The sequence below is a fragment of the Zootoca vivipara genome, chromosome 5 (genome assembly GCF_965207765.1).
Source record: "Zootoca vivipara chromosome 5, rZooViv2.hap1.1, whole genome shotgun sequence".
Lineage (NCBI taxonomy): Eukaryota > Metazoa > Chordata > Lepidosauria > Squamata > Lacertidae > Zootoca > Zootoca vivipara.
Window position 1 is genome coordinate 23,718,528 of NC_142588.1, and position 144,179 is coordinate 23,862,706.

At 42.9% G+C, this 144,179-nt stretch overlaps 1 protein-coding gene across 3 annotated transcripts; it reads right to left on the reverse strand.

Annotated features, from left to right (window-relative positions):
• Nucleotides 1-262: 262 nt before the first annotated feature.
• Nucleotides 263-59,099, reverse strand: RHOBTB1 (Rho related BTB domain containing 1). 3 transcript variants are annotated; one of them, XM_035138075.3, is made up of 11 exons: nt 58,975-59,099; nt 50,783-50,878; nt 33,821-34,022; nt 32,768-32,871; nt 19,779-19,964; nt 17,972-18,948; nt 16,067-16,185; nt 6,492-6,642; nt 5,726-5,814; nt 4,579-4,684; nt 263-2,400 (listed from the first exon to the last, which is right to left on the reverse strand). In XM_035138075.3, the coding sequence occupies exons 3-11, from the start codon at nt 34,010-34,012 to the stop codon at nt 2,231-2,233; spliced, it is 2,094 nt and encodes a 697-aa protein (XP_034993966.1). In that variant the 5' UTR covers nt 34,013-34,022; nt 50,783-50,878; nt 58,975-59,099; the 3' UTR covers nt 263-2,230. The 3 variants fall into 3 exon arrangements, with proteins under 3 accessions (XP_034993966.1, XP_034993963.1, XP_034993967.1); XM_035138072.3 differs by lacking the exons at nt 50,783-50,878; nt 58,975-59,099 and adding an exon at nt 45,173-45,382; XM_035138076.3 differs by lacking the exons at nt 50,783-50,878; nt 58,975-59,099 and adding an exon at nt 45,042-45,356.
• Between the last annotated feature and the right edge of the window lie 85,080 nt (nt 59,100-144,179).

Sequence of the window (144,179 nt, forward strand, 5' to 3'; positions counted from 1 at the left end):
GAGAAAGAGAGGGGGGCCCCCCTGCAAGGTCATGGAAGTAAGCTTCACAGCTGAACAGGGATTTGACCTCAAGCCTCCTAAGTCCAGCACATCACCCATTATACCACACTGGTTCTTTTAGCCAGGAATTATCTAGTTTACTGCTAAAATATTAAGACTTGATGCAGAAAAAGCTCAAAGCATTGTAAGTTTGGTGTGGGGCTGTGCATGCATTATTAAAACAAAAAAAAAACTTTTCTCTTTTCTCTCTCTTTTTCATTAGTTCTAGATATAATTTTATTGTATTGTGAAAACTTTTAATAAAAATTTCTGGGGGGAAGGGAGCTTTTCCTGGGATATCTTTTGCAGCATATTTAAAAAGGCAACACATACTTGTACACCTTACTGAGATGACAGCAGCTATAAGCCCGACTGGTGGTGCCTGCAAAAACCCTTATTTTGTTACAGGTGGCACAATCTTGGTGTATCCACCACAGACCTCTGGGGTGCTAACTCTACACCTGGATGGACCAGCTCAAGGCGCATTGATGCCTGATGATGTACATGGAACATCTTACAGAGGCAAGCAGTTTGCCCACACTGCCATCATGTCTGTTTCAGTGCTCAAGAGATTATTTGGGTCAGAATACCATTGATAGTGAATAGGTGGGTGAGTCGCTCCTATATGAATATACAGTGGAACCTCGGTTTATGAACACCTCGGTTTATGAATTTTCGGTTTATGAACGCCGCGGACCCATCTGGAACGGATTAATTCACTTTCCATTACTTTTAATGGGAAAGTTTGCTTCAGTTTATGAACGCTTCAGTTTATGAACAGAATTCCGGAACCAATTACACCCATGTTTCAGTTTATGAACGCTTCAGTTTAAGTACTTCGCGGACGCGTCTGGAATGGATTAATCCACTTTCCATTACTTTCAATGGAAAAGTTCGCTTCAGTTTATGAACGGTTACTCCGTGGACCGTCTGGAATGGATTAATCCACTTTCCATTACTTTCAATGGGAAAGTTCGCTTCAGTTTATGAACGCTTCAGTTTATGAACAGACTTCCGGAACCAATTGTGTTCATAAACCGAGGTACCACTGTAATAGAAGGGATTAGCTTATCTCCACAGCCCTTACTTAACATGTGGATGTTCAACAAGCAAACAAACAGTTTTAAATATACAGATATTTCTTTAAAAGGCGTAGACAACTATAAAGAAACAAACCAAGTAATTAACTAAAAGTCTTACTGCCTTTAGGTTTAGGTCCCTAGGAAATCTGCAGTGGATAAAGACATAAGCATAATGAGGTCTTCTAATTATTTCTAAATGGTCCTTTTGAAAATGAAGGCATTGAAAGCCATGGAACACATAAAAGAGAAAGTATTAAATTTCACACGGCTGTTGCATTCTGCCCTTACATGGCAAATACTGGAAATACATTGGGTGCAGCTGAAAAGGGAAATTACGCTTCATATTCTTCAGCTGAAAGAAAGAAGATATAAATTCTGTATAACTTTGTTGTCACTGGATCGTGTTACATCCCATTACTTCAGAAAGAATAAGGATCTAATTGTTGTGAATACATAGTGTTTGGGAAGGGGTGGGGGGTGGGAAGCCAGTTGCCTAGCAAGAGTCGGTTTGTTGCTAGGATGGCAATTTAAGTCAGGGACGTTTGTCAGAGACGTTCGTCATATTTCATTGTACTTGCAAGAGGAAAAACAAAAGAAACAGTCTAAATCAAAGAGTTCCACAATAACTGTGGTCTGTGAAAGAACAATGCTGAAATAAAGACCTTCACATACATACACAACTGTATAAAAATACTGTCCACTTTGGAGCTTGAAATATTAATTGCTGGGATTTGTCATCGGTTTGTATAAAAAAGAAAAAGAAAATACTGATTTTATACAGTATTTTAGCTTATAAACAAACAAACAAAAATACAAACGTTTGACATTTTAAGGAGCAGTTTCACACCCACTTCAGGTGAGCTTGTGCTTGTTGACCTTAGAGATGATAAATGCACACAGGTGGAATAAAAACAAGTGCCCCAAACATCTTCTGCACAATCCACCAGAAACTTCTGTAGAAGCACCATTGAAATGAACTCCCATTTACTTCCATGGCATCTGGTACAACAATGGTTCTCGGTGGACTGAGGTGCTCTCCTTCATGATAAGACTTCCTCTAAAGAAATGTTTTCCAAGCCACTCCATTGATAGGTTTGCCTCTCCTTTTCTCAGACAACTACTGTGGACGAATTCCAGAAGCACCACTTTCGTTTTGAATGATGTTTATTCAGTGCAATGTCTTCCTTTTCTCTTTCCTTTTTAACACGCTGGAAATGATCTTCTTCCTTAAGGTACCACACAGGAGGCCAGCGGTGCCTCTCGAAATATTCCTGATTATCTGTATTAAAAAAATCCAAAGAGGTCCCCAAATAACTAATGAATTCTGTAACTAGGACATCATTTTAATTCTGCAAAGTTAGAAATTAGCTTTTATGGCAAGACAGTTATGAAAAGCAATTACTTAGAGCTATGTTGGATACAACCCAGTATATCCAGGACTGTTACTTCTACATACCAGAATCTGAAATCTTGTGCAAAAATCCCAGAAAATCTCAGCCTTCATTTTTCAAATAAATATGTCATGTTTCTAGTTCTCATGGTACATGACTGGTAATATGTGTAATTCCAAATCTGTGGTGGAGAACTAAGCTCTCCTCTCTCTAGTTTTTCATTTTCAGATAATAGGGCAACTAAAAAAATAGGTATTTGCAAACTGTATTTACGAAACAACATAAAATGCTAGAATACAATAGCTTAAAAATAGAAATTGGAACTCTGCAACGATAAGAGATGCTGCAGAAATAAAAGAAGTACACATACATAATAGCTCTGTTCTGATGTCAGACAAATTGAGACAAGTCTGATTAAAAAAATAATAATGGTGAATTTTAGTGGTGTAGCAAAAAATAAAAATCCTCTTAGGAGGTGATACATGGGCTAAGCAACCCATGATACAAGTGACATGTGTGAAGAATCTAATGTCAACCTGTGATCCATAACCCCAGATTATTGAGCCTATGCATGCATATACTGCTTAGATGTTATATCCAGTAAGTGGAAGTGAGATGGTTCCAGAGGCAGCCACCCCCCAGGGAATGATGGACAGGTATAATTCTGCTGCCACACTGAATAAGCTTCTAGGCAGGTTGCCTGATGTTTAAACAGTACTATCAATATTTATAATGCAAAGTATTAATGATCAAATAAAAAAGAGGAAGTTCAAAACAAATGCAATGCATATCAATATATTTCCTCCCTAGCTAATGGAACAAAACCAACTCCTTTCAAATCCATAGGCTAGGTTAAGGAGAAAGCAATATTATTCTCATGTAACTACTACTACATGGGGAGGAGAGCAATGCTATCAATGAAATTAACATGCATCTCAATCTCTAGTACATGGGTAGGCAAACTAAGGCCTGGGGGCCGGATCCAGCCCAATCTCCTTCTAAATCCGGCCCACGGACGGTCTGGGAATCAGTGTGTTTTTACATGAGAAGAATGTGTCCTTTTATTTAAAATGTATCTCTGGTTTATTTGTAGGGCCTGCCTGGTGTTTTTACGTGAGTAGAATGTGTGCTTTTTTTAAAAAAAAATGCATCTCTGGGTTATTTGTGGGGCATAGGAATTCATTCATTCATTCATTCTTCCCAAAATATAGTCCGGCCCCTCACAAGGTCTGAGGGACAGTGGACCAGCCCCCTGCTGAAAAAGTTTGCTGACCTCTGTACAAGAAGGGTTGTCTTTTGAAGCCAAATCAATAATGTCTTTTGTGAAAGCCACAAAGACCATCAAGTAACAAAAGTTTGGGATTTCAGCCCACAGTTCAACTAATTGTAAACACACACACCCCAAATTAATATGTGCTTGTCTGCCCTTTCTTAACCTCTGTTCCATCTCTGACAAACTTCACCTTCGATTCACTTCCTGCCGTCATTCACTTTTTGCAACCTTGAATTCAAACTTTGGTCAATTCAGCCAGGCCTAGATTATATTAAAACCAAAGGATCACACGAGGCCGCAGCATGCCTAATACAGGTAAACAGAACTCTGGGCACGGCTCCTGATGCCAGGAGAGATATGGTAGATGCAGCTCTTCCTACCTGTTGCCTCCTGGCCTTTATGCTTGGTCCCTATCTCACCTAATGTGATGAGAAGGATTTCATGTTAAAGGTGTGGGGGGAGAGGATGGAAATGAATGGGCATGAGATGCGGAGGTTGATCCTGCTGCTTCCCACGGCACTGGAAGATTTCAAGGTGTCCTATGTCTGGATAGTTAGATGGCAACACCATGGAGACTCCCTTCCCTTCCCATTGTTCTCTGCCAACCCAAACCTTGCCAAAAGCTCAGTGAAAACCTGGGTCTTGGGAGCCAAATGAAATAATGCAAAAATGCATGTATGAGCATGTAACTTTACTTGATTTGTAGCCCCCCCCTCCCAGCTTTAGAATAAAGAGAGGGCAGATGTAAAAAGGTTGGAAGAAAAGGCGGAGAAAGCTTGCTAAACGGCCTTACCAGGAGATTTAGTTTTGATTTCCTTTCGAAATTTGGAACAAACACTGTTGTAGTTGGTGCAGATATAGTGCAAGCACCAAGCTGCCAGCTGGTTAGCGTTATGGAACTGGAAAAGAAGAGAACCGAAATTATATTCTGTAGAGTTAACAGTCAGTATGTGGGGCAATGCTGAAGTTAAAGGCAAGGGAGAACTACTCAAGGATTGAGACATCACAGTGGCACGTGACAAAGCCACAGATACAGTACTGGGATCCAGAGCAGAGCTAACTACTTTGAGTCAGGGTTGCAGATGGATCCACAATCAAAAATTAATTGAAAAAGATGCTGGGGAAGGGCTGAAGCAGAGTGACAGAACATCTGCTTTGCATGCAGAATGCCTCAGGCATCTTCAGGTAAGAGTGGAAGAGACCCTGGTCTGAAATCCTGGTCACTGCCAGTCAGAGTAGGCCTTACTGAGCTAGATGTACCAATGACCCGACTGTAGAATGTAAGGTTCTACACTTAGGTAGGAACAATCAGATGCACAAATATAGAATGTGGGTTGACAGCAGCACCTGTGAAAAGGATTCCTGGGGTCTTAGTTAGACCAAAATCTTAACATGAATAAACAGTGTGATGCAGCACCTTCCAACTCCAAAATTCTATGATTCTATGACTCAGTGTCAGGGCAGATTCTTATGATTCCAGCTTGTCAATGAAAATAAAGTACCGAGACAGCAGACCGCCTGGAACCCCATGTTATTTATTCAGTGTTTGCTGGTCTCCCAAGACCAGAATTAAGACCGACTTTTGGGAGAGGGGGAAATGCATGAGTGTGCATTTGTAGGGGTGAATCAGTGGGCAGGGAAAGAGTTAAGCACCAGTTAAGCAACACTCTCATTCTCTCCTATGGATGCCCCACCCCTGCATTATCTCAGCAAACACAGGTCTGGGAACATGTGTCTGCTAAGATGATGTGCAGTTCTCCACTGAATTTTCTAAAGAAATAGCAGGTTGGTGGAAAGGTATCAATTCTCAGTAACCATGGTTATCATCGCAGAGGCTTTCTAAAAATTGAAACAGCAACCTTCCAAGCATTATACATTCACCATCAGGAAGTCTCTCCACCCCCACCCCCCCGTAACCACAGATAATATATTATACTAACCTGGGCTATTTCCAAATCATACAGCACATCTCCATCTATGCTAACACCACTCACTGATGTTTTGGTAAGCTCCTGCACAGCGTGCTGCTCTGTTGGGGTTGAAGAGAAACACAAACCAGTTTACTGTGCAGAATAAATCTAGCTCCCTCCAGCCCGTTTCAACTGTCTTTCATCCATTGCAAGACTGCCCAAGGAAAAACAACACTACTATTTGGGCTGACATAGATTTCTTTTCTTTTTTTAAGTCATGGAATAATCTTGCTTCCAGCCACATCTCTTTGAAACAATTTGAGGGCAGGGGGGAGAAAATAAGCAGTTATTGGAATTAACTATCATCATATTACTAACAAAATAATTAACCATCAGATTAGAGCAGTAAAAGTAACTTGGACTGCTCTTTTATGCAATACATGCTTGAACTGGATTAATTTAAAATTGCCCAAGCTCCATTATTAGACCCTTAAAACAGGAATTTGCAATGGAAACTTTAGTGTTCATGCTCTTTCAATTAAGAGTAATCAAGTTGCCTAATGGGCATTATGAATTGCAGACACTTATTTGTGTTTTGTCGCTTAAGCATACACAAGAATGCGGGCTAAATTAACTCAGCACAGAAAAAGAGTGTTTTTCTATGCGGTTTGATTTTAGGAAAAAACACTGCATGTCTGTTTTTGCCCAAAGATTGTGGGGGGGGGGAACAGCTGACAATTTCAACATCATTGGCAGGAAGCTGAAGGCGACACCTGTAAAGAGAGAGAAACCTTACCTGCAAGTGCAACCAAGTGTGGGAGGCAAAATCTGTTTGCCAGTGCAATTAATTCAAGCGTATCCAATTCTTGACTGGATGAAAGCTGCTTGGTGTACAGATAATCCAGAACTGCTTGCATGGAAGTCTTGTTTATATTGGGAAGAACAACCTGAGGGAGGAAGGGGGAAGGTATTTTTAAAACGCTCAGAGCTGGGAGATGATCTACTCAAGGATAAAACACTTGGGCCATTTAGCTGTTGCTATTTCCCCCCAAATGCAACTCTGCAATGCTTTTATAAAACCAGAGAAAGGGGTTGAAAATAAGAACGTCTTGTTGCAGAATAATAATTTTATTATTTATACCCCACTCATCTGACTGGGCTGCCCCAGCCACTCAGGGCAGAGTCCAACATATATAAAAAGATAAAAAACATTAAACATAACAAAATACCTATGCAAGGCTGCCTTCAGATGTCTTCTAGAGGTTGTATAGTTACTTATCTCCTGGGCTCAAGGGGTCACATAACTCCAAACCCTCCAACATTTCTCCAATGAGAATAGGGATGCCCTAAGGAAAAATGTGACTTCCCAGCGTCAAATCAGAAACCAGGATGGCTTCTATATCTGGGACTGACCCTGGAAAATAGGGACACTTGGAGGATCTGTAAGAGGCCCTCATAGTAAAACAAATGAACCCCTTCATAGTAACCAAACTTCCTTCATAATAAGAGCACTGCTCAGCTTCTGTGTTGTTAAACTAAAAAAGAACAGCAGGCATTTTATTTTCAGCAGGTCATCACCATCTGTTTTGCACAGCAATGTATCAAGTGGGAATGTCCTTGCAGATGGGGTAGTTCAAATTAGATACTGAACTATTTGTGCACCACAGATGCACCGGTTTCCATTCCGGAAGGCTGTTTTGTAAAGGACCAAGTTGGCATAGACTGACCCCTTAGGACAGGCATAGGCAACCTTGGCTCTCCAGATGTTTTCAAACTACAACTCCCATGATTCCTGACCACTGGCCCTGTTAGCTAGGGATCATGGGAGTTGTAGTTCCAAAACATCTGGAGAGCCCAGGTTGCCTTATGCCTGCCTTAGGATGAAGGCTCTCCACAGAGAGCTGCAGGTTAAACCATGGACAACAAAATCTTCCCCAATAAAATCAAAGAACATAAAAGTGCTTAACTTCAGCTTGATCATGCACATGTGCTTGCGCATGCACACATGCATGCACAAGCAAGCATGAATGTACATCCATCATAAGCCAAATGTTTGAAGGGGGGGGAACCTACATATATCAGGTGAAGAAAAATAATAGGCACAATATATACAATGTCAAGGGCACGTCACATTGTCATTTTTGGACTTTGCCTCTGCATTAGCTCATTCTTGTTCTTAATATAAACACCGAGCAGCTAAAAATAATTCAGAGACGCTCTTGGGCTGCTGATTAGTTTTCAGCACCTAGCAGTATTACCTTTCCTAGGACAATTGCTTTCAGTAACTCCGTGTTTGCTGCTACAAACACTCCCTTAGCGCTTCCAACAACTTTCTTTCCCAAATAAAAAGTGATTATGGCTATGGGATGAGAGCCCTTTGGCAGTAACGCAGAAAGAGGCCAACCTACTCCCCCAATGGTATAAATATAGCAGTGTTTTCCAAACTTCCGATACTTGAAACACATCAATTTTTCTGAATTAAACTTGGAGACACACTTCGCTCCAGGTCTGGAAGAAAGAATGCCCAGAACACCAGCTGTGCATAAATGCATCTGGAGATCTCTTTTAAAAAGCAGACTGTTCTAATGCCCCTCTGCACCAGGACAAACTGAGTCACCCTACTTTGGCACAACATTGAAGCACACTGGAATTACCTGCCCCTACAGAAAGAAAGGAGGCCTCATAGCACTCTCTAATTCATTCATTAAATTCCTCACAGAACTCCAACAGGTCTCATTAAATTACCAAAAGGTGGTGCAACATATGCTCTGAAATATATGTTTGGGGCTTTAAAAGGGTGTTTTGTTGTTGTTGTTTAAAGATATGTGGGTCTGTCCCAACTGATCGCGCCTACCCGGCTGCTCCTCGTGGCTGAATTTGACAAATAGGCAACATGGTACCCCTGATTATCTGTCATCCTCCTTGACCACCCAAAGGCTCCTTTCACAAGATACCTGGGTATCCCTTACACCTCACAGGGACCTCCTACTCACTAATGATAAGTGCTTGCATTGGTTAATCAGCATTGTTGTTGTTTTATTTGACATACCTTCCCATTCTTCCTTTCTCCCTTATATCCTGCCATTATTGATTTTTTGAAAATGTTTGTTCTATTTGGAATTGTACTTTGGAATGACTTAGTGGCATTCTTAAGGGACTGTTGCCCCATCTCCTACCCCTTCCTGCCAACTAAGCCACTTGCCCTTGCCCACGGTGATGGGAAAGCTTTCCCAGCTGGATAATTGGCTTGGCACTCTCTAGCCAGAATTAAAAGGAGACGTGGTGGCACAAATATACCAGAAAGATGGACTCCTGTACAACTGGCTTATCTCATAAGGCAGGTGCAAGCATAGCTTCTCTACAATTATTATTTTTTAAATGTGGCCCATCAGGGAAGATGTAGGTAGGGGTTTAAAAACATCAGAGAGAGGTCAGGCCTACATGTGAGTGTCTGCTACAAACTTTGGATGGAAGCTCTAAGTCTACACCTTCATTTGAAGGGGGTTCACATTGTTGACTGGTGAGGGGAAGTCATAGAATCATAGAACTGTAGAGCTGGAAGGGACCTTGGGGGTCATCTAATCCAACCCCCTGCAATGCAGGAATCTCAACTAGATAATGCATGACAGATGGCCATCCAACCTCTGCTTATAAAAACATCCAAGGAAGAAGAGTCCATCACCTTATGAGGGACTGCGTTCCACTGTTGAACAGCTCTGACCATTAGGAAGTTCTTCCTGATGTCAAAATCTCCTTCCTTGTAACCTGAACCCTTTGGTTTAGATAAGGCATCCCCAAACTTCGGCCCTCCAGATGTTTTGGCCTACAACTCCCATCTTCCCTAGGACCAGTGGTCCGGGAAGATGGGAATTGTAGTCCAAAATATCTGGAGGGCCAAAGTTTGGGGATACCTATCTAGATATTTGAAGGTGGCTATACTATCTCCTCTCAGTCTCTTCTTTACCAGCTAAACCTACCCCATTCCCTCAACCATTTCTCATAGTGGACAGAAGTACTTTCTTTATTACCATTTTCCTCAAAGAAAGGGCATGATCAAATGTGTGAGACAGTGGTCTTACTGATGTGTGGTTAAAGGACTTTGCTACATAGACTAGTCCAAGACCAACAGCTTCCTTAAAAATATTTTGCACTGCTGAGGGACATTTACTTTGTACTTTCTGCCAGGAAAATAAGCTTTAAACATCATCATCAAGGCGTGGTTAATCCCGGCCTCCACCTTTTCTATAACATGTTAAATGGCCCGGAAAGTCAAGGAGCACAATTTTCTGAAGAATCAGAATAAACCCTATGTTCGTCACAGGGTTAATTTCAAATTGTATCCTCAGGAAGTAGATAAAATTTTCATTGCAACCCAAAAGGCCTAGCAAAACCTGATTAACTCCGGTTATTTTGTCTTACCTTCACAGCTAAATGTAATTAAAAATGTAATTCCTAAGGCCATATTTTTTAAAAAATCTTCAAATACTTTCCCTGTACTTCAGCCTTTTTTTGTCCATGCAAATAGTTTTCAGGGAAGAGTCATCCCGTCTCTTCCCCACCCTCCTGCAAACTCTGTGAGACTCAGAAAGAAACAGTGAGGAATAGGAAGCAACCTTGTTCAAATTTCAGTGTGAAAGTTGTGTCTACTACTTCTCATTAGCGCCCTCCCATTTCATCAGTATGTATTGCTGCTCTCTATTCCAGTCTTGTAGAAGAAGAGGGGCATCTCCAGAATTACATAGCCAAAACAAATACAGTTATACCTTGGTTTAAGTACGCTTCGGTTTGAGTACTTTCAGTTTAAGTACTCCGTGGACCCGTCTGGAACGGATTAATCTACTTTCCATTACTTTCAATGGGAAAGTTTACTTCAGGTTAACTACGGACTTCCAGAACCAATTACAGTCATACCTCGGGTTAAGTATGCTTCAGATTGAGTATGTCGCGGACCCGTCTGGAACGGATTAATCCACTTCCATTACTTTCAATGGGAAAGTTCGCTTCAGGTTAAGTACGCTTCAGGTTAAGTACAGACTTCCGGAACCAATTGTGTACTTAAACCGAGGTACCACTGTACTGCCAAAGAAGGAAGTCTTGACTTGCAAGTAGGGAATTTGTAAGTTTCTGTTTCTTTCAGTTTCCAAACTTAAGTTCAGTTCTTCACATCAAATTGCATTTAAAAAAAAAAACCAACAACTCCGCCCGATAATTCTTCAGCATTTTAGTGCAAATCTCTCCTGAATTTTTTATATCTAATTTTGTACAATGTATTGGAAGGCAATACTGCTTAATATAATGCATTTTTGTATGTTATTTTTTCATAAATGTATGCATTTTTACGCACACTTTACCCCAGTAAGTGCATTTTTTGTAAACATTAGTTGGCTGCACAACTGCGCTGTAACATTCAGAGAAGTGCAAATTTCAAAAGATAGCTGTTTCCTGGTTTGTGTATTGTTTCCAAAAGTGTGAATTTGGTATATTTGCCTTTAAAAGCGGTGGCATCAAGATGGCGACGTGAACGGTAGCCTTGTTTTATGCTCGGTAAAGCTTTTGTTTTTATTTTCTGTTTTGAAGGGTTTTAAGGGCTCTAAGATGCCTTAGGGCGTTTATTTTAGAAGTTTTATGGTTTTATGGTTCAGATTATTTCTACTTCTCCCATAAATCTGCAAGATAACGCTGTAGATAAAGACTGTTAAAGGGAGCGGGGCTCATTAACAGCACAACCTGCCCTGACCCTGCAGTTTCGAGAAATTTTCTCCTTATCTTCTTGCCGGTATGAGAGGGAAGAAAGAAGAAACGTTGCAGGCAGCATTCCAATGAAGCAACGAGCACTGCCAAAAAACAGACAAATATCAGGGATTTCCTGCCTGACAATGACCTAAATGAGATCTGTAGAAACTTCCCTACCGCAAACAGTTACGAGGTCCTTGCTCCCAGTACAGCTCATGAGGAGCCTACCGGCATTGTGGATGGTCCACAACTAGCCTCGAGCCTGTGTAGGAAGGAACAGAAGGAACAGACTCTCGAGTCCCTGCCTTTAAATGTGAACTTGGTTCAATATCTTCCACATCTATACTTGCAAGCTTTGACTGGTTTTTTTTTTCAACTGAAAAGAAAAGGGAGGAGTTGAGTACATGCATGCACACAGCTTCCTTTATAGGTGAGTGGCTATAAAGAAGCAACAGCCCTCCCAAGAAATAATATAATACAGCTCCACTGTCAAATAAACAAGGTATAAGCTACAGAGTCTTTAGCATTATTCTGATTGCAAGGGGGTGGGTTGCCATTTTGCCTCACGTCCTTGACAGGCACATGCAGATCTAGTGTTAGCAAGCAGCAACCTTGGGTTCCTGTCATGGCACCAACAGGGTACACCTCACGGAAACTTGACTCTTCAAAGCTATCACCCTGGAAGATTTCGCTTTAGTGGCCACCATTGTGTTTTCCACACAGTGCACTGACACTGCATCAAAGTGGGGGTTGCGGGGGTGAGGGGATGATGGGTGACCGGGGGGGGGGGACATGGCTCTCGGAAGCTTTGCCATCTCCTACAACGAAAAACGAAACAAAAATCAGGGCAAGAAAAGCCCACAACTGTGCCACAGTATGAAATAAGTTCTCCATGAATCTCAAACGGGCCAATCCACATGGATGGAAGGAGGTCCAAATAAGGTACTTTGCCAAGAGCACCCTCAAACCTGGGTAAAATCTACACACATAGAAAAACCGTCCAGAAAATTCCTTTTTAAAGTTTTTTTTTAAAAAAAGGCATTGAATTTTCCATAAGGCTCACCATCGCCATCTAGTGTCACATTGTATATTGCACTTAAACACAGTTAAACGTTTTATTTGACGCTGTATAACCGAGTCCCCAGAGCCAGCTCTAGGAACATTAAAAGTTAGGGTGGAGCTCACCTTCCCGCTTTGGACACCCTCAGTTAAGTGCAACTATATTCAGTGCGCCTCAGGGAAACTCACCTTAAAGTAAACGCTGGAGGCATTGCTGCCAAATGGAAGCCCATGGATTTCTTGACAGGGAGTGGAGCTAACAGGTAGGCACTGAACAGGAGGCAAACTAATACTAGCAAATCTCGAAAGTCACACAAAATACCTATGAAAGCAACCCACAGGTGTTCCAGAGGCATTTTGAGCAGGAGCTGTTCTTGGGGGTTGGCTAGCGAAAACAACTGTTGCAAAAAGTGCAACAACCATCACCTTGTTTTCCTCCAGGGAAATTTAGCTAATATGATGTTAAATAAATGCAGAATCCATTCAAGCTCAGTTGCAAAAAAATAATAATGTTTGGAATCCACTGTTCTAAAAAGACAAGCGTAGTTTCTAGCTGCCACTAGGGGAGGGCAAAGACCCACCATCTCTCACAGTAGCTTAGATTTAGGTGGATTAAATTTGAAAACTGGAGATATTTTCGTCGGTGTCTGTTGCAAGGACTAAGTGTGAATGCATGAGTTATTGCTGCAAATAACCTGTTCTCCCTGCAGAATTTCAAAACAATAAATAAATTAGAAGTAGCTCATTATATTTATGTCAAATTGCCTCAGTATCTACGTGCAATACACATCTTGGAACCAACTACTTCCCCGTACATTTCCATGGCTGCGTTTGTACTTTTGAACTTAAAGATCTCAGTTGCGGTGCTTTATGTGCTTCAGAAATCCAAGTCTTTGCAATTAATATTTTAAGGTTACCAAGAAGAACACGAGCTATTAGGGTTTATAATTAGGAAGCAGATTGTAGAAAATGAATATATGTTCTTGTTGCAGGAGAGCTGCTTACTAAAAAATCAAGGTATGTATTTTTAATGAGCCACCTGCTGAGAGTGCCTCTGGGGAGGGAATTATGCTTACTGCTGTTTTAAGAGTAATGAGAAAAAATTTAAAGTAGAACACAGACTTCCAGAATATTAAATACAAAAAAGAAAAAAGAAGAGAAAGAGAAATAAAGCTAAGCCACAGCAATGCTAAGGGATATTATTTTCCCTTGATGTGGATGCCTCCCTCAATATTCAAGCAGAAAGCAAAGCTGGTATAGTTAAAATGTGGTAAATAATTAGGAAGCTGTCCCAAGCATGAGACAAAAACTAATCAGACTGGGATGAGCTGAGCTGCCCTTCTTATTTAAAAGCATAAATATGACACAAAACCGATAGTCTCTTTCCATATTGCCACTAGCACTTTAGCATTTCAGCTGATACTTCATAGCAATGTAGATAATGAGTATTCTTCGCTTTAAGAATGGAGGTGTCTCGAGCATCTTCTTAAAAAAAAAAAATCATTTAAGACTGTGTTAGGTTTTTATTTAGAATTCTGGTTAAGGTCTGGCCAGCGCCATACCGAAGGCAATTTTAACATAAAATTGCTTTGCGGCATTTGCTCTGTAGCACAGAATCATAGAATCTGTAGAGCTGGAAGGGACCACAAGAGTCATCTAGTCCAACCAACTGCAATGAAGGATTTTATTTTTTTGCCAAGGGTGGGTCTTGAACCTATGACCCTGAGAATTAAGAGTCTGTTGCTCTACTGATCGAGTTATCCCAGCTTGCAGTTGCAGTGGCCGTTTATGCCCAAGCTATGGAGCAGGCACCCCCAAACTGAGGACATCCAGATGTTTTGGCCTACAACTCCCATGATCCCTAGCTAACAGGACCAGTGGTCAGGGAAGATGGGAATTGTAGTCCAAAACATCTGGAGGGCCGAAGTTTGGGGATGCCTGCTATAGAGGGAAGCAAGGGGCAGATGGGGCTTGCCACTCTGGGAAGGCAGCCCATCTAGGAGAAGGAAAACTGACCCTAAACCTCTGCTGCCTTGTGGGATATCTTTGGGAGAAGAAAGGGTATCATGTGGGCAGCCCAGAACCTGCCCTTGAGGAGGTCACTTCAATGCTGCTAAAGCAGTTGTTTGACTTCACCTCCGGAGGCGCACTCCATTGTCTCTTGAGACAGACATATGCCAACAACACTGGTTATCAGTGCTCCTTTGAGCACAGTTTCAAGTTTTGTTTCAAGCCCTAAATAGCTTGCAGCTAGGTTATTTGAAGGACCATCTGCACTCATCTGAGCCAGCCTGATTCTTAAGATAGGCCTGCTTGCCAGCCTGCCAGCAAGGTCCGCTAGGTTGCTGGATGTAAGGCTTCTCAGTGGTGGCCCCATCATTACGGAGCTTCCTCTCACAGGAAGTAAACTTGGCTCTTTCATTGATTGTTTTTTTTAATGGCCTCTGGGCATCTGGTTGTTTACATCTACTTTTAAGTACCGTATTTTTCCATGTATAACACACACACCCGTGTATAAGACACCCCCTATTTTGGGAACTCAAAATTAAGAAAATGGGGGGATATTGCCCCCTTTTTAACATTATTTTTTAGTAAAAAAAAACAAAACCCTAGTCTTATACACGGAAAAGTAAATTAATTTGAGACTGCGCTGGGCTTTATAGTATAATTCTATTACTGCTTTTTTTAAAAAAAAATCACTGCTGGTTTTTTGACAATTGTTACTTACCTACACTGTTGAATTTATATATTATTATTTTAATTTGTTTTATGATGCGAACGACATTGAAAGGTGATATACAAATACCTAAATAACCCAGAAGGGATGGGATTAACATATGGATGGAAAGAGACCCTCCTCTCAAATGAAGCAGTTTGCTTGATATTTAATTATGTTTCCAATAAGATCAGGCCCTCGCGGGTGTGTACTTGGCAGAGAAAAAGCTGTCATTTAGGTGTGATTTTCATGAATGATACAACGTGCATTTATTTTGTAGCCTAGATTTAGAACCCGTCCAAGATGTCACAATGATTCCATTTGAAGATATAATGCACTGCCTAGCAATTGAGACTTTCAGAATGTCTGCTTTGATAACAGAGTCAGGGAAGGAGAGGCAAGACTCCTATTCTCCAGAGAAGGCCTGCTGGAAAATCCTATTGCCACAAAAGGGTTAAAAATCAGGAAGCTCAGGAGGCCAAATTTCATCCAGGGCACTTCTACCTGCGACCCCCAGAAAAGTGGCTTGAAGAGTTTCCCTGTTCTTCTGGTTCTTGTGGCCGAAGTTCATCTAAAGTGATCCTCTTATACACAACAACAGTACAGGGACACCAACATTTAATTTACTTTAAAATTCAAATTTAGGAAACGAGAGAGAGAGAAATTTCTGTAACAACTGATTCAGGTGAAATTGCTTGAGAAAGGAGTCACTTAGAACCTAAAACATTTTGAAAATGCTCCCTGGGCTAGTGATGACAAACGCCAGCAAAATGTCCCCTTAGTTTAAACCACCACAATTTATCAACCCAAAGGGTAAAGCTTATGGCACATTATTGAGGTTACACACCAAAGAGAACAAGTACCTCAGTGTTCGAGCTTTCAATGAACGATCCTCCAAACATTGCAGACATCCATTCACAGCTACAGATCAGAAGTGGCTTGTGAGCATTAATGTTTCCATCTTCCAGCTTAAATGTCACATCTGCCAATGGGATCAGAGAAACAGAACCATAACCTATGGTGGGAAGTGCTTGGAGCCAAATACAACAACTGGAGGAGGGCGTTACAGAAACTGGAGGAGGGTGTTACACAGCTCACGGATATTACTGCAAATGCATCCAAAAGGGCACACTTATTTCTAAGTGAGACACAGATGACCATTACAACCTGGGCCTGCAGGGGAGGAACAGCTTTGCACCCTTCACTTTTTGGAAGTCTGGCCACTGAAGGCTTCATATACACAAATGGAAGCCGTTTAAACTCGTCCACTCGGACACAATTCGTTTGCTTGTGTGAATACAGGCAGCACTCAGCACCTGACAATTCTCCATTGTACACTTCATGCAATTCACCCAAGAGGATGCATGTCTCAGAATTAAGGAGCATAGCTCAGTGGTTGGTGGCACACATTCTTTCCAAGATCCCGAACATTCCCACTTAGGGCTGACCAAAGATCCCTCTCTGAAACACTGGAGAGCTCCTGCCAGTCAGTGCACACAGTTTCTGATATAAATAGAGTAATGCTTTGACTCAGTGTAAGGCGGCTTCTTAGGTTCTTGATTACTGGTTATGTTAGTTCTTAGGAATCGGCTATAGAGAAAAATATTAATAAATCAGTCTGCCTGCATAAGGATGAAACAGGATGTACATATGCAACTTTAATTCCTAGACACAGGTTCATATTGATTTGAACTAGCCAGCCAAATCTTTGCTGTGGACCTCTAATTATTTATAATTTTTCTTGTGCAGACTAATGGTTTTGTCTACATTAAATTAAACTGGTTTAAGAACCACACCTTGAGATTGGGAGGGGGGAGCCCTGTTGCACTAGTGGCAGGCATAGACAAACTCAGCCCTCCAGATGTTTGGGTCTACAACTCCCATCATCCCTGACCACTGGTCCTGTTAGCTAGGGATGGTGGGAGTTGTAGTCCCAAAACATCTGGAGGGCAGAGTTTGCCTATGCCTGCACTAGTGGGAGTCCTTGCACTGCCTTCTTTTAGTGGAATGGGCTAGCTGAATCTGGCGCCTACAACCGTTATTTCACTCCATCTCAGGGGTCATTAATATTATCATTTAACAGGCACAGAACTGCAGCTGACAGACACTTGCACAAGGCCATCTATCATGTGTATGGACTTCCAAGATTCACTTCTAATTACTTCCTGTTGTACCACAATGGCCTCTGGTTCAGACACTCTGTAATCCTCCACATAGCATGGACCTGTAGCCCCAACCACATGGAGGAAGTTAACATATCAGCCAGTATACTTCCTGGCAATGATTTACATCAATGCAGTGGAAGCATTTTTTTTAAGCTGACATGCTCACACAAATACCTACCAGGAAACAGCTCATATGTTGCATGCTACATGGGCCTGTACCACAGAGCTAGGGGTGAAAATTCACCAGCATTTTACCACAAATCCCACAAATAACATAATTCTATATGCAGTTATGACCAATGTGCATTTTTTTTGCATGCAATTATCCCCAATATAATGCATTTTTGCACCTTAGTTTCACTAATATCTGGAGAAGTTTGAATTTTGAAGGACAGCTTTGTTTTAGTTTGCATATTGTTTCAGAAAGTGCAGATTTGATAGATTTGGCTTTAACTGCTGTCCCTGGTAGGCTTTATGATGTTGGAACTGGACCAATGACTCCCACTTGAGTGTTATATATTGCTTTATATATGGAACTATTGATTGAATGACTTTTGTGGATTAATTCAAAGGGATAATGAGGATGTATTCATGTATTCTCACCAGAAAATGTTTCTTTAGAGAGGCATTCTTTTATCCTGTTAGCTTTTCTGACATGGAAAGCCTTTGTAATTTCCTGGTTCATGAAGGCTTCCTTATTCGTAATGTTTTCCACCATCATCCGCAGGTCAAACACTTCCAATATCTCAGCAATCTGAGCTACCCTGGTGAGATCCTTCTCGTTTTCATCCAGCTGCCCTGTGTACAAAAACTGCAGAACAGTTTTAAAAGGCCCAGGCTGAATCGAAGCATCTATCTTGACCACTGTTACAGCACAAGTCCTCTTTGAAACAGGGTTGACTTGCATTTCTCTATGCATGCTAGCGAAGCCTTTGCCCAAAAATGTTGGTGCTTGCTTCAGGCAACTGGCTTCCCCTGCTTCAAGCTCTAACCTTGTTAAAGGGTTACTACCATCTGCTAATGACGTGAGTTTGGCATTGGAAGATTTTAAGGTTGCCATCTCACTACTATCATCTGTTTCAAAGCTGCATTTTCTGGCCATAAAGCTTCTACTGGCCCTTTCTTTATTGCAAGGAGTTTCAGGTAAGTCTGGGGTTTCTTCACATTCCATTAAAAAAAGGTCATAAAACTTTGAAGAGGAGGTAGCTAGGTAGATCTTGTGAGCAAAAATGTGAGTATCTTCCTGGAGGATAAACATGACATCTGCACACAATGGATTGTCCAATAAGTTTCCGGCTTCATTGATACTGGTAATGGGACACTCTGGGATTTTGATAACCGGAGGAGGTGCCTTTGGAGGTAGAAATGGAGCTTGAAGCAAAGGCTTCTGAACTTTCTTCAAATGCGATTTCCAGAACTGTAGATGTCTCCTGGAGATCAGGGCAGCTCTAATGGCATTATCAAACACATCCTTGATGCCAAACTGGTCAAATACACTGGTTTCATAATATGGTATCCCAAGCTCCTTGGCAACCTCTCTGCCTCTTTCTGGTGGCAAGATGTCTCCCCTTTTGATAGGCCTGTGAAGTAAACAAACAAACAAACAAACAAAAAGTAGCACATGAGAGCTGGATATGACTTCCATATCTCGTTGAAATATACCTAGGCATGGGTAGTAGTAGCACAACAACATATATCACTTAATTCCCTGATAGTTTTAAAGCACTTTATGAAACATAAAAACCAATTGCACAACACTGCTAAAAGTACATAATTAAAAATAATAATAAAACAATCCCATAGCAAATAAAAGAGGAGACTTTGGTCAATGGAATAGTTGGTGGAATTCCAGTACAGATTTCTATTTCAGCAGGAAGTGCATTCCACAACACTGCTCCTACAAGTGGAAAAGACTATCTTCATGTCACCATAAGCCAGTGATGGCCAAACCTGGCCCTCCAGCTGTTTTTGGACTACAACACCCATCATCCCTAGCAAACAGGACCAGTGGTCAGGGATGACGGAATTGTAGTCCCAAAACAGCTGGAGGGCCAAGTTTGGCCATCACTGCCATAAGCTGATAATCACCAGGCTGTGTGGTAAAGACTATCCACTTGGTGATATTAATGCCCTTACTGGGCAATGAAGGGGAATTCGGCCTTTCAGGTGATCTGGTCCAGAGTTATGCAATCCTGCAAGCACTGCCCCCTTTTGATGATGGCTCCACCCACCACTTACTCTGGTTCTTGACTGGCTCTAGCCATTAGCCAATGGGCCTTTATAATAAAAAGGTGAGCCACTCCTGATTTGGGATGTAGAAGACTACATACTCCCCAGAAGCTGAGATGCATACAAATATTGTCAATTGGGAACATGGATTTCTCCTACTGAATATTGAAGCCAACTTTACCTTGCTAATGGCCTTCTGGCTCGGTTTACAGCTTCCAGATCAGCATATCGAAGATCCAGTTGGCAACCAACCAGAATAACAGGTGTGCGAGGACAGAAATGCTTGATTTCTTGATACCACATGGTTTTCACATGATTCAGGGAGTTAGGGTTAGCAATGGAAAAACACAGGACAACAACATCCGACCTGGAATAAACATTCATTGTCTTAAATGAAAATTAAATCTCATCCTCTGTGTATAAAAAGTAAAAGTAAAACAAAAAACCACCCCATATTCAATGCACAGCATTTCCTTTACAGTAGGTGTCTCAAAACCAGTTTCCTAGTACACTCCATACTCATGCAAATTATTTGTTAAAATCCTACTTTCTTCCACAACCCCCAAGACACCAGAGAACCCTCCTTAATCCCTGACAGGTGTCATCTTCAGTGAATAAGAGAGCCATAGCAAAATTCTACAACAGCAACTACAGATGGAAATGGGCTGCCATTTTGCTTCCATCACAACATGACAAACTCTAATTTGTAGAGAAAAGTTAGGTGGCTGTCTAGCCATCTCTCAATAGGAACATGTAAGGTAACATGACACAGAGATTAGTCAAGAGTGCCTCTCAGATTGGACCATTTTACACAGAATATAGTAAAAATACCAAGTTTGCCACCAAGTGTAAATGCAACAGGGAAGTATCTGGCTCTCTATTGAGGATACCTGTATGATGCCTGCATTTCCAACATTTTTTGTCTCATTCATACATATTTAGGTTTGCACTTTAAAAACAACAACACTTGCATATGTGCATATTTACAAGATGTGCCCTTAGCTTCCTCAAGCTGGGAAAAAAAATGAAGTTTCTTTAAGCTGGCAACAGTCAGCCCCAGTGCACTGAATGCCAGGCACCCCCAAACTCGGCCCTCCAGATGTTTTGGGACTACAACTCCCATCATCCCTAGCTAACAGGACCAGTGGTCAGGGATGATGGGAATTGTAGTTCCAAAACATCTGGAGGGCCGAGTTTGGGGGTGCCTGTTATAGACTATGATTTTATTTTATTTTTGAGATTTATTGATTTTTAATTTTGTTTTTACCCAGTGCTAAGTTCACCAAGGCCAATCACTTCTTCAATGTGTAGAAATAAACACTGACAAAAAGGTGGAATTATGCAGATGCGCTGTTAACATTTTTGCACACTGAAGCTTTTAAATAAAAATAGCTATTGCAAAAAAGAACTGTGCTACATAAGACAGAGAAGGATGAGATCTTTAGAGGCAAGTGATATGGTAATTATAGTGTGTGTGTGTGTAGGTATGTAATAATTAGGGTTGTGTTCCAGGCAATATAAGCATGCACACACACACACACACACACACCAACCACAAAACATAAGATTGAACACTTTTTCTGAAACAGGGACCAAAATAATTAAGGAAATTAAGGGATCAGTTCATAATTCTCAGTCATGGATAGAAAGTGCAAAAACTTAATAGGTAAAGCATCAAGTACAACAGTGCTAGAAAGGGGAAATGCTCTTACAAGATTCCTGCAAACGCAAGTAACAGCAACAATGGTGAGCCAATAAAAAACTAAAAAATGCAAACCATTCAATTCCAATTAATTTCTATTAAACTTTAATTTAGCACCAATTTGTTGTGCCTCCACATTTGGGCAATTAACAGAGTGAGACCTGTATGAATATCAACATTTGCCTTCTAAATCATTAATGATCTACCTGTTTCATACTGCTGCTCTCCTCATTTCACAGAGGACTCAGCAGCTCTATCTATTCTAGCACTTCTTAGCAATACCTAAAAATAATCTGCATTAGAATGCAATGCAGATAGTGCTGTACATCTATGTTTAATAGTAGACAGGTGCATGTGTGTGTTATATAAAGGACTGCAAACCCATAGAGCAGAGGGCTTTAATGTAAGAGTTTGTTGCAAACACATTCATTTCCCTTATGCTTTTGGGAGGCTACTTCAGAGTCAGATCTTCTCTGGGCACCTCACTAAAACTATCCCAAAGTTTGTAGAAACACAGTTGGAAGCAGGTGCGTAGCAAGGGCGGGGCGGGTCGGGGCGGGGGGGGGGCGGGTCGCCCCTGGCTCCAGTCTGGTGGGGGCAGTGCGTGGGGCAGCACCGCCTGCCCCTCACCTCCTCCAGCCGCCACCACGGACGGACTGCACATGTGTGGACATGCACAGTCTGTTCTGGCGTGTGCATCATGACATCACGAGACATGCGTCAGGCCGTGACGTCACGACGCACGCACCAGGGCGGACTGTGTATGTACCGCCCTGGGCAGCCAAGCAGCACCGTTCGCCACTGGTTGGAAGAAACTGCAACACTTACTTGGAGCTTAACCTATGCTAACATTTGCCATCAGTTGCTTGCATTTCAAGCATTTTATATTTGCCATGAGTATATGACAGCTTAATTCATATGAGTGTAACTCAAACCTTTTAAGTTTCAAGTTCTCACCTGCTTGGTGTCTCCTCCCCACGCCTGACCATTAGGTCCAGTCGTGGATGACTCTGGGGTTGCGGTGCTCATCTCGCTTTATTGGCCGAGGGAGCCGGCATACAGCTTCCGGGTCATGTGGCCAGCATGACTAAGCCACTTCTGGCGAACCAGAGCAGCGCATGGAAACGCTGTTTACCTTCCCGCCAGAGCACTTTGACATGCTTTCGAACTGCTAGGGACTGAGCAACGGGAGTTCACCCCGTCGCGGGGATTCGAACCGCCGACCTTCTGATCAGCAAGCCCTAGGCTCTGTGTTTTAACCCACAGCGCCACCCACGTGAAATTCACCAGACATTTGTAATGTGCTGCCTACTTAGGCCTGAAATCTTAAAATAAAAAAATTCCTTCAGTAGCACCTTAAAGACCAACTAAGTTTTTATTTTGGTATGAGCTTTCGTGTGCATGCACACTTCTTCAGACTGTATCTGAAGAAGTGTGCATGCACACGAAAGCTCATACCAAAATAAAAACTTAGTTGGTCTTTAAGGTGCTACTGAAGGAACTTTTTTATTTTACTTCGACCCAGACCAACACGGCTACCTACCTGTAACCTGAAATCTTAAGTTATCCCTGCAGTACAGAGATGTTTCCATCCTCATAATTATAAATAAATTCGTGCTGCTGTAGAAGGGTCAAGGAGACACAAGTCACATCCACAAATTATATTTAAAACACATTGTTAAGGGTGCTGGGAATTGTAGTTCTTTGAGTGGTCAACTACAGTCCCCATAATTATAATTCTTTGAGGGAAGCTATATGACTGTTAAAGTGGTATAAATGTCATTTAAATGGTGTTGGTATCAGCTAACTTCTCATTCCCCCCACCCCACATGAACCACTCTCCTCAAGGGGCCAAGCATTTCAGTTGAGGAAATCTGGACTATAAATTTATCAGGTCAAAACAGCACAAGACTGAAATATCGGAAGTTGTTTTGTGCTGTCAATGGTACTAAAGCCCCAGTCCTTTTGCACATTCACTTGAAGTCTCATAGAACTCAATGGCATTTTCAGTAAACACACATAGAATCAGGCTGCACAATAGTTTGACACAGAAAACTATTCCATACATAACCTTAAGATTGCAGGGACACTTGACTCAGCTGACTCCAGCACTCTAATGTTATTTTATGCTGTGTACAGTATCACCTGACCTTCAGTATTTGTATTTCTAGTAAGGCAAGGTACACTGCGCTTTCAGTACTGATGGAGATTAATTATTGCCAACCCCAACGGATTTCAAATCCAAATTTTGCAACAAGGACAACCAAATCCGTAACCAGAAGCCTCAATGATGCAACCAGGTTGTACTGTGCAATGGTGCATCAGACTGCTTGCTTTTAAACAACTTGTCTTGTTACATCATGGAATGCAATTCTTCCTTTGGTAGGAATGAGAGTTCTATAGAAAGAAAGGGAGGGGTCATGGGGGCTGTATCGCCTACTCTGGAACCAGCCCTATTACCTATTCTGGAGCAAACACCCTCTTCACTGTTAATATTTATCTCATTGTGCAACTGCTAAAGAGAAAGGCTTAGTGCAACTCTGCACATTTCCTCCTTTTTCCACGTATGGCCTATTATTATGGCCAAATACTTGGGGTGAGGAGGTGGAAATCCCACCTGCAGCTTCTCTGACTCAGAGGCACAAAGAACAACACAGGGGGTGCAGCAGCTTCTGGTTGGTGTTTGCTGCAGTAAAACATGCAACCCCTAAAAACTTGCAATCAGATTAGCTGCAGTCCCCTACATTTCTGGACATGCACATCTCCTCCTCACAGTTTGGCTGCCTGCTGCAGTAAACATGTAAATTTCTCAGTGGCCCAGGGATAAAATTAACGTTGGTCAGTCATGTCCCAGTGCTGCCTGCTCTACCTTACAAAAGTAAGGATTTGTCCCAGGGAACATCCATAGGTCAGTAGCAGAGCACATGCTTCATATTCAAAAGGTCCCCGGATAATCCCTGGTGTCACCAGGTAGGGCTGGAAAAGACTCCTACCTGAAACTCTGGTAAGCTGCAAACAGCCAGTGATGATAGCACAGAGCTACATCAACAAATGACCTGGCCTGGTATGTGGCAGCTTCCTATGTTTCTATATTCATAAAAGTATTTATATACTGCAATATGTTGGGGTGGTAGACAGCAATGTATGTATACAGAATAAAGCATATAACACCGTTGCCTGGGTTCCCTTTAGTGGGAATGCCAGGGCTTGACTTTCGACATGCAAATGATGTTTTACACCACTGATCTATGGCCGCTCTCCTACATAATTTAGCCTAAGCCAAAACCACCATTACAATATCTATCCCCTATTATTTAACAGTTGTTCCCTCTTACCAGGGAAATATAGTTCTTTGGGGCAAGGAAATGACTAAGGATCTCCAGCAGAGAATTCTTAGCACCCTTGCCAAGATACCGTTCCCAGCATGCTTTGGGGGGAGCTGTAGGGTGGATATGCCTAATGAAGCTTAAGTATTTGATCAGCATAGCTCTGAAAAAAAAGCCAGACCAACTATCTGTCAACTCCATTATATTGTTTATGATGGAGAAAATCTGCTTTTACAAATGAGTTAACTGAGGCACAGCTTTCCCCATTAATAAATGCAAACAGCATTCATGCACACATTTCAGTGCTGGGAAAGACAGAACCAAAAAGGCTTGCACAGATAGCTTATAAGCAAGGCAGTGTCTTCACAATATTAAAAGTTTCAGTAAAATGTAGCAGCAGCCACCATATAAAGATGAAGTTCATAAGTGACTGGGATGCATAACCAAATGATCTGAAAATGAATTACTATGGCTGCGTTCAGACATCACAATAAACCATTGTTTATTGTGACAGGAATGAGCCACAGCTAGCCTTGGGGTTACGTGATCCCTGTCACTCTCTGGTGTGTTCATAAGGAGTAGCTTGGAAGCTGTCGTTTTCATTTTTTAAAAATTAACCATAGCTTGTTATCTCATCAGAATCTGACAAACTGTGATTAATCGTAACTATGGTTTCTGTGAAAGAAGTAAATGTCAAATAATGGGTTATGAAGCTTGTTTCAAACCACAGTTAAGGCTAACCGCAGTTTGGGGGGTAAATGTAATCCTAAACTGTGGTTAATCAAAAACAGAAGTGAAAGCTTCCAAATTCCTCCTCGTGGCTGCACTCCAAGGTGGAGTGGGAAAGGAGAAGCCTTTGACCCCAAGGTTTGCTGCAGGTTTTCCCCCATCATGATAAACAATGGTTTATCATGGTGCCCACAGTTACAGCCTATGAGTGCACTCTCACAACAAATGGGACTGCAATGCAAGGATTAGACTACAATATGAAGGGCCAAAAAGACATCCAACAAAGGCAGGGCAAGGCCATGCACCAGCCTGGATGGGAGCAGGAAAGAAAAATCAATTCTATACTTTACCGAGAGCAGTGAGGCTTCTTAAGTAGAGGTGTTATGTGAAAAACTGTCAAAACACCCTGAAATATATATTCAGATTTCGATAGTGAGGAGCATGCTGACGTGTTTTTCCCCCAAAAGCACTTGCGTAACATGAGATTTCAGTTAAAGTCATTACGATATATAACATATAATTAATATAATATATTATATTATTATATGTTATGAATATATAAACATGTACACATCTAAATAAACAAGCAAATATTAAAACAATACCAAACACAGAGACTATTCTGTGGCACCTGCCAATAAAATCTTACTAGTCTAATTATTTTTGACAATTTGATGTAATTCTTTATTGTTGTGAGCCAAAAGCCTTAAAGAAATGAAAAGGGGGAGGGGGAGGTCAAAGCCTTATGCTCAGCTTGTTCACACAAATAAAGCATGTTATTTAGAAGTGAAGTTATACGCAAAACATGTCCCCCAAACCTTACAGGTTAAAATAAAAGAATATCCCTCTACTTTCACACTCAGGTGACAGCCTGCACTTTTCCTTCCCCTCCCCATACTATTAAGTATTATGATGATATATAATATGCACTGAAATTCACTAATTTATTCCTCTCTATTTTGTTGTGATGAATCAACGCACATAATATACCATGTTTTACCGGCATGCCTCTGCTAATTGTCATGTGGTATCGGACTTAGTAGCTGCAGTAGCAGATTAGCATCTTTTATTTTTATTTTTAATTAATTAAATTTGTACACTGCCCTTCATCTGTAGATCTCAGGTGGTTCATTACACAAAAATGTAAGATAAAAAACACATATTACTTAATAACTGCCCCCTCCTTATCTCACAATGCATTTAAAGGCGTATTGAAGAAGAAGAAGAAGAGTTTGATATCTTGCTTTATCACTACCCGAAGGAGTCTCAAAGCGGCTAACAATCTCCTTTCCCCTCCTCTCCCAGAACAAACACTCTGTGAGGTGAGTGGGGCTGAGAGACTTCAGAGAAGTGTGACCTAGCCCAAGGTCACCCAGCAGCTGCATGTGGAGGAGCGGAGACGCGAACCCGGTTCCCCAGATTACGAGTCTACCGCACTTAACCACTACACCACACTGGCTCTCACTGGTATTGGATATTTATTAGCCAAAGGCCTGGTTGGAGAGGAATGTCTTTGCCTGGCACCTAAAGGTGTAGATAGAATGAAGGGTGCCACTGTAGAAAAGGCCCGTTCTCATGTTGCCACCCTCCTGACCTCTCATGGAGGAGGCAAAAGAATGACTCGGAGTATGATCTCAGGGTCCGGGTAGGTGCTTATGGAGAGAGGCGGTCCTAAAAAGATGAGCGTGACTTATTCCATTTGTGTTATGATCTATCGTTTGCACAATTTTCATAACCTTCTTATATTATTTCTGACAATTAGTGAGGCCAGGAACCTTTGCCATACCTCATGCATGTCTACTGTAACAAAGCCCCAGTCAAGCAGAACGGAAATAAATCAAAAGTGAATTCATGATGATGAATGAACATGCTAAGACATGGTTTGATCAGAAATCGATGGGAACATATAACTCTCAAATAGCACCAAGAAACCAGATCAGTTCTGCATGGCACAAAATTAAAACAGAAGAGGAGAAAACACAAAGTAATAGGTTGCGGGGAGAGAAGAGTATGTACGGTATGTATGTGTGTATACGTGTATCAGAGAAAGGTGTGTGTTTTGCATGAATGGAAGAGGGGGTACCACAAGCTCAAAAACTTGTCCTCCATGCTATTTAACTCAGCAGCCAGTGGGGGGGTGGGGAGAGTCAACATTACAAACTCATAACCACAGACGCAGACCAAAAAACCCATTTCACCCATAAACACCATTATAAAGTGTGGGAAAATCCACCATTTTGCTATTTCTCTGGTAGTTTAACAACATTGTTAGGGAGTACTTTGAACTAGCCATTCCACATTAAGTGATCTCAAGGGTGAAAGCATACATTATGTGCTGTTATGCAATTCTTTTTCCAGACCCTTTCCCCTCCTACATACACTGAGGCTCCATGATGAAGCAGAAGACCAGCAAAACAAGAAAAGGGGGGGAGGGGAGAGGGAGCTTCTTAACCCTTTACCCTTGTGCTGTTTTATTGCTGAAAATCTCTACCCAGCTACTTTTATCCCCACTGGAAAAAAGATGCAGACATGTTTGATTTTGAATGTCACAGCTTAGCAGCAATGAAAAACCCTTGATTAAGATTAAGAAAAGTTCATTATTGCTTTTCAACATTGAGATAAGTTGATTTTACCAACATTTTCCGTAAGAAAATAACTTTTTCAGCACAATTCTAAGCCTCAGTCAGTGCTGCTGGGGATGGTGGCAGGAAGATTAGGTGGGCGTTTCTGCACCCAAATCATGGGCAGTGGAGAAGTACAGCTGTGAGCGGCCACAGACATTGCACCCCCAAAATAGTTGGGAGGTGGGTAGCAGAGTCAGCCATGAATCTTAACAGATCCAAAACTGTTCTAACCCTCTGCTGTGGCAGCCAGGAGCTGGTACAGAAAAAAACAAACAAAAACTCCCTGCTCACCCACCTTCTGGCCGGGCCAGCAGATTTTTGGATTTAGCAGTGTTTAGGATGCAGCTGTCACGGGTTAGCCAGCAGTAAATCACACTCTGCAAGCTGGAGTTAAAGTAAAGGTAAAAGGACCCCTGACCATTAGGTCCAGTCGTGGACGACTCTGGGGTTGCGGTGCTCATCTCACTTTATTGGCCGAGGGAGCCGGCATACAGCTTCCGGGTCATGTGGCCAGCATGACTAAGCCGCTTCTGGCGAACCAGAGCAGCAAAAACATGATCAACACAGGAGTGTCAGGCCTAATGAGCACAGCAACTCATCTCCGGTAGGTCTTGCCCTCGTGAAGCAGGTGCAGAGACTGAAGGTCCCCATCTCCCCACAGCTGGCTAAGTCGCATCCTCTCCAGGGTTTTCTCCCTGTAGATTGCACTTCTGTATCACTGATCTCTGCTCCACTCCTTTCAAGCCTTTTCTGGTTCTGGGAGACAAGAGGGGAGCAGAGCTTGTTCACAGCAGGAACCAGAAACACCTGTCACACTTCACCAACCTGAATCATCTCTGCCTCTTGGCCTCTCTCACCATAGCTGTCAACCCTCCCATTTTTCGCAGGAAACCCTCTTATTTCAATCCGTTTCCCGCCGCTATCCCGGATTGTAGATATCCCGTAAATTTTCTGGGTTTCAAAGCAGCTCCTCTCCCTCCCTGCTGGCCAGGGAGATTCCACTTGCCCCCTCCCCCAGCGAGCGAGCGAGCAGCCAGCCGCCGCCTGGTAAAACACCTCGCTTGGCGGCTGGCTGCTCGCTCACTCACTTGCCGATTGCTATCAGAAATCGTCTCTGCGCATGCCCGGGCATGCTCAGAACCGATTTCTGGTGCCGCTCTGCCCATGTCTGGGCACCGGAAATCACTTCTGCGCATGTCCAGACATGTGCAGAAGTAATTTCCGGTGCCCGGACATGCGGACACGGGCAGCCCAGCACTGGAAGTCACTTCTGCGCATGTCTGGACATGCGCAGAAACAATTTCCTGTGCTGCGCCGCTGGGTGAGGCTGCTGATCCCTTATTTTCCAATCCGTAAGTTAAAAGCTATGTCTCTCACCCCACTCTTCTGCTTTAGCTCCTGAATCTGATCCTGGCCTTGTCTCTGCCACAGACTCTCTCAGCTCACTAAACCCTGTTAAATCTTCAGCTTCCAACACCTTCTCCTCCCAGTCTTCTTCCTCTCTGTTGTCCCACCACCAGTTCCTGGTCTCTGAGCCTTGTTCCCTTTTGGGTTCCCCAGCCAGTTCCAGTCCATGGGATTAAATCCCCAGCCCCTTGTTTGGATTTCTCTGACCCTCACATAAGTATTCCTGAATAAAATATGCATAACCTTTATAGGAGTGGGCATGAAATATGTCATCCTACACCTTCTCTCTCCAAAAACTGGAACATGCCTGATTTTGTCCTCTTAATCTATACTAATCTGCTCAGTAACAGAGTGTATGTTGACATAAGGAAACAGCAAGCAGGGAGACGGACAGTAAACACAGGAACAATTTAATTTTAAACTTGCTAGCACCTAAGTAAATTAGTATTTTGTGACTTTGAAAAATGCATTATATATTTTGCAATCTTTGAACAGTGCATTCAAGTGCAATACTTAAATATAGGTAAAGGTAAAGGTAAAGGGACCCCTGACCATTAGGTCCAGTCGTGTCCGACTCTGGGGTTGCGCGCTCATCTCGCATTATTGGCCGAGGGAGCCAGCGTACAGCTTCCAGGTCATGTGGCCAGCATGACTAAGCTGCTTCTGGTGAACCAGAGCAGCACACGGAAATGCTGTTTACCTTCCCGCCGGAGTGGTACCTATTTATCTACTTGCACTTTGACGTGCTTTCGAACTGCTAGGTTGGCAGGAGCTAGGACCAAGCAACGGGAGCTCACCCCATCACAGGGGTGAGTATTTAAATTGTATGCTTTAATTAGGGCTTTGATTGCCTTTCAAAAACGAGCAGTTAAGGCACTAGTCACCTCTCATAAAGCTCTCTGCATCAGGACAGTGAATTCAAAGAAGAATGATATAAAGCAGCAAGGATGGCCAAAGCATCCAAATCAAGGAATGGCACAGCAAACCTCTTCTATGTTTGCATAAGCCTCCCTCCCAGCCTGATGCAACACATCTCCTTATCCCTTCCATTGCTTTTGCTACCTCCTCCTGTTGCTTTTCATTGTCCGACAGCCCTTCTTTCTGTGATAACTTCTGAGGGGCTCTAATGTTTGTGAAGCTACCAACATGAGTTTCACCAAACTGCGGGAGGCAGTCAAAGACAGAAGTGCCTGGTGTGCTCTGGTCCATGGGGTCACGAAGAATCGGACACGACTAAACAACAACAATGTTTGTGAACTTTTGATCACATGCTTCAGCCTGATGGTGTGATAGGTTTTGATACCAGCTTCTATCAGAAACATGCAGTTTTGTGCATGGGGATTCCCCATACAACCAGAGATGTGCACACGGTTAAGAGGCTTGCAAATATTATGACTGTCTCATAAAAGCCATTTCTGCAGCTTCCACATGGGAGAGCCATAATATACGAGGCTGCCTTCATTGCTGGTTCTTTCTCTCTCCTACCCCGTATACAATGGCTGGGCGAGAGACACTGTAGGCATTACATTTTAAGTGTGATGGAAGCAGTCTGAAATAACTGCCCATGCCTTGAAAATGTGTGTGCATTTTTGTGACAGGGTTTATTCTTAGTTCTGTAAGCCTGCTGAGAGAAAGCCAGATGTCTATTGGCTAATGCTTATGGTGTTACCAACATATCTTCCCTTCTCTCAATCCTTCGCAGTGTTTATAAACTGCTGACAGAGTAGGCAAATTGAAGGATGAACATATATTAGTATAAATGCATGAAATGTCCTATATATTTCATATTTAAGGGGAATACCTTGCCTTAGGGATAAGGGAAATGGCAAGCCTAAAAACCTGTATGAAGGAAACTGTGAAATCAGATTCCTACTGTGGATGAAAAACTGTTAAAAATGTTACATCTGTTTCCTCCCATATGACTGGACTAACAGAGTAAAATACTACCACCACCACAGACTGTGTTGAACTACAGTGGTGCCTCGATTTACGAATTTAATCCGTTCCGAAGGCACCTTCGTAAGTCGAAAAATACGTAAGTCGAAAAACGCCATTGGAAACGTGATTTCCCATAGGAATGCATTGAAAACGGAAAAAATTCTAAAAATTCGTAAGTCAAAAAATCCCTATCTAAAACCGACACTGTTTTTTTCTGGATGTCGAGACATTCGTAAGCGCGCAGCCATTACCCCCATTTGTAAGTCGAAAAATTCAGTTGTTGAGTCGTTCTTAAGTCGAGGTACCACTGTACTAAATTACTGCTCATGCAGACATCATCCAAGTTGCAATGTACTAAGCCACCAGTGCTAAACAAGAAAGGCAATGCAAACCTATTATCAGCAACTGCAAAGTGAGCTTAGATGCAAATGCCAGAATTGCAAGAACCATACAACTGATTCTGCATAGCCAATGGGGTTTGGGCTTGTAGCTCTCCATCAGCAGGCACGCACGCACACATGCACGCACACACACACACACACATGCACGCACACACACACACACACACACACACACACACACACACACACCGTGCTACAGGCAGGCATACAGAACTACTTCTGATACCCAAAGCTTTAGGGTCATGCTTAAAAGTAGCTCTCTGGATCCCAGCCAATGGTCTATAATGCTGATGAAAGGATATTTGATATTCAGGTAACACAACCTGTTCCCTCTAGTTACATTTAAATCAACAAAATAGGAAGTAAGTCTTTAATGGACTTCAATCAGGTTACAATTCTACATGCATTTAAAGCAATTATTACTCTAACCCTGGTCAAACTGTGCTTAGGCCAATAAATTTAGGACTCGAGGGCAAAAAGCATTTCCTTCATCCACACCAACATGCCTATCAGAACTGGACACCCATGAATAGCCTGGAGAAAACAGAGTCACACTACACTCAAATATGAAGCAGAATCAGGGTTAGTCAGATTTCACATCATATGCTTGTATGCCAGAAGTAGTTGTGAAAGATTTCTCCCTGTGCAGAATCACAAGCATTTGTATTGTATACTTTAACACACCTGGAAGCTATTTTAGCAATAAGTGAATTGATTACCTTTCATCATGGCATTCAAGCAATTGACAACACTTCAGGGTGTTTTTTTTAACATTTTTGCAAATGGTCTTTGAAATGCAAAATGTTTCAAGACTTTTGCTCAAAACCTTTATGGCACTGATAAACTACATAGATAAGCTATGTTCTCTTCAAAGATGTATATATATTCATAACCCTTGTGATAGATGCTGTTCTTCGAAAGAAAGGAATGTGAACACTCTCAATATATTTAATACCTCACATTTCAAACTTCAAAGCTGCAGTTCTTTTCCCACTAGGCTTTACTTGACTTGCAAATTAAAAGTTGGGCTAACTCCCACTTACCTTCCATAAGCAAAGCGCCTATCTTTGTGATGATCGCCAAATGTGTCCCAGAGCCTGAGAGAAACACTCACTTCATCAACAACATCCCGGGAACGTTCAAGAACCTGAAATATGTACATTTCTATCAGTTAAAAGCTTGCTGCAGATACAATTCCCTGGAGAAAGTCCTAATATATAAGTATGCTCTAGGACATGGTCAAAGGCTTACTTGAGAAATTGCGCCAAACCATGGTTACAGAGGCTTGATTATGTTCTGGGCATGATTTCTGATTTCTGAACCAGAACCAGAAGTTAAATTTTGAAGGCCCGGAGTGAATCTATGAAGGTGGGTACTGGATGGAAAGACAGACAGTGCTAAACCACAGTGTTGCACATTCATAAAATTCAAAACATGGCCTGGATTATAAACTATGGTTCATACAATACATTGTTTGGCATAATGTCTAAATATAGCCATTTATGTTCTCTCTTAATTAATTATTTTATTTTATTTTACCTGTCATAAGGTCCCAGGATGGGATACAACAATATAATATAAGGTTATGGTTGTTGTAACCTGCCCTGGAACCTTTAGGTGAAGGGCAGTTTAGAAAACTTTTAAATACTGTAGATATATCACTGGGACTTAACTGCAATTAATTTGGTGTGGTTCATCCCTCTCTCTTTTTCCCTTCCCCTAACAAACTGTGATTATTTGTAATGAAACAAACAAACCACAAAAAATTATACTTTTAAAACAAAGGAGACTGGATAAATAAACTCTAAAAGGATGTATATATTCAAACACAACACAGATATTTCAAACAACAACCATATAGAGCTATCACTTTGGAACAGAACGGTCCAATGATTTCAAAATATGTTCTATCAACACTGATAGAAGACCAGTCTACTTGGTCCATTTTGAATTACTTCTCTTTCCCAAGCACCATGCATTCAAAACATACAACTCCACTGACCAAAGCAGCAACACTTAAAGCCAATAACTGATCGATGCCAAGGCAAACTTCCTTGTACATTATTGCACAACCTGATAAAGTGGACAGTACATACCTCTTGGCAGACTCGATACTGATCAATTGCCCAGACTGTTGGAACGTGAGTTGCTAGCAGCTGATACTGCGTCAGGGTGGTGTTACATGCTCTTGCACAAATTAAGCGAGTCTTCCCCACTGCATTGTCACCAACAACCACACACTTGATGGTTTCAACGTTAGGTCTTTCGTAGTCCATGTCAGCATCCATGTACCGGAGACTGTAAAAAGACAATAATGCCAGTTTATAACAGTAGGAAACCCTATTATTTAAAGAGAGTTCTACTCCCCCCGCTTTACTTGCTCAGAGGCAAGGATTGAAGTTCAGACTGAACTATACTGCTGCCAAGGCTGATTTATAAACTCCACACAGTTCATAAAATCCAGGTAGTTCTCTTGACCTTGAATGCCCGCCTTCCTTATTTTCTGTTTGGTTTTCTATAAACACAAACTTGCTTAAAGGAGATAAAGCATGGTGCAGCTAGGATTGCCAACAGGACCGGACAGCAGTTGCTTTAGCCTTTGCCACACAAAGTGTGACATAGCTCCATCACGTTAACATCAGTGCTCACTGCTATTCCCTCACAGCAAACATGAAAAGGGAAGTTTTTTTTAAAATACATTTTTTTAAAAACCACCACCTTGTATTACTTTTTGAAAAACCAGTAGCCTTGAGCCTGTCGTTGCCCTGGAATTCTAATAAACAAAAGCATCAAGTGCAGTTTAGAAACCAGTGGTTAAAATCACTGGCATTTTGAAAGGTTCAGTCTGCCATCTTGATTCAAAATGGCATCTAACTATATCCAAACATAGGCAAAAACCTGCCCCTATTTTTTACGATATCTTAAGAGGTGCCCAAACACATAAAGAACAGACCAAAAAAAAATCCTTTCCAAAATAAATAGTTTACAGAAGCGAAACTGTTACAAATCATAAGGTAAAGGTAAAAAGGTAAAGGACCCCTGAATGGTTAAGAAACAATACTTTACATTCTGGAGTCATACACAGGTTAGTTCTAAGGAAATTAGCTGAACAGATTTCTTGAGTGCCCTACAAACTGACACCAGTAATGAACAAACTTGGCTCACTATAATATGAGCACCACTTTTGATCTTAAATGCTCACCCTTGAACATACATTGGCCATTCACAGGGGACCTGCAGCTAATCATTGGTCACCAGTGTGCATATTCATATGCTTAAGAAAAGGTTCCTCAATGTTATGCTGCGAAGACTATCAAAAGTGAAGAACTTTGTTTTGCAGATCAACACATGGGTGCTGGGTCCAAAGGTTCCCTTCTTAATGCAAACAGCACCAGACCTTGCACAGAACAGCACAAGAAAACTGGAACTAAGTCCACAAACATTACCCTGCTTCTGCATCCTCTTGGGCAAACAGAAGCATGAGTCTTGCTGCGGAACCTACCTATTGTGTACCATTATGTGAGCTCTTGAACAAGCAATGGCACTATATCCCTTTCTCTCTTGGCTAAACTACTTAAAAAGCTACTTTAAAAATTCATTGAAAAGCATTATTGAGTTTCTCATAAGAAAAATGGATAATCATTCAATTAAAGATATCAATGAACCCGCAAGCCCACATTGTCTAGCATACTACTACATTTCAGTGGTGGCGCTGTGGGTTAAACCACAGAGCCTGGGGATTGCTGATCAGAAGGTCAGTGGTTCGAATCCCCATGACAGGGTGAGCTCCCATTGCTCAGTCCCTGCTCCTGCCAACCTAGCAGTTTGAAAGCCTAAGTGCAAGTACATAAATAGGTACTGCTCTGGTGGGAAGGTAAATGGCATTTCCGTGCACTGCTCTGGTTCCCCAGAAGTGGCTTAGTCATGCTGGCCACATGACCTGGAAGCTGTACGCCGGCTCCCTTGGCCAGTAAAGCGAGATGAGCGCGGCAACCCCAGAGTCGTCCGTGACTGGACCTAACGTTCAGGGGTCCTTTTACCTTTAAGGGAGTTAATTCACTTTTGTTTTCCAGTCACACCGCATTTGCTTTTGTGTTCATTTGGATGGGGAGGGTAGCACTGACTAATCTGACAGTCAAGTCTTGAAACATCCCTTGTTTTCTCCACCAAATCTCTTCATCTATTTTTCTTTGGTGACGGGAGAGATAATCCAACAATACTCCTCCCCCACTCCCGGCCACATGTGTTGGCATAAAAATGTGCCAAGGTCCAGGACACGAGATTCCTGGGCCTATATAAACATGTTTGTTCACTAGTCTGCAAATGTCATGCTTAGGGTTGCCAGACTCAATAGTGGACAGGACTTCTGTGCCTTTAATTGCCCTGCTCTCTTTTGAGTCTGGAAACCTAAAAGAGAAACCAGCAGACCCTTTGCTTGGAAATTAAACAAAGGGTCTGCTGGTTTCTCTTTAAGCTTTCCAGACTCAAAAGAGAGCAGGGCAATTAAAGGCACAGAAGTCCTGTCCACTATTGAGTCTGGCAACCCTAGTCACGCTGAAGGGGTCCAACTCTAGTGTCCAGAAGTGGCAGGGAGAATAAAGACTTATCAGAAACAAACGAAGACCCCCTAACCTGACAATTTCGCCTTGTATATAAGAAGGACAGCGGCAAACAACCACCACAGTTTGCAGGTGAGGGAACCCTAAGATTTTTCTGTTTAAACAGAAGCCTTCCTGGAAATGTTGAATAGCTGTCAAAACTTAATTAAATCTTTTATCGTTACACTGTATTTTTCTACACAGAAAAGCAATTTCAGAATTAAGGAACAAGTATAATTACAGTGGCAAGCAATTTCGCCTTTATGCATGCTGCATAACTACAGTCCCACCCCCACCTTTCAAAGCTATAGAATGAGCATTAAAAGCAATCTTCCAGTAGTTTTAAGTGCTGTTCTGCTGTTCAATATTTGTTCTGTCCAATCAATTATACTCTGTAAAATGCAATAAGAGATGTTTTAATAATTGATGGACTGTAACTAGTGTTAATTTTACTTTTGTTTCAGTTGACACAGCTCTTGAGACATAGGTAATGTAAAAACTAAATATTACCTAAGCAAAAGTTCACGCATTGAAATGTGATAGCTAATTACAGGGGGGATCTGACTTATAGTATATTTATTACCAGTCTAGAGTGGAGCATTAACTGGCCATGCTGTTCTATGTATGTAGGAAGTTAGAGCATTAGGAAAACCACAACGGGGGCAATTCATAGACAACTTTATGGCCACAGGGAGCATAAAAACATAGTCAACAGAATGACTAGAAGTAGACTAGAGGAGGGAAGCTGGGGGAAGTCTAAACAAGTCAAGGGACTTTGACTTGCAGTGTCACAGACAGCTACAATACATCAACAACCATGACTGTTTCTAATTTAAGCCTCAGATAAAACTATTTTGTAATCAGATAAAATTAAAATGTATGTACTAAATAGAAAAAGCCAAGTGTTTGGTATCTGAAGACAAAGATATGCTGAAGACAGTAAATACAAAGGTAAGGTAAAGGACCCCTGGCCACTTAAGTCCAGTCAAAGGCGACTATGGGGTTGTGGCGCTCATCTCGCTTCAGGCCGAGGGAGCTGGCATTTGTCTGCAGACAGCTTTCTAGGTCATGTGGCCAGCATGAATAAGCCGCTTCTTGGGCAACAGGACACAGTGATGGAAGCCAGAGCACACGGAAACGCAGTTTACCTTCCTGCCGCAGCTATACCTATTTATCTACGTGCACTGGTATGCTTTCAAACTGCGAGGTTGGCAGAAGCTGGGACAGAGCAACGGAAGCTCACCCCATCACACGGATTTGAACTCCCGACCTTCCAATCTGCAAGCCCAAAAGGCTCGGTGGTTTAGACCAGTGGTCCTCAACCTTGGGCCTCCAGATGTTTTGAGACTACAATTCCCATCATCCCTGACCACTGGTCCTGCTAGCTAGGGATCATGGGAGTTGTAGGCCAAAAACATCCGGAGGCCCAAGGTTGAGGACCACTGGTTTAGGTCACAGGCTCTGTGACATACAAGTGTTAGGAAACTCAGATATAGATGTTAGGCGCCAAATGGCTCCTTAAACTAGGATTATGGAATATCTAGTTGCCGTTTTGGGGACAGACAGCTCTAAAGTCATATTTTTCAATACAACCTTTTGGTTCCTGAAATGTGTTCTGATTATGCAGATAAAATATCATGGATACTGAAAACAGGCAAGATCCAAGGATCCCCAGGCATGTAACCTCCAGATGGTGGAGATGTGAGGCGCCATCCTGGAGACCAGGCATCTTCTCTTGGTAGCAGGTGGCCGATAGCCAAGTACAAGTTGTGCTTGGCAAATTTCAAACACCGGTGGCACCCCATAGCTCAAGAGCTCATGCAATGCTACCTTCTAGAACTGCCCCCAGAGATAAGATTGGGACCAATGGAGAACAGTGCCCCTGGTGGCCACATCCTGTAGACTGCAGAAGAGAATACCATGGGTGATAGTATCAAACGCTAATGAAAGTTCTAACAAGAACAACAGGGTTGTGCTCCCTCCAGTCCTGGGGCAAAATAATGGATGAGTCATTATAGGAAACAGTGCCATATGAATAACAACACAAGTTCTTTTCCTTTTATTTTTTACAAGTTGTTGAAAGCAAAGGAGGAGGGATGAGATAATTTCTTCTTGGACTGGAGAGGGTTGAATGGGTAGAAGAGTAGCAACTGAAGGGATGTAGTGTATGACTGTTCCACCAACTCAGGTGAATAAAAGTAGGTGTGAAAAAAACCCACCCCTTTAGATGCATCCCAAGTATGCAAATTAACTTCTGGACAGCCCCACCCCCCCACACCTGCCCCTGACCTCTGCACCCACCACAGAAGCATACAATACTACACAGCTTGTAGGAGCAAGAGAAAGACAAGAAAGGAAAATAAATCATTGAAATTGGGATTCGTAACTATAGCCGAAGACTATGCTGAAAAAGCGGTGCAGATGTGGTCAAACAACTGAGCTTTTAAAAAATTTACCAGGAAGAAAGATACAGTGTCATAGTCAGAACCTATAAGGTTACTCTGCTGAAGAAAGGCAATACAAAGTACAGCTGGTTAGTTTCCGAGAAGAAGGCGGCATGAGAAAGCTGGGGCAGATAAAAGGAGAATGGTAGAAAGAATGCAGATGGTCAAGGACATAGAGATAAAATTTCTAGAAATCAAAAGCACTGGCTGTCCATGAGCTGCAACAGAATAACTTGCTGTTATTCACTTCCTTTGACGCATAGCACTTTGTTTTCTAAAACTGACTGTATATCACACTAGGATCTATTATTGCCTTTCCCTTCCCCTGTTCTCTTTTCTTCAGGTATGCTAGAGTTCCATTTCAAGATAACAACTAAAAATTGAAGCCAAAAAAGAAACCAACCACTCTCATGTTAGAATTATTTGTTTGACATAGAAACTGTGCAGCTGCTGCTGCTACATCAAACAAATTGGATTTCAGGTGGCAAAGGACAAGTTCAGCTACAAAGGTCCTACCCAAAGGTCCTATTCTCTTGCTGGGACAAAAAAATGCTACTTATTTGAGAGCAGCTAAATAAGAATGACAGAATAGGTTGTTCTTGGTAATTCTGGTCTTCATCCCCTTCCAAAGACCAGGCTTACATGCTCCTTCCCTCTTGTGATAGCGAAGATGTTTCTTTTTGATCTGTAGCATATGCTGGTGCCTTTGCCGTTAAGGCCCAAGAAGTAGAGGGCATGAGCTATAACATTCAAAAGCAATATACTGACACATTCTGGATCCCTGAATGTCTGCTCTTGTCACCCTGATATGGTGCTGGCCTTGAAACTTTGGGCTTCTCCAAACTCTTGGAAAACTCAAACCTTGGAAGAATAGGAGGATAGGGAGTGCAATCATCTCTTCTGTTCTCTTCCCTTCTTCTAAGCTGCAGTTATGTACAAACTTTGGTGTATTTTAACTCCGAAATTGTACTTTGCTATTCAAGAAGGACACACCACACTCACCACAGTTCCTTGATCTTATATGTAATAGGAAGGCATAGTCTAATCAAAAGTGGAAGCTTTCACCCTTAGCCTCCATATGCAGAGGAGGATAGCAGTAATGAGCCAGCCTGCAGTTCACCAGGCCTTATTCATGGTTGTCTAAACCAGGGCAGTATCTGAGCTGAAGCACATTTTGTTTAAGAATCCCCTTTAAATTCTACTTTAGAAGCAGAAGTTAATATACAAACACATGCTGCTTTACTGATAGAGTTGCTCTAGCTGAAATATTACATCTTGTGTTACATGGGCTAGCAGCCTGTATCATCTACAAAATCATACTATTTAGTGTTGGGAAAGAAACGTTTTAGGGTATCACCTCGACAAAAAGGTGTATAAAGATGGTCCACAACAATATTATCCATACCAGACACCCTTTCAGAGGCAATAGCTACAATCAAAACCCAACTGATTCCAATTATAGGATAGGAGATTCCAAGAACTTTCTGACAGTAAGAAGTTCCCAATAACTTTCTGACAGTAAGAGCTGTTTGACAGTGGAATGAACTACACTGGATGAACTCTCCTTTATTAGAGGTTTTTTAACAGAGGTTGGGTGGCCCTTTTCATGGATTCTTTAACTGCGATCCCTGCATGGCAGGGGCTGAACTATATGACCCTTGGTGTCCCTTCCAACTCTGCAATTCTATGATCTTCAAGTCCTGCTTTTGAACTTCCAAAAATACCTGGCTGCCTTATGCTAGAAACCGAATGCTTGACTACATAGACTTTGATCTGACCTAAACAATACAATTATTAGGTTCCCATTGTATCATAAAGCAATGTGAGAATAAAAGGGGAATTCCTTCCCTAGTACAAATCCTGGATTTTGCCTTGAAATTACCAGTTTCTGCAGCGCGAGTAAGATTAGAGCCAAAGCATGTTGACACAACAATCAACAGTCAATGCTGAGTTGGTTTATTTAGCATGCAGCTGATGTGCAGTGTTTACACAGAAAACATCTGAAAATTGTTGTAGGAAATCACATTTCACACTGTAGTGCTTCTAGTTTTCCAAATCAAAACATTTCACAATACGAAACTGTGTGCAGAAAACCCACATTATGCCATGTCTGAGTGAGCCTGTCTTTCTGCCTGTGCTCCTCCTGGGCTTGGCACAAGAGACATTGGCAAGCTCACTTTCCACCACCTGTTTTGTGAGACTACCATTTCTTAATGCAGATGTAACAGTGGAACATTTGCAGAATTCTGTACTCAGCATATAATCAGGTTCCCAGCACCATCATCAACGGACCTTTGTTTTCTGGTTGGGAAATGGTACTCTCTGCTGTGCTGAAGCAATTAATGTTGTTCCTTGGTACTGGTGCATAAAGCGCGTAAGCCCTGCAAGTGTAAGGCAAAAGGGGCCGTGTTTAATTGAGGCTTCCAATGGCCTCCTGCACCTCATCCTAAGGTCCTGATGCTAGTGGGCTGGCAGCTCTGGTAGCATGGTTTTCTTCTTGCTTTTGGAGGCCAACAGAATGGAGTGCCCAGCTCTAGTTGCCTTGGGCTGGATGCTGCAGCAACTCTCTCAAGACATTGCCTCTATTTGCACTGCAATGGATGTAGGAAAGGATAGAGCTCGGCAGTCCATTTCTGTGGCCAAATGCCACACCAAAGAAAAAAAGCACCTTTTTGTGATGCCTTTTACCAAACCCCAATCAAAATGAAGCATAATTAAATGAAATTTCATTTGCTCACATTTATCCCCAATTGCCCTTGTTTTCCTCTTACCTCTCCTCCCTTGACTCTAATGTTGACAAAATATATAATGTAAACTCCTTGGGTTTGGTGGCCGGGGGGTGGGGTGGGGCAGAGAGAAGGATCATTCATAGTAAAATATGTTATTCTGCAATGTGCCATGCATATTAATGGTGCTTTATGTATGAATGGTAACTTTAACAAAGCTCGAAGCAACAGCACCGTAAAGCACAACAAAGGAGAAAAAGTCATACTGAAATTGTGTTTTTTTTGTGCTTGCCTCTTCAATATGAATCCCACCCCAATCTGTTTCTTAGTCCCCCTGCAAGGATGGCCCCTGTTGTAAAGAATTCTTTTCCCATATGAATCAACTCAACTGTCCAATGTAAACATTCTTAAACAGCCCTCACTGCCATTGAGGTCACTGACAGCTTGCTTGTACAAACACTCTGGCATACAGTATAAATTAAAGATATGAAAGCATACACCAATATTCTTCTTCTTAGGCTCATGCAGCTGATGCATTTTCCGAGCTGTGGAAATGCTATTGTCCTCTTCTTGTTGTGTGCACAATATATACATTTATGGCTTTTCCCCCCTGTTGCACTTTCATCACTGGCAAACCAGTTTTCTGGTGGCATTTTCATATTTTGAAATATACCTACTAAGATTCTGGCATAACCTCCCCAGTCCAGGTTTATGCCTGCAACAGCATCTATTGAATAGTGCCTGTGATATCAATGCTAGTTTCGTGTCATCAGTGATGACAAAACATGATCTCCCAGCATCTATACATACTAAGAGTTTGTTTTCATGGTTTTTACATTAGTATATGGCAGGAAATTTGTTTAAGCATTCAGCTCAATAATGCTTCAGTAGCCTCTTAAAGAAAAAGCAGGGCAAGGTTATTCCTTTCCACACTGCAGCTCACAATTTCTAGACCCGTTGCTTTTTCTTTGTAGATGTGAGCTCCCTAGTGCCCCATAGCACTGTAGTACACTTTTCTCATCCTCTTCTTTATTATTAAAAAAAAGTGCTTACCACCATGAGAGCACTTCTGCTGAAAGCATCGTATGCTATAATAAATGCAAATGACAGCAACAATGTCAGTGTACCATTGCACCTCTTCCACCATTACAACAAGAGGAAGGCTTTAAGCTCAATGCTGGTTTATCTGTGTTGCATGAAGAAGATGCTAGATTCAATCCCTGACAACTGCAGACAGGGCTAGAAAGGTTTCTCTGCCTGAAACCTTGGAGAGCCCTATTTCGTTGGTACAGACCAGCCTTCCCCACCCAGACACCCTCCAGATGTTGGCCTCCATCAGCCCCAGCCAGCATGGCCAGTGATGATGGAAGTTGCAGACCAACACCTGGAAGGTACCAGGTTGGAGGAGGCTAGTGTAGACAATACTGAGGTAAGTGAAACTATGTTCCTAAGCCCTCCTTTCCTTTACATTTGTACATCACTTACATTGCTGTTACTGGACTGGAGCAAGTGCCACTGTATCATTATGAGGGAATTTGTTCCCATTACTCTGAGAAAATGATATCAGATACAAGTCTTTATAAATGCATTACAGTATCTCTCTCCTTCACAACAAGAAAATATTACTGGTATTTGAATCAGCTTCTATGGCTGTCATATTTAACACAAAAGGTCTTTACATTATTACCAAATAATTAAATAAACAGCCTTGTTGGATGGATCCAGACCCCACATTCCTTCCATTTGTATATTAATATGTTGCCTTATTCTATATATCAATAGATATAGGGATGATGGGACTTAAACTTAATTATTGCCTTAATAATCCTTCTTCTTGTTAGATTGATGCCAAACTATTCATAGAGCTTTCATGTGATAAAGTCCTAAGAGCAGACAGTGGGATATTAGTGCAGACATTGTAAACTTAAGCCAAATTCATATATGGATTTTGATCAAACTGTAGCAATAGTGCGTTCAAAGTTTCCTGAGAGATGATGGAAAACTATTCTTCTGAGTATGGATTTCAGTATCTAGCTTTTATTAATGATTGATTTTTTTTCTCCAATCCACTGAAAAAAGTGTCTCCTAGATCAGTCTTCAACTGATACGAGCTACCGTATCAACTATCCAAAAGTATCAGAAGCACAAACGCCTCAGGCCTTTGGTGAACTGCAGAATAGTCACTATATAGATACCACTAATGCATGCAAAACAACACTAAAAATGAAATAATGTTTTAAAGAAGTCTTATTTGTTTGCTTTCTTGCTCACAAAACATTTAGAAGAGCTTTGCTCAATAAAACAAAAAGATAATTTAAATGGTAATTTCAGGTGTAGGCAAAACATATTTTCTTGAAGAGGGCAAAGGAAGCATGATAGGTATGCAGAACCGTCTTCTGCAAACTTCTGACTTAGCAATGATTAATTAAGCGAACCATTGTAATGGCCATTGGCCGGGTTCCAAAAATACATATGACAGGTTGAATGAGCCACATACATGTTTTCTATCTTCTCCTATTTATAAAAAATAGCTCCAGCACTACTTAGCATTTATTTAATGCCTCCAGTTTGCTAGGCGCTACATGCTTGGCTGCTGTTCAAGAGAACGTCCAGGAACAGAAAACAAACGGCGGGTGAGCTACTGTCAGTTGCTGAGAATATTCTGGCATCGCCTGCCAGCTCTCGCTGTGACCATATGTAGAACTTCACGGTTCCGTGCGAACAGATGTGCAAAGCCAGCTTTTCAGCCGCATGGTTTGCGTTATGGCCAGCAGCAGCCAAGTCGGTCAAAAGGACTGGCTCGAACTGCTTGCCTTGCCTTTTCTGCTTTGACAGGGATGCTGGGGCTGTTGGAAACCACAAGATCCAAGCAAAAAAGAATAGGGGCAGAGAAAGCAGGAGGAGGAACCCAATCGTTCCATTAAAATGTTTATTACAGTATAAATATCATAAGCATGATACTGCCAAAGTTCAGGACTTCTTAAGACTATTCCTATTAGTGGCACACCTGCTGTCTTGCAACTGAAATAAATGGCTTGGCTGGGTTGCAACCTGTGTTTCTCCCACTCATTCAAACATTCAGCAGACTTGCTTTCCCCATGACACACATACTTCAGACACATTGGTTGCTGGCTTGAACTTGTACGCCCCCTAATGTGTCCGTTGCAAGCCCTCTCATGGTAGCCCCCTGGCTGTTGTCACAGCAACCCACAACAGACACAGCAGAGGCTAAGGCAGGCCGGCGAGCATTTGCACGGACAAAAGGGGACAAGTTATGATGTCTTTAGGTTCTGCGGCCAATGCTTCCGAAATGAGCATCCCCTCCCTCCCGCAGGTCAACCGTGCCAACCTGGGAATAGTGCCCGGTCAGCAAATCTGGCACCACGGGAGACCACCGGTGTGGGAGCGACCCGCCTGTTATGGACTGTCACCAGCTCCCTGGGTCAAAGGCCTGAGATCCCTTGGGGCAACCCCGCTGTTACTGCCCCCATCAGGCTTAATGTCCTACCGCGCTAACTTTCTGCCATATAACATTTTGGGAGAGGGTACCTTGCACGTGTGGTCGGCAAACACGCGAGCGAGCGGACGGGCGCGGGAGGAAGGGGGTGTGATGCTGGGATGCAGCGCGCACAAAACTTGGGCACGATCACGCGCGGCGGCGGCGGAACACGGCGCCTTACCCGGCAGGGACTGGTGCCTTGCAGCCTCCGCGGCTGAGCAACGGCGGCGGCCCCCGGCGGCAGCAGCAGCAGCCGCTCCTTACGCGGGGCGCGCAATTCCAGAGAGCCGCCCGCCAACTTTGCACAAAGGCAGCATGGCGCTGGAGCTGCCCTTCGCCCCGTTCCTGCAGCTGCAGCCGATGCGCTCTCTCCGGCTAGACCCGCTCCTCCCTCCCTCCCTCGGGATTCAGGGTGAATGTGGAGTCAAGTGCAATGCAAAAGAGCCGAGCTCCGGAGCAGCGGTAGGAGCCGCTCTCATGATGACGTCGGCAGCCTTCGGGTCTATTTATACTCGGCCATTGGATTTCATTCATGAAAACGGGGCCGGGTGGCTCTGCGTAAGGAGGCGGGGACTGAGGCGGCTGCCAGCGCCCAACACAGTCACAGCGAGCGAGCGCCAACACTGTGTATGCACAGTCCGGGTCGCTCTGTTTACTCACCGCCCCCATTGGCAGAAATCGCAAGAGAGGCTTAAATCTCTGCACCGCGCGAACAAATCTCATGGAGTCGCCATCTCAGGACCCACCTCAAAGGCATTCGGCTCCCTTGTAGCACCCCAACCCCGAACGAAGAAGAAACTCACCTCAGTCACCGTCGTGTGGAAAGGCAGGGCCATTCCACACAGCACACAGGAAAACCTGCATTTATCATCTCCTCTACCCTCAGGGAGGAGCTGCAGTCACACCTGGCTCCCTGGGGGGCATGCCTGCATTATGCCCATGCTTTGCAAACACATTTGTCACATGCTGCCTTTGCATCGAGGCAAGTGTAGCTAAGTGGCATAAGGTAAAGGTAAAGGGACCCCTGACCATTAGGTCCAGTCGTGACCGACTCTGGGGTTGCGCGCTCATCTCGCATTATTGGCCGAGGGAGCCGGCGTACAGCTTCCAGGTCATGTGGCCAGCATGACAAAGCCGCTTCTGGCGAACCAGAGCAGCACACAGAAACGCCGTTTACCTTCCCGCTGTAGCGGTCCCTATTTATCTACTTGCACTTTGACGTGCTTTCGAACTGCTAGGTTGGCAGGAGCTGGGACCAAGCAACGGGAGCTCACCCCGTTGCAGGGATTCGAACCGCCAACCTTCTGATCAGCAAGCCCTAGGCTCTGTGGTTTAACCCACAGCGCCACATAAATATGCACAATGTTCTAAGATAAAATGTAGCGAATCAAGACCACCAATGAGAAGCCTTTGTACAGTAAAATTAAAGAACCACCATGAAAGGGGACTGGAAGCTACTCACAGCTAGACTGCCCAACACTATATAACTTTTTTTTATTGAGACATAAAAACAGCTTATAGGGCGATTGTGAGCAGGAAAGTAGCTAGAGGAGTAAGGGGGTAATCATCCCATGCCATTCCTTAAAACAAAACAGGAGACTTGTATCTGTATCTGTTGCATGTGCCTTAAAAAGTGTACTGTAGTTTGGCTGAGAGGTAGTAATTTGCCCTTGCAGAATCACATCAGACAGCAGATTTCACAAACTAAGCATGTGGTGTTAGCTCACAGTTGATCTATGTAACAGACATGCATGCTAAAGGAAGAAGTCCCTTTATACTTAAAAACAAAGCATGGGTAACAGAGATTGAACATATTAATAACACAACTATAATTTATGACATATATGCAATTTCCCCAAATGTTAGTAAGTGTACATCACTTTTTCTATCTAGACTCTTGTGCTGTTAACACATGAACCACTGCCCACCTCTTGCTGTTGACTCCAACTTCCATCACCCCCACCCCCACCATGGAACTTATACACAAACAACACCCAGATGTCCACATATCATGCCTGCTTTCACACAAACCAAACAGGAAGAAATGCAGCAGGGGAAACTTCACCCCATCACTCCGTCTCTATGCCAAGATAAATCTTGATATATATCAGGTAAACAGATGTGCATGAGTAGTCACTTCAAAATCAGTAGGGTTAATAATGAGTAAGGCAATTTCAAGGCACCAAACTTACACTTGGGCAAGAAAGAGAGGGCTGAATGAATGAGATGCAAGGTGTGGGCACAGCCAAACCTCCTAATCCTTGTGATTGTATATTCATACCTGCTTGTTAATATACTGAAAGAAATAAGGGGAGTGGTATCTCTCCAGCCCTTCATGCTTGGTAACCCATTTAGTACAGACTGTACTCTTAAATTTCATTTGGAATTTGTTGATTTGCTATAAAGAGACTGAACATTTAAGTATTAGACAAGCTGCAAAGTGAGTGCAGCTAATGCAACTAATCTGAGCAATACATAGAAATCCTGGATGTCAAGGAAAGGGGACCCTGAAATTCCTAAAAGGATTAAATAAGAGGTTGGAGTACTGAGTAGTGTTTATGTTGCTTGGAGCATTTTCCAGATTATATCCAATGTATCCATTTCTGTTAAACTTGTATAAGCTTCATAACACTGCTACCGTAAGGACAGGAGAATGCTGCCTTGAACTACTTTGTGACTTTGATAGACAACTTCATGAGCAGCCTTGTGGATATGCCACATATTTTGAGCCCTTGCAGCTGTAAACACACACTTGAAAGTAAACCATGCCTCATGAAATTCTCATAAAGCCAGAGGAGCAGCTGAATATCTGGGGTGCACCCATCCTAACTCCTTGCCCTTCCTTATGCCTAGCAAAAGCCAAGTATGTCACACAAAACAGTCACTGTAGAACTACTATGTGCATTTACACAACTTGCCTAATTTACACAGGTTGCAGAATTCAACTCATCCTGGGCAAATAATTGTAGGCTTTTGGTAGGACATATGTAAAGCCCTGGACTTGGGCATGGATCAGTGTCCAAAATGCATCACTGGAGTGCCACTTTTATCTAAAAGCCTTAAGTGATGGAGTCGCACTGCAGGATCCTGTCTGAGTAGCTACCGGTAATATGGTTTTAGGACTGCTAATGTAGTTCAGGGAACAGGAAAAGAGCTGTCTGTTGTCTTGTTCTCTTCACTATACCAAAACAACAGTGCCAGATTAAATGGTAAAATCAAGGACAGCTTAATCTAACCACTGCTAATCTTTGAGAAAGAGGCTTGTCAAATGCAATTTACTTTGAGAGCAACGATAGAGGCAGTGAAGTAAAAGTCCCCCAGTTGTATTTTCAGTGCCTCACTCAAAGGCTATTTGCATTTTAGTCAGTTCAGCACCTCAGACAATGACTGCCATAACATTTAGATCCACAATTTTTAAACTTGAAATGGTGACTTGAACATTACCAAAAAGAAAGGAAAACATTTATCTTGTCTTCACCGACACTGAATGATGTAGTTAGAGTGTATTTAACAATCAGCAATCCTGATCCACTGTGTTCCCCCCCAAGCTCATTATTTAATATTTATAATTCTGTTTATTGCTTTGATAATTAAAATATTTTTCTGGGAATCTGTAATTGCTTTTTTAAGCAACACACACACACACACACGAGAGAGAGAGAGAGAGAGAGAGAGAGAGAGAGAGAGAGAGAGAGAATACAGTTGTAGCTGAACAACAAGTTACATAGAATAGTAAAGCAGTTTTGAAACATTCCTGACATTCATTAGAGGTCTATCCAGGGACATTATTCCTGGGTAGCCCAGGGATTTTATGATGGGCCGGGATATCTTGCACCTCCCCATTTTTTAAACTTAAAAAGCATGGTTTTAACTTTGATTCCCAAGCCAGCTGGGTATACAACAAATGTCAGTGCTAGTGAAACCTTAGCCATCCGCTATGCTTTCCCCAATAGATCATTTATGCATAGAAATTCACATATGTCAGTTTATCTCATAGACCAGGAGTCAGCAACCTTTTTCAGCCGTGGGCCAGTCCACCGTCCCTTAGACCATGTGGTGGGCCAGACTATATTTTTTGGGGAAAATGAACGAATACCTATGCCCCACAAATAACCCAGAGATGCATTTTAAATAAAAACACACATTCTACTCATGTAAAAACATCAGGCAGGCCCCACAAATAACCCAGAGATGCATTTTAAATAAAAGGACATGTTCTACTCATGTAAAAACATGCTGATTCCCGGACCATCCGCGGGCCAGATTGAGAAGGTGAATGGGCCACTTCCGGCCCCTGGGCCTTAGGTTGCCTACCCCTGTCATAGACCTTGCCCTAAGTTCTTTAAGCAGCTAGCAACACCCCTAGGCTCATGTCCCCCATCATGTTTAGCTAAAGGCATTCATGGCTCCTCTTGTGAATACTGAAAACTATGGCTAACTTCAAACAGAGCCATTCCAGTGCTTTGGTGAGCCTACTTGGGAAAGGCAGAAAAATAGAGGCTGGTGGTTCATTCATTCATTTGCCTGCTACCCATCTGGTTTGGTTGCCCCACTCACTCTGGGACACTTCCAACAAATTATTAAACCACAGTAAAACATCAAACATTAAAAACTTTTAATCCACAATCAAAAGCTCTCCAAAGAGGATGCCTTCTGTGTGAATGGTACACGTCTTTGAAAAGCAAAGGATGGTTTTGCAAAAGAGTTGTGATGTTAGCCCCCAAATCAGGAGAACAAATATCGTGAAGAAAGGTTTAAAAGATTGCTGGTCACATCTGTATCACTTACATGAAAGACAGAAGATGACTGCAGAGAGTAAAAGGTGGATGAAATAAGCACCATTGCTAGAAATCAGTACTCTACTTCACTCTGTCCTCTCTGGAAATAATCTACTGCAACCAGCTTAATTTTCTAGATGTCCTCTGGATGTCTGTAAAATTAATTCAGATTTTGGTCTTCATTTGGAACAGGACAATTAGCTCTGGCATGTGACTATTCCTTGGTTTGCATGTGACACCAAGCCAAACCAAGACTTGGCATGAATGAGTGAATTTGTAGAGTTCGAGAGAGGATATTGTGGCTGATTTGCTCTTCCTGGCTGTTTTGGTGCTGTGCTACACTAAGCTAAGGTATAGTTTGGGTAGTTTAGCAGTCCGCCTCTTCCCCAGCCCCTGCCTTACACTAGAATCAAATAGTTGGGAGTAAGGAATCCTTGAGTGATCATTCAATTCAACCCCACAACACTACATTCCCCTTTCCCCAACTGGCATCCTCTTCCTTTCTCGCTGTAAAAGAGGAAACCAATTTTGATAAGATATGCAAGCCTACATAACTTCAGTAACTATAGTTCATCAAACAAAATGTATGAACTACACCTTGATACAGAGTGAAGATTTTGCACAAAATACATTTAGTACCTGCATTTTAGCTGGTGACCAACATTGCTATATATGCATATACACATACAAGTTCCCTTTCAGGAAAATGCATAGAAGAGGTAATGTAAAATATTCTCCAGGATGAATAAAACCAACTTTATTCATAAAATTTAATGTGTCTGCCTTTATTACTCTCTCTCTCTCTGTGTGTGGTTTTTCATAAGAGGGAAACAAGTACTGTCTAGTCCCATAATGTGGTCCACGTGTGAATGAGCCTTTTTCAAGAATAAGGTTATTTTATACTGCAGATGGCATGTTCTAGAAACAGCTAGATGAAGGATGGCTTTACTGAAGCGCTTTCATCTATCATTGCTTCTGTGACAAACATTTTCCAGGAATAAATTTCTACTCACCACCGAGAGAAAAAGGGTGTTCACAGCCATTGTAAGAGCTCAGTCAGAAAGGAATCCTTTATTAGAGACAACTGTTCACATGTTTCCTTATCTTCCCTGTGGGGGGAAAAACATGGTGTTTTACACAATGTGAACAAATTTGTTTTTATTTAGGACTATGCTACATTGTCCCAAACCACCCAAGTGGTACCTTAGAGGCCCAAACCACCATTTAGGAATCAGCTGTTTGGGACAGAAAGAACTTTGAAAGTTCTTACCACATGCTGTCTACAATTATCTAGCATTACTCACCAATCACTTACTAACCTCCTAGCTGCCACCATCACATGCTCCTTGGTAGGAGTCAGTATCTGCTCTGTCCCAACCTTATGCTTTCTTAACTGGTCAAGTTTGTATCTCTGGGGTTTATTTCCTTTGAAGCCTGGCTATTCCCGTTAGAAGCAGGGCTGGCTCTAGGTATAGTCCCGGTGGCGTGGGGTGTCAGGGCACCGCGCGGAAGCCGTGCTACACACTGCGAGGGCGGGGGCGCCGGAGCGATCTCCGCACCTCAGTGCCAGGGCGCCCGACCTGCTTGAGACTGCCCTGGTTACTGGATTTTTGTCTTTTTTTGTATTTTTAATGTTATTTCCGTTTTGTGTGTGTTTGATTTTGTATTTTTTTTTGAAATTATTCGAATAAAGATCTATTTTTAAAAAAAGAGAGACTGCCCTGGTTAGAAGTAAGTGTCTATCAAAATGTTCAGCAAGTTAACCCAATAGAATAGATGGGTGGACTTCACACACTTGATCCATTGCCTCCTTGCACTTCCCATACACTTCGGCAAATCAATCTCCCTATTATGTCTGTGTAGCATCACTGAAAACAACACAAACGTAATGATTTGGTGTAATTACAAAGCTAACCAACACCTATATTTCTTGCTGTTGAGCAAAACAATCTGGAGGAGACATGGTGGAGCTGGCACTGAAAGGCAAATACCCCAACCTGGAAATGCGACTTGTGAACACATTTGGGTTTTCCAGAAAATTAGTTTGAATCTGGACCATCAACTTACATTTTCAATGACCTCATCAATATTTGTAAGTTGTTCTGGAAGCTTTTTTCAGCTGAAGAGTGGGATATGCATTCCAACAGACAAGAACAAAAATAATATTTTGCATTTATATAGTTTGTGTGTTTCCCCCCAAAGTGTTTCAAATGCATATGCCGACTAACCTTTACATGTACTTTGTAAAGTTGGTTAGTCCTGCTGGCCCATATTAATAGGGCATTCCGAATTATATAATACAATATCTTTCAAATTTTGCTTCTTTGGCAATTGGAAAATCTGGGGTCTGATCCATTCTCAGCTACAATTCTTACTGTGTGACCTTCCCACCTGCCACTCTCTCAGCCTTATCCATGCAGCAGAATTGTTGTGAAGATAGAAAGGGGAAGGCTGCCCTGAGCTGCTTGGGAAGATGATGGTATAAATATGCAAAAATAATAGACATACTAGGAAGGAAACTGACAGTAACATCACTGATATACTGTAGTGTACGAAGTTCTCTAAACACTCTAAAGCCACTATATAAATGTCAAGTATTATTGACTGTGCAGCTCCCTTATCTCTGCGCTATCCACAGAACACACAGCGTGGGAATCTCAGCCTGTGAATTGTTCCCTTTGCTTCCCTTTTTCAAAATTGTCGGGAATGTAGTTGCAGAGCTCTAATAAGCATACCTCCATTATGCAAAGGATTCCCCCCACAAATTGCTATCACTTATCCTGTTCTGACCCCTAATACAGAGTCAATACCCATGTGGCCACCATGCCCCATAAACTATGCTTTGCCTTGCTCTTAATCTATATATTAGCAGCTTGGCTCTCAGCTTCTCTCCATTTGCTTTCAAGAGATCAAATCACATGTTTTAAGATACCTTCTTCTCAGGAAGCCTAACACAAACCCACCCACCCCCACAACCACTCAGCTGCTCTCCAGTAATCAGTCATTAACTAAATGACTTGTTTTTCTAAGCCTGTGTCCAGACCATTTACCTTTATTTAACCCCATTAGTCCCTGTTTCTTTATGTTTGTTTCCCTTTCATCTGCACAGTTGTGCCTCCCTTCATAAGTGCATCACACTGTGGAGGGGCCTCTGCACAGCGGAAACAGTGAATGGGTACACTCAGGAACCAAATACCAGCATAGGTTTGACTGGTGTGCTACTGTAGGCTATGCACTTTAAACTGACCCACCCCAGTGATGTGGAGCAGAACTTTTTCCAAGGCTTTATTCCCTTCACCCCTGCGGAAAATTGTCCATTTCCTACGGTAAGTTCTTCAGTAACCATGAATGACAGCCAGTTGTGAATACAATACTAAGCTTGGCAATTTCAAAGCTTTTAGCTCTGTTTACTGAATTCAAGTGAAATAAACATGCAAATCACTACCTTTATTTGCATATGAATAAAATCCTTTTCAGAATTTTACAGAAAGCCCACATCATTGGCCCTCTCTGACTCATGCTCTGGACTAGAGTGCTGATATAAGGCCTTGAACAGTCTTTATCCAGAGGTCATAGAACCACAGAACTACAGAGTTGGAAGAGACCCCAAGAGTTATCTAGTCCAATCCTCTGCAATGCAGGAATATCAACATGCTGTCCCCCATCCAGTTTGAAACCATACAGGACCCTGCCTAGCTTTGTAAATGTGCTAGCAGTTTCCTTGCTGCATCAATGGGTGGGTGGGGGTATATTCTGCCAGACCACCAAACCTCATCCACTCAAGATAGCTCTCAGTAGTTTCTCATTCTCTTCATCATCTCAGCTGCTTATACTTAGGACAGCTATCCTTCGTAACCCTTTGGTTCCATTACATGTAGGCTCCTCAACTACTCCAACTATAGGGTCCTATCTCAGGGGTACTCCAGCTACCTGCCAGATCCTACCTAGTAAAGCCTTAATAGGTTCACAGGTAGCTTTATTTATGGCACAATGTAAGGCATCTAATAAATAGGTTTCAACTAGCCTTCTTCCAGCCCACTCACTTCCAGTGCATGCTGCCACCATCGCATTTCCTGCTGCACTCCCTCCTTTGCAGTTTTCCAGCACTGAAGCGATTCCTTTAGCCTTTTATTCCCATCTCTGCTAGCAAGCTTCAGGACACATAAAGCAGATTAGCAGCTACTGACTAGAATAACCCGCAGTCCAAGCTTGTTAGCTGCTCATTCACCTGGTGGACCTCCACAGCCAGCCTCAACTAGAGTCTCTGCAGCTGAACTTCTGAACCTCTGACTAAAAAAACGTTCTCACTTCTGGAGGATTTTGGACAACAGAGTTCCTCCTTTCTGACCTGCTCCTTCTTGTCCACCTTTGGTCCCCCACCCTGCACCTCCACTGCCTTGCAGGATATCTTGGGGAGAAGAAAATGCTAAGGAGTATACCCTACACAAATCCAGAGTGGAGCCCCTAAGATGGTTGGATGGCACCTTTTACACCTCCTTCGAGCAACTCCTGCAGCCCAGCTGGTGCCAAACATACTGCTCAGCTTTCCATTGGATCACATCAGTGAAGCTGATGTGAAACAGGTGGTCCTGTTGTCTGGACAGCCCAACATCTCCATATACACTGCTCAGGCTTCTGCCCCATGGAGGTCACTTTGGTGCTGTTAACACAGCAGTTTGTCTTCACCACCAAGGGCGCACCCCATTGTCTCGAGACTGACGGATGCCAGCAATCAATCCTATTTGAAGTGAACAAACTATTGAAAGCAAGCAATATAATTGCCAACCCTGCCTCAGTTTCCACAAAGCAACAGGAAGGGTACCCTGCAGGCTGCTCCCAGTCCAACATACTCCCATCTCAAATCTCTCAGCTATCTCCAAACTCAAACACCCAACTGTTCTCTTTTCTTATATCCTGAGCCTTGGGTTTGAAGCCACATCTCAACTCCTAAGCTTAGCTTCTACTGAAGTAATTGCAGCCAATCATTCCTGTTAGAAAGAAAACAAGCTTAACAAGTAATGGTCATAGGGAAGAGTCATAACTTCAACCCACGGAGACTGTAGCACCCACTGCCCCACAGAGATGCTCTGTCTGAAAAGCTGAAGGAGGCCAGTGCAGAAATACATGGAGGAGACTGATAGAAGAGCACATGGGGGAAGGGAAGTCCAAAGAAACAATGGAGGATATGCTGCCTCTGCTCCTCCTTCCTAGCTTCTCCATCAATAACTGTGCTTATTACAGCAGAGTGGGTTGGGAAACAGACTAGCAGGGGGAGCTGCTACTTTCTATTCTTGCTGCTTTCCAATGGCTCAATATGCATGGTCATCAACCAGAATGGCATGAACTGCAGCCACTCTAAAAAAAAAAAACACTGCAAAGGTACATATATGCTAGTTTACAGCAGGAGTCAAAGCTCATTTAATGAGAGAGGAAAGCACAATCAATAACTTGATGAAAATGACATTTTGAAAATCCTCTAATTTATTCAGAATTACAATGTTTCCAAAGATATCGCACTAATATACTTTAAAAGTAATGTAAAATCAGCCTGCCCAAGACAAATTCAAAATTCACCCTTACTGTTACCCAAGTATTATGCTACATTCAAAAGGTGGTCAAGGCAATAAGTTTGTAGCAGGAAACATTTAGAAAATATAAGTGTTATGAAACATGCTTAATGGACCCCAAAGTCATTAAGCTTCTGCTTAAACAAGGAAACCAACTGCCTGAGTAAAGCTGTGAAAATTGCTTTCTCTAAGCATTATTCAAAGAGTCCAGCTCTCTGAAGAAGACTCTGGTAGGTTGGAAAATCTAAGGCCCTTTCCAGTGTCTATGGATTCATTCTCTCCTATAATATATGGTAAGCCTATAAGTCCCTGGTGTTTCAAGGAAGTGGTGTATCAAATTTCCATTATGAGAGCTCTAAATGATTAATGAAAGTGGGAAAAAGTGCAAGGTTGTATCTTGCTTCTTCCATTTCAATTTTTATCAGATAAAAATGGCCATGTTGCAAGCATCCCATCTTTTCGTTGCAGCTACGTCATAAAATGGGCATAAAGAACTTTTATCTAAATTATTAAAAATGCATAAATGATTCACAATTAGTAACAAAACTTGGATTCAGTGTACAATGTTCTAGAAAGCAGCGGTGCTGGGTGACAACTTGATAGTAACCAATCATCTCATAGCAAAGGCAATTCTATACATTATGTATCATGCCATTTCTATAGTTTATTTTAAAAGAAAAGCTTTGTTATAGGAATTTGCTGTCTTTGTCAAAGGTCTACAGTCAGCCTAACGATGCAACCTACAAATCACTTAACCTGTTTTTTTCTTCACTTTCCAGTAAGCACACCAGTTTAAAACTTCAACCCTCACCATACTTCCAACACTTCCATCAGAAATGCTTGCAAACAATGCTCAACTGGAGAACATTTCACTGGGTTGTACTCAACTTTTATTCAGAACAGACTCATTGACATGAATGGATCCAACTTAGTCAGGTTGATGAATTGCAATGGGTCTACCGTGAATAAAAGTTAGTTAAATGCAACCCCTTGACTCAATGAACCTAGATAGGTATGTTTAGATTATTGCATTTACTGGTAGGCTCAGTGTGCCATTCATTTTTTCTTTCTAAACATCATTGCAATGAAGCAATTCATAAGGACTCCTGGATCATGGTCTGCTTAAGGAATGAGGTTTGGGGAAGTTTTTAGTCTTATTTGAGATCAACCTAATTTCTTACACTTATCAGTTTACTCATACCCTTGTTCTTTCCAGCTTGTTCGTTGTTTACTTCTCTGTATCCAGTTTTAGACCATCAGCTTGCAATCCTATACACACTTGCACAGCTAGCAGTAGCAACTCTCACTGAACTTTGCTGGATTTACCTCTGAGTGGAAATGTATAGGATTGCACTGCAAGGTGTGTGTGTGTGTGTGTGTGTTTTGTTTTGTTTTAAAAAAGGTTGCCAATGCACATTTGCAACATGATCTTCTTATGTATACTTACTGAGCAGAAATGCCCACTAAATTCAATGGGATTTAATTTCAAGTATGATTTAAGGTTGCAATCTTACATGGGAGTAAAAATCCAATGGGCTATAGGGTTCATCCACACTTCTGTTTGTGTCGCAATTTCTAGGCACATGTTCGTGACTTCCAGGCATGGGTCCAAGCAGAAAACATGATTGGTGTTTCTTTTCCCAAGGGAAAGCAGTGGGACAAAAGAACACTTGGACCCGTGCTTAGAAACTGTAGTGCAAACAGACGTGTGGATGAGACCTTACTTGCAAATAAATACGGATCGAGTCAGGACATAAATTTCCTATCAGTATGTATTCATTTGCAGCTGTGGTTGTATTCTGTATTGTAAGCATCCCATGAAGTAGCTATTGGAGAGGTCACATAATTCACATAATGCATAACACATAATTCATTATACTTGTTTTCCCTTAGCAGCTTCCAAGACACTTTGGAAATACTGGGCACTATCCAGCCAGAGTTAATACACTGGAAGAGAATTGAGCCTAAGCAAATCAATGGAGCTTAAGTGTGTTTTACTTTGGTTAGATTTGTGCCCACTGTTCTTTACAAGATACTACATAAAGGAAAGCAAAACCCTACTGGTGTGGGAGTGCTGAAGCTGGTTTTGCAGAATATGAGTTACCAGACTTGAAAAGAAAAATAAAAGAGCAGAACAATGTGCGATTTGTGTGGTGCTCACAAGGCCTTAGTTCTGGAATCACTATACAACATCAGGGATAGCTCCTGGAATAGACACAGAAGTCATTTAAATTATGTCTCAGGGCATGTGCAGAGTGCTCGTTCATCACAACTGACATCACTCATGGAGGACTTTCAGGGGAAAATATGCCTTCCAGGCAGACTTACCAGTAGTTCTTTAGAAATTAAACTGTTAAGTGGGAAGCAGCTTTAACATCTTCCCTAACTAGCCATATAAGCATTGCTGTGGGCAAGACCAAAAATTAATGAGTAATGTTACGGAACTTTCGTGGTATCCAAGAACATTGTTACAGCTACTTGGTGACCATTCATCCTTCCTTCCTTCCTTCTGCTGACTGCTTATTAATAGCCATGGATGAGAGGCTATTTTCCTCAGTGGGAGCTGGCATTTAGGACATTAGATGTTTGTTTGGTCTCCTGAATGGCCAATATACCTGCAGCATCGAGTCTAAGACCATTGCTCTGCAAACAGGTGTAAGAAAAGGTAGCAGTTGGCAGTTCTGAATTTTGAGAGGGGTAAAAGGACTTCCAAGTTTAACCGGATTAGAATCTGGAATGGGGTGCAGGGGTCCACACTGTTACCCTCTGGGATGCAGGCTTAGTGATTTTGTTGCCTGTTGTTGGAATGTAAATGTGCTAAATAAAATAGAAGTGATGCAAGGCCAGCATAAGTCTGCAGAGTGCTCTTGCTCCCAAATGAAACCAAAGCTGTGTCCACATTATAAAATTAAAAGACATGTGAATCACATTCTTTACCTCAGTCCCTAGGCACAGTAGTTTGTTAAGGTGTGCTCGGAAAGTGCAACTGTGAGGGATAAACTACAGGTAAACTACTGTAACCAGTGCTATTCTTCTAGGGGGGAAAAGGTGCCAGAACTCTCCATGAACGCTTCCCTTGTTCTCTGATAATGGCAATGGTGCCCACCTGAGAGGTGCAGAAAGTGAGCTCTGACTGATAAAAAGCCCTGCCTGTAACCATGCACACTTACCTCAGAGCAGACATGTGCAGCGTTGCACTGTAAATTGGTAGTGCCTACCCACAGATTTCTCACCAATGGGAGAAGTGGGTATAAAATTAATACAAGTTAATGGCGAAAACTTTCTTGTGGCAAGTTGCACAGGCTCCTTTAGTTGCTGTATATCTGCCGAGGCAGTAGTTTAAGTAATGCAGACTGACTGCAGCACAGCTTATATACCCTGTGTATAAGCATAAATGTCGTTCTGTGCTTAACACCATGCAAGTGCTTCAGCGTACTTAGACACTGTATGATATTTCTCCAAGTCAAGAAAGGGGAACGGAGGCTTGAAGAAAAAGAAGAAGCTTGCCACAGTTCCGAATTAAATCTCTTTTTTCCTCCAGAGACCCGGCAGCCTCCCTCGCAGCTCCGCGCTTCCCCCTTCGCTCCTCGACTCAGCCCCGTTCGCCGCCTTCTCGGGGTGACCCCCGCTCGCCTCACCTGACAGGAGGAGAGACTTCTTCGAGAGGGGCGCAAGCCGCGCGCTCCCGAGGAGGGCCCCGCCGCGACTCGCCCCCCGCGGCGCCTTCGGAACCTGCGCGCGGGCAGCGCTCGCTCAACCTAGTCCGCCTCTCGCGAGCGCGGAGCTTCTTCCCTCCTTCTTCTCCCTCGCCTCCTCTCCGGCTCGCGCCCTCCCGGCTCTCTGCTCCAGAGCGCCACACCCCGCCCAGCCTGTCCTTCCCCTGGCTGGGACAAGCCGCACAGGAGCCGCCACAGGTCACGTGACGGCGGGCGGGGGAAGCAGAGAGGAGGAGAGGATGCTCTTCTTGAGGAGGAGGATTATGGGCTGTATCCTGCGCAGGGCTTGAAGTGAATGAATTTCCTCCTCTCTTCTTCTTCTTCTTCTTCTTCTTCTTCTTCTTCTTCTTCTTCTTCTTCTTCTTCTTCTTCTTCTTCTTCTTCTTCTTCTTCTTCTTCTTCTTCTTCTTCTTCTTCTTCTTCTTCTTCTTCTTCTTCTTCTTCTTCTTCTTCGGTTTTAATAAGGTCCTAAGGCCACTTTTATCTATCTCTCCCCAGCCCCCAACTATACCTATATATCAACATGTATAAGGCACACAGGCCGGAGTTATTCGCAGGCGTGAAGAGCAATCAATTGTCCAAATTACGGCCCATAGCTGCCAAGTTATCCCTTTTTTACAGGGATTTTCCCTTATGCTGAATAGGCTCCCTCGGGAGAAAAACGAAAACTTGGCAGCTATGTTACGGCCCCGCCCTTCCTAGACACAGTTACTTGCAGGTAAGCCCAGGTGAATTCAGACAGACTTTCTTCCTTGTAAATGAGCACAAGGTTGAGTTGCAGAGAGCTAAGAGCTTTCCTGTGACTTTCATTTCTCCATCCCAGACAAGGTTCCAGCCTTTGCTTTTTGGGTTTCTCACCTGTCATATCAGCTTGAGAGTTTAGCAGGTGATAGTGTCCTTTTAGGATGGAGAGCAAGGTGAGGAGGAAAGCGCTGCCTCCTCCGAAATGTCTGCAAAGCCAGCCAGTATTTAAAAGTAACAGAGCAGGGCCAAAACAGCCACAACAAAGCTGGCAACTTTACCATTCATAAATTGAGGAGGATTTCCCCTGCTTGGTGGCAGCTATAGTTCTATGAGCCATAAATGCATGGAGAAGGGCCAGTATCCCTATAGCTCTTTTACTATAAAAGGAACACGCTGAGTTAGCAGTGGCAAGGGATATGTAAGTTTTCAACCTTTTTGGGTCCACGGCTCCCTTGACCAATTATTGCAGAGCTGACAGCCTCTCACTCTTTTTCGAACACCCTCTCTTGTGGAGTGTTCCTTCAGCCTCCTCTCCCCTCACCTTGGGAGTTCTCCAGGCCTGGTCTCTAAGCTGCCCCCCCCCCCAGAGCGTTGTCTCCTCACATTGCCCCACAGGGGCCGCCTGGGACTTGTCTGTCAGACTGGCTGGCTGGCTCCCTCGCCTGATTGCTTGCTTACTCTGAGGCCATTTCAGCTCCTGGCAACAAGCACCCCCTGGCCAGCCCTAGAGGCACTATTTGCTTGGGGAGCTTGTAGCCAGGGCTGCTGCAACAAACAGCTGTGCAAGCAAGAGGGCATCAGAGGAGGGAAGGTAACAGGGACAGAGGCCAGTGTTGCCCGTGGCACCCCGACCATCATTCAAGGCACCCCAGGGTGCCATGACACACTGGTTGAAAACCACTACCCTACTGAATTCAATGATACTCAGCTGAAAGGGGTCTTGTAGGCCAAATAATCCATCAGCTCAGAAAGTATGTGTGCCAAACCATTGCAGCATCATGCATAGCTATCATATTTTTCTTGGCAAGTTGCCTTTCCTTTAGCAACCACTTAACAGACGTTCAACAGAGGGTGCTCTCTCCAGAACAGGCATGGGATAAGGAGGCAGGGCAGCCCTGTCGTTAGACAGAATGAAGTAAATGGCAAATTCTTTGGGATGTTTGGGGGAGGGGTAGTACCTCTGGTGGGGGGACGGACACATTGGGCCACCCTAAACTGGATTAACTGGAAGCACCTCCAACTTACTTCCAAGTAAGGATGGGCAAATCTATCAGTTTTGGTTTCACATTGTACCAATCACATTTCCACATCAGTTTGTGATTGTTATTATTTTTAAGTGCTTGTGAAAATTTGCCAGCATTTTTGTGTGAATTTCTTCTAATATACACATTTATCCATGTAAATTTGTCCAATATACACCTTTTGCAAGGCATTTTTTAATAGTATAACATATTTTTGTATGCTATTTTTACTAATAGATGCATTTTTGTGGACACTTTGTCCTTAGTATGTGCATTTTTGTACACATTACTTGTCTGAGGAACTGCATTGGTAAATTCAGAAAAATGCTAATTTCAAAGGATGGCTGTGTTCCATTTCTCATATTGTTTTGGAAGGTACAAATTTGACAAGTTTGTCTTTAATTGATTTGAACTACTCTCCCATCCCTACTTCCAAGTGGGACTCAGATACACATTATTTAGGTGTCTGGTGCCCTTGCAAAGACTGGGACATGCTTTATTGCTGTGACTAATACCCATTAAAACCAACAGGAATGCAAGGTTATTGAACATGCAATGTGCCACCTTTATGGAACTTCCTAGACCTCTGACATCACAAGGCTGTCACATTTAAAAGCAGCTTAAAGGTAAGCCTGGAACAAAAAAAGAAGGGCAGTAATTCACTTTTATGGAGGGGAATGCAACAAGGTTATTTGCTCAGAGAGTCATCATGAGAGTAATTGTTTTGAGGCGCTGTGGATTAAACCACTGAGCCTAGGGCTTGCCGATCAGAAGGTCCGCGGTTCGAATCCCCATGACAGGGTGAGCTCCCATTGCTTGGTCCCAGCTCCTGCCAACCTAGCAGTTCGAAAGCACGTCAAAGTGCAAGTAGATAAATAGGTACCGCTACAGTGGGAAGGTAAACGGCATTTCCGTGTGCTGCTCTGGTTCGCCAGAAGCAGCTTTGTCATGCTGGCCACATGACCTGGAAGCTGTACGCCGGCTCCCTCGGCCAATAATGCGAGATGAGCTCCGCAACCCCAGAGTCGGTCACGACTGGACCTAATGGTCAGGGGTCCCTTTACCTTTAAGCACAATATATGCCAAAACTTGTGATGAAATCGGAAGAATCTAATACATATTTCAAATGTAAAAACATGATTTCTGAGATAAATTGGGGTGCAGTGGGGACTACCAGGCAAAGCCAATTTATAGTCTAATCCTAAGAGTCAATGTGGTATAGTACTTAGTGTGCTGGGGTAGGAGCTGGCGTAGGACCTGAGGGAGCAGGGTTCATATCCCCATTCAGCCATGAAACTCACCATGTGACTTTGGACCAGTCACTGACTCTCAGCCTGACATACTTCACAGGGCTGAGAACAGAATCCACCCTTATTTGCATAGCACTGTAGTTAAGACCCAGGGTTATTTATCATAGCCATGGTAGCGTAGGATAAAGAAACAATCCCTGGAACACACTAGTTACATTTATGTTACATCCTTTCTCAAAAGTGTTTAGAATTGTGCTTTTATCCTCATAAGAACCCTGCGAACTAGGTCAGGCTAATATAGAGTGACTGGCTCAAGATAATCCACAAGCTTCATAAAGTGAATATGGGTTGTATGTAACTTGGGCTTCGTATAACCGCAGACACCCTGCTACATTAGTTGTGTACCTGTTACAATTTATGGTCTGTCAGCAAGCAAATCATGCCCCCCCCAATCAACAAAAATCAATAAAAATACATAGCTAACTGTGGTTCTGCCCCCTAACAAAAGGTCTGCCCCCCCCAAACAAAAATCTACACCCATCTAAATAAAAATACCATGAATGGCAAGTCAACAGTGCAATCATATGCCTACCCAGAGGTAAGTCCCATTGAGTTTAGTCGTTCATATTCTCAGGTAACTAGTTAATTGCTGTCTGAGTTTCAGTTTGGCAAAGTCTGTATGAAAAGGCATACTTGAGCACATTGCAAACATTTACCTAAGTAGTCCTATTAATTTGATTGTGATCCCAGTAATATATTTGCCCAACTGATGACACTAAGTTGAAAGTCTCATGTGTTTGCTAAAAACATGTCCCTAATTATCATAATACATTGGGCAATTCCAGACAGACAGGTAACAATGCAGGGTTATCTTTGTGTCAACTTAGATGGCAAAAATAGAACCTTGTCTTGGTCCTACATTTTAAAAGTTTGCTTGATTTCATTGTAAACAGCAAGAGATAACAACCAGCTAATTAGCTTGCACTCTGCACTTTAAACCACAGGCCTATATGAATGTTTAATGAGTCTCCACATCTACCATTGGTTAAAAAAAATCCCCAACAACAGTGTACCTTATGTGACATACATGACTGACATAATTAAGAGCTATATTGTCATTTCCTTTTATCCCGGTGAACGCAGGGCAGCAGGGTCTTAGGAATAGCATTCCATTATGTTCACAATATTGTGTGTTAGATTGAGAAGCACCAATTGTTATAAGGCCTCCCAATTTGCTTCATGGGATTTGAACCCAGATTTCTGTTCAACACTGTATCTGCAACATCACAATTATTGTTTTCTCCAAGAGGGAGGAAGCTGTCCTAGGGTAACTGTCTCTTATCTTCTGAAGTGGTTTGATTACCATATCCTCTGAGCTTTGGCCACACAGACCAGGGCTGATGGTAATGGAGCCCAGCAACATCTGAAGGAACATTGATTCTACATGCCTGTCCTACTACCTACTGCACCTGGATGATAGACCACAACAGGAAGATAAGCAGCTGTCTGAAGGAATAAGTCATGGAAGGGATTAGTTTTACTTCATACCAGGCACTAAAGCAGGGTTTCCCAAATTTGGGTCTCTAGCTGTTTTTGGACTACAGTTCCCTTCATCCCTGACCACTGGTCCTGCTACATAGGGATGATGGGAGCTGTAGTCCAAAAACAGCTGGGACCAAGTTTGGAAAACCCTTCACTAGAGGCACAGAGAAGCAACAGGAATCCCCTTCTATATGTCTCCAGAGCCCAGCACAAAGTGACACAGTTCCACCCCTAAATTCTCTACATATGCCAGAGGACTTGTAGCTGGGGAGGGATTGGTGGTGACCAGATATAATTGCTAACTCCAAAGGCCAGACAATATTTATTGGTCTTGGAGCACAGTGTAAAGTCACCATCCAACTCCAGCAACTGGTGTTGCTGCCTCTGATAGTATACAGCCATTGTGACTAGTAGCCATTGCTAGCTTTACCTTCTGTAAATATGAGTAATCCCCTTTTAAAGTTGAAGCAGTTTCATTTTCTAGAAATGTTGCATTAAGGTTCCTTTTTTTATAACCACATCACCAAATATTCCAACCGACTGAGAAGAGAAAAGAAGATTAAAAAGTGAACAGCAAATGCTGACTATAAAGTAGGACTGCCACTGAAAATGATTTATTTACTTGACCGATCAAGGGCTGAAGCTCTCCCCCTTAATTTGATGCCTGCTTCTATATTAGTTCATACTTTCTATCTCCCCAGAGAACCTGAGGTACACTTTGTTTCAGCCACGAGAATGTATTGTTGTTTTAAAACACTAGCTGTAGATAGCCCTTCAGCATAACAAGCTCCAAATATTTGAGCCAGAACCCCTCCAATATGGTAGCCCAGATGTAATGAACTATGCAGAAAGGAAACTTTCAGATGTTCAGGATACCTATTCTACATGAGCTAGTTTGCCAAGGAACACCTGTCATTCTGCTAAGGGCTCTTGTGTGTTGCAGAGAATTCAGGATAGTGTTTAAGCCTGCGCACTCAGCTCACATAGACTGCTGTGGCCTGCCAGGCCTGTTCAATCAGCAGATTGTTCAGCTTTGACCTTGACAAGAACTCCACAGAAAACGATGTGGCAAAGCAGCACCATGGAGAGCTCCAAGTGAGCCACCTGCTTCAACAGAGTCTCTAAGGCAGGCATCCCCAAACTTCGGCCCTCCAGATGTTTTGGACTACAATTCTCATCATCCCTGACCACTGGTCCTCTTAGCTAGGGATCATGGGAGTTGTAGGCCAAAACATCTGGAGGGCTGCAGTTTGGGGATGCCTGCTCTAAGGTCACATCCACACAACACATTTAAAACACACAAATCCTAGGAATGGTAGTGTGTTATGGGTGCTGGAAATTATAGCTCTGTAAGGGGTAGACTACAGTTCTCAGGATTCTTTGGGAGAAACCAAATTCTTTAAATATGTGAATGTAACAGGCTCTGCCCCATCCTATGGATACTCAGCTTTCTGGGTATCATCTACAGTGGTGCCTCTACTTACGAACCATTCGCACCCCAAAAAGTCCGTGAGTAGAGGGTCGCTACTGCGTGTGTGCAAAGTGCAATAGAGCGCTTCTGCGTATGCACGAAGCGTGCAGATTGCTTCTGCGCATGTGCAAAGTGCGCAGATTGCTTCTGCGCATGCGTGGTGAACACGGAAGTAAACATTTCTGGGTTTCCCACATTCATAACCCGAAAAGCCACAACATGAACAAAAAGCAAGTTTCTAGCCTACGACTGGGAAAACTGCATCAGCTCCAATACTAGTATTGGACATAGATGGGAGCCTGCAGCAGTCCAGATGTTGTAGGACTCCTGTTTACATCAGCCCCAGCCAGCATAGCCAACTGTCAAGGATGATGGGAGTTGTAGCATCGGCAGGGCTGCAAATTCCCCATCCCCCAATCCCATTTCTGTTTCCCCTCTCCAGCTGTTTGTAATCATTCCGTTCCCACTGAGCATGCTCAGTTTTTATTGGCTGTTTAGGTGTTTTCATGGCTTAGGGGTTGGTGTCTGCCTCTTGTGCATGAGTGGTACCATTATAAATGTGGAAGGATCAGAGAACTGAGTTTGCTATCAGCGGAAGAGAAGTGTGGGAGGAAATGAGGGAGAAGTGGCTTCAGTATCACTCTGCTAATATATTGTAATAAGAATGCTACTTTGCAGTGTCAACTGAGGAAGTAACCTGTTCAGTAGTCTTTTGTTTAGCTCACAGCTTGAGCATGTTTCTCAATAGTCCCTGGTGTTTTGGCAGGTACTGTCAGCCAAGACCCACCAACCTGCAGTGTGGGAGCTTATATGAGTAGTGTATCAGTGTTTATGTGTGTCTTTGAGTGTGTGAGAAAAAGAAAGCAGTATAGCGCTGGAATGTATCTGGAGAGACAGGTCTGATTTTTGCAGCTGACATGCAGGCAGCCATGAAATTTGGGGCATGTTGCTAGCTAGATTAATGTTGTCTGCATGGGTGCTGTCTCCTGTGACAGGATTGTGAATTGTGTTTTTGTAAATGAATGGATCATTGTAAATGAGTGCTCATTGGAAGGACAGATCATGAAGCTGAGGCTCCAATACTTTGGCCACCTCATGAGAAGAGAAGAATCCTTGGAAAAGACCCTGATGTTGGGAAAGATTGAGGGCACTAGGAGAAGGGGATGTCAGAGGACAAGATGGTTGGACAGTGTTCTCAAAGCTACGAACATGAGTTTGACCAAACTGCGGGAGGCAGTGCAAGACAGGAGTGCCTGGCGTGCTATGGTCCATGGGGTCACGAAGAGTCGGACATGACTAAACAACAACAACAAATGAATGGATATTGGAAAAGGTACTGTTAAATCTCCAGTGAAGACCAAAAAGGGAAATTCACAGTGCAATCCTATGCATGTTTATTCAGAAGTAAATCCCACTATGCTAAGTGTGAGTTACTCTCGGGGAAGTATCCAGCCATAACACTATAACGATGTCCCTGATGTAGGGAGCACAAAAATATATATAAGTTGGTTTTTAAATGAGTGTGTCTCCTTTACAAAGAAATGAAAATGCTCAAACCCTTTTACGTTCTCTTATTTCAAGCACACACTACCGTATATGCTGCTGCAAACTTCTTTAAATTGCTTCAGCTTTGTTGTATATCCAGGCACTCAGCCCATTCATGACTTAGAACAAATAGTAAAGGATATTGAATGTGACACTGTTCTTAGCCTGGCAAGCTGAGCTCACCATGCCTAAGGCAACTGGCCAGAACAACCCAGTCTGTGTAATTATGGATGAAACAAGTCTTTTGCCATCTCTTCTTTCTTCTCACACAGCATGCTTAACCACTATTAAGGCATCTGTCTTTCTTATCACCCTCACTCAGAAATGGGGAAATGTTATTCAGTTGGTAGAGACTGCTTTCTTGTCTTCTGCCATGTCTTGTGAACATACCTTCCCAGATTTGATAATAGGTAAGTCTCCTTGAAGGAAACTGACTATAAATAGGATTCCTTGATGCTGTCTAATCTTCTTACAGGCGGTTTTCACTTGTTCATTCATTCTGTCTTTGTTCACTGGGTGGAGTAAAATTAGATTTTCAAGGAAACAAGCTAAGAAGGAAATAAACATTTGTTGGCGGATTGGTGCTGTCTGGGAATCACGACCATGAAATAATGCAGATGCCCCTGAATTGGACAGTGCTTAAGTAGTTGTAGTAACTGACTGTACAAGCTATGAGCCTGTAAGACCCAAGTTCAAATGCAATTTCATCCTTGACCTCAGAAGTCTGCCTTAGCGGGAAGACAGATGCTAACTTATTTATAAAAGTGGCACACGCAGAGAGCAACTTGTGAGGGCTTGGAGAAGAAGCTGGGTGTCTTAATGATGGCCCTACCATTAGGCAGAGTGGGAACCTGCTTCAAGCAGCAAATGTTGTGAGGTGGGCGCAGAGTAAAGAGTGGCAGTGAAGTGTTAGAAGGGTGGCATTTGACCTGCATCCCTTAAGCTAGCCTGCTGCATTCAGGTGCAGTGGAGGACATTGTGAATTGCTAGTGTTAAAAGAGCCAACTGCCGGCTTGGTTAGCTTCTGCACATGCAATTTTTTTGGGGGGGGGGAAGCACTCTGTCCTTCAACTTAGGCATCTTGCCTTGGTTAGGGATGGATGCATCAGCCGTCAATTTCACTTTCAGTTTCTCATTGATCCAGTCTTAAGTACAGTACACCACCTTTCCACATCAGTTTTTGGATTCCCCCCCAGCTGTTAAAAAGGGCTTGCAACTATTTGTCAACATTATCAACCTGCATTTCACTGAATATATACAGTTTTGCAAGCTATTTTCCCCAATATAATGCATTTCTGCATGTTAAATTTCATTAGTACATGCATTTTTATGCAAACGGTCATCTAATACGCACACTTCTTTACACTTTTTGGGGGGTTAGGAGAACCATATCACAAAATTTGGATAAGTGTGACTATCAAGGATAGCTATGTTTTACTCTGAGTCTTGTTTCAGGAGGTGTGAATTTCTTCCCCAGTTTTGAGTCATCTGGTATTGACTGGCATTGGAAATGTTACCAAGAAGTCTCTCCCCACCCTCAGAGTACTTTTGCAAAAAAGTTTTTTAAAAAATAAACTTTCTTTCTTTTTCTTAATAAGGTGAAGGGTAAAGCAATGCTTTTTAAAAAATGCATGGAAACACAGAGGGCAAGGCCGATTGCTGAACTAGAAATCAATTCACTGACATACCGTATGTATACCTGGCATTCAAGTTGTGAGCCTGGGAAGAAACTGGGTTCACATCATGACTGTGGGACCTATTCTGAGTTTTCTTCTGCCTTCCACTACTTAGGCATGCCACAATTTCCCACTGTTCTGTTCTAATAATGGTCACAACACTGAGAGGGTTCTGAGCGGGAAGGATTTCATGGCCAGATTTCAGGGTCCAGCAGAGCAGAGTTTGATGAGAATAAGAAGAAGGAAATACAGGTTTCCACAGAGCAGAGTCAAGGTCCAGATCCTGGTAAAGCAAGGCAAGGCTGAAATTCAGGATATAGGTAGCATCTGTAGGGAGCTTAAGCTAGAAACTTAGGGGAGCAAGGTTTAGATATTGTTTCAGTGACAGTCAACTGCAAACAGAGCCTTAAATGGAGTTGCGACATCAGTGAGAGAATCCTCTTCAGTTAAAGGAGCCTAGCTTGCTTATACAACTGTCAACTCCAAGGGAACAAGGAAGACCAAGGAAGGCCTTCTGGGCTGGAGTTGTCAGCAAGAAGAGGGCACCGTGAGCTGCTTAGGCAAAGAACCGCTGGCAAAATGATCTACTTTGGGAGCAGAGCTTCTAGGGCAGTGGGGATGTCTAGGGTCAACACTGAGGGTAATTTCCTCTCCCAGTCTCATGCTGCTTCTGTATCAAAATCAGGTCATTTTAAGAGAGATTTTCTGAAAGTTGTTTATGGGTAGAGAATATAATAATGTTGCTGACACCCATTGCAAGAGTTCTGCTTGCGGACATTTTCTTTTTGAAGTTATGTGCCTGCATTATCAAGCGCTCTGCTGAAAGTTATTCTGTTAATTGATTCAGCTGGGAATAAGGGGTGGGGGGGTGGGAATAGTATGTAATAGCATTTCATATTGGCATCATCTTCTTCTTTAAATGCTCAAAAATGAGGAAATGAAGGAAGAAATAACCACACGGTGTGACACATCATATGTGCAACTCTGGAACTCATTTGGCATGGTCTGGCTGCCAGGGCACATTCGCATAAGAGTTTCAATGTAGAAATATAGGAAGCTGCCTTATTCTGAGTCAGACCACGGGTCCAACTACCTCAGTGCAGTCATACCTCGTTTTATTGAGCTTCGCAGATATTACTCCTTATGAGGACGTGGGTGCAGCTGCAGGCAGCTCAGCTGCTTCCAGGGGAAGGAAACCCTGTGCCACTGCCGTCCCTCTTCTGGCCAGGGGTGGAGCTGGCTACGGCTGGAGCTGAGTATTTACCCTCCTGCACCTACAGCCGGGGGAGGGGGGACTGGCTTAATAGACTCCAGCAGTGGTTTCCAATCAGCAAAGTATGCCAGACACCCTGATTTTCAAAGCCATGGCCTGGCATGCACAATGTTAGAAGATGAGCAATTAAATAGGCCTGAGATGGTATGTTTGATGTCGTTGGGTCCAGTGATGGTGTTGTCTGGGTGTATGTGGCAGCAAAGTTGGCATCTGGGTTTATTGCAGGCTCTGGTACCAGTGTACATGTTAAGTTTGCTTGCTGTATTATTGTGGGTGAGTTGTTGTTGTTTAAGATTTGGTGGCTGCCCGTAGGCAATGAAAGGTCTTCCTCCCAGAGCTTGGGAAAGAGAACTCTCATTGCTATAGTGTCCTGATTAAGGGAAGTAACACTCTGTTCTGCCTTGGTCAGACCACATCTGGAATACTGTGTCCAGTTCTGGGTGCCACAGTTAAAGAAGGCTTGAATGTATGCAGAGGAGGGCAACCAAAATGACCAAGGGTCTGGAAGCCAAGCCTTATGAGGAGCAGTTGAGGGAGTTAGGTATGTTTATCCAGGATAAGAGGAGACTGAGAGGTGTCCCTTCCAACTGTACAATTTTATGACTTCTGGTTCAAGGAAGGTCTTTTTATGAGTACCACAAGCACCTTTTGTTATTACCTAATATATGTGGGTGGCGCTGGGGTTAAACCACAGAACCTAGGGCTTGCTGATCAGAAGGTCGGCGGTTCGAATCCCCGCGACGGGGTGAGCTCCCATTGCTCGGTCCCAGCTCCTGCCAACCTAGCAGTTCGAAAGCACAAAGAGCAAGTAGATAAATAGGCACTGCTCCAGCAGGAAGGTAAACGGCGTTTCTGTGCGCTGCTCTGGTTCGCCATGCTGACCACATGACCTGGAAGCTGTGCGCCGGCTCCCTCAGCCAGTAAAGTGAGATGAGCGCCGCAACCCCAGAGTTGCCCGTGACTGCACCTACTAGTCAGGGATCCCTTTACCTTTAATATGTTATTAGTGATGTGTGATGTAGCTCCCATTCCTGTATCATTTTGTAATCTTCAATTTTTAATAAAAAATTGGGGGGGGGGTCATAGTCACTGTGGGATACCTTCTCCAGCCACAAGCATAGCACTGAAGTTCTCGTGCAATGCTAGGTTGTTTTCTGAGTTGGAAGAGTGGGGCAAAGCTACTTGCCTTGGCTCTTGTGCCTTTAAAAGCTACTTGATCTACAGCTATTAGCAGGGGATAATGCTTATCTCCATGCTGTGAAAAGCTTCACTTGCTGATCAAACTGCTATTAAAGGAATAATAGCAGGGTCAAGCCAGGCACCCCCCCTGCCCCGCCCAGTCCTTTGGCAATCTTACTATTCACTTCCCCATATTGTTTTCATATCACAAACAAACCATACTACATTCAGTTTTTGTCTTTGCCTAGCGATGAAAAGGAAGAAGCATGAGAAAGTAAATTGATGATAATCAAAAAACTTTTTTTTTTTAAACCTCTGTGGTCTCTTACTGGAGTTCCCGCCTTTCACTGCTTTCTTTCCTGTGCCTTTTAATGGAGCAAACATTAAGCTGGTGAAGTTCTCTCTGGCCTGGAGATACAGTATCTCTGTTTAACTTCTAAGGGTATAAGAATTGGTCCAGGGCGAGGAGGAAATGGCAATCTTATCCCCTGTGTACATTTCCCTATAGCCGGGAATAGACTTCTTATGACATTTGAGGAGGAAAGGGGCGTCAACTCAGCTCAAATAGCATAGCACTATTGTTCAAGGTGATAAATCACTGCAGCTAAAAGCTACCGTAACAATCAATCTGTGCTTGTGACTTTTGCAAACCTGAGACAGCAAAGGCTTACTAGCAGAACAGACTGGTGCCAAGGAGATAACACTTGAGACACCTGACCCATGTAAACAAAACTTATCGTAAAAACACATTAATAGGGCTTCACACTCACTAGCCAGCCTCCCTTTCCCTGCCCTTCGTTCATTGTCACAGCCCTGATGTAGAAATAAGGGTGTGTCCTTAAATGCCATGTTATCAGCTGGGAGTCAGATTCTTGGAAAAGAGAACTGGGATTGTGTGGCGGAGTCTAAAACCAGTTGCTGCATCTTGGGAGATGAAGGAGATGAGTGGCAGATAGTATCACGTAGGACAATTCAGGTGTGGCTGAAGAAGAAAAGGACATCCTTGGTAGCAATGCTCATGTGATCTTTCTGTTTCATGGTTATGACTCAGTAGTATCACTAGGACTTTCAATTTTAGACAAAAGTTGTGCATTTGATGTGCCTGAGACAAATACTCACTAAGCCACCAACTATTCACTTGGCCATTGTTTTCGCCAGTATCTTCTCCAAGTAACATTTTCCTCTTTGTCCTTCCTGTCTCCAGCCACATTTCCCCACAATGCTACTCAGTGCTACTTTTCTAGAAAAAAGAGGTGCCGGAACTCACTGGGAACAGCTCCCTTGTTCTATTAGAATGGCAATGGTGCCCACCTGAGATGTGGAAACCCAACTGAGAGGTGCCAGAACTGAGTTCCGGAGAGTTCTGACTGAAAAAAAGCCCTGCTGCTACTTCATCTTATTTTGTTGTTCTTGTTTAGTCGTGTCTGACTCTTTGTGACTCCATGGACCATAGCACGCCAGGCACTCCTGTCTTCCACTGCCTCCCGCAGTTTGGTCAAACTCATGTTCGTAGCTTCGAGAACACTGTCCAACCATCTCGTTCTCTGTCGTCCCCTTCTCCTAGTGCCCTCAATCTTTCCCAACATCAGGGTCTTTTCCAGGGAGTCTTCTCTTCTCATGAGGTGGCCAAAGAATTGTAGCCTCAGCTTCAGGATCTGTCCTTCCAGTGAGCACTCGGGGCTGATTTCCTTCAGAATGGATAGGTTTGATCTTCTTGCAGTCCATGGGACTCTCAAGAGTCTCCTCCAGCACCAAAATTCAAAAGCATCAATTCTTCGGCGATCAGCCTTCTTTATGTTCTAGCTCTCACTTCCATTCATCACTACTGGGAAAACCATAGCTTTAACTATATGGACCTGGAGAAGGAACCGGCAAGCCACTCCAGTATCCCTGCCAAGAAAACTCCATGGACAAAGACAACAGGCATACTTCATCTTATTGGCCATGGCAAATTGTGACATAATATAATTATTTTTATTTTTATTTATTATTTATGCCCCGCCCATCTGGCTGGGCCTCCCCAGCCACTCTGGGCGGCTTCCAACAGATTAAAATACAATAATCTAGTAAACATTAAAAGCTTCCCTAAACAGGGCTGTCTTCAGATGTCTTCTAAAAGTCTGGTAGTTGTTATTCTCTTTGATATCTGATGGCAGGGCATTCCACAGGGTGGGTGCCACTACCGAGAAGGCCCTCTGCCTGGTTCCCTGTAACTTGGCTTCTCACAGTGAGGGAACCGCCAGAAGGCCCTCGGCGCTGGACCTCAGTGTCCGGGCAGAACATCTGTGATGGCACCACATGACATAGTGGCATCAATAACCCTGAGAACAGTGAGGGCTATCCAGCATAGAGAACATGCTGTTTTCATAGGACGAAAGAGAAGATTAGACATATATTGAGGAGACTCTTCCCATGCTATGTATTTACATAGAGTACACCTAGGGCATGATGGGATAGCTTTTATAGCCTTCTCAGTGGTGGTGCCTCAACTATGAAGTGCTCTCCCTAAGGAGATTCATCTGGCATCTGCTTTGGGGTTATTTCAGCACCAGGTCCTTTTGCCTTCCCAGGCTTTTAAATCTGTTCTGCTTTATCTCTGCTCATTGATTTTCTGTTGCTTTCTTTTGGTTTTATTTCTGATAACTTTTCCTTATTGAAATTAATTTGCTTTTATTATTGTAATTTTGATTATTTTTTTAATCCACTTTGGGAATGCATTGAACGACAGAATATACCTCTGTAAAAAATTTTTTTTAAAAAATTGATTTTTATTATTTTCTCATATACCAAACAAATATATCCAAAGTAACCTTAATCTAAATTTTCCATATTGATACACCTCTAATAAACATCGCTTATCACATTAATACATACCTCTATTTTATACATTTCATACATCTATAATCATATTTATACAAATCTTTTCATACATACTAATGTTTTGCCAAACCCTACTTCCCTTCTTCCCCTTCTTCCCCTCATTTGGTTTTCCAGTTTCCTCACTTATTTTTATGTGCTTTCCCCATTTCCCCCCTGTCTTTCTCTTTAATATTTTCCATTCTATCTTATTCACAGACATAGGTATCTATTTTTTTGCAGTTTTTTATGTCAGTCCTACCAGTGTCTTCACATTTTTACAATATTCCTTTAAGTACTCTACAAATTTATTCAAATCCTTTTGAAACCTTTGGTCTTTTTGATCTCTTATTCGTCCCGTCATCCTTGCCAACTCTGCGTATTCCACTCATCTATTGTTGGGATTTCTGTCGTTTTCCACCTTTGAGCTAAAACCACTCTTGCCGAATATACCTCTCTAAAATGAATGAATAAATGAAATGATATTCATTTAGGCTCCAGACACGTCAGAGTTAAAGCCTTTGCAAACTGACCACTGCTTTAAGAGCTAAACCACGATACCACTGCTTGTGGTTTGGCCAGTTCTATGTCCTTTCCCATTCATAAGTAGCTGGTAGTGACTCCCAGAGGCACAATTGCCATGTGTAGTAAATTATGTATGAAGATTGCGCAATGCACCTCTCCTGTGATATAGTTTACATTAAATTGTTAATCACGAACACAGTCCTTCTCAGCATGTAATTGAATACTGAGCCAAGAGAGGAGCATTTAAATGAAACCTCCCACAAAGCTTCAGATATCTTGGGGAGTTCAAAAGAAAAGAAGTTGTGCTATTAAAACAGAAGTTTACAATTAAAAAAAACAAACCCCTGTTCCAAGTTACAGCTGACATTAATTTGTTCTCCAAAATTATTATCTGCAAACCTGGATGTCAAATGTTGTGATGATGTTCTTAAATATTTGCCAAATAGTCATTGAATAACACACACACACACACACACACAATAGTCAATATTATTTGATTCCAACATTTCCAGTCTTGACAGTTTATAGCTGATATGCAATGGCATTCTTTGTTTGACTGTAATAGCAGACATGCAGTATAATGTAGCATTTGAGTGCTTTTGAGATTTAATATTTGATGCTTCCTAGACATTCAACACTTAACTCTAGTTTTTGTTTGTTTGTTTGTTTGTTTGTTTGAAAAAACCTCATTAGTTAAAAAATGTGTAACAATCAATTATCTACCTTTAATTGATGGGTAGTCCTAGATAAAAAGTTCTAGAAAAACACACACAAACACCCTCAAAAGAGGGGAGATGTAACTATCAGGATTTCGCCCCTTTTCTTTGAATTAATGTGCATGTTTCAGAGGGGATTGCAAAGACACGGTTAATTGTTTTTTCTCGTGATTTTTCCAATCCTTCCTTTCCCTTTTATTAATTCTGTCTAAATTTTACATGGCTCTCCAGAGACTGGCACTCAGGCTTTACCCTGCCTTCTCAATCAGCATCTTCTTTTTGCACAGGGAGTGCTGCCGGATCCTCATCTCTACAGGATCAGTGAGCTGAGTTTTAAAACCATGAAGCCGGTCCTCTGGTTCATTGCACAGCACATGTTTCCCAGCACCGCTGCCCTGCTTTTACTTTCGCTTTTTAATTATTTAAGGCCATTGAACAACTTTGCTTGTTTCCTTTTGAGAGGCCTGTTTAGTATGCCATTCTTAATCTGCTTTGTTTCAGTCACATGGATTTCTTGTTTTACTGCATTGAAGGCACCGGCTGCATTCATAACCATGCTGAATACTCTATGTTCTTATTGGGTGGGGGGTCACAATATGCCAAGAATTCAAGACACCTCTCTAAACTGAATTTAATATCCTAGCTTCCTTTGGTCCACTAGTTCAGCTCCCCCACTTTTTGGTTTAGATTCATGACCTTCATCCCTACATTACCTAGAATGCATTGCAATAGTCTAGCCTTACATTGCTTACAACCTAAACCACTTTTAATATCAAGCTGCTGCCCTTAGGCTTAATGTGTGATCCAGTTCTGTGAGCGATTGTCAAGAGCGAGCCAGCAGTAAATCACACTGTGCAAGTTGGAGTCAACTCTTAATTAGCAAAAACAAAATCAACACAGGAGTGTCAGCCTAATGAGCACAGCAACTCATCTCTGCTAGGTCTGGCCCCCATGAAGCAGTTGCTGAGACTGAATGTCCCCACCTCCTCACAGCTGTCTAAATTCCCACTTCTCCAGGGGTTCCCCACCCCCAGGCAATTGGAGACTGTGTCCGTGCATCACCAATCTCTCCTCCACCCTTTTCATGCCTCTTCTGGTTCTGGGAGACAAGTGGGGAGAGGAGCTTGTAACAGTAGGAGGGGGAGACACCCGTGACTCCACAAGCCTGACTCATCTTGTCTCTCTTCTCCCACCCTCCTGCTTCAGCTTCTGCCTCTGATTCTGGACTTCTCTCTGCCACAGGCTCCCCCAGCTCACTAAGCCCTTACCTCCTCAGCTTCTGACACCTCTTCATTCCAGTCTTTCCCCTCTGATCACTCATTGTTGTCCCACCACCACTCCCTGGGCTCTGAGCCTTCTTCTCTTGGTGGTTCCCCAGCTGGTTCTTCCCACTGTTCCTCTGCTACATGTATGCTACATAGCCCATCTATTTTGTGGTCTGAGTCAAAAAGGAGTGGGCAGGCTTCAGAGGTAAACACAACACTATTCTGATGCTTAGCTCTCTTTCTCCCCCCCCCATGTGTAGAATGACTTACCTATGTTATCAACCTAAGAAATGTTTATGTCTGAAGTATAGCCCAGCTGGTACCTCACACTCCCTTGGTACCAACACTTTCAAAAAGTCTTGCTGCATCTTTCAGATGCCCGTTCCTGCATCCAGATATTCCACACTTGTTCCATGATGCCACCTGGATCAGGTAACTTCTGTCTTCCTTGCTTCTGCTGCTGGGGAGTGACAGTGTTATTTTCTATCAACAGTTTCTCAGCCAACTGGAGTTAATGCATGGGGTGGGTGGTATCTTTTTATGTCATCATACCACCCAAGCTGCAAGGTGCTGAACGTTATGATGCTATATACCACCCATTTTCAGCTTCACAGAAACGCCAACACTATGATACCGGTAATTGTTTCAGGTCAGTTGCAGGTAGGAGGAGGAAGGCAAAATATCTGTATCAGACTTGCACAGGACTTTTTAAAGCAGCACCCAAAATAGAAATGCAGACATTGTCAGCAGCCTGAAAGAGCACACTGTCCTCATTCACTGAAGTTGTGGGTGTTCCATTCTGTTGTCGCAGATGCTACTGCTACACACAATACAAACGAGATGCGGAAGAATAACAAAGCCTCATAATGAAAGAAGAAAAGAACCCCTTCCTCTCACAGCCATGACAAACAAAACCACAAAATGGCTAGGAGAGCCTGCGAGTCATCAGTACCCACCCATCTGCTACCTTTTAAAAAAAAAAGATAAGCCATGAATATGTAGTTTTAGAAAATAGTAAAGGTGCACAAAACTGAACATTTAAGCTACAGTCCTAATCCCACTTACCTAGGAGGAAGCCCCATTGTATTCAATACCAATTGCTAGGAATCCCAGTTGCAGAGAGTGCTGTTAAACTCAGGTTCCACTTTTGAGCTTCCTATAGGCATCTGGTTGGCCACTGTGAGAACAGGATGCTGAACTGGATGAGATGTTGACCTGGTCCAAATGGCTCTTCTTATGCTCTTAATAGGACTCCCCCCCCCTGAATAGATGTGGTTAGCAAGGCCGGCACTTCCATGAGGTGAGGTGAAGCAATTTGCCCCAGGCAGCAGATCCCAGCACCATTGGCAGTCCCACCCTGGCTTTGCCTGTGCAACCACACTGCAGAGCCCTTGCCCTCACTGCTCACACTGTGCCCTTGCCGTTGCATTGTGGGGATAGTGTGAGCGCAGCTGCAGACAAGGTGGCAGCATGGGCAGAATGGTTGGGGAAGGGAGGGGTCTTATAACTAGGGGGAGGAGTCAGGGGGCATTTTGCCTACAGTGGCAAAACGTCCTGGGCCACCCTTGGTGGTTAGGCTGCACTGTTAGGCTGCAATCCTGTACCCACTTCCTTGGGGGTAAGCCCCACTGAATGCCATGTATAGGACTAACCACACCTGGCCCTGCTTAAATTCTGCCTTCACATAATGCCTGAATCATAGTTCCATCTCTGTTGTATATGCAGTGACTCATTTGAATAAATGCATTCTGGCAGCAGAGATTAGAATTCTGAAAAACCAGCATAAATATTTTGCAAACATGTTGCTTTGAAATATTTATTTATAGGCCATCTTACCCTCTGGCAGAAAAAAATTAAACAGGTTTATTTTTAAATCTGCCAGACCAAGAACCAAAAAGTATTTGATATTTACAAGTTCACTGGGTGGTGGCTGGGGTGTGCCCCCCCCAATCTTACTATTACAATGCTTGCCAGCTGTATCATATTATATATTTGATAAAAATGGAATAAGTGTGAACAATGGGTACAAATGGAGAATGTAGACATATAGGGCACCCCATTATGTGTTCTTCCTTTTTGGAAGCACAAGTTCCTTTCCTTGCATTGGTTGGAGAACACATTTTCCCTAAGAACGTTTAGAATTTAGATTAAGTGAGTGGTGCACTTAGTATCAGAGATGTCCTTTATACCACTGCAGTACAACCTGCTATTCAGAAATAACTCCTACATAATACCCACGTGGAGATCTTGCCAATAATATTCTTTGATGGACTATTTGAAAGTTGGTAAATGCTTGTGTATAGATGACAATGAGATATGTTTACAGATACTGAACAACTTCCATGGCTTTTAGGATGCCAGTTGAGATCCCTTCTATTTAGAACACACTAAAAAAAGGCTGCTACTAGACACCTGACTTTGTTGGAGGAAATAATTAAGGGACAATAACACATACAATGGGCTCAGTTTCTCTGCTACACAAAGTTTTAATCAATACCGGTATCTCATTTGGCTCCACCCAGAGAGACACTGGTGGGAATTCAATTGCAACACTCCCCTCACAGAAGATGAATAGAAGGGGATATGGCCCCAGACACATTATAGATCACAGTCAGCCCAGAGAAAATAGCTCTCATTGAAAGTGGTCCATGGCTGAACACGATGACAGCTTTCACTTATACAGCCATGCAGTTCACCCATGTGCTGGAAGGACTGCCAGTGGTAGGCACCTAAAGGAACATGTGCTGGAACAGTGCTAACGTCTCGGAATTCTGGACTAAGGTGTTTAGCACTGTGCTATGGAGAGTAGGAATCTCTCTCCCAAACCTTTTTTTTTAAATTAAAAAGCTTTATTTTATTTCAAGTTAAAATCTACATAACATAACATAACACAACATAAACGTAACATAATCAAATCTAACTAAACCCAATTAAACATAATCAAATATAATCCAATATAATCAAACATAATTTTCAAAAAATTTCAAAAAATGTCAAAAGTAAGAAGAAAAATAGACAAAAAAGAAAAGGAGACAAAAATAGAAAGAAAAAAAATAAGAGCAAAATAAGAAAACAAAGAAAATTACAAATTAAAACCTTTCTCTCCCACAAAATTGGCACACAATTTAGGAATTTCTGGCTTAATTAACTGGCAGTTGAAGAACACTAAAAGAAGATATGGTTTCCATTAAATTATAGCCAAGTTACCTCTAATTGACTGAGTTTATGGTTAAACAAATCCTATGGCGGTCTGTCAAGGGGGAGCATTAATCTTAGAGCCCCTGAGGCAGATCTCCTCCTGCATTAACAATATTTCCATGACTTTCCACTCTGAATGGTAGCTGAGCAAGGTAGCTTAATTTTATTGGTTTATGGAAATGTAGGATTTCTTAAGAACATTGCTGAGCACACTTGAGAGAGTTATTCCCTCAGTGGGATTCAGCCTTATATTAACCCACAGTTTGAAATTGACTTTCAGGAATTGTAACATTAATTTTGCCCTGCTTCATTATTCTTAGAGTGAGTGGCTGGAAAAAAATGTTTTTTTCCTTTAGTGCCTTCATAAATGTCTTTCCACAGTGTTAGCAAAGAATCATGCCGGTCTCTTATTATGCATACCACACTGTCACTGCTTACTGAGGTATTCCTTCTTGTGATATCCAGCTCCGTAAATTCATAGTTAATTCCCGAAAGCTTGGACTTCCTTGCAGCAGTAATGCCATGAAGTATATGTTCTTTGTTAATCATCCAGAAATCCTTCTTGTATTTTGTATGCACAAATGGAGCATTGCAATATAAACCCCAGCAGCATTTGAAATGCTAAAGGAGCCTTAACTTCAATAAAGCATTTCAAATATTATACATGCTCTAAATAAAGAGCTTGGTGCTCTCTTATGGGTGGGGAAAACAATAATTAGATCTTGCTCCATTGGTATAGGAATGGCACCAGATCCAAACAGAGGTGAAAAACGAGCAATTTAGATAGTAGCAAAAATAAATCTATGTTATTGTTGCATTGTAGTGGGACCCAAACATTTGGTTTGACCTTTTCATCTTCAATATATTTAATCATGTTTTACTAGAGAATGGTCCTCAGGCATGGTTTCGGCATATACCTGTGTAAGGGTGACTCCCTACAGGGAGCCAGCCCCCATCATCCTGACGTCCACCTCGTCAAGTACAGAGAGCACCAGTGGTTCTGAAGCAGCCAGAGGGGGAGGGGGAGACTCAGAGGAGGAGAGAAATCAGAGGGAGGAACAATGGGAAAGCTCGGGGGGGGGGCGGAGGGATGCAGGCAGCTGCTCAGGGATGTTGCAGAGCCAGGGCACTGACCGCTTAGGGAGGAAGCTGAAAGGGCATCACTCCTTCTGGCGCCAGAAGTAAGGAGAGCGCCGCAACACAGGTTAAGGGGGCGCCGTTTTGGGGTGCCCAGAATACTTTGCTGGCGTAGGAACAGACGTACACCATTGCCGGATTCTGATTCGGGATGAGAGGTCATGTTTTAAGCTGTCTCTACACTGTAAATAAATAGCACAATAAACGTCTTTGAAGACAAACTGGACTCAGGCGGAGTTACTCCAGAGTAGCCACGACGACCCTCTGACAACCTGCTTTCTTGTTTTGGGGAAGTTTGGGAAGATTTAATACACGAGCTGCTTTCCAGCTAATAATCACTCACTATAAGCAATCTTCCATATGTCTGTGGTGGCTCCCCTTTTCGTATGCTCTCCCCAGGGAGGCTCGCCAGGCACATCTTCAAGTATCAGGCAATAGCAGCTAAGGTTCAGTGGAAGAGCACATTTGGCATGTAGGAAGTCTCAAGGTTAGCTCCTGGCATTGCCAGATAGGGCTTAGAAACCTTGGAGAGCTGCAACTGAGCTGCGTCTCTTTAAGTCCAATCTTTTTGCACACGAGCTGGCAGTTTATAAATACCTAAATAAATAAATAAGCAAGTGAAGGATGTCTGGGTCTGGCCTGTCCCAGCATGGGTGACCTGGGAACCACAACTGTGGGAAAAATATGTAATAATGTAAATAGATTTCTGTATTGATTTCATCCTCTGTTGCTGATTTTAATTTATTTTAGATTACATGTTTGTTTTATTTGCATGCCTTCATTTTATGGTTCTAGATCTTAATTTTGTAAACTGTCCAGAGAATTTCCAGAGGGTAGAAATATAGCATGCAAAAAAAACAAAAAGCTATTAGAGATTTTAGCAGAGTTATTGACCAGACCTGGAGAAGGGCTTCTTTCATGTGATGGTAGACACTCCACATAAATATATTTATTTATTTACTCACTCAGTTACTGACTAAATCTAAAGAACCCTTCATCAGAGCTCATCTTGGGGCAGGGTAAAATACTATTACAAATCCCCACAAAACCATTATTAATGTTATAACAATCGCACAGCAGATATCCATTACCCACGAGAGCCAGGAAAAAATAACTGTAATTAAAACCACAAATCCTTAAAAGCTTCAAAGTGGGCTACATACTTTCAGCAATACCAGGTTAAGAAGGCTTGAGCAAACAAAGGAAGTTTTTGCTTGGTGCCAAAATGAAACAACAGTTGGCACCAAAGTTAATGTACTTGTAAGAGGAGGGTGCTCACACAAGCAAAGTACATGCCACAAAAGGTGAGGAGGACCTGGGCTGGTGCAGGGTTTTAAAAGCAAATTGGCAGCTGGGCCTGAAAGCAAAAAGAGAAAAAGCCAGGAGAAATGGAGCAATGCCAGAGCGATGTTCTGTGTGGACCCAATCGGTTGGGAGGTGAGTGTCAGCATTCTGCAGCAGCTGAAACACTGGATGTCTTAAGGAGCATCTCCATGCAAGGTGCATTGCAGTAGCCAAAGCAATGTTTTATCACAGCATGGAAACATGGCAACAACCTGAAGAGTTTCTGAGATGAGCTGCAAAGGAATAATCAAAATAATTCAGATTCATAGCCTTGCAATGGATTCTCATTCCGTTATGGCAGGCTTCTCCAACAGGTTGATCTACTGGCCAATGTCCCTGGTCGATCCAGGTCGATCATGTGATCCCGATGCCCCCCCCCCCGCCGCTCAACAACTTTGGCTCTTCCTGCCCCCCCCCCAAAAAAGCTCAACAGCTCTGATGAAGCTTTCTCCAAGAAAGCTCAACAGCTCTGGTCAATCACCGTACGGGCCACCAAAAACAACAACAACAACAACAACAACAACAACAAACACCCTCTGGTCAATCCAATGGGTAGATAGTTATTTTATAGTGGGAGTAGATCGCAGTCTCTTGGAAGTTGGACGTGCCTGACCTATGGTATGGATTAAAACATGAAGAAAGATTTCATAGCACATAGTTGTCTTGAGGCTCCTGCCAGTCTTGGTAACCCCAGTTTGGATCCAGAAGATCATTTGCAGAGGCAGCCAATGTGGTGCTTTCTAAGGGCTGCTGGACTGCAGCTCCCAGCAGCCCCAGCAGCCCCCATGCTATCTGGGGCTGATTGGGGGGGGGGGGTTGGCCACATTTGGAGGAACCCACATTGACTTCCGTTGCAGTAAGGGGATCTGTCACAATGACAACAGAAGCTGGGAATCACTTGCTGATCTTAGGTTTGCAAGTCCCACATCACTTACTCGGTGTCACTCCTGAAGCTTTTATCAAGACAACGTGAGTGATTCAATGCCTTTTCTGAAGATGAAGAAAACTAAGCCCTTCGGCATCTAATTTCTTTTATACTGGCTTAAGCCTCTCTTCCTATTGAACTATCAATCTGTCTCTTCAAACCAAAAGACAGGAAGCATTTGACATCTCAGTAGGACTGCAAAGTTCCTGGGTGGAATTGAGCATAGATGGCAGGGTGGGGGATGAAGTCGTTTGAAATAGATGAGTATGTGGACATGCAGACAATGGCATTCACTTTTTGGCAACAATGAGAAAAATAACAGGAATTCACACTCAGTGTACAAGGGGAAAGACACAGTGGTACTTCAGTTTAAGTACCTAATTGGTTCCGGGGAGCCATTCGGTCCCCAAAAAGTACTTAAGACGAGTGCCTCTTCCGTGCGTGCACGAAGCGCCGATAGAGCACTTCTGTGCATGTGCGAACCGCGCAGATCGCTTCTGCGCATGCGCGCGTTGCGGAACCTGGAAGTAAACACTTCTGGTCCGCCGAGTACTTAAACCGAAAGTACTCAAATGGGAGCATTCTCAAACCGAGGTATGACTGTACAAATCTAACAATATATTCTCAGTGCCAAATTAAATAACATTGCTGCTAGTTTTCCGTCTTTTAATAGCATGGTCAACCCTAGTGCACATTAAACCATAGACATACTATTCTAAGTTCTGCATTGCTATCAGTGTAACTGGCAAACGCCGAGACAATTCTTGCTGTTTTCACCCTCTAATTTTTGTTTCTTTTGACTTTAAGATAAAAACACTAATTTTTTTTGTTTAAAAGCTAACCAGCTTAATAAAACAAATATAGTTATACAATACAGACACCTGAAAAAGAACCACAACAAATATGAAAAGCCATCTTTCTGAAGGAGCAGAAGGTGAGCAGGCAAAAAATAAGGCCTGATTAGGTCCAAATGTTTTCCAATAACAGGAAGCATGGGAGGCCTTACCACTTCTTGATCTGAAGAACAGTAGAGCAGATAATGAGAAAGAAATGGAGCAATTCATTCAGACTGCACAAGCTACTCCAGCATGTAACAGAACAGAAAACTAGCTGTTGCAAACCTATTAAAATGTGGTTTCCCAACATTCCATGGCACTTTGTGACCAAAAAAGGGAACCCAGGATGCATCTATGCAGGTAGGAGGAGGCTTGATCTTCAGTGATGAGGATCATCACCAAGGAACGAACTAATGATGTCACAGAATTCCAATGGAAACAGAAGCAGAAGTTGCCAATGTTCCCTTGTTCATCCCGTGTCTGAAACAAATCAATCCAGCTGTTCCCCACCACCACTAAATCTATGAATGATATGTAATTGATTACTCCAAAGGCCAATTAAAAATGCATTTCCCTTTTACTGAAATAGATGGTCTTTGCTTTGAAATGAATGGGGGTGTGGAAATAAATATGCCATTAATCATGTTAAATTCATAATTTATGCAACCTAGGTAAATAATTATGTAAATCATGTTAGATAGCGAACAGCAAGATGAATAATGTTGCATTTGGTGGAAACCAAACTAAGCAGAATGGGAACAGCACTGATTGTGATGAAGACAGGCTGAGAAAGGAAATTGCTGCCTTTTTCTATCCCCATCAGGCATAGATTAAACAAAATACAAAAAATTCATTCCAGCAGCACCTTAAAGACCAACTAAGTTTTTTATTTTGGTATGAGCGTTCGTGTGCATGCACACTTCTTCAGATACACTGAAATAGAAGTCCCCAGACGCTTATATGTAGAGAAAGGGTGGGGAGAGGTATCACTCAGAAGGTGGTGGAAATGGGCATAGATTAAGTTGCCCCTCAGATGGGTTCCCCCCCACACACATTTACTGCTTTACTTTTTCCCATGGGACACTGTTGCAGTAAAGGTAAAACCTGCCCTTAAACTGACTGGTCTACCTTGCACTATCCAAGGATAAGCTGTAGGTGACAGTGGAGAGATCTGCTCTGCCTCCTCCCTGGGGGTCCTTGTAACTTGCATCACCGCCTCCACTCTCATCTCTGGCAATGGAGACCATCTTGCTGGCATATCCTTTGCAAGCCATCTTTGACATCTTTTACTGACAGCAGTGTTTTAACCTCCATTGTCGTTGCTTAATACAACATAGGTCCTGATTGATCCACCCTGCAATCAATTGATCAATTATGAAATCTATATGTAGAGGCTCTCTTTGTAACAAAATGCCTTTGCTGAGCTACAGATGGGCAATTTAAGAACGGCTTACATGCATTTATAAATCTCATAAACTTTGTGCCAAGAAGTTAGAGCAGAACAAGATGTTACCCAACCCATAGAAATGGAGTGGATGCTTAAAGCAGCATGCCCCTAATCCACCCTTTTCTGTCCCGCAGCATGCATGTACTGTACTAATAAACCATCTGACATGACATGATCACATTGTGTGCTTCCAGACCACCCTTACTCCATGCCATTGGCTGCTGCAAGATGGGGTAGGGAAACACATGGTAGGACAATATCGTGGGGAACAGGAGAGGGAACAAGATCATGAGATGCTCTTTTCAATGGCAACTTGTACTGGGCAATAAACCTTTTTTTAGAAATTTGATAAAATCTCAGCACTTAGGTATGCAAAAAGCACATACCGCATCAATGGACTTTTATCAGGTGATAAGGAAAGCAAGATAAAGGGGGTAACCATAGAGCACAACCAAGACAAACAGTACTGTTTGGACATAAGGCACCAGGTTTGTTAAAAAAACACACACACACACCAAAAAAATGCAGAGAAAAAGCACAGCCTTGAAAAGGTATTTGCTGCTAAGGTACATAAAAGCCCGCATGTCTTCATGCAATTATTGAGGGCAGGAAGTTAAGCATCTCCCAGGGCACAAACTCGGAAAAGCATTTCTCCCAAAATTTCTGTGCAAAGATATAAACCATTTCTCCCCTGTGTTGATTTTGTTGTTGGTGTGCTAAAATCTGCAAGAACCTCCCTTCCCTTGTGGTGCTGTGTCCTCAGACTTGTGTGTGACCCCTTTTATAGCAGTAACCTCCTAATGGTGAATGAGTAGACCACATCTATCTCCCTGTTTATATGTAGAGTGGGTTTGTGAGACAGAGACACAGACAGAGACAGCCAGAGGGAGGCAGAGAGAGAGAATGAGAGAGAGATGGGTTGGGTTGCATAAGAAACCAGAACAAATCTGAGGGTGAGCAAGTGCTTGTATCTCCCAAGAGTGTCCTCCATATGCTGTTGGACTAAAAATACCCAATTATGGCATATAAACGGTATAGGCAATTAATAATTATTATAATCTCAAGAGACAATGGAGCAAGGCTCCAGGGGGGTAAAGTACCGGTAGCAGCACCGAAGTGACCTCCCTGGGGCGCAAGCCTGGGCAGTGAGTGTGTATGGAGGTCCTGGGCTGCCCAGATGAGATAAGATAAATAGGTAAGGAGTCTATGTGATTTCATGGAAATTCTGCATTTTAAGTGCAGGGGACCAGTCTGTGTCATTGATTTATCTTGCTATATTTAGATATATATTTTTTTGCCTCTTTCACAGACAGCCCTCTCACAGTGACTGCTTTATTTTTGGTTGGCAAATGTATTGCATTGACTGGAAGCGCTTGTAATAGAGGACTGCTACATGGCACTCTGTTGTGGGGAGACATTAGCAGGGTTAGAAAGGGGATAATTAAGGGTAGTATTTTAAAGAGAAGGCTATCATGTACCATCTCCTTGCGGTGTTTAAGGACAAGAGAGGAGAAGGCTCACAAGGACTGATATAGCCAGCCACCTTATGCACATGGAGGAAGATGGAAAGATGTATCTCAGCAAAACAGGTCAACAAGAGAATGAAATATTACGACCTTCAATAGAACCTTGCTTCATGTCATAATCCAAGAGGAATGTGTGGAATCAAGTTTTTGTTATTAATTTTTGTTTGTTGCTTAGATTCTTAATGGGGGTTTACTTTTCCAAACAAAAAACAACAACATAAAATAAAAAAACACCCCCACCCCCACTGCCAAAAAGGTATAGCTCTATAATTGTTCTAAGGAATTTTCCTACCTTGTACAATTTTTAAAAAATAAATAAATAAATCCCTCCAACCATTTCCAACGTTACATTATCAGCATATCATTCTGCATACAACGTTTAAACTCATCAAACAGCTGTTCCCTCTTCCATGGAAGCTCCTGTAATTGTAGGTCAGTGAGGAAGAAAAAGGATGTGCAGTAGATGACCATCGCAGTCCCTTGCAACTCTGCAATTCTATAATTCTACAGTAATTCTCAGTTCCTCGCCAGACTACAGCTCCCAGGATTCTTTGAATGTAGCCGCAGCAGTTAAAATGACATAAACCACAAAGTTTGACATAAACAGGGCTTTAATGTCCCTAGATTCTTTATCTGTGCTTTTTTATTATTATTTCTGTAAGTTTGCCAGCTTCAACTGCTGTACAGTTCCTCCCCCTTCCAAGAAGGAAGATAACACATACAATTAATGTAACTGACCTTGTCGGAAGGCAAGAGATTCAGTATGGTTTGAAGTCCCACCCCTCACCCCCTGGATATAGTCAAGATTAAACTGCCACAAAACCCGGCAGCATTTGTTGTAGCTACTTTTTATGTCCTGGCATTTGTTGTTCTAGTATAATGGATTGTTATAATTCATTGTCAGGAACTGTGTATTATCATAATACTGTTTAATAGATGACATAATTTAGAACAGTGCATTTAAATCTGCTGTGGATCCATATTGGATACTGTAATTGCTGAAAAGAGGTATGTGAATCTGATCTGACTCGACATATCTCTCAATAACTATGATGTTGGGTTGTATTCAACTATAAGCCATAGTAGGCCCATTGATTTTAGTGGGTTTTCTCCTAATGTGGCTTAGATGGATACAACCAAATAACATCAGCACAAGATGAAAAGTCCACCTCCCGCCATGACCAAAGCAAAGGAATTTGTGCTTTTGGCAGTTATTGCATACCTGGTATATAAGGCCATTTGTTTATAACAACAGAATAATAATAATAATAATAATAATAATTTTATACCCCGCCCATCTGTTACCAACATAATCTATTACCTCTTGGGTTTCATTGATCAAGGGAGATGTAGGGTTGGGTTATCCATTATGCTAAATCCACTGTTGAGAGTAGGCCATAGACCTGTTTCAGCAAGGCCATAGAGCTGGTGGTAGCACAGCCACAGTGTTATGGGTACTGGAACCATTTTACAGTGTGAAACATTCAGGTAGGGGAGGCTCAGGTTGGCATTTTCCTCTTAGATTCAGCCACCCACAAAGAGCATCATTTAGCTGAAGAATAAACTTCAAAGAAAAATGAGCTATGATGCTGCTCCAACACAGTTAACTGCCTGCTTCACTACTTCAGAAGGAGAAAGGCTGCTTTCATGTTTTATTTCCTACTTGAAACCACCAAGCTGGGAACAAGTCCCAATTTAGCTTTGTAAAGTGAAAATAAAACTTCAGAGGACCATTTGCCTCCGAAACACTGTCTAACTCAGTGGGGGACTAGAAGGAAGCCTGCAATGAGGAGAGAAACATACCCAGCAGAGACTTCAAGCTCCTTTTGTTGCTAAATTCTACAGCGTGCATTTATAGGTGGTTAGTTTCACCTCTTTTTTATTGACAAAGCAATGCATTATTATTTCACTCTGAAACAAGAGAATGGACTAAGAATATATAGGCTAAAATTTCAAAGGTTTGGCGCTTTAATCCTAAAGTTAATCAGAAGACCTCAAATAACTTCCATGGGGAGAGAATGCCATGGATTTCAGTGGGGCTAACATAGAATATAGGTGGTTTGTGGACATTCTAGTCACTTGACCAGGTGTGGGCAGAAGGCAGAACAGGATCTATAGGGAGATCTCTGGCTGATTTGCATTCAGTGGGCAACTGTTTCTAATTTCCAATGATTTATCCATTTAAAAAACAGAAAGAGGAACGACCCCACTTTCCCAATTAAATTAGGCAGCTGGAATGATAGAAACATGAGAGAGGGATCATATGTTTGCGAAAGGACTATGAGATCCGTAATGGTACTGAAAATAATAATCCTGAGCGAGCATATGCTCAGAGGCACCCTGCTATTTAATTCTGTGCCCATTCCCTAGAGGCATACTTTTGCATTTGGTGGATCCTAGGTTCTAGTAAAGTAGATCCCACAAGCCTGAGAGAGAGCAGCAAGAACTTGTAACATACTGTATTCTTATCCCTGAAACGTGGATAGGAGATTGACAATGTTATGCCTGTACCAAGCCTTTACGGCTGCATACGGAGTCTACTGAATGGGATTGGCTTTGGAGTAAACATGCTTAGGGTTGTATCCAATTTGGTGCCATGTAAATGTTCCATCAATGAAAGGGGTACTACTTGTACAATGGAAATTTGGGGAGGGGGAGGAGAGGAGAGGAGAGGGGGAAGCCCCATTGCACAAGCAGAAATCCTTGCACTGATGGGACGTGTTTGTTGAATACCATCCTTAGGATTAGGCTGCATACAACTACATATTAGTAAATTCTCCAGGCATCTTTTGAGGCTTCAACTTTGCTTTTACATAGTTACACACACACACACACACACACACAGAGAGAGAGAGAGAGAGAGAGAGAGAGAGAGAGAGAGAGAGAGAGAGAGAGAGAGAATTTAGCTCCTGAATAATTTTGTCTAGTTTTTGAGAAGGTACATTTGGTCTGAAAGGAGTAGTCAAGGAGGAAATAGGTTATTCCGAAATATTAAAAGACTATGAATGGCAAAATGAGTTTAAAAACCAGTGCCAATGTAGTTTTGTTAAATCTGAAAAGAAATAGCCCTGGTAATGTGGATTGATTGTTGTTCAGTAGCGAGCCTAATTATTAGGCGGAGGAAACCTCTTATATCAAATTATTCTTCCTTTTGTAACTGACTCTTCAACATTCCTCTAGGTAAATATTCCCTCCCCTCATGTTATATAGGTAATGTATTTATTTATTTATTTTAAAAAAATGGCTAGCTTTACTGCACCAGAAACACGTTTGCAACTTATTTCCAGTTGGTTGCTTTTCAAGAAACTGTTTAGAACGGTGCATTCTAAACAGGCATTCCTTCTTCCCACTAACCCTAGAAGCTTCTTGTATGCTAGCATCTTGTGGGGGACAAAACTGCTGCATCCAGCGTAAGCCCTCTGTCCACCATGTAGCTATTAATGCAGGGGATTCAGGGATGGGGAAAGGAGCAGGAAAGAGTGCCAATAATGAACAACTTTTCACCACTGAGGGAGCTGCTTGCATTTTGGTTCCTTTTCCAGGAATGGAAGTTAAGTAATGAACTTGTTATAAGTGACAGTCACTTGGAAAGAGATGAGGCAGCAACAGCGTTCTCTCTCTCTCTCTCTCTCTCTCTCTCTCTCTCTCTCTCTCTCTCTCTCTCTCTCTCGTGTGTGTGTAGGGGGCAAGACAATTCTCTGTGAAAAATGCTTCTCGTCAGCAGTAGTCTATTGGAGGCGGGCATTTGGAGGAATGTATCTCTGGGACTTTTTTTTTCCAGAGCAGAAGCTACAGTGTCATCGGCTGGAGCACCAAAATAATGGGCAGATCATCCAGGCGAGTGAAAGAGGTGATAATGAGGCTTTCAAGTTTTGCTATGGTTTGTGACATATATGCACACAGGAAGTCAAGAATGCAGCCATCTTAAACTGCTATGACTGTCATCTGATCCTGATAAATTGAGCATAACCAGTGCTTTCTTTTTTTTCTGGCGATAGTACCAGCACTAATATATCCTGATATATTTGGTATAAGCAGTGCTTTTTCTTGGTGATACACAGTACCAGCACCTGTGTGGTGTAGTGGTTAAGAGCGGTAGACTCGTAATCTGGGAAGTCGGGTTTGCGTCTCCACTCCTTCACATGCAGCTGCTGAGTGACCTTGGGCTAGTCACACTTCTCTGAAGTCTCTCAGGCCCACCGACCTCCCAGGGTGTCTTTTGTGGGGGAGGAGGGGAAAGGAGATTGTTAGCCGCTTTGAGACTCCTTCGGGTAGTGATAAAGCAGGATATCAAATCCAAACTCTTCTTCTTCTTCCTCTTCTTCCTCTTCCTCTTCTTCTTCCTCTTCTTCTTCTTCTTCTTCTTCTTCTTCTTCTTCTTCTTCTTCTTCTTCTTCTTCTTCTTCTTCTTCTTCTTCTTCTTCTTCTTCTTCTTCTTCCTCTCCCCCCCCCCCAAAAAAATCTTGTGATGCCAGCAACAGGGCAAGGCTTTGGAGTCGCTCCCTGGTGCAGGTGCCTGGGTGTTGCGCATGTTCACTGCCCACCCTTTAGTCAGTGGGCGGGGAAGGAAGGGAAAAGAAGGAGCCTGGGGCGCAGGGAGGGGTGGGTGCGACCTCCGCGAGCCTGCGTGTGTGTGGCCGGGTGGCAGTGCAGGCACAGTGTGGCGAGGCAGCTGTGAGAGGACAGGACAGGGTGTGGGCGGCTGTCTGCCTGGCTTGTTGGACGGCAGACATTTTGAGTGGTCCCACGATGCGCCCCTTGTGAAAAGGGCAGCAGATTGCCATGAACCTTTTTCCCCTAGAAAAAAGACACTTGGTATATGCTGGTGTGTGAGAGAGACAGACAGACAGGCAGGCAGGCAGGCAGGCAGGCAGGCAGGCAGGCAGGCAGGCAGGCAGGCCCCTGAGCTCCTTCAGTATCTTTCCTATGTAGGGAAATTCCTGGAACCCAGCCTGTATTGTTTACCACCAGGGACCAGAAGCGGTTTTCATACTTATCATTAGCCTTTTTACAATTGTACTATTATAATCATTCCTTTAACTGTAAGCTGCTTTAGCTGAAAGGTGAATAAGATATCTTTAATATAGTAAATAAATAAATAGGAACACTTCTTTTAAAAATTAAAGGCCCCCATTTTCAAATGGCTGAACTATTTGCTAGAAGCCAGCATCCGCACCAAAGCAATAAGATTACAGTCGTATGAAATAAGCACAGCCTTGGAGTAGAAAAGGAAAAAGAATGTGACACATTAAATTAAATGCCTCACTGAAGAATCAGGTGTGGGTTTTTTTTGTTTTTTGTTTTTAGCAAAGCAACAATCTTATCATCATCTTCTTATAGCCCTGATATCATTTTATTTCCTCCTTGAGGGCACTTTATGATTACTTACTTAGCTATTGTGTACAAAAGAATTCAATGTATGCAGGTTTCGGTTGCATGCATTTTCACATTTATTCCATGAAATAGATACATCTTTGCTGGCCAGGAGGGGGGCAGTGGTGGTAGAGGAAACACCTCTCTTCATCCAAGGAAAAATAAACCACTTAAATACTCATTTTAACATTCAGGTCAACAATCAAAAGGAGGAATGGCAGTAGGAGCAAAGCTCTTGTGTTTATTTTATTGATCATTTATTGCTTGATTTTAAAAAGATGCATAAACCACTCACCTTATAAGAGAGCCGTGTACACAAACAAAAAAATAAGTATAAAATCTACACCAAGAAAAAAAAGTTAAAATAGGAGTACACTAGAAGTCGATCAATAGACGGTAGTTTAAAAATGCCATTGGGTGAAAGCCTTGGGTGAATACAAAGGTCTTAAGCATGCACCTGAAAGAATAGGTGGTTGGAGCATGCTTTATCTCAAATGGTAATAAATTCTACATTAAAGGGCAGAATTATCAAATGCATTGTGCCCTTTGAATTTGTATTAAACCCCAATATACATTTGGTGGATTTTTAAGTCTTCGTATATATTTACTAATAAGAGGTGTTTTGGTCAATATTTGAATGACCATTTACATTTTTGTCATGTCTTCATTGGTGCATTTATGATGAAATGTTAGGTTTTGTTTTGTACATTTTTCAGATGCCATGAGCTCCTTTGAGCAGGGTGTGCCATGGGAAAGTGGCATCCGAAAAACCTGATGATGCTAATGGTAATGGGATCACTTTTTCAGATCCTTGAAGCTTTACTCTAAATCAGACATTCCCCAAACTCCAGATGTTTTGGGACTACAACTCCCATCATCCCTAGCTAACAGGACCAGTGGTCAGGGGTGATGGGAATTATAGTCCCAAAACATCTGGAGGGCCGAGTTTGGGGATGCCTGCTCTAAATTATCTGTGTGTGTGTGTGTGTGTGTGTGTGTGTGTGTAATCAGGATCAGGACCATGGCATGCAAGGAGTGGATGCTTAACCCTTTCTTCCTATGACACACTCCTGGTAAAAAAAATCCCCCCTCTTCAGAGCTGCTATTTGGTTCTGGGGGGGAAGCTGTGATGTCAAGAATGAGAGCAGCCCTCCTGAGCCAAATAGTAGCTTTACGGAGGGCTTTGTTGTTGCTGTTGGGACCATATTGTACGTGGGGGGGGGAGAGACTTTAAAGCGAATCTCTTCACAAGTGTGCTATGATAGTCCTGATCTTGCTTTTCTAATTAGGGTAAATTAAAAGCTACACATACAACACAACATCAAGTAACGTGCTTAGTAATGCATGTGTTTCAGCCCTTTTGCAAGCAACTATGCACCTCTCCCAGAAATCCCCAGATTCCCAGATTTTTGTGTGTTTGTGTGAGAGAGCGCTAGACAGATAAAGAATTGATGGGGTGGAACAGAGAAAGAAGGAGCTATTTAATCCGCAGTGCCAGGAACTCTGCCCACTTTTGGCTCTAGACCCATCAATCCTTGCTCAACTAGGGATGTGAAAAGGTATTGTTTTCTGTTCTGCTCTGTTTTGCTCGCATGCAGCACTGTCTCCATTCTGCTACAGTACACCTTCCACCAAACGCTACATTGCTCGCCTTATCATCCACTGTGGTTAAATCGCATAACCTATGTAACTTACATAATTATGATGTCATTATTGCACTCCGTTCATTTCTAAGCAATGCCAATGTTTGGGGGGGCACAGGTAAACACAATCAATTACATATCATTTGCGGACTGAAAGCAACAGAAGCAGCCAATATTGATTGCATCTGCTGGATTGATTTCCGTTATGGGCATGGGATGGCAAGCACGGACAATTTCCATTTCTGTTTCCATTTTCATCAGGATTTCCACACACACCCATGCTCCACCCACCATCAATTGTGCCCCCCCACATGACTTTTCCCCTTGGCTCAACAGCTCTTCCTAGGAAAAAGGTTCCCTGGCCCCTTCTTTTGCAGAACAAGTTGCCCACCAGAATGATGCCCATACACAAGTGTCCCGATGTACACACTCAGACATTATTACGGTGCTGATCCTGATTAATCCCTCTGTTGAACTCTTTGCTCTCTTAACTATCACCCTTTATACTTTCAGTGGCTATATTGTATTAGTCTGGAGGCTTTGGGTGCTAATGAACTCTATCTCAGCTGATAATCGTACCCCAAAGGAAGGATGATAAAGCATCAGCTAATTCAAACAGGGTTCAGGGCAGTTTACGAAGTCAATGGCTTTCTGCCAGCCAGCATAATACAGCAGCACTGCGGTTATTAACCTAGAAATCTTTCCTTCAGAGTCTAAAATATCACCCAATCAGGGGCCGCAGGGGAATGCCATGCGGTGTTATAAATGGCAAAGCTGCTTTCCAACTTAAAGGATAGTGTGGAAGCATTGCTTTAGCTTTGATATTTACCAATGCGGAAGGGAACATGTTTCTAAACACGTAGCTGGCCCTTAAGCAAGCGATTTCTCCCCCTCTCTCGATTAGATGCTGCTTAGCTTGTGCTAGTGTAGTGAGAGAAAATCCTGGCATTGTTTGCATTTTGCTTCCAAACGGTGTGATTCTCCCCACCCAACCCAGCTCTCAGTTTTTAGGTATAATACGATGATTTTAAATATTATCAAGTAAACGTGGGTTTTCCTTTTCCTGCCACAGATCATAATCTGTCAAGTAAATGTGCACAAATGAATTGCTGGCTTTGGAAGCAGTAGCTGGTCGCTTTAAAGAATTGGTAGTTTGTAAGTAGGCCATGGAAGGGGAAGGATATATTTTTGGATAGATTTTTCTTTTTTAAAAAATGATCAGATAGCATTTTCAGATTGAGACAGACAAGCACAGCGCCAAAAGGTGCCATGTATCAGAGCTACACTCACTTAGCAGCAGCACTACCAAAGTGTCTGTCATTCCCAGACTATTCATTGGGTTCTCTCATAGTCTATGCTAGATGTGTCTTTCCCTTCCCATTCATTCCTTTGTTGCCTTCCCTACCACCAACATTCAGATTGTAAATTCCTCAAAGGAGGGGGTCCAGGTTTGCCATCAGAGGTCCATTCCTTCCTTGGATGTTTTAAAGCAGAGGTTGGATGGCCATCCATTGTGTATACAGTAATCTAACTGAGATTCATGCATTGCAGGGGGTTGGACTAGATGACCCTCAGGGTCCCTTTCAAGGCTACGATTCTGTGATTCTAAGAGGGAGGTTGCTCTAAGGTAGGGATGGAGGAATCTGTCAGTTTCAGTTACCCTGATTTTCTCATTTTTCCAATTTTAAGTTTCGTTCTCTGCATTTCCACTTCAGTTTGCTTTTAAAAAAAAAGAGTGTTCTCGTGAAAAATGCACCCGTGTCTTAGTGCAAATTTCACCACGAAGACTCTTCCAACTCTACAATGCAGAAATCTTTTGCCCAATGTTATACCCTGCCCATCTGGCTGGGTTTCCCCAGCCACTTGGGGCGGCTTCCAACAAAATATTAAAATATAGTAATCTATCAAGCATTAAAAGCTTCCCTAAACAGGGCTGCCTTCGGATGTCTTCTAAAAGTTTGATAGTTATTGTTCTCTTTGACATCTGGTGGGAGGGCATTCCACAGGGCAGGTGCCACTACCGAGAAGGCCCTCTGCCTGGTTCCCTGTAACTTAGCTTCTCGCAGTGAGGGAACCGCCAGAATGATGGGGACGGAGACGCTCCTTCAGGTATACTGGACTGAGGCCATTTAGGACTTTAAAGGTCAGCACCAACACTTTGAATTGTGCTCAGAAACGTACTGGGCGCCAGTGTAGATCCTTCAAGACCGGTGTTATGTCGCTCGGTGGCCGCTCCCAGTCACCAGTCTAGCTGCTGCATTCTGGATTAGTTGTAGTTTCCGGGTCACCTTCAAAGGTAGCCCCATATACAGCGCATTGCAGTCATTCAAGCGAGAGATAACTAAAGCATGCACCACTCTGGCGAGACAGTCTGCAGGCAGATAGGGTCTCAGCCTGCATACCAGATGGAGCTGTAAACCGCTGCCCTGGACACAGAATTGATCTGCACCTCCATGGACAGCTGTGAGTCCAAAATGACTCCCAGGCTGCGCACCTGGTCCTTCAGGGACACAGTTACCCCATTCAGGACCAGGGAGTCCTCCACACCTGCCCACCTCCTGTCCCCCCCCCAAAAAAAACAGTACATCTGTCTTGTCAGGATTCAACCTCAACCTGTTAGCCGCCATCCATCCTCCAACCGCCTCCAAGCACTCACACAGGACCTTCACCACCTTCACTGGTTCTGATTTGAAAGAGAGGTAGAGCTGGGTATCATCCGCATACTGATGGACACCCAGCCCAAACCCCCTGATGATCTCTCCCAGCGGCTGCATGTAGATGTTGAAAAACATGGGGGAGAGGACAGAACCCTGAGGCACACCACAAGTGAGAGCCCAGGGGTCTGAACACTCATCCCCCACCACCACTTTCTGACCACGGCCCAGGAGGGAGGAGCAGAACCACTGTATGACGGTGCCCCCAGCTCCCAGCCCCTCTAGACAGTCCAGAATGATGTTATGGTCAATGGTGTCAAAAGCCGCTGAGAGATCCAGCAGAACTAGCAAACAGCTCTCACCTTTGTCCCTAGCCCGCTGGAGATCACCGACCAGTGCGACCAAGGCAGTTTCAGTCCCATGATGAGGCCTGAATCTCGACTGGAAGGGATCCAAATGATCCGCTTCTTCCAGGTGTGCCTGGAGTTGTTCAGCAACCACTTGCTCAATCAGCTTGTCCAAGAATGGAAGATTTGAGACTGGGCAATAATTGGCCATATTGGCTGCATCTAAAGATGGTTTTTTAAGAAGCAGTTTGATAACCGCCTCTTTCAGTGGGTCTGGGAAGGCTCCCTCATGGGGAAAAGCATTCACCACCCCATGAAGCCCATTGCCCAGCCCTTCCTGGCTAGCTTTTATAAGCCAGGATGGGCAAGGATCAAGGAGACACACACACACACACATACACACACACACACACACACACACACAGCATATTTTTGCTTAATATACACGTTTTTTACAATGCATATTTCCCCTAATATGATGCATTTCTGTATGCTATTTTCACTAATATATGCATTTTTATTCACATTTCATCCTTGTGGGGTAAAGCAGGCCTCTGAAGAGAGTAGGATTGAACCTTCCTCTCGTCAGCTGGTGAGCAGTGCATTCCCTGTAGGGAATACTGATTGCCCCCCCCAGCCCCACAGGGCAGCTTTGACAGGTTGGCAAGACTGCCCACCTATCAGCCACATGGCACCATCATGATGCAGGGCCTAGAAAGAATACAACAGCAAACACAATGGAACTTACCTCTGAGTAAATGTGAGCATTGGTTCATGCCATATGGTGCATGCTTTTATCACGCACCACAAGGAAGTGCTTTTGAAAATGTTCCCTTGTCATTTCCCACTGAAATGTCCCTTCCCACTGAAATCCTCCCCAGTATTATATTACTATATCTGGACCAATCCACAGGTCAACATTTGAAAAATAAGGAGCTATGGAATTTTGATGCTTGAAATAAGGAACATCTATTACACTCCACAGAAGTGCGACATTCAGAAATAAAGTGCAGCCACTTCATCTTATATAAAGGACAACCAGTTGCAAGATGTCATTCTGTGAAATAAGTCCTTTCTCATAACTTTAGGTCAATAAATATCAAGCCAGATGGGAGAGTGCCACCTACTGACTGGCTTGCTCATCTTCCTTTCAAAATCCTGAGTTGCCAGTTCTAACGTTGCAGTCCTTATTCTGAATGCTGCTTACTTCTAGGAATGCGTAGGGTTGTACTGTAAAGGGAAGGGTAAACTGTGCACTAAGAGATCAAAGATGGATCCCAGTTTCCATACTTCCCCTGCCACAGGTGGAAAAGAAGTGGGTATTAGCAGCAGGAGGGGATCATAAAAACATCCTGCAGGGGGAATAATAATAATAATGATAATGATAATGCAAAGCACTCCCAAAGTGCCACTGCTGTGATCAGATCTGCAGCCTCCGAAGCCTCAATTTCCCTTTAAAACAAAACACCAACACTGAAAGATTTATCACAGACCTCCCAGGGCACATGTACTTTAGCTCTGAATTAAGTAATATTTGCTCATTATTTTAGTAGCTGTGCTCTAGTGCCTTAAGCACTGGCCTGGCAGACAGAAATCAAACAAGCAAAGCTGCTTTTCGGCACTGTGATTAATGAACTGGGAAAAGCTTCAGTCACTATTCCGCCCCGCCCCCCCAAGACAGACGGGTTGATATTAGAAGCACAGTGACAGTGAGAGCTGTTAGCCCTAAATATATCATTTTTAAAGAAGCTCAGCAGAGATACTGTAGTCCTCTGCATTGTCCTGGCCTCTCTCCCCTCCCCCAACCCCATCAAGCATTTTTATTTTATTTTATTTTTTTTAAAAAAACTTTTGTTGAAAGAAAATACGTTGTCCTGTAAAAAGAATCTAAATGGCCACAAAAATATTTCCTGTGGACTGGATGCCTCTGGTAGTATATGATACTTAAGCAAAAAAAAAAGTATTGGATAATTCATTTGATGAAATTTTATCATCATATATGCAGATATTAATGCCTGCCTTTCATGTACTGTTATCATTTTATGTTCTAGGAGCCCTAGGCAAATTTTGCATTTTAAATTCATCCTAACGCCTCATTTATCAACAGGGAGGGTTCCTAAAGATAAGGGATTTCTGCGCCCCCAATCTGCACTGAGGCTCCCTTGCTGGATCAGGAGACATGCACACAGAAGAAATGTGTTTACATAACTGCATGCAGCTCACATTCTGAAGGGAAACATTGCAGCCAATGTGACCCCTCATTTGCACTACAAATGGATGTGCTCATTTCCATCTGTATATCCATCTCCTGCCTCAGACTACATGTATGTCATGGTGGTTCTTTAATGGGCCTCCTCTGGCTTCTCTAGCAGTGGCAGTCGGCTTCCACAGTGGCAGTGGCAGTCAGCTAGGCTCAGGAGTGCCATATTAATTTCAAATAACGCCTCTAATGCATGCCTTCCATCATACTGGGGACCAAAATCGGGACGATCCTTTGTGGTTCTCACACCTCTGTGTGGGAACACAAGACCAAAAATGAGTGGCTTTCGTGCGCTCTGGCATGACCTGGCTGACTCACACCAGACCAAAAAAAAACACAGGACATTTCCGGGATCCAATCAGAAGCCAAGATTGGCTTCTGTAATTCCAGGAGGTCTCGCTTAACATCGGGTGGTTGAGTGGTATGCTGATGTGGCATTTCCCCCAGGGGATTGTGGGAAACCTAAGCAGTTGCTTCCTGAACATGACCACTTTTTCCAAAAGGGGATTATGACAGGCATCAGCAGTGTGTCTTTCTGGAGAACTGTGCTAAAGCCCTGGCAGTTGCTCAAGGACGCTGCATGCTGACACCAGGTTTGGTTGTTGTATGCAGTGATACTTGTTGTATGGGAACCTAAACTGCACTCCCCAAGCTACAGAATCCTGAGCAGTTTCCCTGAAATGCACACACAAACATCCAAGTGACTACTTTAAGAGCACTTGCAGTAAAAAGGGTTTCCAGGTTGCCAATTAAAAATTCCTGGCACCAGCCAGTGTCATTTAATCTTTGCAAAGATTAATATATTTCTGGCTGCCGCTTTGTGTCTTCCGCAAGCAACGCTCTCCTTAATGCTTTCAACGTAGCTTGGAGTTTCTTGCATGTTCTCTTTTGCTGCTAAGGTCAATTTCCACTGTAATTGATGTGCGTGTTTACTTAGCTCCCTTGGGTGACTTGAACAGCAAATAGAGCCAGCAAAACGCTGTAGTTTCAGATGCTGCCATACAAGTTACTGCAAAGAACACTGTAGATCAGAGTGGGGTGGGGGAATCATTTTGTAATGTGCTGAATAAGGAGAAAGTCACAGCATCAACCATAGCCTTCATTACCACTACTGTTTTTATTCTGCTCCTTGAATTGATTCCATGAGATGCTGAAGCCCAATCAACAAGACTTAATCTGAGCCTATTAGTGTTCAGACACTTATTGCATCCATGCATTACTTGGACCAAGGATTCTCCGGGGCTTAGCACGTTTTTAGTGGTTGGAAAAATGCGAAATAATAAAGGAAGGCCTGTGTTTGAGTGCAGTACATGAGAATGTTTGCCTCCTCCATTCTGTGGCACCATACACACACATATGCAGATTTAGCAGCAGAGCTGGTTCAAGACATTTTGCTGCCCAAGGCAGAACATCAAATTGTGCCGCTCCCATCCCTGCTAGTCAACGTGGAATGTACTCAAGGCTGGTCAGTATGTTTTGGCTCCCCAGGCTGATAATCCCTCAACTATTTCTCTCTGGAAACAAAGATACAGCAACAGTGCATTTAATAACTAACCATTTGCTGCCCTTTCATTATATCCTTGGATCAGTCGCCCGAGTCACGTGCCCCCGTTCTGCCTAACAATAGGGCCAGCACTCTTTTAGTGGAAAGGAACTGGGCAAACTGGTATGTTGTGGGGAATATGGGTTGAGTGAATCAGTCAAGCTTTGGATGTCGTAAACTCAGTGGTTAAAGCATCTGCTTAGCAGGCAGAAGGTCCCAGGTTCACTCCTCAGCATCCCCAGGTAAGATTGGGAGAGAGCCGTGTCTGAAACCCTGGAGAGCTACTCTGCCAGTCAGTGTAGACAATATTGAGCTAGAATAGATGGACCAATGGTCTGGCTCGGTATAAGGTACCTTCCTATGTTCACTGTACATATTTATTATAACTTTTTTACATGCATACCTTGCCTTCCTTCCATGCATGTGGGTCTCGAGCGGTATATCATCCAAGCACACCCCAGACCCAGTCTGTTTAGCTTTAGCAAGGTGGGGGCACGGGCCTTGAATGCCTTTAGACCCTGCAACCCAGCTTGCCATTCAACCAACATTTAGCACATTACAGCTCAGCTCAAATTCAGATGAAAATGTGGGAACCCAAGTGTAGAGCACAGATTCAGCTGGAAACAGCACATGTGGAAAAGCATTCATATGACCACTTCTGCATACCAACCTCCCAGAAATCCATGAAAACTGGTAGATCAGCTGACCTATTGCAGACCTACTGACCCCCAATGGTAAAGGTGGTATAATTCAGGGAATATCCTGCAGGTCCACAGTGGATGTTGGAAAGATGACTGAGTAGTCAGCTGTGGGAACATCACATTATCTCCTCTAGCCTCTGCCACCCCTTACCAGAAAGGCAGGAATTTTACTGGCCATGATAGAATTTCACCTGCCCTCATCAATTACTAGAACAGGAGGATAAGGAAATTTGGCATCCTACTTTTCTATTTTCTGTAAAGTTTTTTTTTTAAACGGAGAGAGAGAAGTACTATATCTGAGTACATTGCTTAAAGGCAATTCGTCCTTTCTTAAAATTCAGGCTCCTGTCAGAAGAGAATCATGCTCTGTGCATGCTCAGCTTCCCATGGCTTGTTACTGAGCCACATTTTAAGAACTCCCACGTCAGGCCTTTGCATTCAGTGGGGCTTAGAGCCACTTCTGTCTTTTGAAAAATTAACCGGTCGTCACTTTCCTACCTCCTAGAGAAGCCAAAGTAAATATAACAGTAACAGATCCATGCGCTTAAAGCTAGGATCTGCTGAAAGCACTGAAAGCAGTGGATGGGTGTCCAGTTTGAAGAGCAAAATGGGTACATGAATAAAGAGTCCAAAGCTCTTCTTGCCACCTAACTGCCTTCAGCTCCTCCCCCAAAGACTTTTTCTCCCAGCTGGGCACATGGTATCAGAACATGGTTGAAGGGAAATCAGCCTTGTGGGATGGACTGAGGAGCTAAGCTGGGGGAGGGTGTGTGTGAGAGAGTTATTGATTCCTCACCTTCCTGTTCTTTTTCACTCTCAAATCTCAGTGCCACACCTGCATTCTGTGTGATTGCCCCTAATTGGAGTTTTAATTAATTAAGCGTCTACCCAGTCTTGGCTCCTGTCCTGTTCAATATATACAAAAGTGGTATTGTTACCTCCCTTTTTTTTCATTGCCAATTTATGCCTCCAAGCTGGCCACAAAAATATACTAGCCTACTGTTTCCTCGTGCTCCAGATGATGCTGTAATTCTATCCCAGGTGAGGTAGGCCAGGTTGAGAGGGTGTGACTGGCTCATGGGCACCCAGTGACCTTCATGGCTAAATTGGGATTCGAACCCTTGTCTCCAAGGGACTACTAGTCCAACACTCTAACCACTGCACTGCACTGGATCTTACATACTGATTGGCTGCCACATCTAGTGTGGCCCCAGGAGCAGGTGGCAAATCAGCTGATTTGAGTAAGCATCCTTCATCCCACGCCTTCCACAAATATTTATGTGAGAGGAAAAGGAAATAACCATCCTTGTCTTTGTTAAGTTCTTTGAAAATATCTTTCGCTAGAGCAGCCCTAATGAATTATTTATCCATTTTTGGTGTATGTTCACAGCAGTTTTAATTTGAAGAGATCAGCAGTTTTATTCAAGTTATTTATTCAAGATGTTAAATGTAAATACGACATCTTTGCATCCGGTGCGAACCATTTGCATTAGAGTTCTAAATAGCAGTTAATAAATTTCAAGGATTTTGCTTGGGGGGTGGGGAACGCGTACATTTTCCTTTTAAAAAAAGAGAGAGAAAGAAAGAACACACTGAGATGATGAGTTAAATAAATCAAGGCTGCCACCGTGTTTATGAATAGAGGCATTGTGAACTGCTGCATTACAAGCAGAATTCAGCAGGTGAAGAGTTTTCCCTTTAAAGTAGCCTTGCTCAGGCACTATTCCCAAACAGGATACATCCCACACCATGAACGAGGTCACACACGTCAACCTGACCCCCAAAGTCCCTGCATGTACTGTCCCTGCCAGTCATACTCCCAAACTTTTCATATTGAGCAGGAGTGTGCAAAGAGGCTATACGTGTGTTTGGCTATAACAGGAGCCAGCCAGTAATCACACAGTTCAAAGTTGGAGTTAACTCTTTATTAGCAAAAACACAATCACTACAGATTAGACCAGGCATCCCTAAACTCGGTCCTCCAGATGTTTTGGGACAACAACTCCCATCATCCCTAGCTAACAGACCCAGTGGTCAGGGATGATGGGAATTGTAGTCCCAAAACATCTGGAGGGCCGAGTTTGGGGATGCCTGGATTAGACTGAGTGTCAGGCCTAATGAGCACAACAGCTCATACATGGTAGGTCTTGCTCCATGAATCTGTTGCCGGGACTGAAAGTCCCTGCCTTCCCACAGCCATCTACATCCCCAGGGCTTTTTCCAAGCAATTGGAGACTAGACTTGAGAACAGCCAACCTCTCCTCTACCCTTTTCATGCCTCTTCTGTTTCTGGGAGATGGGGAAGGGAGAGGGGAGCTTATCACAGCAGGTGGGCTGGACCCGTGACTCTTCACCAGCCTGACCCATCTCTGCCTCTTGGCCTCCCTGCTCCCACTCGCCTGCTTCAGCTTCTCCCTCTGATTCTGGACTTCTCTCTTCCACAGGCTCTCCCAGCTCACTAAGCCCTGTTCCCTCTTCAGCTTCCGACACCTTCTCTTCCCATTCTTCTTCCTCTTTTCCTTCTGACCAGTGCCACTGAATGTTGTCTCACCACCAATCCCTGGGCTCTGAGCCTTCTTCCCTCAGTGGTTCCCAAAGCTTCTGTGTCCAACCAGGCCATGACAGATGTGGTGGTGAGTTAAAACAAAAAACAATTAGCAAGCAATTATGATAATGTTTTGCTCCCCAGGTCCTGAAAAGCTGTGCATTTGTGCAGAGTTCTTCGTGCCTTGGACTTGAACCAGGTTCCTCACCCTCCCCCCCCCCACCCATTTCTTTTCTGGACAGTAGGTAGCCTGCCATCGTTAAGCCCATCAAAAACCTGCCTTTCCTCTGTGACATTTAGACTTCTATTGGGAGAAATGTTCAAAAGGAGACTGTCAACCCTTTCAAGATAAAAAGAAAGGCCAGATTAAAAATGGACAAAGCACTGCCACGAACCAGCTGAGAGAATTTGCTCCCCTGCTTTTCATCATTCTACAGAATGAGATGAACTGATAATGGACATGTGAAAGTACACAGCTACTATAAGGATCCAAACCCATGATTCTGACAGCCATTTCAAATATGAGCACTTTTCCTAGAGGAAAAGGTGCAGTGCCAGTGTGTATGTGACCATTCCAAAGGCATATGAACCACCTCTCTCCATATGACCAACCTGGACCCCGTGATCATCACCTATTAACATATGTGAAGCAAACAGCAATGGCTTTTGGGGGGTGGCTCCTCAGCCTTGGAGGAATAGCCTTCTCATAGAGGTTTGCCTGGCACCTTCTCTATTGTCTCCCCCACCCGCCAGATGAGAACCTTTTCAATTGTGTTTTGAGTCCCAGTTGTAAATTCAGCCTTACCTTCCCCATGACAGAGCATTATATGTGCCTTCTCACATACAACACCTCGCCTGCAGCATGAAGAGATATGGGGCAGAAAAAGTTTTAGCAGTTAATTCTGTTGTATGTACAAAATGGCATGGTGCTACCTCTCCATTGCCTACCACTTCCTTGCTGCAAAGAAGCTTTGGCCCCCTCCTCTGCTTGCTATTTTGCCTGAAGCTACTGCCCCCCCCCCTCCGGCAAATATTCCAGTTCTATGTTTGTGAAAGCCATATAAATTACCACCTGGGTACCCACCCAGGCCCAATTGTAGCTCCAAATTTTTTGTGTGTGTGTGTGTGTGTGTGTGTGCATTTTCCAATGAACTCCAGCAGCCTTATCGGTACTGCCATTTCATACCTCTGTATAGGGGTCAGGTTCTCCTGAGTATAAAAGCTGTATTTGCCACAGTCCCATGGGTAAGGCATATTCATAGAGCAGCATTTTAATGGAAAATCTTCCTATTATCTTTGGAGCAATAGAATGGGGGGAAGTGGGAGGAATACATCACAATTGCTAACTTCCCCCAGAGAATTCAGGCCAATATTTACACTGATTTTGTATTTCATTTGACACAAAATATTTTCACCCCCGGGGAAATCACGGCCATTTGTGGCTTCTCCATAAACTGTCTTCTAAGGACTAATTTGTTCCATACAGCTGCTTGGCAGTGGACATGAAAGAGCAACACAATAAGCAAAAGCACTCAGTGTAAACTCTGGAAATGGGTTTTAGAAAAACTAGGATCCTTATGGAGTCCCTGGAGTTTGAAAGTTGCTCTGCTTTTTAATGGATCATAAGTAGACAAACAACAGCTATTAAATCTGATGGCCCCATTTATTTTGGCGAGTGGCTGATTTTTCTAAACATCTGTAAAAGCCCTCTGTGAGAGAATACAAGCTGGGCTGAGTTTTACACTTGCTCAACGCCTACTATATTTCCCCCAGTTTCAGAAGAATGCCCATTGATTAACCACACTTGTAAAGATGAGCCTGTGAAATGGTCAGGAAAATGGTTATTTCAGTGGGGCGGTGGGGCAGAACCCTTCTAAATATCATGCAGGATAATATGTGGAAACCTGTCTGAATTTTGTTAGGTGTTCATGCTTCCTTGCAAATGCACCCCTTGCGTACATGCATCCCCCCAAAAATTGTTTGTTTATTTTATTAAAGTTCTAGACTACCCTTCATTGGGGAATCACAGGGTAGTGTACAATATAAAAACACCAAAGGTACGCCATAATAACAAACAAAAACAATGCACACACACACACACACACACACACACACACACACACACACACACACTTATAAAGGCCATAGATTGTTTAATTAGCCAAAGGCTTAGGAGAAAATGAATGTTTTTGCCTGGCACCTAAATATATGTAACAAAGGTGCCAGGTGAGCCTCCCTGGGGAGAGCATTCCACAAACTGGGGAGCCACCACAGAAAAGGCCTGTTCTCATGTTACCGCCCTACGGACCTCTCGCAGAGGAGGCGCATAAAGAAGGGCCTCAGGTGATGACTGCAGGGGCCAGGCTGGTTCAGATGGGGAGAGGCGGTTCAGATGGGGAATTCCATGCCTTTGGAATTGTCACATGCAATGCCCTACATATGGTACTGGCACAGCACTTTTTCCTCCATGGAATCCTAAAATAGGGTTTGGATCCTAAAACAGATTAACTGAAGGAAAGTTCTCCCTACTTTCCTACTCCTTGCAGGTACCTGCAGCCCTTGAAAAAAATATCTTATAGAACAGTTGGGGAATCTCCTGAACTATGTGGGAAAGGGTGCAGAGATGGGAAAGTCGCCTTCTATTAACTTCCTTAAGTTAACTTCTCAGGATCCAAGTCCAATTTTGTGGCAGGAATTGGATCGGACTCAATGAGCTTTTAATGCATACTGCTCAATTGTCCTGATTTGAGTGGGACATCCCAGCTTCTGATTGGATCCTAGAATGCCCCCCCCCTTCTTCTTTTTTTGCCCAGTGCTCTGGTGCAAGTCAGTTGGCTCATGCCAGAGTGCCAGACCGAAACACGCTTGGTTTTTTGTTTTTGTTTTGTGCTCTCATGCAAATCAGCTGGCTTCCTCAAGAGCTCAGGACCCCCCAAAAATGAGCACCCCAGTTTTGATCAGTGGGATGTTGTAGAGTACATTAATGGCTTCCAACTGAATGGTTTCATCATTGCGCCAGAGGGTAGGACCCGAACCAGCAGGTTCAAATTACAAGAAGCGAGGTTTAGATTGAACCACAGTGTATGGATTGCAACCCAACATTTAGCAATGTATTTAGGAAAATCATCAAGCCACAGCAGCCCGGCTCACCATGCCGCTGCTGCAGATAATAAGTTGGAGAACATTTTCCACATATTCGCTTGTCAGTGTCACACAACAAACCTATAAGGTGGGTTAGTATATTCAGTTTCACCATTGCAAAATACTTTAAAATAATTTTGGTCCTCTTGATGCTCCAGACAGACAATAGCCCTGGAGGCAGATGGCTACTTGACAGGTGGTTAGCTGGCTCATTAATTTATGAATGGAAACGATCAGGAAACATATGGGGATAACATCAGCAATAGTTAGATAGGGACTGTCCATATATGTCTATATGTGAGAGACCATTAAACTATTGATAGGCTAGACAGCAGCAGCAAGGTTAAATTCCGCGATGTTACAGAGAAACCTCTTCCTCCCCCAGTGTTACGAGCCGATTTTCCCTGGGTGGGGGAATCCTCCCCAATTTCAGACAGGTCTCTGCTGCCTGTTGAGCTTCTGGCACCTACTCAATAGTTTTTTTAAAAAAATTCATCAGGTATTTAAACTGAACTCTGGTTTTATGGCTTTAGCCAAATTTCATCATCATTGCCTTTAGTTCCTTTTACACTGCTTAGAAACTATTGCAATTAAGTGGCATGTAAATTGTAGCAAACCAATCAACCAATAAGGCAGGCATGTACACCCATTCGAAACCCACTAAATCGACGGCAGCATGTGTTGCAGCCTGCGGAGTGAATTGATAATCCCTTATTCCTGCAATTCCAGGAAGTGCACACAGGAAGTTTATCGAGTTCTTGTATGTGGCAATACATAGCCATTGGCTGATATTAGTCTTGGTGGGTCGTGTTGTGCAGAAAGGGAGGAGAGTGTCAGCTGCTGACAATGTAATTACCATATTTTCCCGTGTATAAGACTAGTGTTTCTCCCCCCTAAAAAACAATGTCAAAAATTTGGGGGCATCTGATACACAGATACATCTGCCCCCATGTTCTTAAATCGGAGTCCCACAAAATAGGGGGCGTCTTATACATGGGGCTGTCTTATAGATGGAAAAATACGGCATATCCCAGTGTTATTTCGAAATGGCTTATAAATAAGCCTGATGCTCCCGCCTGCCTTGTGGGTCAACTTTAGGAGAGTTTAAAGCCAAGATAGCTCATCTGCACACCCACAAACCCACAGATAGATAGAGTGGGACCCAACTAGGTAGTAGTAGTTAGTCTATATATGTTCTTGCTATTCCATGCAGTGAAGATAGTTCCAGGTGTATTGATGGCTGACCTTCCTCTAGATTCGGTCTGAAAGGACTTAGATGCTGGATATGAATGAGACCAAACTACATATTAAATTAAATGCATGGTTTGCACTTGCATCTTTAATTTCAAACAAACAAACAAACAAACAGTGGATTGAGAGGGGGGAATCCAGTCAGGACTGTGCTGGGAGTGGATGGGAGATTAGCCTTTTTCCTTATACCATGCCTCCTGAGCTGCTATTTGCCCAGGTGGGGAGCTCTTATTGGTGTCACTAGTTGCATTTCTCCCTGTGCAAATAGCAGCTTGAGGGCAGAGGATTTCCATCAGGACTTGGCCTGGCGAGGAGAGGATTAAGCACCAAAGGAGAGGATCAATGGCAGCTGTCGGAAAACCACAAGAACTAAAAATACAGTTGCACAAATGGAGATGATTCCCAATGCATTTTGAAAAAAAAAACCCTCTTGACAAGAGAAATTGTTTTTTAAAATAATAATAATAATAATAATAATAATAATAATAATAATAATAATAATAATGCTTCTGCTTAGGTGAGCTGTAGTAGAAAACTCATCCCAAGCAGTTTAAAAAATAAAGGCGCTTGGAACATTTTCTTTGATAGTTTCCTGAAAAGCATTAGGACCCTTGTCTTTTAGAAAAGGATTATTAACCTTTTCTCCACCCCAAACACACCTCAATCTGGACCACCCCGTCAGCCCTCCTCCTTTTAAAAAAATGTAAACACAAGCCATGCACTTAACATAAAGTGCTGTTGGATTTAAGTCTTGAGTTGAATGGGGGTTATTCCCAGGTAAATGGGTATAGGATTGCAGTCCAATAAATCAAAAACAGAGGTGTTATGTGCCTCTGTCTCAAAAACACTTAGGTTCTTTGTTTCCAAACTAGGAAAAATATGGAATTGCAAACCTCTAATTAAAATCCTAATGTATTAATAGTTACAGTCACGTTTAATATAAGCAATGGTTTCTTCTCCCCTGCAAACAAAATTGGCATGAAATGGATTGCTCTGATCTCTATTGAAGTCACAGAGAGGGGGAGAAATGAATTTGATTTCCCTTGCAGTGCTCTTTCACATGAGCTTATGAACCCTGTAAGCAACCAAGAGGTACAACAATGTGCGAATATGTGCTTCCTTTTATGAAGTCTACATTTGCATCTGCTAAATTCCAAATGACCTCGCTGGCAGAAAAATTATAACCTTGCAGCAAGGAAATGATAACGCAGGACACAATGCAGATGCTATTTCTCCCCCCCCCCTTTGTCAATGAAAGCAAATAGACATAGCTGAATAGTGCTTGGTTTTGCAGTTCCCACTGCAACTTGAATCGAATACCACATTGACTGTGCTCAGGTCTGATGCCGCCATGCACACGGCATGATCTACATGTAGGGTCTGTGCTATTCTTAAGCGGGTCCCTCATGCAGTTGCACACCTTCCTCTTAACCAGACACCACAGCAGATGCCAGGTGAACAGCAGAATAGTTGCTTTATTGGACAAATGATAAGCACAATCAGCTCCAAGGACAGATTACACAGAACTGAACTGATAGAGGGCTGTAACACACTCAACACAAATCCCACTCACCGAGTCATAAGAGGAGCAGTGGCTGCACTCAATCTTCTTCTATTCCTTTACATACCCTGTAGTAGAGGGTATGTGTGTCTGTGGGGGAAGACTGTGAGATCAAGACTGACCCCTACACCTGTCATGGGTGGGTTAGACACAGAGGAACCAGCTGGGGAACCAACAGGGGAAGAAAGCTCAGAACCCGGGATGTGGTGGTGGGACAACAGTGAGTGGAAAGCCCTGGGGAGGAGGGGACTTTCAGTCTCAGCAACTGATCCATGGGGCAAGACCTACCAGGGATGAGTTGCTGTGCCCGTTATGCCTGACACTCAGCCAAGTCTATGGAGACCATGTTTTTGCTAATAAAGCATTAACTCCAACTTTGGACGGTGTGATTTAATGCCAGCTCGCTCTTTGACAACACTCTACTGGGCACATGTGTCAGGAACCAGGATAGGGGGTGTATATTTGAATCTGGGTTGGGGTGTCCCAAGCCAGGGCCCCTGCCTGATACTTGAATGCAAGACTTGAGAAAGAAACCAAAGTGCAAGCAGGCAGATGCTAGAGCAGAAAGGGCAGGAGATCAGCCGTGCTACTGGTTTTCCAGGCTTAGCCAAGCTGCTTGCCAATCACAGGGATTGTCGCTGCACATCCCTCTCGCCTTCCAGGCCTGATGAGCACAGCTCCAAATGCCTCACTAGATGAACTTTGAGCCTGGGCCCATAAGGTTGCTCATTCAAGCCTCAGAGAACCCCGATAGCACTCCAAGCCACTGTGTGAAGCTGATGTGGGATGTATCTGCATTTCAGTGCACAAACACACTTCACAGTACATACCAAAGGAAAGCAAAAATAGAAGTGGTGAGAATCCCCAAGAGTTATGCTTTCCTTCCATCTGCACCTTGTTTATTTATTTATTTTTTCCTCCTCCCCTCTCAGCCAATCCTTTAATGATATGGGTCTTTGTTTCCTTTGGGCTGTAATCAGACGTTTTCTGTAAACATCTGTTCCTGCTTTAAATGGTTTTAAGAGCATCTCATATACAGGCTATTAAGGGATATTACGAAAAGGGTTCGTCGTTTCTCCAAATGTAAGCAAAGAATACCTTCAACATTATCTCAGGACTGGAAAGCAGGGCTAGTAAAATGAAAATGAAATCCAACAAAGGCGAACAAGGCCCACAGTTACAAAATGGGGCCAAGGCCGTAGTATTCCCAAAATAAATTAAGTGGTTATAGTCTGACACTAACAGCATCATCACACTGGATCACTATATATAATGTGTATGGCTAATGGGGTTTGGTAGTCCCTCATTGACTCCACTATTTTGCACCTGGCTCTGAGCAGTGGCCCTTGAGGTTGTAGTAAAAGACAAAGTAGGCCAAAGTCTGCCCACTTCTGTATGAAAGGCGCCTTGGCCAGATAGTGGTACCAGCCACCCATCAGATCTGTTGGGTAATGAGAAGCTCCAGCTCCACACTTATTGGAATAGCTTGAAGTCTGATCTCTACCTTGTTTCCAGAAGATCAGGCAACACTCTCTCTCCTAAAATATGCTCTTTGTATCAAAGGCGAGCATCCAGAGATAATTACAGGTAAAGGTGTTTCCAAAGATATTTAAGTGCCAAAGCATATTTTGTCACAGTGAGGAAATGTAGGAAGAGAAAGAGGGGAGTGGTAATGCTTGGAGGTGTGCTTGTTTGTTTGTTTGTTTGTGGGGAGAGAGGGAGGTAAATAAAAGAAAGGATTTTTTTAAAAAAAGAAGCTGAAACATTTTACAGGTGACTTAATGATCCCATTCAATAGGATTCATGACTGACTTATTAAAAATTAGCTGATTATGTTAATCAATTAAATCTGAATAAAGTATTGATGCTTCCCCCCTCCCCCATTCTCTATTGCAGTAGCCCAGCAGGTAGCCTCAACACATATGCTGCCCCATGCCATGAGTCAAAATTTACCCTTAGTGATTAGAATTGGTCTCTGCTTATTAATCAGCTCAAGCATGACCTGGTTAGCAATTAAAGCTCATAGCTCTATTCAGAAGTTCAGGAAGGGTGTATTCAACATGTTCCTATGATTTTTTTATGAATAGGACAACCCCATTGCCTGAAAGCAAAACATAATACATGATTTCCTCATTGGATGCTTACAGGTTGTTGCAAAGTACTTGAGGGGGTTTTAAAGAGTAACCACATTTAACTATTGAAGAAGAATGAACACCATTGTTATAAAGGTGAATTCGCAACAGGAGTGGCATCAGAACGTGGCATTCTTAGGCAGCTGCCAGGGCCCCAGCAGATGTACGGCTGATTCCTGCTCTGAGCCCCACTTATGTGTGCCCCCCCCCCCGGCCTCCTCTTTGTTTTTCTTTATTTAAAAACTTGCTGCTGTTTTAGCTATTGTTTTATTGAGATGGGGGGGTTGCTATTCTATGTGCAAGTATGTTGTTTTAAAAAATAATTATAATAATTTGTGAGCGTAATTAAGTGCTTTTTGCTAAGGTAAAAAAGACAGGGTAATTTTTTTAAAAAATGCTTTAAAAGTGCTTTTCACTTTATGACATGGTTTTGATATTTCTCAAACAGGCAGAGAGCTACTCGTTGCTAAGCCCTTCATCAACTTCATAACAAGCCTGATAATATTTCTTTGGCTTCTTGGCTGTGCATAGGATGCTCTCCCCAGAGAGGCTCACCTGGCACCTTCATTACATGTCTTTAGGTGCCAGGCAAAAATATTCCTCTTTACCCAGGCCTTTGGCTGTTAAATTGGGTCCTCCCTCAAAGAGGGCACATGTTGCAGTGAGACCTGGAGACTGACCACCTGTGTTGTGCGTGGGCAAGATTGTTCAGCCACAACACCTGATTGGTAGGTCCCTCGATGTTGGGTTCAATCTGGCCAATGGGGCGCAGTCCAAACAGATTGAGGGACCTATATATACCCATGCATGTGACCCAGAGCTTCCTCTTTCGGTGTGTGCATTTGGAACACCCACCTACCTCTCCCTACTTTTAGGACTTGTTGCGCTTGACCTTGCTATGCTGTCGTGTGTCGTCTGTCGTTGGGACAGGGGCATGGCAGGAAGTTTCCCCACTTGGCTGATTGGCTGGTGCCATTTGGGTTTCGCCTGCTGCGTAGCAAATTGTCACAACTCATAAGGTTGCAAATAGGCACTGGTTCATGGTGATAGGGATGGGAGAACGCTCTCACCATCCCTATGTGAAGGGTATTCCATTAAAGGAATCCAGGGACTCAAACGGTTTGGTCAACCCCTGAGAGGGGGTTGTGCCCATACTTGAGTCCAGGAGGACATCTGGGTGGTAGACATAGCCTGCTCCCAGCTTTCCACCTATCCAGGTGTTCACCCTTGGCTGACCTATGCTGGTGCCCTAGGTCAGCGCTACCTGCAAGGGTGCAGGGAGCTAGTCGAACCAGAGCCTATGCAACCACTCACTTTCTGTAATCAATAAAGTTGTGGCCTAAATTCTGCTAAAAACCAAACCAAAATTTGAGCCAAGTGTGAATTTATTTAGGGGGGAGGTCTCTGGGTCTGAACACGCAAATAATCTGTAAATTTGGGGAGAAGGCTGTTATCACAATGATTATTTTATTATTAGGCTGTCTGTCAGTATGTCTTTTACTATATTTTAATTATATTTCTTAATCATTGATAATGTAATGTGTTTTTAATGTTGTACCTCAGATCTTTTGATAAAGGCAGCATATAAATTGAACAAATAAATAAATAGCTCCCAACATGAAAAAGGGTCTTAGGTTAGTGTTCTCCAGAATGTGGCAATTTTTCAATGTGCAGGGAGGTTGTCGGGTATTCAAACACATGATCTCCCGCATATAGCCTTATATCATATGACCCAGGAACAGCTGTTACCTCACCATTCTGCTGCTTATGTGCAGGGGTGGAATTTGGTCTTTAAAATTTCAGTGGTGCCCTGTAAGAGGCCACAATTTGGCAACCCCCCACCTCTCAACTGCTGTTCTACTCAATTCACTACATCGTAGTTGTGGTGCCCTGCTGTGCCCCCTAGGCTTGCCACCCAGTGTGGGGAAACCAGCTTGTGCTGCCCTAAATCTGCCTCTGGTGTGTGGACATCCGTGACTTGTTTCTTACCAGTTTAAATACAGAGTGATATATATTGCAAGATGGTATCTAAGAAACCACCTTATTGTTATCTCTGTCTGCCAAAAACCAAAGGAAGGAGACAGCGATGCCCTTTGAAATCTTAACCCAAAAGCTATTCATAGGAAAGAGGAGTCTAATTGGAAATTAGTCCCCCCCCCCCACTGCTGGTCATTTTAAGTGTGTCGTGTCAGAAGAAACTGGCTACAAAATGCAGGTGAAACAATGATGTCATTCATTCATTTTCATAACACCACACTGCCAAAAATAACTGCCTGAACTCTGAAGAACACCACGGCCTTCCTGCTGGGACAAAAATAACAGAACAGGGTCCATCTGTACTGTTGCTCTTTGCAGGGTGGGTGGGAATGCAATCTCTCCCAACCCCATTTTGCATTAGGGAACAATGCATTTGTCTTTCTCAACAACAGCAAAAATCGCTCTTTGGAGTTTTAGATTTCACTGCAAAAGTGAACCAACTCTCTGCAAATCATCAAATGGTGTACTTAACTGCATTTTGCTTCCAAAAAACATTTAAGAGCACAATGCATATGCATAGCATTTTCTTTATTCACAGGGATTTGAAGCACTTCCAAGGAAGGGTGGAAAATATGTGGGAGGAAACCCCACATATGTGGTGAACATTATTTCTGATGCGCTCCTATGTTCCAAATGTTCCTTTATGTAGGTTGATTTTTCCAGGTGTGCCCTGGAGATTTCAGCGCCCCCTTGCCCAATGCAGAGTGCAATATCATATCCCAACACAGAATCATAAGAGTTATAAGGCATCAGGGGAATCATCTAGTCCAACCCCCTGCAATGCAGGAATCTTTTGCCCAACGTGGGGCTTGAACCTATAACCCTGAGATTAAGAGTTTCATGCTCTACCACCTGAGCTATCCTCTGTCATGATACCTGACATTCTTCCTTTTTTCTGGTATGGTACAATCACATCTTATATGAGAGTTCAGCTCCAAGGGTTCCAAGTCCTCCTCCTCCACCACCAACACCCTTCGGAGGCCACCCTACCACCTTTCCTTCCCAAAGCAGATGTAATGATTGCAGCAGCAGCATTACGGGAGAAAGGGGAGACTCTCTTCCCTTTGTCCCCCGCCTCCACCAGCAGCGGAAGTGCCGCTGCTGGTGCCAACACTGGTGGCAGAAGCAGGCAGAATGGCAGTAGAACAGAGCAGGGTGGTTGCTGGGGAACTGTCCCAGTCTGCCCTGTCTCTTCCTTTGCAAGTCCCTTACTGCTCCTACTCACTCTTGGTCCTGCTTACCAACCCTGTCAGCTCGCTCTGCCCCCTCGCCTACTTGCCCGCTCTGCCAATCTGCCTACTTCTCCGCCTGCCTACTTGCCGGCTTGCTCTTTTGTCATCACAAATTGCAGCATGATGACAGCCTTGCAATTTTATTATATTCAAAGAAATTGCTTTGCAACAATGTGTTTATTAAGAGAAATTTGCACTCATCATCATCATCATCATCATCATCACAATCTGATATGGAGAAGTGGAGAACCGAACATAACATTGGGAAAATGAGAAACCAAAATCGATACATTGTATAGTATAATGGCCATATACTACCTCCATGCCCCAGGTGCTTGGGAACAACAGCAGGAGAAGGCTATTTATTATAAGTGGACTTCCCACGGGCTTCTAGTTGTCCACTGTGGGAAACAAGATGTTGGATTTGATAGACCTTTGCTATGATCTTTTTTCTTTGTTATTTGTTGAAAACCTTAACTTTTGGTTCATTAAGCCAGCGTGTTCCAATCTGGGTAGATTCTGACTAAGCGTATCTCAATGCACAACTATGACAAAAGTGTATGGTTAACTTTCTTGGGGTGATGGGTGGGCAAAGATTGGACAGTTATTACCCAGCACCCCAGTTCTCTCTCTCTCTCTCTCTCTCTCTCTCTCTCTCTCTCTCTCTCTCTCTCTCTCTCTCTCTCTGTCATCCTGCTGATCTATGTAAGTGGCAGTAGGTGGCAGCAGCTATTAATTCTTTGAGATATTTTAGGGTCTATTTAGTACCAGCAGTTATGCTGGAGCCATTAGTCAGACATCCACTTTGGCTAATCCTCTGGGGTAAAGAGACGGGTAAAGACTCTTTAAAAGGCTTTGCGGACATCAGACCTCCTATGCACAAACACGTCCTTGATCTTCTTTCCCCTTTTCCCCAGGATCTTTGCTCTATTGCCTGGCTATCGCCTCACTTAAGCATCCACTTCTCCATCTAACCATTACCCTCTCTTGTTCTTGACAATGTGCCAAAGTGGTGCTGGGGGGCAATGCCACATTAGTTTGTTACAGAAACAAAAGTGCTGCCCTCTTTTTAAAAAAGTTCTGTTTTAATCTGTCACCAGGTTTTGGGTTATCTGAATCACTTCTTTTTGTGCTTCGTAGCTTGGAATTCAGCTGACTATTACTGAAATTACGTTAGCGAATGGAACATCCAGAATTGCACTGACAACCCCATACTGTATAGCTAAATCATTTACAAACCATCTGACTTTTATAACTTCCTTCAGTAGGGACAAAACAAAACAAAAGCAAAGGAGAAACACAGGAGTTGGTGCTCAACCCAGATAGGCTATTGTAATATGCCCTTACTATCTTTGACTCTTATTGTTGACTTTCTCCCACACATTAAAAATAATAATAACTGAAAATCCTAGGTTTGGGTTCAGCAGAAAGCCTAACCCTGGAGAAATGTAGATCAGAACCTAGATTGGACATAGGGAGAAAGTGCAGAGATTTCAGAGTGGAGTGTGGGCTGTTTGAAGGCCCATTTGCAAACAAGCCCATGCTGCTCTTTAAACCCATAAAACCTGAAGGCTCAAAGAGCAGCATGGGAGATCTTGCAAAAGGGCTTCGAAATATCCCCACGTTGCACTGGGAGGGAGGAACACTTCCCCCTCCTAGAGCAAGCTGTGCTCCCACTGCTCATCAGCTGATGGGGAATAGGAGAGTGCTTTGCACTAGCAAAGGAACAATTGGGAGCTCACGTTGAGCTCCCAGTTGTTCATTTGAGGCCCTGCCCTAACCTGCTGCACACCTGATGTCATGTTTGGTGTCAGGCGTAGGGCAGGTGGCTGTGGCTTGCCCTATACTCCAAGACCAATGGGGAGGCCTGCTGGGCTAAGTTTGGCCCATGGGTTGAGAGCATAGCTGCCAAGTCTCCCGCTGAAAAATGTGGGATCAGCAGCGGCACAGCATACTGGGAGCCAATGTAGGTCTTTCAAGACCGGTGTTATGTGGTCTCGGCGGCCGCTCCCAGTCACCTGTCCAGCTGCCGCGTTCTGGATTAGTTACAGTCATACCTCGGTTTAAGTACGCTTTGGTTTAAGTACTTTCAGTTTAAGTACTCTGCAGATCTGGAACGGATTAATCCACTTTCCATTACTTTCAATGGGAAAGTTCGCTTCAGATTAAGTACGCTTCAGGTTTCTGGTGCCCAGGCATGGGCAGAGTGGCACCAGAAGTCGCTTCTACGCATGTCCAGACATGCATAGAAGCAACTTCCGGTGCCGCTTTGCCCAATTTCCAGTGCCCAGACATGGGCAGAGCGGCACCTGAAATGGAGCCTCCCTGGCAGGTAGGAAATCTGGGGGATTTCCGGGATTTTTTTCTATTCGGGATAACAGTGGGAAACGGATTAAAATCCGGGGGTTTCCCACAAAATACAGGAGACTTGGCAGCTATGGTTGGGAGTTCTCCACCCCTGTCCAGGGTCCTTTCCCCACAGTGGCCAACCAGATACCACTGGGAAACCCACAAACAGGGCAAGGGGCAACAGCCCACTCCTGCTGCAGTTATCGTGATTTGTAGATCACGAAGATAGCAGACGACTTGCAGCCATCACAACCAGAGTTTGTGACTGGGTTGTAATTGTTTACCCTGTTTGTCCGAAAATAAGACGTAGCCATAAAATAAGCCGGTATTATGTATTGTATTTTTATACTGCCTGTCAGAGGTTCTTGTGGCTACTCTTGAGTAACGGTGCTCCACACCTGCTTGTCTTTAAGGTGTTTTTATTGTGCATTCTATTTACAGTGCAAAGAGTCTGGTAAACATGTCTGCTAAGTCTGAGTCAGAACCTTGCAATGGCTTCTTTCTGTTTCGCGCCCAACGTAACAGCTTGGGAACCCCAAAGTGCCTCAATTCAGGCATCGGGGGAAAGGCTGACTGCTCTCCTGTCATTTCCTCCCCAGCTGCCTCCTTCTCTACTCGGTGTTGAGGCTCTTTCATGCTGTCAGAGCCTCTCCCCTCCCTCTCTACTTCCTGACTCCTGTAATCTGATCCGCTACTGGACTTGCTGCTCTGAGAGGAACTTGACCTGATGAGGGGGGGGGGCTGTTCCCTATAAGCCCTCCCCCTTACACTGCCCTTTCATCATATTCCCAGGGATGTCAGAAAAAGAACAAAACAATTATGTAAATACCCATATATTTATATATGCCGCAAAATGATAAGTCATCCAGATGATTTCTAAAGAGCCTGGGAAACTGGTCTCACCGCTTGGCATGGTCAGAGCCTCTTGGCCGGAGCTTATAAGATGTTTAAAAATATGTAAAACTTCAGAACTAGCTTAAATTGCTTAAAGCTATTATTACAGTAATTGAAAAATATAATTCCATTCTGGGAGCAACATCAAACACATCCTTTTATCAGGCTGCCTATAGATATTAAGAAGGCTAAACCAAGCTAGTGTCGTCTCTGGGGTAAGATATGGTAGATGTCTATTGGCTTCACCAAGTACAAGCACGTGGGATTTTTTCCTACCCCTTTTGATACAGGTCAATGATCCCATTAATGTCACCTGATAAGAAAGTCAGGACCTTTATAAATTAAAGATCACATGTCCTGGGAAAACTAGTTCTTGTTTTAACTTAAAACAGGCTGTGGGTGGGTTATTGTGTTTTGTTTTGTTTTTTGTTTTTTGGGGGGGTTAGGGGATAGAGTTTACTCTTCATTTCAAAACAGTTCACAGTATATTGTCAGTTCAATTTCTGACTATATTTGAGAAAAGATCAAAGATTCCTGAAAACTGATGTGTAGAATGTATTTAATCATTTCATTGCAATGTGCTGAATAAGTTAATAGTTGAGAAGACTCTGACAAGCATGATACTAAGTAACACAGTTTTGTCACCTCTTCCCCCACAAACCCCATGACAATGAGCCCAGCCACCTTTTATTCACAGTCACACAACAACAACAACAGCAACAACAAGAATTTATTATTTATTCCCCAGCCACTCTAGGTGGCTTCCAATGAACAGAAGAATAAAATAATAGTTTAAAGATTAAAAGCCTCTCTAAACATGGCTGCTTTCAGATGTCTCCTAAAAATCTGGTAGCTGTTTTTCTTTTTCACATCTGATGGGAGGGCGTTCCATAGGGCAGTGTAAGGTTTAAGACATCTGATGTCATTCTGTCTCTGAACCTAAATCTGCAACTGTTGCCTTAGAAAATATGCATTTCTAAATGCATTTGGTCCTAACACATGCATTTTGCTACTTTCTGAAGCATTGCAAAACAGTGCAAATCCTGGAGGACAACTGCCTTCTGATTCACACTTTGGTCCTCGAAGTGCAGATCAGGCCAGTTTGCATTAGTATTTGCAAATAATGAATCCCTTAAGCATCCCCAATGACAGTTAGAGAACTGAGTACATGCCTGAAAATGCACCATTCTGTAGTTGCGCATAACAAGGGAAAATCAGTGGCGGACGGAGAATCTGCTTTTTGAGGACATTTGTCATGCATTTCTGATCTTCTCATTGTGACAAGCTTCCAAGGAAGCTCAATCTACCCTGGAACACATTCTCTACTTCAGAGTGTCCTCTGAATACTGCTGTAGTTGTGCATTGGTGTCTTTGCGGCAAGATTGCACCTGCTTACAGATAACATATTTTTCTTCTCTTATTTTGCTCTTTAATCTCTTCTTTTCAAACTACACTGGAGCTTTTCTTAAATAAACTGCAAGCACAACAGTGCCCCCAGACTGTAGAAAAACATTTTAGCAAGTGCATACAACAACAATAACAACAAAATGTTCTGATTTTTTTTATTTAAAAAAAACACCTGTCTGCCTAGATGGTGAGTAATATTGTGCAAAACTGTCTTGTGCCAATTCGAAAGAAATCCATTCAAAATGGCACTTCTGTAGCTATGTCCTTTTCAGCAGTCCAAATTTATCATGAACATAATTTGCTTCTTTTGACAATAATGATCCCAGCTGGAATGTTGTTGTGAGGTGGAACACTGAAACGTTTCTGGGAAACTAACAGTTTGACATGCCTCATAAAAATTATCTCCTAACCAGAGAGTTAAAAATTAGCGCAGGGACAGAAACTCTCAGCTTAGGAACTGACAGTAGGTGATTCCTTTTCCTAAATAATTGCTAAGGGCCAGCTGGGATGGCTCAATTGGTACAGCATGAGAATCTTAATCTTAGGGTCATGAGTTTGAGACCCACGTTGGGCAAACGATTCATGCATTGGAGGGGTGGGACTAGATGACCCTCGTGGACCTTCCAATTCTACAAGTCTATGATTTTATTATTCTAAGACAGAGCTGTGTTCACACTCCCATTTACCATGTTCTCCCTGGTTTTCCGGTGCTGGGTATTTAATCCATGTTCACACGACACTATAAAAAATGCATATGTATACTGAACATTGTTTCTCAAACCAGCTTCACACTGATCGGAGTCCTTCAGACTTTCCTAATTCATCTCTAGCCAAAATGTGAATACTATTGCACAGGGTAAAATAATATCTGCCCCACCCGATGTGCACACAAGCAGAAAAGAATCCGACACTAACGAAGCCATGCTGATGTGAACAGCTGGGGGAGGGCAGGGAACTGCAAAACTGCTCTCTAAGTCCAGAGTGTAAGATCTGCAAAATAGTGGGGCATTTTTACAGTGCTGAAGGGTTCCTGATTGCATGGAGAGCTGCCTATGCATATACATTTGTAAATGCATAGGTTTGTTTCAGAAAGTGACATGAATTATTGAGGGTTGAGGGGGCAAAGACTGTCAGCACAGTGTTGTTGTCTTCTACTTACATGCACTGAGGCTGCATAAATCAAATGCCTGGAAAGGATTCCAGGAGTGACAGAAATCTATTTTTTTCAAGCATACAGCTAGAGGTGGGTTGGGGGGGGGGTGGGAATGATTCTACAAGTTTGCAGCAAATGCCAGATGTGAGAAGTGCTACTTGGCTATCCTGCTCATGGCATCTCTAATATTACGTCTGCCTGCATCCTAAGACCGAGTGTCCTCTCAGGCGTATGCAGGGCTACTCCTTGGGTATTTAATTGCTAGAGTCAAGCGTACATAGGTGCATTTTGAGAAACGTCCACATTGGGACATCACCAGCACTTTAAACTGTGTCTGGAAATGAACTTCAGCACGTCACCTACTCTCAGTAGGCTGACCGTGGCCACCACACTCTAGGCCATAGACGTCACATGCAACAATCCAGTTGTGTAGTCTCTTCTCTCTCTCTTGGCGATCACTTGTGGACAAGTAAGATTGTTGTAAGGGGGAGGCTTATAGGGAACAGCCCCCCCCCATCAGGTCGAGTTCCGCTCAGAGCAGTAAGTCCAGTCGCGGATCAGATTACAGGAGTCAGGAAGCAGAGAGGGAGGGACAAGGCTCTAGCAGCGTCAAAGAGCCTCAACACTGAGTAGAGAGGGAGGCAGCTGGGGAGGAAATGACGGATGGCCCTTCCCCCCCAATGCCTGAATTGAGGCGCATGGCACCCCGTAGGACGAGAGGGAGGCACTTTGGGGTTCACAAACTGTTATGTAGGGCGCGAAACAGAAAGAAGCCATTGCTAGGTTCTGACTCAGACTAAGCAGACATGTTTTCCAGACTCTTTGCACTGTAAATAGAATGCACAATAAAAAAAGACCTTAAAGACAAGCAGGTGTGGAGCGTCGTTACTCAAGAGTAGCCGCAAGAACCTCTGACAATTGTCTTCCATGAATGCAGTCTTAGCGGTGTGTCCGTAAATCACTGTGGAGGCCAATTCTGGATCTGCACATCCTTCCACAGTGGGGACATAGGTTTCCGGGGGGGAGTTGGTCACAATGAGGATTTGCCAAATGTGCCTTCCTCTTAACTCCTTACTTCCTTTCATTCTGAATTCATGCTTCTCCATGATACCTTTAGTAGAAGCTATTCTCCAATTGTAGCACTCTCAAACCAGTGTTTCCCAATTATTGGTGTTTTATACTACATTTTAAAAGATTTGCCTTGAGAGTGTGTTTAAACCTCTTTTGTTTTCCACTGGTATTTCACTTTCCATTCTTAAGTTGGGAACAGAGTAGTTGCTTTGGAATACAATAATCAAGCATCCAAACAACATAACCAGGCCAACAAAGTTTATGTTGAAGAATCATTGCCTCAACACTGGTGATCTTTGCTTAGGGTTACCAGACATCCCCGTTTCCCAGGGACAGTCCCCCGATTTGTGAATAAGTCCCTGGACAAATTCCATCCCTAGAATGTCCCCGGATTTCATCTAATGTCCCTGGGAAACGCAGCAGTCTCAGCAGCCCGGAGCAGTTGGCTCTAGCTGGCTTCAGGAGCTGCTTGGAAGTCAACATATACAAGCAGAAAAGTTGATTTCCTTCATTTGCAAGGAATCGTACAAAACAAAGTGGCACTAAAAAATAAAAGTTCTAGGGTGGCAACAGAAAGCAAACTAAAAATGCTTTCGCAGTTCGTAAGGATGACTCTCTACAGGGAGCCAGCCCCCATCATCCTAACGTCCACCTCGCCAAGCACAGGGAGCAGCAGTGGGTCTGAAGCAGCCAGGGGGGAGGGGAGAGACTCGGAGGGAGAGAGAAGGCAGCGTGCGGTATGATGGGAAAGCTCAGGGGAGGAGAGATGCAGGCAAGGGCTCAAGGATGCTTGAGCAGGAGGAGGCTGAGAGGGCATCACTCCTTCTGGCGCAAGAGTTAAGGAGAGCCTGCCCAGGCCCCCGGCCTGCCCTGGCCCCCGGCCATTTAGTGCAGCCCGCAAGTGGGCAGCTTGGTTCAGGGGCAGCTCGTAGGCTGGTCATAAGACCTCTGCGGACTCAGCCATAGGTTGGTGACCCCTGCTATAAAATATGTTAAAAGCTGAATATTATGGGGAATGAACTGGAAGCTATGAGAACCAAAAGGTAAAGGGACCCCTAACTGTATTGTTTTAATTGCTGTATTGTTTTAATATTCAATTGGGAGTGGCTGGGAGACTCAGCCAGATGGGCGGGGTATAAATAATAAATTATATTATTATATTATATTATATTATATTATATTATATTATATTATAATTATTAGGTCCAGTCACAGACGACTCTGGGGTTGCGGCATTCATCTTGCTTTACTGGTTGCAGAGCCACTTCTGGCGAGCCAGAGCAGCGCACGAAAACGCCGTTTACCTTCCCGCCAGAGCTGTACCTATTTATCTGCTTGCACTTTGACGTGCTTTCGAACTCCTAGGTGGGCAGGAATGGGAACCAAAAAGATTGCTAAATTTGCTTCATCTTTGAAGTGAAAATTCTATGAGTGAGTATGGACATAAAAATTCATGGTACTAGTAAATGCTTTAAAACATAAATAAATAAAATATACTAAGGAAGCATAATATGAATGACACTATAACAAAACAACTTGAAAATGATTTTTAAAATGCTTGTTGATCGTTATTATCAATCTAAAAATCCAACAGAGGGAGAAACACAGGAATATCTCAATGCCTTAGCTATTTCTAACTGATGAACAAAGAGTTTCTTAATCAGGAATCCCTGGAGATGAAATCAAGCAGGCAATCACTAAACTGGCTGGCAATAAAATACCAGGCCCATGTGGCTTCAGTGATTTTTTTTTTAATATATAAAAGTTTTCAAGTTATTTCCTCATTTACATGCAATATGCTGCTGGTTTCACATCACAGTACTTCTAGTTGTATCTAAGATAGAGTAGACCCATTGAAGTTAATAGTTAACTCTGGTATTAACTTAAGACCCTCTGAAAGTTGGCTGGAAATCATAGAAATTGGGATCATATCACCCAATTTCTCTTCTCAGTCAAGATCAAAAGTTATCTATATCCTTTTTGATTCCCAGGCTGAATCAAATTGCTCCATCCATTGTAGACACAGATCAGGTAGGCTTCACCCCAGGTTGCTCATTTTCTTCATGTTATTTATCATCATAGGAAAAAACAAACGATCAAACCCTAACACTGGTCACAGCAGATTCCCTGAAAGCAGTTGATTGTTTGGAATGGCAGTTCTTGCATAAATTATTGGGTTTTCTCAAATGGGAAGTAAGTTTTGTAGGGGAATATCTCAGCTATAGCAGTCTTCAAAGGCAATAGGGCTGAACAAATTCCATGGACGCAACTTCATGGGACAAGACAGAGCTGTCCCCTTTCTCTGCTGCTCTACCCCTTCTCTATAGAGCAGACATAGGCAAACTCAGCCCTCCAGATGTTTTGAGACTACAATTCCCATCATCCCTGATCACTGGTCCTGCTAGCTAGGGATCATGGGAGTTGTAGGCCAAAAACATATGGAGGGCCGAGTTTGCCTATGCCTGCTCTAGAGCCCTTGTCTAGGGTGCTAATGAATAACATGAAAACCATGGTGGAGGGCAATGAGCACCTTTTAAAGCTGCATGCAGACAATAATGCACTTATAATGCAAGATCTCACAAGGGGAATTATCAGAGCTGAAGAAGAAGAAGAAGAAGAAGAAGAAGAAGAAGAAGAAGAAGAAGAAGAAGAAGAAGAAGAAGAAGAAGAAGAAGAAGTTATATAGTTATGGAGCTTTAGTGGGAATCCACATAAACTATGAGAAGTCAGAATCTAGGTATATTCATATAAAACCAGATGTGCAAAATAAGCTGCATGCCATGAGGCACAGTAATTTGTCCCAAATTATTCAGATATAGTGGCATATATGTTTCTAGAAACGTTTTTTAAAAAACAACAACAGCTTGTATCAATTTAACTTCACCCCAATGCTCACACACCAAATATAGTTCATAAAGGTGTAGCTTCAGTATGCTGATGACAATGTAGTATGCACACGCTCAGTGGATGACCTCCACACCATCCTAAATAGCTTTTCAGAAGCTTACAAAAAGCTTGGCCTATCACTCAACATCCAAAAATTCAAAGTGCTGCACCAACAAGTACAAAATAACCCCTCTGCATCACCACAAATCCAACTCAGTGGTGTAACGTTGGAAAATCTTGATCACTTCTACCTAGGCAGTTACCTTTCCACACGGGCCAACATTGATGCCGAAATCCAGCATCGCCTGAGCTCTGCGAGTGCGGCTTTCTCCCGATTGAAGTGCAGAGTGTTTGAGGACCGGGACATTCACAGGGAAACCAAAATACTTGTTTACAAAGCTATTGTACTACCAACCTTACTATATGCTTGTGAAACATGGACCACTTATAAATGAGATAAGAATCCTATGTCTCTGTTCATGCCAGGTGTCTCCATTGTTTTAAGCTTGGTAATGAGTTGCAATTCAGCGACTTCTCTTTCCAGTCTGTTTCTGAAATTTTTCTGTAATAAAACAGCTGCTTTGAGATCTTGTATAGAATGTCCTGGGAAATTGAAGTGTTCTCCTACTGGTTTCTCTGTCTTGTGATTCCTGATGTCAGATTTATGTCTATTTATCCTTTGGTGTAGGATTTGGCCTTTTTGTCCAATATAGAGAGCTGAAGGGCATTGTTGGCATTTGATGGCATACACAATGTTAGAAGATGAGCAATTAAATAGTCCTGAGATGGTATGTTGGATGTTGTTGGGGCCATTAATGGTGTTGTCCGGGTGTATGTGGCAGCAAAGTTGGCATCTGGGTTAATTGCAGTCTCTGGTACCAGTGTCCATGTTAAGTCTGGTGGTTGTATTATTGTGGGCGAGGAGTTGTTTAAGATTGGGTGGCTGTCTGTAGGCAATGAAAGGTCTTCCTCCCAGAGCTTGAGAAAGAGAGCTGTCATTGTCCAGGAGAGGTTGTAGATCCCTGATGATGCGTTGTACTGTTTTAACTTGGGAGCTGTATGTGATTACTAGTGGTGTTCTGTTATTTTCTTTTTTGGGTCTGTCTTGCAGCAGGTTCTCTCTAGGTATCAGTCTGGCTCTGTTGATCTGTTGTTTAACTTCATCAGGTGGATATTTTAGTTCCAAAAAGGTTTGCTGTAGATCTCTTAGGTGAGATTCTCTGTCTGTAGAGTTGGAACAGTGTAATTCTTCTAGGTTAGGTAGCCTAACCAATTAGCTGGGATTGCAATGATGTTGCTACAAAGGCCTTTACATGTATTTATGTTGACAGAGCTGTATTTGTATATTTGTATTCCTTACTTGGCTTTCAATAAAAAGGTTGTTCTTCAAAAAATACTCTTGATGGAAGCCGTGTGTGTAAATTACTAAGCACTGATCTTTCTGTGTGACATTATAGTGACAAACAGTGAAAAGGACGTCTGTGCCGCCCCAATCCTGAGACTTGCCTGTGCTTCCAAATGTTTAAAGACCTTTTGCTTTTTGAGGTGCTTGTTATTCAAATTAATGAAAATGGGCTCAACTTTCAGGAATAAAAAGGCTTTTAAATGCTGATTAAAAATTAAATCAGCTGTCCATTATCCCCAGGGGGTCTTGTTTTAAGAGCTGTAATTCAGCTGAAAGTCAAACAAGTAATCTTTTCAATGCAGATAATTCTCATGCTGGAAAGAATTTATTGAAATTGTTTCTCATTCCTGAAACGATCAAACTTCAAATGAAGAGCTGGTGGGGAAAGCAGATTTCTTCTTCTGAAACTGTGTTGAAGGCCACAACCTAATTGTTACCAATTTGCAAAGGCTTTTCTACTATTTTGTATGCTTTTGAATGGAAACAGATGAAATGTTTCATAAATGGGAGAATGAATATTCCTGGCTGATCAAGTTTATTATTTACTCCTGTGAAAAGACCCTGTAATTGACTATATTTTAGGAGCAAGAAATAGATACACACATATATTGCTGGCAAATTCAATTCGTAGCCAGGGAGTACAAGAAAGGAGACAAAAAATGTGACAGCCAGAAGAAAACATTTGCCCTAAGTTGCAATAATCTCTTGACTGTTTACTGTATATGGTCACAGTCAAGTGCATATGTCTTGTGACTCGGTAATAATGGTGCTTTTGGAACTGGACACATGACCCCAGGAAACATTTGTCAATTTCTGTTTGTCAGTGTTAATGGGAGGGATTTTACTTGGCTTCAAAGAAGCATCTGCCCTAGCTAATGATTGCACCTCCTTTTAAAACTCTGAAATCCTTGTACGTCTTATGATGAAAAATATCATTACATTTTAGTGTGAGATTCATTCCTCTAAGACAAGTTTAAGGTACACTTTCTATCCCAAAGGAAAGACGAATTGCAATATGATTTGATGTGTCAGCTGGCGCAGCAGCTGTGCTTTTTGTCTTCAGGGGCACTCACTGGTACCCAGTACCGGCAGCTCTTTTTGTTGTGGTTTTTTTAAAAATATTTTTTATTCATTTTCCAAAAATAAACAAAACACAATCAACAAATATACATAAAAACAAACAAAACACAAACACACACACACACACATTTTTTAAACCTTTCTAACTTGTTATTTTACATCGTGTGGGGAGTTCCCTTGGTCCCTCCTGAGCTACATTTTCCTTCATCCTTTTTAACAGGTTCATCTATAAATACATATCCCTAACATAATTTTAACTTAATTTCTATCACCAAGTAAAATCATAATACATACTGAAAACCTAAAAATACTTCCGTATAAAAAAAATTCAGATAAATTCTAAATTTCTTCCAATCTTCTTCAATCTCCTCCTCCTCTTGGTCACGGAGTCTCCCAGTCATCTCAGCAAGTTCCATATATTCCATCATCTTCATCTGCCATTCGTTGATAGTTGGTATCTCTTGTGTCTTCCATAGTTTAGCTACTAATAATCTAGCTGCTGTTGTGGCATACAAAAAGAATGTTCAATCTTTTATATTAATTTCTTCTCCAACAATTCCAAGCAAAAAGGCCTCTGGTTTTTTATGAAAAGTGTATTTCAACACTTTTTTCAATTCATTATAAATCTTTTCCCAGAAGTCCTTTAGCTTAGGGCAAGTCCACCACATGTGGTAAAAGGTACCTTCTTTCTCCTGACATTTCCAGCATTTATTATCAGACGCATAATGCTAATTTAACAGGTATTAAATACCACCTATACATCATTTTCATCATAATTTCTTTCAATACATTACATGCAATAACCTTCATACCTTTTTTCCACAATCTCTCCCAGTCATTCAATATAATATTATGCCCCACATCTCTTGCCCAATCAATCATTACTGACTTCACTTTCATATGCCATTCCAACAATAAATTATACATCTTTGATAATTTTGGGGGGTAGTGTCAGAGGGTCATCGTGGCTACTCTAGAGTAACTCCGCTTGACTCCAGTTTGCCTTTAAAGACTTTTATTGTGCAAGGTATTTACAGTGCAGAGACAGCTTAAAACATGACCTCTCATTCTGAATCAGAATCCGGCAATGGCGTACATCTGTTCTTACACCAGCAAAGTAGTCGGGGCACTCCAAAACGCCTCCCCCTTGACCTGCGTTGCGGTGCTCTCCTTAACGCTTGCACCAGAAGGAGCAATGTCCTCTCAGTCTCCTCCCTGTCAGGGTGGTGGCAGGGCTCTCCAGAATCCCTGAGCCCTTGCCTGCATCTCTCCACCCCCAAGCTTTCCCATTGTTCCACACACTGGTTTCCCTCTCCCTCCGAGTCTTTCCCCTCCCCCCTGGCTGCTTCAGACCCACTGCTGCTCCCTGTGCTTGGCGAGGTGGATGTTAGGATGATGGGGACTGGCTCCCTGTAGGGAGTCATCCTTACAGTAACCAAACCATAACTAGACTTGAAGCTGGATTGAAATGGATCTACATAATGAATCTAGATCAGGGGTTGTCAACTTGGTTCCTATTGCCCACTAGTGGGCGTTTCAAGATTCTAGGTGGGTGGTGGGGTGTTCTATGACACAAGCTGAATCCTGCTTCCATCGAGCACTGGTGGGCGGTAAGGAAATTTTACCATCAAGAAAGATGCATTAGTGGTTGGTAGTCTAAAAAGGTTGAGTACCCCGATCTAGATAATCTGCCTCATCCAGGAACACCTGGAGCTGAGATTACCACCAGGTGATCAAGCACATTATGTAACATCATGCCATTTTCATACTTTAAAAAATGATTACATCAATTAAGAATTAACCAAGGCAACTATGCTTTCTTTCTAAGGATGCCCTTTCCTGCCTTTCGGGAGTCAGATAGCAAGCTCTGAAAACCGTTCCTAGAATGAGATTTGTTTGACACAAACAAAATGCAGCTAACTCAGAATACTCTCCAGATGTAAAAATATAAAGGGTTTTCATTATGTGATCTGTGCATTGGATATGTCAGAGAAATGAATGATCCATTAGGAAAAAAGAGAGGGGAAACTATTAATTCTATGCAGACATTCAGCATGCTGCACTGATTTCTGCCTGGCCAGCCAGTTTGCCCAGCGTTCTTTCATGTAATCCTCAAGTAATTTACTCCGCAGGCATCCTACTCAAGACAGTCAGCTCAACCCAGCAGGGATGATGTGCATGCAGAAGTCGGCTTGTAAGCACACATTCCCTGCTGAATTGCACAATGCATGGGGGGGGGGGTGGAAAGGGCTGTGCACGCCATTCCCTGTGATGCCTCTCTGAACCCATTGCATTAGGAATTGAATGTGGTTAGAGCTTCCAACTTTGGTGGCTTCAGTCCCTGTCCAGGACAAACCATTCTAGCCACTTTCCTCTCTATCCTTCACAGGAATGGAAGGAGGTTGGATTGAGGGCTTCCCATCTCTTCCCAACAAGTGATCGATGCTGTCAGAGCCGAGAATGCCAGCTATCTATTGGGTGACTAGGCACATGTACGATATACCATATTTTTCTGTCTATAAGACGCCCCCATGTATAAGACTCCAAATTAAGAAAATGGGGAGAGATCTATCCGGGTATAAGATGCCCCCAAATTTTGGACATTATTTTTTAGTCCTATACATGGAAAAATACGAGTATATGCATGAGCAGAAGCAGCCAACTGCTTCATGTCCTTTGGTATAGATCAGGACCAATAGAACGGCTTTCAAGGCAATGTAATATCAGCTTTGTTTATGTGTGGGCAATGAACAGGTCCCATTGAATTCAGTGGACCATGTGCCTCAGCAGTTAGACAGATGGTTGCTGACAGAGCCCTGAGCATGCAGGGGCTTCTACTTCTCTGGTATTAGAAAGGAGATGTTCCACCCATTCTTGGGAATTCCCATTGCATGCATGAACTGCTGACCTTGAGACACAGTAAGCCTCTACATATGGAATTCTAGACATACAGTCAGAGTCACTATGACTCAGGGCAATGTCAGATGCTGAGGGAATCCACAGGACGTTCTTCACCCACAGCATAATTCTGGTCTGCAACTCATGTACAGACCAACAAATAAGTTTCTGTGCCATGGAGGTGTCCCAACACACAGTCTTACCCTTCTCCTTGAGCATATCAGGCAGATGCTCCTCCTTTTAAACAAATTCATCTGAAATAGAATTTATTATTTTGTGCATATAGCCTTGTATCATACTGTACCCTTCTGTGAGTGGAAAGAGTCATTCCATTCACAGAGGTGTCTATGAACTAAGGGCGGCCAATTTCCCCTCCACTGGATCTAAAGCCCTTTTATAACCAGAACATGATTCAACTCACTTTCATCCATTTTCTTACCATTAACCAAACCAGTATTTTAGGAACATTTCCATAACAGAGTTAGGTGAGGTGCATTAGTGATGTCAAGGGTGCTAGCCAACCCTAGGTAAAAGGGGTTGGAATTGCATCCTTAGTTTGAAAAACCAAACAAAATGGGCACTTGGCAATCAAATTTCGACCTAATGTTCGAATAAGCATATGTGTGTATGAAATTGAACTCTTTGAAAACTGCATCAGGCATATCAGTATATTCAAGCATTTTGGCAAAAACCTAGATTGGACCGCAGTATAGTCCAAGTATTACTATATTTTTTAAACTGTTTTGGTCTCACTAGATAGCAATCTGCAAAAAGACTCACAGACTCAGAGGTTTGTTGTGAGCATGAATGACATGAAGAAGGAAGTATTACCAACAGAGCTTTAGGGATATGCTGGGCCATAAAATTAAATTTTAAAGCCTATCATGGAGAGATGAATATCTATTAACGTAGTACAGCGAAAGCATTTTCCAGGGCACATGTATAAAACGCTTCTGTAGTCAGGCCCCGTGAGAATGACTATCAGAAGGCAGAATGGAAGTTTATTTTATGTGGCTACATGTAAAATGTCATAAAGAGAGACTCTAATTTCACATTCTTTTCTTCACTCATTGCTTTATAGGCCTTCAGCCCTCCAGGGAGTGTGACAAATCCACATAATGTCTCCGAGCGCTGAAATTTGCATTTGCAACTTCAATATAGCTGAGAGATATGTATTAAAAAAAAGGAAAAAGGAAACAAATCCACTATAGCCAGAGAGCTACATGTTAACTACACTTCTAAGACAACTCAAAGCATACATTATTTTTTCCATAGTGAATTTTAACTTAGTTTCCAGAAAGTAACTCCAGAGGAGCCATTTTCTACCCAGCACATCTGCAAGTGGAAAAAAAAGATGGCCTGAATTAAATCCTCTGTGGCCTTTTAGCCCATCCTTTCGGCTCCACATTTCACCACAACCAGTATGGCTTGTGCCAGAGGTCAGCAGGGTCAGGCGACTGCCGAGGTCTAAGAATTAAGGCAAAAGGCCAACACTGTCAACTTGGTCCTCATTTGGCATGGGCTCTAGCCAGCTTAGACCTAGATGGATACCATGTTGGGGATGTGAGATCCTATCCTAGAAACCCTTGCAGTCAGAAAAGGAACTATGGCATTCAGAGCTTCTCATGCCCTTGGCAAGGAGCTGTATCAGAGGCAGTAGCGATCCTCCCAAATAAAAACCACTTCACCACAATAGCCACATTAGAAATTACTGCATTTTACATGACTCAAAAGTGTCCAGAGTGAGGGCGTGATGAGGAGGAAGGGCAAAAAAAAAGTCCATGTAAAAATGCAGATTTTGTGGAGTTGGTTTTTTTTAATGTAAATTTTCGTGTGTGCATGTGTGGTTGTGTGTGTTCCCCCCTTTTTTTAAGGGAGATGATACAGGAATGGAATAGACATATGAATGGACACAAACCAGAAATAGAAAGATCAGTCCATCCTAAGGGCATCCTTTTAATTTGCAAGCACTATGTCCCTCCTATGGACCCCTCCCCATAAACAAAGTCACTGAAAGCTCCCCCCCTCCATATCTGGAGCTGGTCATGGAACTTTCAGTACATTTTGGGACAACAGCCGAATTCTTCCTTGTGCCATAAAAACCCACAACTGTTTCCTACCCCTTTCGTCCCTGCCCCCCAGCCAATCAATCCGAGTTCATTCATTCTCAGTATAAATCGACTTATTCTCAAAAAATCGGGGTGGGGTGGGGGTGGAGACAGCTGGGAAATTACATCTTTGGCGTCATCAGGTTTGCTAGTCAGTCAACTTCAATATAAATTTCCAGCATTGTCTTGAAAGAATCCATAAGTGTGGTGCAAAGGTGGAAGAATGAACGGCTAAATGACAGCCTTTCAATCTGCAGGTGTCCACACAAAGATTTACTGCTGGTATCTTAGAGGATATGACAGGTTGTTATTTTCCTGAGAAAATCATTTGTCACATGCCAAATATAAAACTACAGCATGTCAATGTGACAGTGATAAGGATGGTTATGAAAGACGGCAGAGGGCGGGGGGACAGATCACAAAGACTTAAGCCATTTATCTCTTCAAGAATTGACTTACTTCAGGGCTCAGGCATCACAAACCAAATAATGGCAGAGGATGCTGAATCGGAGAACACCATAAGGAAAACCTAAAAATGGCAATAAAGACCATTAAGAGCAAATAAGGATATAGCAGGTGTAATCGCATAAGAGTCAGAACAAATGGCAGAAGTTATTAGAGGGTCAGGGAAGGTCAAAGCAGGGCAAGACAAGGAGTGACTTTTTTTTAGCGTGCTTGAAGTACAACCAGATAGGTTGGAAATGAGCTTCTGTCTAAGATATTAGCTGCCTCTTCCTGCTTCCTGTTACAAGGAATGCTGGGAGCGTAGACCCAAGAAAGCTTAAGTGGATGAGCCTGCTTTTATAATAATAATAATAATAAATTTTTATTTATACCCCGCCCTCCCCAGTCAAAAACCGGGCTCAGGGCGGCTGACACCAACAGAACCACAATAAAACATAAAAACAATTAATTAAAATACAGATTAAAATACAATATTAAAATTTAAAGTGCAGCCTCATTTCAGGTAGGCCATAAGTGGCTGACACCAACAGAACCACAATAAAACATAAAAACAATTAATTAAAATACAGATTAAAATACAGTATTAAAATTTAAAGTGCAGCCTCACTTCAAGTAGGCCATAAATCCAAGCCATGAGGGAGAAAAACACAGGGGTCAGGCTGAGTCTAACCCAAAGGCCAGGCGGAACAGCTCTGTCTTGCAGGCCCTGCGGAAAGATGACAAATCCCGCAGGGCCCTGGTCTCCTGGGAAAGAGCGTTCCACCAGGTTGGGGCCAGTACTGAAAAGGCCCTGGCTCTAGTAGAGGCCAATCTAGCCATCTTATGACTCGGGATCTCCAGAATATTATTGTTTGTGGACCTTAAGGTCCTCCGCGGGGCATACCAGGAGAGGGTATGGCAGTGGTAAGGCAGTGCTAAGAAAGACTGGTTCCCCAAAGGCTGGATACACCACTGACAGGCTGCATCTGTCACAGAGCATGCTGGTCAGTAAACACACAGTCCAAAGCAAAAACACAGTCTCCATAGTGTCAGACCTAAAGAGCACAGCAGCTCATTCCCAATGGGTCTTCCTCCATGAAATCAGTTCTGAGACTGAAAGTCCCTGCCTCCCCACAGCTCTCCCCCTGCGGAGACTGAAAGTCCCCTCCTCTCCAGTGCTTTCTCCAAGCAATTGGAGACTGCTGCCACATGCAGCCTGTCACTGCTCTGCCCATTTCAGGCCGCTTCTGGTTCTGGGAGACAGAGGGGGAGGGGAGCTTGTCTCAGCAGGAGGGGGAGCCCCATATGACTCTTCACCATCTGACTCATCTCTGCCTCTTGACCTCCCACTCGCCAGCTTCAGCTTCTGATTCTGGACTTCTCTCTGCCACAGACGCTCCCAACTCACTAAGCGCTAATACCCCTTCAGCTTCCAACAACAACTCTTCCCAGTCTTTTCTCTTTGACCATGCGTTGTCATCCCATCACAAATCTCTGGATTCTGAATCTTTTTTCTCTGGTGGTTCCCCAGCTGGTTCCTCCTACCATTCCTCTGTGTCCAATCAGTCCATGACAGCATCCATTGATCACCCCCAAGAGTTCATTACATACTGACAGATGTCAAAATGACTTGAATGATCTCATTTTTCTGTAGAGACTGGTCCAAAGACACAGAAGTTAAGGAAATTGCTTTAAAATGGGAGGAGGGTCACAAAATGTTAGCAGATGTAGTAGGGATATCTACCAATCTCCAACAAAATATTTCCCCTCCTTTGAAGTCTAGGGATGCCATGGATGATTTCAAAATGACTTGGATGATTTGGACTAATCAAGGAAGACCAAGTCATAGAAGTCAGTAAATGATGGAACTCTTGGAAGTGGGCCACCAAGCTGCCATCACTGTGCATTAAAGAACACACATACCTAAGGCAGGGATAGAGTCAAACAACATCTGGAAGAGCCACAGGTTTCTCACCTCTAAAGAGTGTGGTTTTGATGTTGAAGGGTGGGAGTAAGTTTTCACTCTGGCAACCAAAATGGTCAAAGGCCTGGAAACGATGCCTTATGAGGAACGGCTTAGGGAACTGGGTATGTTTAGCCTGGAGAAGAGAAGGTTAAGGGGTGATGTGATAGCCATGTTCAAATATATGAAAGGATGTCATATGGAGGAGGGAGAAAGCTTGTTTTCTGCTGCTCCAGAGAAGCGGACACGGAGCAATGGATTTAAACTTCAAGAAAGAAGATTCCACCTAAACATTAGGAAGAACTTCCTGACAGTAAGAGCTGTTTGGCAGTGGAATTTGCTACCAAGGAGTGTGGTGGAGTCTCCGTCTTTGGAGGTCTTTAAGCAGAGGCTTGACAGGCATATGTCAGGAATGCTTTGATGGTGTTTCCTGCTTGGCAGGGGGTTGGACTGGATGGCCCTTGTGGTCTCTTCCAACTCTATGATTCTATGAAAGACATTGACAACCCCTGTGACCCAGACAGTCAACAAAAGGTAAAAAGGGCAATAGGATGAGACTGGATGCCTGTGCTCAGCTTGGTGGACCAAAGGTTGTGCAGTGCAAAATAGTATTAAGACAGCTAAGATGAGAGAATCAGAGTTTTCTGGAGAATTCCAGCTTAAGAAGCCAATGATGTGAAAGCCTGCTCCGAGTATGTGAAGGTCAGATGTCATCAAAGTTAGTCATATGAGAAGTGACAAATTCTTACTAGTTCTGCTTCACATAATTGTTCCCTCCCTCTTTTCCTTTTCAACCTCCTCTATCTTGTCCAGTCCCCTGATTTTGGAGAAGTTTCCTCTTTTGATGTCAACAGTTCTGAAATTGTTGGGTCACAGCAAAAGAGGAAAGACAGCAATGTTGCCTTTGTGCCCTGCTTGTGAACTTTCCAGAAGCATCTGGCCAGCCAGTGTTAGAGACTGGACACTGGGATGGAATCTGATTCTGATTCTGATCCAGCAGGGATCGTGAAGTTTTCTTGTGAATGCACTGATCAAGCTGTGTTGCGGGCCGGAGTGTACGGGAGCTCGCGCCTATACGCATGCGCACACGAGATTTCCGGTGCACTTCCGGGTTGTCAGAACACCGGAAATAGCTTGTGCGTTTGTGCATGGGCCTCCTCCGGCCCAGGAGTGCACCGGAAATGATGCTTGTGCATGTGCACAAGCTATTTCTGACACTCTGGTGAGCTGGAATTGGGCAGCCACACAGCAGGCGGCGGGGGCCGCTGGGGGCTGCATAAATGAGCCTCGCAGGCCGCATCCAGCCTGCAAGCCTTAGTTTGGGGAACCCTGACCTAGGCAATCTCTTCCACTGCTAAACAGTTCTTACTATTTGGAAATTTCTCCAGATGTTTCAATGATACCTGATTCCTTGGAACTTCCACCCAAGGGTTCATGTCCCATGAAGCAACAGGGCACAAACCTCCTTCTGTGTAAGAGCCCTTCAGATTTAAGATATTTTTGTTGTGGTTACTTTGTATGTCTCATGAGAACCAGAGACTCAGGTGCTTCAGGGGAAAGGTGTATGAAAAGTGGGGCGGGCTCAAGACTCTGGGTTGCATCAGGGTAGCACAAAGGGCTTATCCACATTTAGCTTTCCTGTGTTATTTCCAAGCACCTTTTTATTTTGCTCTGGAAGCTTCCCTGAGAAAGCTCACTCTTCAAAGCTCAATTGGAGCAAGTGGCAACACTTGAAAAACCCAGATTGACGTTTGCTCCAATTGAGCACTAAAGAGCGGGTTTTCGTGAGGAAAGCTCTGGGGCAAAAAACCACACATGTTGCACAAGTTTCCATGAGTGCAACTGTTGCATTGGATCCTGCAGTTCAACATCAAAACTAACCCATTCACCAACACGATAGCCCTTGCGCTAGTGGACAAACAACACTGGATATAGCTCTCTGCCTCCATTGACATTCCTTGATGAAACCTACCCCCCCTCCCCCCCCACACACTTACAGTGTAAAAGCAAGGCTGACATTACCACCTCCCTGCGAGTACACTCTGTATGTTCATCTCAATACCCCAAGTACACTCGGAGAGTGTTGAGAGTTTGCAGTGGGGTGGACTGTTCTACCTTGTAGTTTTAACAGTTTCTGAAAGCAACACATCCATAATCGGCAGACCTTCTGGGAAATTATGAGCCTCGCTAATGCCTGCGGGTTTTTGAAGAGTAATTTCCAAAAGTAGTATCCCAGCTATTTTGAATTAAATGCTTCAGCTGAGATTTACTGCTTGGGGTTTATGGCATTTTCTACATGATGTAAGAGTCTATGTCGTTTCAATTAGAGAAGCAGAGTGTTAATGCCTTGATATTAAAACCATCTGTACCTAAACTGTAAGAAAAATTGGCCACCATGTTTCAGTAATCTATGGAAAAGCCAACTATTCTCTTTTAAAGAACAATAAAACTGTACTTAAATCTGCCTGTTTGGTCAGCGGGTTGTGTAAGTTGCTTTCCAACTTATCAGTGAAAATTAAAGTGGTGTATCTATATTTTTGCAGAGAGAGAGAGAGCTCTCTATGTCAAGAATCCTTTGGCCAGATAAGTTCAGAGATTTCCGGTGCTGCCGCCACCACTGTTTCCTTTCTCAGCTCATTCCCTGCCAGAGAGAAAGAGGAAACACATGTTTTTATCCATGGGTTTTCTTTTACCACCCTACAAAGGAAACTGATACTAATGGTGATGGTGAGCGGGAGGGTCATCAGCTGGAATAGGCAGTGGACCACGGTCAGCAGGAGGAATGAGCAATCATTTGCACTCAGTGACAGGTTTAAAGGGGCCCAAAAAATGGAAAGAAAGCCCCTTTAGCCCAGTACTACCTGCTCTGACTGGCAGCAGCCTTCCTGGTTTTTGTGCAAAGGCTATTTCACATCACTGGTTACCTGACTGCTTTAACTGGAGGTATCAGGGATCAAACTTGGGATTCTTTGAATAGGGGGGGGGGGAGTGCTCTGCCACTCAGCCATGGTTGCTTCCCCTTTGTTTATATATATTTGTACATTAATAGTATCTTCCCCCAGTATGTTCACTAGATGGATGTTTCCCCCACTGTCACAAAAGGAATGATGCTTATTTTGCAACCCATTTCATGCGAGCCATTGAATAATCATTTGAATAAGGTGGCTGAAAGAATTCATAATCCATTAACTAGTATAAAACGTGTGATTTCCCAAGTGAATAAAAGGTAGGCTTGTAGCTGTACAATATGGGGGTGGAATAGTCAATTGTGACAATTTTTTGCTTGCTTGCGTGTGTATAATAAAATAATAAAATGGTACACTGTGTACAATAAAAGATTTGTTAAAAGCACAAATTAGAATCCTGAATTATCAATCAGTTGGTGGCCCTTGCTCTAATTGTCCCAGCAATGAAGCTAGCAACCTTAGCTGTTGTCTGGTCATTTAGGTCTGATAGAAGGAAATGCATTATGGCCATGGTTGAGCACCCTGGGATGGTTAGAAGGAGTAATGATCTCGTTCCTCAAGTCTTTATAAAGGGAACAGGGCAGGAGGACATGTGCCACTGATTCTATACTACCATCTCCACAGGGGCAAAGTCATTTCTCAAAAAATATCTTTTGGAATCGACCCTCGAGAACTGCAGATGGCAGAACATCCAGTCTTGCAAGTGTAAAGGCACATCCGTATTTTGGGATAATAAGTTTGTGCAAATATGGAGCCATAGAATCAAAGTTGGAAGTTGGAAAATGAGCATACCAGGGGCAAAATTTCTTTATAGTGGCCAGGTTGTTCTGATGCTCTATGTCTTTTAAACGTTGACTGATTAGACTGTTTGCTCTGTTAGGGCCCCTCATAAGTAGGTGTTGTGGGGATAGGCCACAGGAGAGAAATTTTTGATGGACAGTTTTCGTCCAGGCGCTTTTATGAAGGTCTCAAAGTACTAGAGGTAATAAGCCGGGGGGATTTGAGTTTAGATGGATCCAGAAGCTAAAAGTTCTTGGCCAGGCCCATACTTCCACTGAGGGGAGACTTGTGGACTGGAAATAGATCTCTCTCTTTTTTTGCTGGCCTTTTATTATTATTATTATTATTGCCCCTGCTGCTGAAGTGCATGTAAAAAGAGAATCATTTTCAAAGGATTAATATTGCAATCAAAGCAGGAGAGATTGCATTACAGGAAAAAAAATTAATTCTTTCAGTTCTTTTCTTTACACAGAGTTTTGTGTTGCAAAAGAGATTTCAAACAATCCCTTAATAATAATGCATTTTGTTGCCATACTACCAATTGCTTTCACTCTTGGAAGCTGGAAGGCAATGCAAATTTGTAGTTGCTCTTATCGGATTTATATCATGTCCGACTAATGCATGCACATCAGTCAGGGTAGTTTGGAACAATTAAAGCTAGCTACAGAATACAATAACATCCCATTAAAACAATACAGAATAAAACAGAGCCAGAATAGAACAGAGCCAGAGTCATCATATCAAAAACATTAACTCCCCAGTAAAGCACAGGTCTGCCAGAATACAAATGCCTCTACCATCTGGTGAAAGCTAGCAAAAGTGGGGGCCAGCTGAGCCTCAGCTTAGGAGTGGGCACAATTTAGATGTGGATACTGAGAAGGCAATTTCTCCTGTCCCAATCAGTCAAGCTTCTTCCATTCCTTTCTACTAACCGTGCAGATTATTACACAGTGAACGTTTACTCTGCAAAAAATACTCAGCAGTATTAAGCATTATTTACAAGCAGCTCATTCTCCCACCTCCATCCTCGGGAATATAATGTCATATAAACTGCAACCTAAGCACACACACCCTCTCCCAGGTAGATAGGGTCATACTCTACCTGTGTCTCACACTGAGTGGTCAGTTTGGGGCAAGTACTCTGGTGAGAGAACCCCAACAGAGATTTAAAGTCACAAAATATGCAGCATAGTAATGTGTGGAAATATAGGCTGTTAGACCTTTAAAATATGCCACCCTAAATGAGTTCCAAAATTTCCCTCTTCCCTCAGCATAGGAAAAGACATGTTTGGTAAGTTAAAAATGGGTTTATTTACAAAACTCTTTGAAGGTCAGGTGCATGTGCTTCAGAAAAGTTGCACAGGCAGTAATGGGTAAAAGTTCCTGGATTATTGCTATAGAAACTCAAGAGTGGCTGGTAAGAGCCATGTGGTTGAGCTGAAGCAACCAGCTCAAACCTCTTCACACTCTGGGCAACTCAGGTAGACTGGAGAAAACAATAGGCTGCTTGATTATCTATTTCCTCCCAAGGTAAGGGGAAGTGATATGGCTAAACATAGCAGGGCAGCTCACTCTATGGTATTAACTCCTTCATGCTTCAATTAGACTGAAGCATGTTGGTTATAAGAGACTGGTTATCCCAATCTGTACACGCTGTCCTTAGTGACCAGGGCATATCTGATTTTCTGATAGCGATACCTGTTAAAACAATGTCCCTGTTTTGCCTTTTTGGAAGATTTGTGGGGATAGTGGGGATTCTGGGGATAGGAAAACTCAGTTATTATGAGTTGCTAGCATTGCTGTTCTTCAGGTTTCAACATCATTCTATAGGCCTATCATTAAGTTATTAATGTGTTGTGCGCGCACACCCAAAAATGTACAGGCACAAACCAACAACAAGAGAATCAATGTTCCATTGCCATGATTACCTTATTAATAATTGGAGATAATACCGTCACATAGTAAATGATGCAAGCAAATAAAAGAGAGTTCAAATCAGTGTAGCAGGTTATTGAAGTATTTTTTTTCCATTTTGTGATAGCAAGAGTATAGAGCCAAACAACTTAAGTGAGAGAGCTACAATTGTTGAAATCAACAGACATCAGTGCCATCTTGTGGTTGTTAGAATTGGACTGGATATGGAGAAATCCAGAAAGCAGAAAAGAGGTGGTTGGGTTTTTTACAATATAAAATTGTTGACTTAAACGTGGAGACTGGAAAATTGCTAATTGATCCTAAACTGTCACCCTGTGGCCTGTTATGTAATAGGAATGTGATAAGTGATAGATTTTTTTCAGCCTACCCACCCCATCCCACAGACTAAGAGATCTTCATCCCTGTACTGAAAGTGATCCTATTCCTGTTATTCAAATTGTTTCATAAATCAAATAGAAAACCTGCCTCAATGTTTCAGCATGTCAGTACTTCTCTGTTCATGCATACATTTCTCATGCTTCATGGCTATTGTTTTAGTGGATCATTTCAGCTGGGGAAAGTGGATATGAAGCTAGTGAGAGTAGGTGGGTGGGGGAAACAAGAACCCAGATCTTCCAGAAGACTTTGAGCAGCTCCCTGGCTGGAAAGGTCTGAGGAGCACATCTAGGAGCACATTGATCAAGGACTGGAATGGTGAGGGAAACCAACTACAATTTGGGTGCATGTATGTGCATGCATTACTTCTGCAGATCCCTCTTCCCTACTGCTGAATCATTTGTTTCCAAATCAGGTGTGTGTGTGTGAGAGAGAGAGAGGGGGGGGAAGGGTGCTCATGCTCACTTATACTTTGGCCACACCCAGCAGTGATATGGAGCCTTCAGAAAGCTGGCCAACAGGAAATGTTATCACTCATTTCATTATACAGTGGTGCCTCGCTTAACAAACACCCCGTAAGACAAAATTTTCGCTTAAAGAAAGGAATTTTCTAGCGGAGGTTGCCTTGCTAGACAAATTCGTTTTACGAAAAATTCGTCTAGCGAATCGCGGTTTCCCATAGGAATGCATTGAAATTCAATTAATGCGTTCCTATGGGCAATTTTTTTTAAAAAAAAATCCAATGCATTCCTATGGGATTCGCTAGACAAATTTTTCGTTATAAGAATAGACCCGTGGAACGAATTAAATTCGTCTAGTGAGGCACCACTGTACATGTTGCTTTCTATAACTGAAACAAATTTGCTCCCCAAAAGTCTCTGAAAACTTTGCTGTCTAATATTCCCCAGATTGCCAGAATACTTGATACCCCATGCTATTTGAGTCTGGTACTCGATATTTAGCAGCTGATCATTTTAATTTTGTTATTCTTTATCCATCAGAATATGAAAGTTTGCATGCAATGTCCTTTAGTATCTGATGGAATTTGATCAATGTGCAACTGCATTTACTCTTTGACCACCCATGAAATTTCACATATGGTTTCACATACTGTCAAGCCCTACTTCAGCACTAGGTGTTTCATGGGAAAGCTTTACATTCAAAATGCATTTCAAATTCAGAACTTCAAATGCAAAACTGGAGGTGCAAAACTGGATGTGTTGGTGAATTTCAGGTGGTTGTGAATATTTTGTACATGTTTGATTATAGTTCTCAGACTACAACTGTTACCCTCCAGGGAGGGCATTCTGAAACAGCCCTCATTGTGGACAAAATCCAACATATTTTATTGTTAGAGTTTTATCCTGCCTTCCAGAATTTGATGTGCAAGACATCCTGTCTTGTGCCTATAAAGAAAACTTCAGCAGGGAATGGAAATTTAAAAAAAGGAATAGAAAGTTTACTATGTTGCCATTTTAAAAAGGCAGCTAAGAGATGAGGGCATGGATCACAACATTCTGATTTCACAAGCCAGGGAGAGGCAATCCCATGAGTTTTAATTTGCAGTCTCTCAGGAATTTCCCGAGTGTTGGGCAAAAAAGGGGGTGAGTTGTTCTCCCTTTGCTACAGAAAACCTGCCTTCACCTCCTGGATCCACAAATATGCACCACACCACTCAACTGTCATTCTGTTGACTTAAATTGATCCCTGTCTCTCTAGGAACTTAATGACGGTAGAAGGAATACATGGGGCAGGATGCATCTCAGCGTCAATTGTTTTTATAGTTTTCCCAACTACTGCCCAAAGGTGGTTGTCCCACCACCTGAAAGAAGGCAATGCAATTTAATATGGCCTGAGGTTATTTATCTTGTACTGTTCTCCCCTGAAAGCAAAATAGGTTTGTGCGGAGATGCACCAGGATGCATGTGACAAAATTTAAGCACATAAAACAGCATATTCCCCGTGGCTTCCCAGAAACGTCTCCCCTTTGCAAAAGCAGGAAAGTACCTAGAACACCAAAGATCTCGCTGAGTACATCTCTGATCATAACAATTGCTGTCTATGAATATAAATAATGAAAGATACTGCAAAGGAAGATTGCCAGCTTCCATCCCCCCCCCCCCGGAACTATATAAAAACTTTGGCAGGAATTAATGCACAGCCAGGTTATAAAATTGCTTGCACATGGAGAGACCGAAAAGGAATGGAAAATTACAAGCAAAGCTTCTCAATGCAGCCGTGATTTTCCAATCACATTAACACAAAGCTCTACAAGTGAATAATGGCGGTGACAGTAGGGGTTGGGGTTGGGGAATGAAAATAAAAACATGGCAAAGGCACTGTATCATTTCAAGATTGGTGCTGCTGCTGCTGCCTATAAGTGTCTGCAATGGAATCCTGAGATCCACCAACTGGATAATGTGGATATTGGTGCAAAAGATTTGCACTTAGAATTCAAACCATCAGGAATTTGTTTTCAGTACAGACAACATCCAATTTGTGTGGGGGTTACATTCTGGATCATCGTGTGCAATGGCGGAGCATGCATAAGCCTACCTCACCCCTAGGAGTTGGCTGCTATGCTGGGCACTAACATGGCAAATGCCATTATACAAATCTATGGTGAGACCACAGTTGGAAGACTGTGAACACTTTTGGTCAACCCCACCTCCCAAAGGGTTTGGTAGTGCTGGAAGAGGTCCAGTTGCACAGGTGGGAGCACTGGAATGTGGCTGGTGGTCCTGTTGGTCCACCTATGCAATCCTGACCTTGCAGCTGCCCATCCCCACCCAGGTAAGCCACAGTGATGGCAGTGCCAGGAGGGTAGCTCTGTGGAGGAGTAAGGGTCCAGAGTGGGTTTTCCGTGTTTAGAAATTGCTGGAAAATCAGAATGAAGTTTTCCCAATTTGTCATAAGTGGATGTGATAAACACAACGATTCTCCATAAATACATGCCTCATTCTAATTGAAAGTTCATTATAATGCTTAATCCATTCTCCTAGAATGCTTTTCATTGCGCACTGGCAAATGTGTAAATTAAAAACCCAGAAGTAATTTTTGTGCTTTATCGGGATGCCAGGAAGATTGCAAAATTATCATCTCTTTCATAGTTAAATAACTTTAACCTGCACACCAACCTTTTAATATGCAAATGGCTCCGCTTTGTGGGAGGAAATGCATTTGGCTAATTGTTAAAATGATAAGTGGAGGAAATCTGAAGGAACCAGGAATTTACTTTGAAGTAACCCCAGCTGAAAGTTGATGTGATAAGAAACAAGGATACATGCACACACGCAC

What these genes read in the sequence shown, in the direction of transcription:
- RHOBTB1 (XM_035138075.3), bottom strand. Translation starts at nt 34,012, where the DNA reads ATGGATGCTGACATGGACTACGAAAGACCTAACGTTGAAACCATCAAG. An exon ending in TTGAAAGCTCGAACACTGAG is followed by an intron (nt 6,643 to 16,066) that starts GTACTTGTTCTC and finishes TTCCTCCCTCAG; the next exon opens with GTTGTTCTTCCCAATATAAA. An exon ending in AATCAAAACTAAATCTCCTG is followed by an intron (nt 2,401 to 4,578) that starts GTAAGGCCGTTT and finishes TTTTTAATACAG; the next exon opens with ATAATCAGGAATATTTCGAG.